Source organism: Mastigoproctus giganteus, chromosome 7 (genome assembly GCF_048544385.1).
Source record: "Mastigoproctus giganteus isolate SK-2022 chromosome 7, ASM4854438v1, whole genome shotgun sequence".
NCBI classification, from domain to species: domain Eukaryota; kingdom Metazoa; phylum Arthropoda; class Arachnida; order Uropygi; family Thelyphonidae; genus Mastigoproctus; species Mastigoproctus giganteus.
In genome coordinates, this window is record NC_143581.1 from 475442 (window position 1) to 619620 (window position 144179).

Here is a 144179-nt window from a genome sequence, read left to right on the forward strand (position 1 = left end):
ACCAAAATCAGCAATCCTCCTTTACGCCTCCCCCACTAATTTGCATTTGGTGCCACCAAGTGATTCTGCTAACTACATACAGGAATTTTTGCTAAGTGAAAATTATTAAGTTTATAAAATAAATTTAATATAAATTAACAGAAATTTTTATCCTTACAGAATCAATATCATAAACTCAATAATTGTACTTTTTTATGTATTTTTAGACGCTAAAATATGAACTACGGCATGTTGAAACCTAGATAATTTCTGGCAATAAAAAGTGGAATTTCAATTAATGTCTTTAGCTTCATTTCTGATTTTTCAAATTGGTTACATAATTTTTATTTTTATTTATTTTTTCCACATCAGGAGGCATGTCATTAACTGATTAAAGACTTTAAAAAGCTTCCAAAGTGAAATTAAAATAAATTTAAAAAACAGGCTTTACTGGTAGGCAAGATATAATGTTTTAAATGCATTAAGTCTAGAGGGGGGTCTAAGTAATGAATGCAAGCATATTTAGACTAAGTTCAGATTTTGTCCATTTTCTGTTTTCTTTATACTCAGCACCATTTCTGATATATTCTAAAATAAAGAAATATTTACTTTTAGTTAATGCTTGCTATATCAGGAAAACAATAAATTACACAAATTTAACTGATAGGTTACAGAAAAAATAAAATAAAATAACAGTACCAAAATGGAAACAAAATTCATGTCAAGCTCTACAATAATATCATCATGAACTTGGTCCGGCTTAGGTCTTTTAAGACCTGTTCTGTTGTAGCTCTTGGAGATGGTCTTGATCTCGCCATCATTGTCTTGGTCGACCAACGTCTCTTTTGCCTGTAGGTTTGTAGTCAAAGGCTAATTTTGGGATCCAGTCTGGGTTCATTCTTTCTATGTGGCTGATCCATTTCTCCTGATACTGTTTTGTCATTTACTATGTTATCTACTCTTAATTTCTCGCAGATATCTAAATTTCTTTGGTGGTCCAGTCTTGTAAAGCCTAATAATGGTCTTAAAAATCTAATTTGTGCTGCTTCTAGTTTGTGTGCATCTTTCTTATTTATGACCCAAGTCTCACAGCTGTAGAAGAGGACTGGTTTTGAAGTGATGTTGTGCAGTCGTAATTTTGTTTCAGTTGTCATTTGTTTTCCGAAGTAGCGTTTAATCGTTCCATTCATTTTATTATATTTTTGTAGTTTGGTGTGGATGTCTTTCCCTTCATCTGATATTAAATTTCCCAAATAGGTGAAGTCAGATATTTGTTCTTTTATTTTATTATCAATAACAATTTTGACTCTTTGTATGTTTTTTCCACATAATCCCATTGATTTTGTTTTTGAGGTGGAGATTTTCATCTCGTACTTTTTACCTATTTTAAGTTCATTTGCTGCTATCTGTAGTTCATCTTCGGATTTTGAAATAATAACTTGATCATCAGCATATAATATAGTTTGGATTTTATTCCTGTTGTTTAACTGTATTCTGTTGATAATTGTTTGTTTCCATTCTTTAAGAATTTTATTGATGTAGATATTAAATAAATTTGGTGATAGTCCACATCCTTCTTTGACTCCTTTATTGGTGTTAAATGGGTGTGATAGTTGGCCGTTAGAATATTTTATACAGACTTCTGAGTTTTTATATAGGTTTTGAATCACTTTCCGGAGTTGGGTTGGGATATTTTCTTCACGTAGAATCTGCCATGCTTTTTCATAATCAATAAACAGCAGAAATGTTGGTAGATTGAATTCTCTTCTTTTCTCCAAAATTTGTTGTAGTGAGAAAATGGCATCTATTGTGCTTCTCCCTTCTTTTGTGAATCCACATTGTTCTTCTTCTAAGAATTGTTCACTGTATTTATTAAGTTTATTCTTCGGTATATTAGAGTATAGCTTTGCAGCAGTTGACAGCAGTGTTAACCATCTGTAGTTGTTAGGGTTATTTCTGCAGCCTTTTTTGTATAAATTGATTACTATTCCTGTTTCCCAATCTTTGGGTATCTGTTGCTTATGCCATATGATGCTAAATAATTTTAGTAGTACGTTTTTTAGTAAGGTGCCCCCATATTTAAATAGTTCTACATTCAAATTGTCTATGCCTGGGCTTTTTCGATTTTTGTAATATTAACGCTAGTTCTTCCATTGTTATATTTTCTTCATCTTTGGTTACCACAGATTCATCTTCCAATTCCCTAGTGCCTGGGACATACCATAGTTTGGAATAGTGTTGCTTCCATTCTGCTTAGGAGATGGAGTTGGTTTTTATTTAATCATTTGTGTTCAGTTGTAATTTCTTAAAAATTTTAAAACCTCTTCTCTGTGGGCCTGTGATATCACGTTCTAAAGATTTAACAAATTTATCCCAGTCATCTCGTCGGATTATTCTGGTTAGTTTTCTGACTTCTGCTCTAAGCTTTTTATATTTTGTGTGTAGATGTAGGTCTTTAGTTTGTAGGAACAGTTTATAGGTATTTTTTTTTCTCATTGATTGTTTTTTCAATTCTTCATTCCAAGTTCTTAGCCAGTTTTTATTTTTTATAGGTTTATATCCAAGACTTCCTTCAGCAGCTCCCAGAACTGATTTTTTCATGTTTTACCAGATTTCCTGATCATCATCAATTTCATCTGATTTGAATTTATCTTTCAATCGACTTTCATACAAGAATTTAGTGCTTTCATCTTCCAACAAATGTATTTTTAATTTCTTAGTAGTTTTTGTTGGTATTTTCTTCTTTTTATTAAGATAATTTCTTTTTATTTTGAAAGTGCTTTCTACTAGGTAGTGATCACTGTCAATTTCACTGCCTCTGAATACTCTAGTGTCTCTAATTTTGTCATTTAAATTTTCATTAATGATAATATAATCTATTATAGACTGTTTCTTGCTTTCCATGTGAATTTATGGATATTCTTGTGTCTGAAAAAAGTATTTGTAATTTTAAGTTTATTAAAAATGCAGAAGTCTATCAGGCATCTTCCATTATTGTTGACCACAGGTTCGCCTTCCGATCCTATACATTTGTCTACTGATTGAGCACCAACCCTTGCATTAAAATCTCCTGCTAGTATGAGATACTCGTTTTTGTTAGTTTGGTCTATGATCTGTTGTAATCCGTCATAAAATTCTGCGGTTTCATCAATGTTGCCTTCTACTGGTGCGTAGATGCCAATGATTGTTATTGTATACGATAGAATTTTTGGTCTTAATTTCAATATTCTGATATCCAAGAGTAGTCTAATATTTTGTTTTCCCATTCTTTCTTTATTATAACAGCAACTCCCGATGATGCCTCCATTTCACTTGGTACACCAGAGTATATCATTATCAAGTTACCTATTTCTTTGGATCCTTTGTTCTTCTTTTTGTTTCGGTAATGACTGCTTTGTCAATATTTCTATTTTCTAGTTCCATGGTCAATTCATCTAATTTGTGATTTATTCCCCTAACGTTCCAAGTTGCTACTTGTAAGTTCCTTAATCGTAGTCCTATATCCATTGCCTAGGTGGTTACCTTTGAGATCCGTCCAGTTTTTCCCCTTGAGCTTATTTCGAGTATTTAAAATGTCCCCTGGATAGGTTACCAGCCTTTCGTGGGGTAAGTCTAGTGGTGAGGCTGCCACCTTATAGCCTCTAGACAGGCTACAATAATATAAGGCCATCAAACTCATTTTATTCAAATAAATATTAAGTATTGGTATTAGCATGCATTCATATTAAGATGATGCAAGGAAGCACAAATTATGTAGTAGCATTCATTAAAAATTGCTTGATTTTTTTATATTATTATAAAAAAATTATACAATAAAATTGAGAAATTTGGATTATTTATCAGAAAAAAATGGTGCAATAGAGGATTATCTGTACAGAAATGGAATTCTGAAGCAAACACAGCATAATGTTATAAAAGAAAAATCATGTTTAAGCAACCTAATTGCTATTTTGATATCATCTGAAATTCTGACATTTTGACATCAACCTAATTGCTATATTTTACTTGTATTTCAGCAAAGCATTTTGTTCAGTCCTGCAAGCAAGAGAGAGAATTGTTATTGTAGAAGCTGGAATCTTAGGGAAGCCCTTTAGATGGATTGCAGGATAGAGACAGAGGATTGTGATTAATGGTTGTTCTTCAGATTGGGCTAATGTAAGAAGTGAGGTTCCCTGAGGAATTAGTACTGTTTATGATCTTAAATGACATCAACAAAAGGATAAAAGGAATGACAAAATTTGCAGATGATGTCAAGATTGCTAGAGTAGTTAATGATCAGCACTTCTTCAGGATGACTAAGATAAACATCAGAGATGGCCACAAATGAGGCAGCTATGTCTTATTTAAGCAAAATGCCAGGCCTTAGACAACAGAAATCCTGAAATAGCTAGCTTATACACTTGGTGTATAAGCTATTTCAGGAAAGAGGTAGTCGGGTGGGGTAGAATTAACAATAGAAGGATGGGAGTTACGATATGGCTGGACATTAAGTTCTCGAAGCAGCGTAGCCAGGCAGTAAGGAATGCCCATGGTGTTCTAGTGATGACTTACTTGTAGACATAGGGTAGTTGTAATACCATTATATAAGTCAATTGTAATAAAACCACACTTGCAATATTCTGTTCAAGTAAAGAGATCCAAACTACAAAAAAAAAAGCAACTTGAAACAGTCCAAAAAAGTCAATTGTAATAAAAACCACATTTGCAATATTCTGTTCAAGTAAAGAGATCCAAGCTACAAAAAAAAAAAAAAAAAAAGCAACTTGAAACAGCCCAAAGACAGGCAATGCACTGTCTTTGGACTTTTGTCAATGCACATCTTTTTGACTTTTGTCAATGCACATCAGCAAAAGAGCAACCATATGCAGAGAGACTTTGAGTCGCAATTTCCTCGAATTTTTTCCCTCATTGCATGGAATAATTAGCTGCTGGTCACAATACAAAAATAATGACTATAATCATTAATAATAATAATTATATGCAATTTTTACACATAATTTGGAAAAATAAGCAATTTAATAACAAGTAACTATAAGAATTAGATTAAATTCAGATTTTACCAATATAAAATTAACTTGATGACAACCATTCTTGATAGTTTTAACAAATTTAAAACCATAGAGTGAACATAGGGAAAACAATTCTTATAAGTCTCCCATTGTTCGAGCTCATACCCACCAAATATGGAGGATGCGGAAAGGTCAGGGAATGACCACAGCATATCCCTGGAGCAATATGGCCTTAGTTGCTAATGCTCCTAAAAACCAAATAACAAACAACAACAAACATAAGTCTTCCATTGTTTGGTGTGACATAAGCACTGGAAAAGGGAAAAAAAAATGGGAATAGGTGTGTGTTATAGGCCTAATGAATCGTTATTTTTATTTTATTTATTTATTTTTTTTTATGAAAACCTCAAACACGAGCGGTATTAGAACCTATAGTACTTGGTACCGTGCTTGGGTTGGAGGTTGAGAAGACGAAAAAAGATATTTGTTGACTTTAGACTTGAACTTCTGTAGACTGTAATTTTTAGGAAAAATGTATGAAGGAAGGTTGTTACAGAAAATGGCAGTTGAATGAATAAACAAGGAAGATGAAAAGTTGGTTCTGTGAGTTGGACAGTAAATGGATGTTGGCTGATGGCGGCACGTGTTCGGACTTTGAAAGAGAGAGCGCAGAAATCATAGAAGCCAATTCTAGAATCCTAATGAATCTGATGAGTATAATGGGCAATTCTGCAGAGAAATAGAATGGGCAAGTAAATCAGAATGTATTATAATGGGGGATTTTAACTTTCCAGATATTGACTGGAACTTGTGGGTTGGTCACACACACTAGCAAGACTTTTTTTGGATTTATTGGATGACTGTTTTCTACAGCAGCATGTTCGAGAGGCAACCAGAGTGAGTAATACTCTTGATCTGACTATCAGCAGTGATTATTCGTGCATTAAGAATTTGCAGATAAAGGAACCATTGGGTGACAGTGATCACAATGTATTGTTATAGGAATTACTTAAAGATGTAACTACCATCAAGGCTAAAGGAAGGGCTTTACGAAGGGCTTTTGCTTTCGTAAAGGTGACTACAGGGGTCTCAGACAGTTTTTAAATTCTGTACAGTGGGATCAACTGATGATGTTACCAATATTGAATTCTAAATGGAAATGCTTCAGAGACTTAATCTTGGAGGCTACTAGGCTTTACATTCCAACTAAGAAATACTGTTCAAGTTCAAGCCTAAATGGATGTCAGATGAATTAATGAGGCTCGTGGCAGAGAAGAAAATGTATGGGATGCATATAAATTATCAGGTGACACAGAAGCCTATGGCAGATATAAGCTTGTCTGTAATCAAGTCACAAAGGAGGTTAGGCAGGCGAAGACAGATTACGAGAAATCTTTGGCAAAGAATGCAAAGAAAAACAGCAAAGAGTTCTTTACTTATATAAACTCTAGAAGGCAGGAATGACTCGGACTGGACCACTTAACATAGATCGGTTGATTATTCATGATCATGCAGCTGATAAACTGAATGAATATTTTGCATCTCAATTCACACAGGAGGAGTTATTCAGGGAGGGGAATGACAGAAGTTTATCAAACTAACAGGGAGCTAAGTGATTTGTAATAACTGAGAGCAAAGTGGAGGAGAAATTGTTGAAGTTAAACACAAGGAAGGCACATGGGGGATGGACAGGATCTTTCCAGTTATATCAAAGCAGGCAGCAAAGGAAGTAAGCAAATCCTTAGCCATAATTATGAGAGCTTCCTTGGACTCAGGGGAGGCCTCCATGGACTGGAGGCATGCAAATGTATCACCAATTCACAAAGGGGGTTCAAAAGGTAACACAAGTAACTATAGACCTGTTAGCTTAATTTGTGTTCTGGGGAAAATAATGGAGTCACTGGTTAAAGAAGCATTGCAGGATCATCTAGACAAGACTGCAGCAATAGTTAAGACATGGGTTTGTTAAATGGAGGTCTTGTCTGCCCAATTTGATTGGTTACTATGATGTGGTCACAAAGGAACTGAATGTCGAAAATAATTTTGATATCATATACTTGGATTTCAGGAAAGCCTTTGATATTCTTGCACATGGAAGACTGCTGTACAAATTGGAGAGGTATGGCATTAAGGGTAAGTCTAGGTGGTAGATGACTCCCACATCCACCAGTGCAATACCGCCACTTCACTTATTGGAGGCTCGAAGTGGTGGAACCCATGTTTAGTCTCCAGAGGTAAGTTCCAGTCAACCCTCCACATCTCTTCCATAATGCAGTATGACTGATGACTTTTTGAGGTTATGATGGACATCATGGCGAGGTCAAATCTTCCTTATATTTCGAGGGTACAGCTCTAAAACAGCGTTTGCAGTCCGGCCACTAGTTAGTACATCAGACCAAACCTATTGATAACTCTTTAGGAGGCTTCCGGATCAGCTAGTGTATAATCTTGCTACCTCTGCTCTGTCAGATAGTGACTGGAGGGAGTCCGTGTAGTGTGGGGGGGGGGGGGGCGTTGTCAAGGATCTGGGTATATTCTTACCATGTTTCAAAATATAAGAGCAATGAAGCCCAACCTTTCCTACTTAAATACAATTGTAAAATATAAGAGAACTTCTCATACCTTTTTATAGGAAAATCCTTCAGCCCGACGCTCACATCAAATTGATCCGGTTAATATATTATGCAAAAGATCTAAGTTTATAACGCGATATTATACTATTTAAAATATTTTTAATATATATGGGTTTCCTAAAAACTAATCTTGTATTCAATTCCTATACTGCTAAAAAGAAGAGCAAAGCGTAGCTAATGTACATCAATCCACCCAAAACTAAACCCTCCAGCAATAACAGGCTGGAAACCGAAGAAAATTGGCAAATTTTCTTAAAATATTTTGATTAAACTTCTTTATAAGGGACTAGGTTATTTCAGTATGATCCGTGCTCACAATAAGTAAAGTGACCCACTTAACAATATCCACTCTCTTATAAAATAAAATTAAATTAAAATTAGCATTCCGTGACAATATTATTTTTGTTAACTAAAGCAAATAGTGCTATTTACACATGAGCGTTAAGGTCCACGAGTCCGAAATGGTGTATGCTCTAACATTTATAGAGTTAGGGTTTAACTTCATTTCGCGTGTTTCGGCTATTAAGAGTTTTGTGTATTCGTTTTGTATATTAATTACTCTTGCCTCATTAAAAAGAAAAACATGGTACTCCTGAATGGCGTGAAAGGAAAGTTCAGATGCACCTATTCATTTTGCCCTCACAGATGCCTGTTGTTGTTTAATTCGCATCGAAATATAATTTTGGGTAGAACCGATGTAAAAAGAGTTACATTCCCCACACAATGTTATAGACTATGTTGGTTTGTTCTGTGTTAGAGATCGTGGTTGTCTTCCTCATCTTGTCTGGAATTTACTTATGGGCTGTGCAACTATTTTAAATTCCATGTTTTTAAAAATATTAATAAACTGTTTATATCACTGTTGTACATAAGAAACTTTAATAAACTATTTTTATGTAATGCTCTCACTAAGTGAAACTGATTCAGATTTTTGTTTCGCCTGTCGTTGAATACTCCCAATTATACCTAATGTATATCCCCCGTTCAAAAATCTTGTAGACAGTTCCTGAGTTCGTCATTAAGAGGAGATTCCTGCGTAGAACTATATCTGCATGCATTATAAAATTGGTTGAAAATGATACTTCTTTTATAAGTAAAAGGGTAATGACTCGAATAATGTAAAAATTTTTCTGTGTTTGTTGATTTACGGGATATTTTAAAATGTATGTTATCGTTGACTCTTGTTAATGTAAAGTTAAGAAAATTTATAGATTTCTCTCCCAGTTTTTCCTCCTCAAAAGTGAATTTAAGTCTTGTATGAATTTTGTTTAAAGAATCCATAAGATTAATTACAATATCTTTATGTGAAATATAGTCGTCTAGGTACCTACCTAGCCTGAGTGGCCAGGTCGCAGAAATTTACCTTAACAATATTGAGCAGTTATACTTAAATTCGTATATTCCCAGTTTAACATTTTATGGTAGGTATCTAGACAACCTTGTTATATCCTTGACATTTGAGCTATTTACATCTCAAAGGCTTTCGATCGTGTTTGCCATAAAGGTCTTCTAAACAAGCTTCCATCTTATGGTTTGCCAACTGTTGTTTGTAATTGGTTATCCAGTTTTCTCTCTGATCACTCACTAAAGGAGATGGTAGATGACTCTGTGTCTTCTAATTTCTCCACTAATGCTGGTGTTCCGCAAGATTCAGTTCTTTCCCCCACTCTTTTCCTCTTGTATATTAATGACCTTCTTCCATTGACTGGAAATCCTATCCTAGTTTTGCCAATGATAGCACATTGCATTCCACTTTACATTTTGACAAACCTTGCCCTGCTCAATCAGCTTCAACTTCTCGAATATCCACTACGAATTCCTTAAATGCCAATCTCCAGGTAATTCTCCAGTGAGGCAAAGACAACTTAGTTAATTTCAATCCTTCTAAAACTCAGACATTCAGACTCCGATTTCTAGGCAAGTTGATATATCTCTTTTGGGGATTGCTGTTGTTATTTGGTTTTTAAGGAGCATTAGCAACTAAGGCCATATTGCTCCGGGGATATGCGATGGTCATTCCCTGACCTTTCTGCATCCTCCGTATTTGGTGGTCATGGGCTCGAATCCCAGTCTAATCAAGAAGTGTGTGTTATGCACTGCTGCTCCTGCCCACCTGGCTACGAAGGCGCCCTTTTGGGGATTACCCTGACTTTCTAATCTCTCTTGGCAGAAGCAAATTACAAATATTGCTTCCTCTGCATCTAAAAAAAATTGGTTTTCTCTTTCGCTCTCGGCATTACTCTTCTTCCAAACAGCTGTTCACTCTGTACAAATCGCAAATCCACCTTATCATGGAATATTGTTCCCACATCTGGGCCAGCGTGGGAACAATATTCAATGGTCTCAGACAGTTTTTAAATTCTGTCTGTACAGGGGGATCAACTGATGATGTTACCAATGGTGAATTCTAATTGGGAAGCCTTTACATGTCTTCCCATCATATGCTTCAACTAATGTTAATGGAAAAAAAAAAAAAAAAAAATTAAGAACCTGAAAGAGCATAGATTCAAATTGAGGAAAGACAGTTGTAGAATAGATGGGTGGAAGTTTGCCTTTAGCCAGCAGGTAGTTGATTGCAGGTTGATTGTTGTAGAAGTTGATAGGCTTACATAAATTTAAGGCTGAACTAGACAAATATTTAAAGTGACTGACTGGATGGGTGAAATAGGAGGGTTTTTTTTTTTTTTTTTTTTATACTGATGCTGTATAAGCTTGCTTTCTTGCATCATATGCCTCAACTAATGCTAATGGAAATTACCACCTTGCCTTGTAAAATCAGTGAACTTATGTAGATTCAAGGAGAGCAAGATATATGAAGTAAAAAAACTAGTGAAACATTTTAGTTTTTATTGTTAGCCATAACAGTGAAAGGAAGCCCAAGCCTTTTTCTACACCTGTCAAAAAAAAAAAATAAATAAAATAAAAAAATCATGTTAAATAAATGAATAATAAAATAAACTACACTACTCATTTGCTTCCTTCCTCATATAGGTACTTATCCAGTTGACCTTTGAATTTCTCTGAGTTGTCACTGTGAACCACCCGTGGAGAAAAGGTTTAAAAAGAAAAGTTTTGTAATCCAAGTCTAAACTCTTCTGCTGTAATTTGAATAATTTATGGCTTGTAGTTCTTGTATCATAACAATGAAAACTGCAACCCTTTTTATTTTCCTTCCTCCTCTCAAAACTCTGTTGCCCAAATATTTGAATTAAGGTGGCTAGAGAGTGGTTTTGGAAGTGCTGTATACTAAAAGTTTTGAGAGTGCACTACATCTGGAATGAAGCCAAACATGGCCACACCCGGGTCCCAGCCAGCCAGGGTCTCCTTACTGGAGACCATGGCTGGCTGGGGTCTCCTTACAAATTATGCTTTTTATTTGTTAGGAACCAATAACATGTGCAAGAAAAAACTTGGAAGAACCATTATAAACAAGTCAAAAAAATTACTTTTTGGGAAAACTACCTCCTGACCCTCACTGATAAGAGATTGCATTGTCTTACTGTCTGTAAGGTATATTAGCATTAGTAGAGGCATACGATGCAAGGAAGCAAGCTTATGCAGCATCATCCAAAAAAAAAAAAAAAAAACTTCCCATTTCACCCATCCATTCGTTCCAAATGTTTGCCCACTTCTTACTTTAATTTATTCAAGCTTCAACTTCTACGTCAGATGGAAGTTTGTTCCAGCAATCAACTGTTCGCTACTAAAGACAAATTTCCGTTCATCCATTCTACAACAGCTTAACAAAACCCCCTCCTGTGTCACCCCTCCATTCGTTCCCTAATGCCTGTCCAGCTCACCTTAAATTTATTTAGGCTATTAACTTCCACAACAAAAGCATTAGCATTAGTAGAGGCATATGATGCAAGAAAGCAAGCTTATGCAGCATCAGCAAAAAAAAAAAAAAAAAAAAACCTTTGTTCCATTCACTAATCTTGTTGCCCTTCTCTGTACTCGTTCCAGCAGCTCTATATCCTTCTCGAAATGAGGCCTCCAGACCTGTATACAGTACTCAAGGTGTGGCCTGACCATTGCCTTATACAAGGGAATAATCACCTCCTTATCCCTGCTAGAAAAATTCCTGTATATCATTGACAAGACACCATGAGCTACTCTTGCAGCCCATCTGCACTGCTCAGAGAACTTCATATCTGCCTGCACAATAACCCCCAGGTCCTTTTCATTCTCTACCACTGTCAGTGTAGTACCACAGAGTTGATACGTTGCTTTGGGGTTGCTGTTTCCCATATGTAGTACTTTACATTTGTCAATGTTAAACTTCATTTGCCACCTCTCAGCACATCTGCTCAACCTTTCCAGATCCTGTTGCAGCAGCATAGTGTCCATAAGATAGTAGTCTGTTCCACCAATCAACCACCCGCTGGCTAAAGACAAACTTCTGCACATCTATTCTACAACTGTCTTTCTTCAATTTGAATCTATGCTCTGTAGGGTTCTTATTTATTTATTTTTTTCCATTAGCATTAGTTGAAGCATATGATGAAAGATATGTAAAGGCTTCCCAAATAGAATTTACCATTGGTAACATCATCAATTAGTTGATCCCCCTGTAGAGAATTTAAAAACTGTCTGAGACCATTGTACAAAAGCAAAAACCCGTCAATTTACCCTTGATGGTGGTTACATCTTTAAGTAAATCCTACATCAGGACATCAGAAAGTTAAAATCCCCCATTACAAAACATTCTGATTTACTGGCCCACTATTTCTCTGTACAACTGTTTGCTGTAGTCATCAGAGTCATTAGGCCTATAACACTCCTACTCTTATTTACCCTTTCCCTGTGTTTGACACACCAAACAGACTCAACACTGCACTGTCCACCCATATCAACTGGATGCACTTCCTTAGATTTTGTGTTTCTTAATTTTTCCAATTCTGCACTGCTTATATCTGTGTGACACCATGTCTCTGATATTTCAAACAATATCAGCCTTTCATGCCTTGATCAGGACATCAAATTTATTTACTATACTTCTAGCATTGGTGTACATACAAGTATACATGCACCTGTTCTTATTATTAGTTTAACACAGCACATGTATTTACTTGTTCCATGACGACTCCCAGAAACTCTTGAAATATGCAGAAACTTGCTCTCTAGGCTGCTGCTCATTACAACAGAAGCAAGTGTAAGAATCACTTTTGCCTCTTCCTGCAGCTATTGTTAATCTTTAAGTCTGTGAATCTCCCCAACAACCTAGCAGTTGCCTCGAGAGCATCGGCAAATATTCTTGCACCCTTTCTATTTAAGTGTATCCCATCCCTATAGAAGCAGTCTCTCCTGTTAGCAAGCACAGACCACACTGAAAAAAATTCTACCCTGTGAGCCTTGCACAAACTCTCCAGGGCCAAACTGGTAGCCAAGGCTCTTGTCTACTCCTTGTCTATCATATACTCCCTCCTATTGTGTCTGGGCAGAACTGCACACTTTCAAATTTAACCCTAACTTGTGACTTTTTAAGGTCATTGTTGCCAATGTGTAGAACAATATCAACTTTTGTGCCCTTAAAAGATGATATCTTCCCTACAATGTCATAAACTTTCGCCCCTGGCAGACATACCCTGGTCCTGTTCCACCTATCCTTCTTGCATAATATATTCCCCATCTTCCTGACAATAGTCACCAACAATAACTACTTCCTGTGGGACCAGCACATTCTGCCTTGGCGATTGCTGCTGTGTTGCCTGATGCACAGCAGTGAGCTCTGGCATTGAGTTGGACAGCTGAGAGCTTGATGGGCCCCTCATATTAATTTCTTCGACGGCATATACCCTACACCTCAAACTCTCATAGATGCCCATCAGAATGCTGAGTTGGCACCTAAATTACCTTCACAGGCGCTGCACCTAGCACACACAAAGACATCCTCCTTGGCTAGATCATGTACTGTTCTAGACATTTCACACATTTGTTTAGACTGATGCATTTGAGAATTGCCTTGTTCAGTCCTCCGGCGAGCCACAGCACTCTAGCTAATTTGTGAGCGTTGCTTTGCTGCTCTAGTCTGAGTGATGATTACGTTTAAGTATAATTTAATTAACAATGAAATTTAATAAGATTAATAAATTTTACTGATTAATCAATAATACTATACTAATCTAACAGATTTCTAATACTGTGCTACGTATTTTGCTATTTAGTTTTATGTTACACCTTACGCTATGAATTTCGGGATTTACATTATTGCTATTCCGTATCGTATAACAATGGCAGAAAGTTACGAATGGTAAGATCTATGGACACTTAAGTATTAACTTTCAAAATAACTATCTAAATTCAAATAACCCAAGGAGGTTGACTAGAACTATAAAGCTACTTAGAGAAAATAATTGAGTATAATAATTAAGTCAATAAAACGACTAAATATATATAAAAACAGTGTTCACCGGAGATGCAAAAATCTTGACCATCACAGTAATCATTCTTTGCATCCTTTGCCTAGGATTTCTTATAATCAGCCTTCACTTGTCACCTCCTTTGTGACTTGATTACAGACTGACATATCTGTTATAGGCTACTGTGTTACCTCCTAATTTATATGCATCCCACACATTTTTGTTCTCTGCCACAAGCCTCATTAGTTCACGTGGCATCTATTTAGGCCAAAATCTTGAACAGTATTACTTAGTATGAAAAGCCTAGTAGCTTCCAAGATTAATTCCCCGAAGGCCTCCCATTTAGAATTCATTTTTTTTAACATCATCAGTTGATCCCACTGTATGGAATTCAAAAACTGCCTGAGACCACTTTAACCACCTTTATGAAAACAAAAACCCTTCCCTGTAGCCTTCATGGTAGTTACATCTTTAAGTAAATCCCACATCAGTGATCACTATCACCTATTGGCTTCTTTATCTGCAAATTCCTAATGCATGCATCATCACTGCTGATAATCAGATCAAGAGTATTACCCCCTCTGGTTGTCCCTCGAACATGTTGCTGTAGAAGACAATCCCCGAATAAATCCACAAAAGTCTTGCTAGTGTGTGAGTGACCAACCTACAAGTTCCAGTTAATATCTGGAAAGTTAAAATCCTCCATTACAAGACATTTTGATTTACTGGCCCACTATTTCTCTGTACAATTTTTTGTTGTACTCATCAGAGTCATTAGACCTATAACACAATTCTACTCTCGATTTCCCTTTCCCAGTGTTTACGTAACACCAAAATGACTCAACATTGCACTGTCCACCCATGCCTACTGGATGCACTTAGATTTTGTGTTTCTTAACTACAGAATAACCGCTCCTCCCTTCCTACCTTGTCTATCCTTTCTGTACACGTTGTACACTAGAAATTAAATTCCGATTCTGCACTGCTTATATAGGTGTGACACCATGTCTCTGATATCCCAACAATATCTGCCTTTGATGCCTTGATCAGATCTTCAAATTTATTTATTATACTTCTAGCACTGGTGTACATGCACCTGATCTTACTCTTAGTTACCCTAACACAACACATGTATTTACTTGTTCTGTGATGACTCCCAGCAGCTCTTTAAATCCCCAGCAACTTGCTCTCCAGGCTGTTGCTCATTACAATAGAAGCGAGTGCAAGAATCATTTCACCTGTGCCTGCAGCTACCGTTAATCTTTTAGTCTGTATATCCTCCCAAGCTAGCAGTTTTCTGACCACCTAACACTGCCTCGAGAGCACCGGCAAATATTCTTGCATCCTTTCTATTTAAGTGTATCCCATCCCTGTAGCAGTCTCTCCAGTTAACAAGCAGAGATCATGCTGAAAAAAATTCTACCCCACGAGCATTGCACAATCTCTCCAGGGCCGAATTGATTGACAAGGTCTTCATCATATACTCCAGCCTATGGTGTCTGGACGGAATTGCAGACACTTTCAAATTTAACCCTAACTCGCGAATTTTTTTCAACTCTTACCTGTACTTGTTAAGTAAACCTGCAGATCTCATCTTAAGGTCATTAGTACCAATGTGTACAACAATATTACCTTTTCTGCCCTTAAAAGATGATATCTGCTCTACAACATCAACTTTTGCCCCTGGCAGACATACCCTGGTCCTGTTCCACCAATCCTTTTTGCATAATATATTCCCCATTTCCCTGACAATAGTCACAGAAAGAACTAGTTCCTGTGGGACCAGCGCAGTCTGCCTTGGAGATTGCCACTCTGTTGCCTGATGCACAGGAGTGAGCTCAGGTATTGAGTTAGGTAGCTGAGAGCTTGATCGGCCCCCTCATTAATTTCTTTGAGGGCATCTACCATACACCTCGAACTCTCATAGATACCCATCAGACGCTGAGCTGGCACCTAATTTCTTTAGTCTCTGTACCTAGCAAACACAAAGACTCCTCCTTGGCTAGATCATGTCCTGTTCTAGAAAGTTCCACAAACATTTCACATTTCGCACATTTATTTAGACTGTGATGTGTTGGAGAATCACCCCGTTCGATTCTCACCCGAGCCACAGCACTCCCACTAATCTGTGCATGTTATTTTGCTGCTCTACTCTGGGTCATGATTTCGTTTAAGTACAATTTAATTAACAATGAAATTTAATAAGATTAATAAATTTTACTGATTAAAATATACAAAGCTAAGAAATTTCTAATAGACTGCAACGTGTTTTTTGCTATCTAGTTTTACGTTAAACCTTACGCTATAAAGTTGAGGATAGACATTACGCTATTGCGTATCGTATAACAATGGCAGCTAGTTATGAACAGTAAACCTACAGACACTAAGTATTAACTTTCAAATTTGCTATCTAAATTCCAAAAAAATCAAGCAACTTGACTGGGATTGTAAAGCTATTTATAGAAAATAATTTAATACGACAATTAATTCAATAAAACGGCTAAATATAAATAAAAACTTAGCATTTGCTGGAGCCGGAAAATCTTGCCCAACATGAGGATAATGTCATACCTATTAAACCCTTTGATTAATGCATAATTTTTTTTACATACAGTATACAATTATCCTTCCATCCATTTCAATGTGCCCTCTTATTTGCAATACCCTGGAAAGAAAACTATCTAGTTATATTAAAGGAGGTGGCAAAGGAAGTCAGCAAACCCTTAGCCATAATTATCAGAGCATCCTTGGACTCAGACCCCATGGACTGGAGACGTGCAAATCTATCTCTAATTCAAAAAGGGGGGGGGGGATCAAAGGGTGACACGAGTAATTACAGACCTGTTAGTTCGACTTCTGTTTCAGATACAGCATGGGTTTGGATAGTATGACATGGATACATTTGTTTGGATACTATGACATAGTCACAAAGGAACTGAATGCAAAAAATGATTTTGATATCATATACTTGGATTTCAGGAAAGCTTTTGATACTGTTGCACATGAAGATTACTGTACAAATTTGAACAGTATAGCATTAAGGGCAAGTTGCTACAATGGATAAAAGGATGGTTGAGTGGGAGAAGACAGAGTGTGGTAATCAATGGATACTGCTCTATGTGGACTAATGTCATTAGTGGTGTCCCTCAGGGTTTGATGTTGGGCCCATTGTTGTTTTGTGTATTCATCAATGATATTGATGAAGGTATATCAGGCTTAATGGCTAAGTTTGAAGATGATACAAAGGTTGGTAGGGTTTTTAATGATATTAACGACAGTATGCTACTGCAACAGGATCTGGAAAAGTTGAGCAGATGGGCTGAGAGGTGGCAACTGAAGTTTAAGATTGACTGTACACAATATGGAGGCCTATATACAGTACTCAAGGAAGGATGTAGAGCTGCTGAAACGAGTACACAGAAGGGCAACGAAACTGGTGAATGGAACAAAGGGTTGCTCTTATAAAAAAAGGCTAAAGCTCTGCAAATTGCAGTGTCTGGAGACTAGGCACCTGCAAGAGGATTTGATTGAGGTTTTAAAGGCCTTGAATTATCTGAGCAAGCTGAATGTCGATAGGATTATTCCTCTTGCAGAGAGTAATCACCTGAACTGGAGACCTCATTTCAAGAAGGATGTAGAGCTGCTGGAACAAGTACAGAGGAGGGCAACAAGATTAGTGAATGGAACAAAGCGTCACTCTTACGAAGAAAGGCTTAAGTTTTGCAAATTACAGAGTCTGGAGACTAGGCATCAGCGAGGTGATCTGATAGAGGTGTATAAAGCTTTGAATGGCTTGAGCATGCTCAATGCCGATGGGATTCTTCCTCTTGCTCAGAATAATCACCTGAGAGGGCATAAATTCAAATTGAGGAAGGACGGATGTCGGATAGATGTGCGGAAATTTGCCTTTAGCCAGCGGGCAGTTGGTTTGTGGAATAGACTTCCATCACTTGTTGTTGAAGTTGATAGCCTAAACAAATTTAAGGCTCAGCTGGACAGGTATTTCGAACGAACGGAGGGGTGAAATGGGAGTAGTGGTTGTGCTTTTTTTTTTTGGCTGATGCTGAATAAGCTTGCTTTCTTGCATCATATGCCTCTACTAATGCTAAAAATTCAAATTGAGGAAAGACAGTTTTAGAATAGATGTCCGGAAATTTGTCTTTAGTCAGTAGGTGTTTCAATGCTGGAACAAATTTCTAACTGTTGTTGTGGAAATTCACAACTTAAATAAATTCACGTCAGAACTACACAAACATTTGGAGTGAATGGATGGGTGAAATGGAAAGTTTTTTTTTTTTTTTTTTTTTTTAGCTGATGCTGTATAAGCTTATTTTATTGCATCATATGCTTCTACTAATGCTAACTGTCTTCCATTCATGCATAGCAGCAACTTTTTTTTTTCTATGAAAACTCCAAACATGAGGTATTAGAACCTATAGTACTTAGAACTATTCTTGTGTTGGAGGTTGAGAAGACGAGAAAGCTATTTGTTGATATTTGACTTGAACTTCTGAAGACTGTCATTTTCAGGAAATACGTATGAAGGAAAATTGTTCCAGAAAACCGCAGTTGAATGAATAAACGAGGAAGATGAAAGGTTAGTTCTGTGAGTTTGAATTTGGACAGTTAAATGGATGTTGGCTGGTGGCGGCACATGTTCGGACTGTTTAGAAAGAGAGAGCGGGAATTATAGAAGCCAATTCAGAAGAACAGTGCCAATGAAAGTATCTGTAGAAAAGGTATACAGCAGAAACAGTGCGTCTATGAGCCAGCGAGTGGAGAGACTCAGAGACAAGTCATTAATTAACCTAACTGCCCTCTTCTGAAAGGAATCTAGAAGCCTGAGAGAGGTTTTAGGGGCACCACCCCAGATGTGAGAACAATATTCCATGGTAGGGTGGATTTGCGATTTGTACAGAGTGAACACCAGTTTGGAAGAAAAGTAAAGACAAGAGCGAAAAAGAAAACCAAGTTTTTTAGATGCTTAGGAAGCAATATTTGTAATGTGCTTGTGCCAAGAGAGATTAGAAGTCAGGGTAATTCCCAAAAGAGATATCAACTTGCCTAGAAATCGGAGTGTAACCAAAGGTAAGCATAGGAATCCTTTTCAAGAGATATAAGACAAGACTGAGTTTTAGAAGAATTGAAATAAACTAAGTTGTCTTTGCCCCACTGGAGAATTACCTGGAGATCGGCATTTAAGGAATTGGTAGCGGATATTCCAGAAATTGAGGCTGATTGAGCAGAGCCAGGTTTCTTAAAATGGAATGTGGAATGCAATGTGCTATCATCAGCAAAACTATTGGTAGGATTTCCAGCCAATGGAAGAAGGTAATTAATATAGAAGATGAAAAGAGTGGGGGAAAGAACTGAACCTTGGGGGGAAACCAGCATTAGTGGAGAAGTTAAAGACAGAGAGCCCCTACCATCACTGTTAGTGAGTAATCAGAGAGAAAACTGGATAACCAATTACAAAAAAGAGTTAGCAAACCTTAATATGGAAGCTTGTTTAGAAGACCTTTATGCCAAACACAATTGAAAGCCATTGAGATGTCAAGAGCAACTGCTTATGTTTCACCAAACGTTTCCATTGAATTTCTCCATAAATTGGTAACATAAGCCAGAATTATTGTTAAATTACAGTTGCTCAGAGCGAAACGGATACAAAAATATACATTGTGACAAGTTTAATAATAGGAAATATACATATATTAGATTAGATACATACAAATAAAAGCTTTCGGTTGTTTAGTCAACCTTCTTCAGTTAAACTAACAGTTAGAATGGAGCATGAGGGCGTGTACTGCCAATCTTGTACGTGAAGTGCGTGATTAATTGTTGGATGTTGAAGCCTGTGGCTGTGATGTATGTGGACGTGGCCAGCGTTTGTCAATGGACAGGATTGCTGTTTCGGTGATAGGGTGGACTTGACAACCACTGTTCCTGTTCACTGAGGTATTGGAGCATTTGATGTTTAACGACTCCAACCAGGTGCGTCGCCGATAATGGCGGGACTTATCCACAATCACGACATCGCGGTGTGGTTCGTAGTTATCCCCAGAAATCCAGGTAACCGAATCTTAGACCACCTCAATTCTCTGTCACTTTTCATAAATTTCACGATCGAGCTAGAGTCGGCCAACACCATACCATACTTAGACACCCTTGTCCAGCGCGAAGGCACGTGCTTGAAGACAACTGTCCATCGTAAACCTATGTGTGCTGGCCAATTTACCAACTTCCGGTCAGCACACGCACGTAGCCATCTTCTTGCCACTGCACGAACCTTGCTAACTCGTGCCTGGACACACTCTAGCTGTGTAAATGAGAGGCGCACCAAAATCGCTAAAGTCAAGGTGGATCTTATGAGGTGTGGCTATCCCACCTGTCAAGGCTAACCCTTGACAGGTGTGACCTACAGACACGCGACCACGTAGCGACCAACAGAAACATCCAAGGTGATGACTCAGCCACGAGCGCCTTTATCCCACACTACCCAAACCTATCACAACAGGTTTGTAGAATCTTAAAATTACATGGGATAAAATGCATACAACTCCCAGGCAGAAAATTACGATCCCTCATCTCTAAGGTAAAAACACCTGTCCCACCCTACCACAAAGCGGATTGGTCAACTGCATCTCACGCCGTGACTGCACTAGCTGCTACATCAGGGAAAGTGGGAGATGGCTTGAAAAACGCCTTTCCAAACACAAAGAGCAATCCGCTTAGCGGATGTGGAGCACTCTGCTATTGCCGAACGTGTTTGGGCCACCCACCACGACATTGACCCACACTGTGATGTCGTGATTGTGGATAAGTCCCGCCATTATCGGCGACGCACCTGGTTGGAGTCGTTAAACATCAAATGCTTCAATACCTCAGTGAACAGGAACAGTGGTTGTCAAGTCCACCCTATCACCGAAACAACAATCCTGTCCATTGACAAACGCTGGCCACGTCCACATACATCACAGCCACAGGCTTCAACATCCAACAATTTATCACGCACTTCACGTACAAGATTGGCAGTACACGCCCTCATGCTCCATTCTAACTGTCAGTTTAACTGAAGAAGGTTGACTAAACAACCGAAAGCTTTTATTTGTATGTATCTAATCTAATATATGTATATTTCCTATTATTAAACTTGTCACGATCTATATTTTTGTATCCGTTTCGCTCTGAGCAACTGTAATTTAATAATAATAATCAATCCAGAGCTCACAGGCCTCTTTAATCATATAAGCTAGAATATCACCAGTGGATCGACACTGAGGGAATCCATACTGGCGATCGTTGATCAGACAGATGTTTTCTAGGTAGTTTAAGAGTTGGCGGTTAATTGATTTCTCCATTACTTTAGAAAGAGTAGAAGTAATCGCAATGGGATGATACTGGATGGGAGGGACTTATCGTTTTTAGGAACTGGCTGGATATGAGCAAATTTCCAAGCAGAAGGAAAAACACCTTTGGAATAAGAAAGTGAAAAAAGGCGGCAAAGAACAGGAGTAAGTTCAGAAGCACAGGTTTTGAGAACAAGTGGAGAAATATCATCAGGACCTGGAGCTTTCTTACCATCGCGATCCTTCGTAAAAATGCTTCCAGAAGGATTTTTACGAAGGATTTTAATGGAAGACCACAGTAGGCATTGAATGGAGCATGTTGTAGAAAGGTCAATACAGAACAAACACATAGTTGCTATCAACTATAATTTAAAAAAAAAATGCTGAATAATTATTTTTGTGCTCGTGCCTCCCAAGACCCAGAGTGCTGTTTAAAACATTACACTGATTAAGGTAACTGTGCCTATATTTTTTTTTTTTCAAAGCAAAAAAAAAAAAAAAAAAAAAAAAAAATGAAGAAAAAGGTTTCTATATTTGCCAATGCCAAAACAAAGAAAAAACAAGGTCTAAAGCCAGGAGAATGGAAATAAAACTTAAAGATGTAAAAAAAAAAAAAAAAAAAAGAGAAACAATCTGTACCACAAAATGCATCTATTTCAGGAGGATGTACACCTAGGAGGAATCAGGAGTTGACTCAGACTCCTAGAAAGTGTCATTATTTTGGTCAATTCTAATTAGTGCTATTTGTGTGCCGTGCAGTACTACAACTTGGATCAACAGAAGTGTTGTGCCTATAATTAAACAGAATATAAGTTCAATGCTCCAACACTTAGGATCTGAAGATTTGTGTAGTGCAACAATTTCTACTATCATGGAACTTCAACTGTGAAGTCTCTTACAAACTATCCTCAGAACCATTCTTCTCTGCAGAAGGAAGGAGACGATCAGTGGAACTAGACGGTAGATGACCCATCACAAATATCATCAACATATGAAAACTTATGTATACTATTAAGGAAGAATTGATATTATGGTAGAATTGATGTTTTGTGTGAATCAATGTTACATGTAATTATAATAGATTTTTGTTAACACAGATGATTCTATGGAAATATAGGGTCTATAGAAATATCTTATCTCTAGTTTTGCTATACCAATATTATTACAGATAGTTCCCGACTTTACGAGTTAATTCATTCCTAGCACATGCATGTAAAGTGAAAACTCGTAAAGTGGGAATTTATTTCCCATAGACATAATGTTAAAAATAGGGGTTACATTATCAACAATGAAATTAGTTAGCTAATTAGTTTATGTTTAAACAATGATTGATTTCTCCAAAGAAATGAAAACATAGCCTGTAAAATCAAGCAAATTATAATAATATAGAAATTATTTATGACTTACAAATGTTAAAGAATGTTTATTCTTCACCATCTTCATCGACTAAATGCACGCTCGTTTATCCCTCATTATTATTATTATTTGCTATATGGTGCAAGGAAGCCTGAGGCTTATGCTGCACCAGCCAAAAAAAAAAATTCCCGAGTTACCCTGAGAGAGAGAGAGAGAGAGAGAGAGAGAAGTAGAAGGGAATCGCCAAGAAAGAGAAGAATGATGATATCCAGCTCAGGACCCTGGGTGTTTGGCTCGGCACTCAGTTTGTTGCACAAGGAGTCGACTACTTCAGAAATGCTTCAAAAGGCATTTAGTTCCAATGTAATCTTCTCTTTTCTTTATAAATTTCAATAGCATGCATAAGCATTTTTTAATGAAATGCACAAATTGCAACTAACACGATTTGCACGGAGTAACAAGTTTACGAAGCTTAAAAAAAAAAGGAATTAAGAGAAGGTTCTGAAAATTTGTTTTTTATACGATTGAAGATTTCAGTAAAAGGGAAACACATTTAACCAACATAAAAACCCACAGAATTCCAGCTGTTGGTATTATTTAAAATGCAATAAGATTGAGTTTACTACCCATTTACTAGCCCAATAAACCGGAAAGTGCAAATTGTTTTTATTGTTTTATGGTTGTGACCTCCAGAAACGTGCTTTAGAAAAATATCACAAGGCCATTCAAAATTGGTTCTTATAACAGAACATATGATAACTATGAAAGTGTAGTCAATTTTAATGATTTGAATTGGTAACTAATACAATTTACACTATAAAAACGACCTTTTAGAGAGTTATATAGTGAAAATTTCAACTTCCGAGGCCGTGGAATGAACTACCAAAAAACAATGTGTTACTGGGTTCACATTACGATATTTTCACGATACAATAGTAACGGATTAATATCATAAAGTGGGGTACGCTATATTGTAAAGTGTGGTTTGAAATGCAATATTTATGAATGTTTAACATTCATTTTTTGCAATTAATGTTCATATTTCCAAGTCTGTTGATACTTGATACAAAAAAAAAAAAAAAAACTCGTAAATCCGGGAACTTGTAAAGCGAAAACTCGTAAAGCGGGAACAGTTCCCACTTTACAAGTTTTATGATTTTAAGCTCTATTTTTCGAAACTCATGTTTGATTTCTGTACGTTTTCAATCAAGTATATATAAAATGGCTGAAGTGTAATATGCTGAGTACATTAACTTGTTTATGTATAATGAGTATCTATGGAAGCTTGAACTAGTCTAATAGCATGAATGAGTTTGTTGAAAGATATTGTAATTGTTATTACTTATAAGTTTGATTGTATATCACGTGTCCATGTGGTGAGAGCACATACTAAATATTTGTGTTACTTTGCTGTATTTCATGAACCATCCTCAGAGGGATTTGGAAGACCATAGTGAAAGTGAAAAATTCTAAATAGACTGGATCAAATATGTGGAAAGTGAGGGAAGTAAACATTGGTAAAGGTGAAGTGATATGAATTAGATAGTGTGCTCCATCACAACATCACTTATGAGCATAGAGATGTAGTGGTTGCCAGATGAAAAGAACATTCCTGAACATTATAGTGTTGTGTAATTTAGTTGAAATATTATATACCTTGTAATCTAATTGCATATAATTGTACATCTTGTATACCTTGTAACATAAGTAATCATATCCTTTGATAATTTGATAGTATTCATATTGTGCCATTATCTTAATAAATAGATTAAATGCTAGTACCCCAAGTTCTGTCAGTATAATGTGAAAAGGTGGAACTAGTCTGACACACTTGAATATCTTTTTGTCATAAATGTTTATGTTGTAGTAAGATCATGTAAGTAGAAAGCCTAAAGTAGCCAATTGTTTTGTAAAGAAAGGAAGCATAGTTAAAGTTTATTGGGACACACTTGATGTCCCACAGACAGAATTATGGATGCGAAATTTTCAATTCCCAATCCAGAATTCTGAGGGAGAGCTGGAGAGTGTTAGCCCGAGAGTTTTACCTTCCCTGTGATCCCATTCAATCCAATACCCATTGTCGATATTGTAACAAAGCAATGTCAAACTGGAATTGTGTCGCTATTGAGAACTCAGTGTCAGATAAAAGAATAGAGAAAGATATTCCCGTAACAGCAAGGCAAAGTTTGGATCTTAGAGAACGTGAAAAACCTCTTGCTCTAACTAGGTTATACAAATTCCTCTCCATATCTAATAAGTATGAGACATGTTAAATTTGCCATTTGGCAAATGTAATTTTAAATCTAAAATATTTGAGGTGTATAAGGCCTTGAATGGTTTGAGCAAGCTCAATGCTGATGGGATTCTTCCTCTTGTCCAGACTAATCGCCTGAGGGGACATAAATTCAAATTGAGGAAAGACAGTTGTAGAACAAATGTACAGAAATTTGCCTTTAGCTAGCAGGTGGTTGATTGCTGGAAAAAATTTCCCTCTGTTGTTTTAGAAGTTGACAGCTTAAATAAATTCAAGGCAGAACTGGACAAACACTTGGAGCAAATAGATGGGTGAAATGGGAAGGTTTTTTTTTTTTTTTTGAATGATGCTGTATAAGCTTGCTTTCTTGCATCATATGCCTCTACTAATGCTAATATCTAAAATTTGCCAAATGGCAAATTTTAGATATTTTTAAATTAACAAAGCTGAATTCAAAATATCTAATTCCTAAAATGAAAATTGAGTCGATAGAATGTTTGAATTTGCATTTAGAAAAACAATAAATAATGGAAATAAAAGACTCTCCTTTCTTTTCTGTCATATTAGACCCAACTTATCGCATTTCAAAAAAACATCAGCTGGGAATTATCTGTAGATACGTCAAAATTAAAAAAAAAAAAGCGATACTGGATATAAACCTACAAGATTAAAAATCAAGGAGTCTTTTCTTGGCTCCTTGATAGTAACCTATGTATAATTAGAAATGGAGGCAGAATAACAGATATAATCTTGAACTGGCAATTAAAGTGCAAGAGATATTTTATTAAGGGATTTGTGTCAGACAAGGTGCCATCAGAGCAGTGTTATATTCTGATTTTTCTTATTTTTTTCTTATATTCTGATGATTTTTATATCCAAAATTATAAAAAAATGTCTTTTAAACTTTTTAAAAAATTTAAAAATTGCATTTAGTATAAGTACTGCAATCAATTTGTAAAAAGTTAAGCATGAATAATTCTCCAAGCAGAATTAAAAAAATAATTTTTTTTTAATGTAATGTAATGTAAGGCACCACTGTTAGTAACACAATTTGTAGTGCAAATGGCGCCTCCGTAGCCAGGTGGGAAGGAGCAGCAGTGCGTAGCACACACTTCTTGATTAGACCGGGGTTCGAGCCCGTCACCACCAAATACGGAGGATGCGGAGAGGTCAGGGAATGACCACCGCGTATCCCGGAGCAATATGGCCTTAGTTGCTAATGCTCCTAAAAAAAAAAAACCAAAATAACCAAATGTAGTGCAAAATTATGGGTAAACATTGTGTCAATTTTCCAAAACTGCTCAAATAAGCCCATGTATAATTAGGGAGGGAAATCAGACTGAGTAACAGCCACTAAGTAATCTTGAACCAGCGATAAGCACGTAATAAGTCAAGGATCAGTCAGCCTAGCACCCCCAACTGGTGGGTTAAATATAATTTTATTTCAATCAAAAAACTTACCTATTCTATTCTTAGAGATGGTACATGTCGTTTGTGGACAGTATGCAACTTGCGAAGAACCATTTCTAACGTATTTACAGCTTGTAACGACATGCCATGACAGAGTGAAACATCAAGATATCTCAAGTCTAAACAGTAGTCACTTAAATAGTTGAGAGTTATATTAGTTAGATGCCTGCAGCCTTGAACATCCAAGTGTTTCAACCTTTGCAAATGACATACTGTATTGCCTACACCAGTATCTGTTATCTAAGTAAAAGAAAACAAGTCAAATGAAATGAAATTAAAAATATCACATATAATATAATTTTTTGCATTAATTTTCTGCAAAATGATTGCCAATAAACAAACTGGGACACTAAAATGGGTATACAAAATTCAAGAGAGATAAAGGGACTTTTAAATGCTATTTCAATGATTTTTAATACAATGCAATCACAATGTAGGACTGATGTCAAGGGACAACTTTAGCTTGTACTTATATAAGCTGAAAAAATTTACTTTAGCATTAGCATTAGCATTAGTAGAGGCATTTGATGCAAGAAAGCAAGCTTATGCAGCATCAGCCAAAAAAAAAAAGAAAAAAAAAAAAAAAAAAAAAGTAACATAAATAAATATTTATGTTACTTTTTTTTTTGTACTTTGTTTATTTTTTGTATGAATACAAAAAGAGACCAAAATATTAAACAAGAACTTTTACTGAAGCAAAATATTCTGTAATTTTTTTTTTAATGCTTTACTACCTTGATGTTAGTGGACAAAACATGTTAACATTTCAAATGTTACTTCAGATTCAAAAATATAATGCAGTACTTCAACATAACAATATTACACAGCAATACTTCACGTATTCTTAAAAATAAAATTTTGTGTTGCTTACCATATTTTAGGGAAGATAAGATGCATTGGACCATAAGATGCACCCAGATTTTACAAAGATTTTGAAAAAAAAACTTTATTGCACATATTTGAAATACAAATTCAAAAGTAATGGATTTTCTGGGTTGAAGGAGGAGGTGGCCCAAAATGTCATTCAACTACCGTTTACATGTTTTTTGACATAATTTAACACCTTCAATTTGAAGCCAACAGTATACAACTTCTATCTTGTACCCATTTCATTAGGACTACAAATTTTTAAAGTATGAAAATTTCTATACTTAACAAAACACCGAAAAAATTAACTATTCAAAAGATGTTTACTCTCTCCACTGGTGACTCATGAATGTCATGGATAATGTTAATCAAACAAGCATAATAATGGCAATTCGAACAGTCTCATATACTGAAGATAAAGGACAGAGCTAATGGTAATACTACTCCCAGGAAGCAATTCCAGAATGAAGTTTCTTTTTCCCCACATTGTTCATCTTCTTGTAGAAATAAAGGACAAGTTCTGGTGAGACAGGTAAAACTTCATTTGCATATGCTAAGCAATAACAAGGAGAAGCCAACCTTTTTGTGCAGCATGCTACACATGCTGAAAATATGTCATCCGTATGCTACCAGAATCAATAAAGAGCATTTGCATTAGTAGAGCACATGGTGCAAGAAAGCAAGGTTATACAGCATCAGCCATAAAAAAAACCCCTTCCCATTTCACTGGTGCATTCATTCCAAATGTTTGTCTAGTTCTGCCTTGAATTTATTTATTTATATCGACTTCCACAACAACAGATGGAAGATTGTTCCAGCAATCAACTACCCGCTGGCTAAAGGCAAACTGCTGCACATTTATTCTACAACTGTCTTTCCTCAATCTGAATCTATACCCCTCAGGTTTGCAGTCTGAGCAAGAGGAAGAATCCAATCAGCATTGAGCCTGCTCAATCCATTCAAGGCCTTATACACCTCAATCAGATCACCTCGCAGATGCCTAGTCTCCAGAAGATGCAATTTGCAGGACTTAAGCCTTTCTTCATAAGAGCACCCCTTTGTTCCCTTCACCAGTCTTGTTGCCTTTCTCTGTACTCAGTCTAGCAACTCTACATCCTTCCTAAAATGAGGTTTCCAGACCTGTATGCAGTACTCAAGGTGTGGTCTAATCATTGCCTTATACAAGGGGATAATTACCTCCTTATCGCTGCTTGAAAAATTCCTGTATAGCATTGACAAGACCCCATGACCTACTCTGGCAGCCTGTCTGCACTGCTTTAAGAAAACTTCATATCTGACTGCGCAGTTACCCCCAGGTCTCTTTCATTCTCTACTACCCTGAATGTAACACCACCCAATTGGTTTTGGTTTTTGGTATTTGGATTTTAGGAGCATTAGCAACTAAGGCCATATTGCTCCGGGATATGCGGTGGTCATTCCCTGACCTTTCCGCATCCTCCGTATTTGGTGGTGACGGGCTCGAACCCCGGTCTAATCAAGAAGCGTGTGCTACGCACTGCTGCTCCTTCCCACCTGGCTACGGAGGCGCCACCCAATTGGTACATTTCTCTAGGGTTATGGCTATCCATATGCAGTACTTTGCATTTGTCAATGTTAAAACTTCAGTTGGCACTTCTCAGCCCATCTACCCAACTTTTCCAGATCCTGTTGCAGCAGCATACTCTCGTTACTGTTATTATGGCCCTGCTAACCTTTGTGTCATCTGCAAACTTTGACATTCAGCTTGATATACCTTAATCAATATCACTGATAAATATACAAAACAACAATGGGCCCAACACTGAATCCTGAGGGTCACCACTAATAACATTAGTCCATGTAGAGCAGTACCCATTGATTACCACTCTGTCTTCTCCCACTCAACCACCCTTTTATCCATTGTAGCAACTTACCCTTGATGCCATACTGCTCCAATTTGTACAATAGTCTTCCAAGTGCAAAAGTATCAAAAGCTTTCTGGAAATCCAAGTATATGAAATGAAAATTATTTTTTGCATCCAGTTGCTTTTTGACCACATCACAGTATCAAATCAAATTGGTCAGGCAAGACTTCCCCTTGGCAAACCCACACTATGTGTCTGAATTATTACTGCTGCCTTGTCTAGATGATCCTCCAATGCTTCTTTAACCAGTGACTCCATTATTTTCCCTGGAGCAAAAGTTAAACTAACAGGTCTATAGTTACTTGTGTCACCCTTTGATCCCCCCCTTTGTGAACTGGAGATACGTTTGCACATATCCAGTCCATGCGGACCTCTCTTGAATCTAAGGATGCTCTCATAATTATTGCTAAGGGTTTGCTTACTTCCTCGCTGCCTCCTTCAAATATAACTGGATAGATTCCATCTGTCCCAGGTGCCTTTTTTATGTTTAACTTCAATTTCTCCTCCACTTTGCTCTCCGTTATTACAAAATCATTTAACTCCCTTTTAGAGTTTGATAAACATGTGGCCCTCTCCTCCTTGAATAACTCCTCATGTGTGAATGTAGATGCAAAATACTCATTCAGTTTGTCAGCTATCGGAGCAGGATCATCAATAGTCAAACCACCAACATCAAGTGGACCAATCTGATTCAACCCCTTCCTTCTTGAGTTTACAGAAGTAAAGAAGTCTGTTTTTCAATGCATCATTTGCCAAGGATTTCTCGTAATCAGCGTTCGCTTGCCTAACCTCCTTTGCGACTTGATTACAGACTGGCTTATATCTGCCATAGGCTTCTGTGTCACCTGATAATTTATATGCATCCCACACATTTTTCTTCTCTGCCACAAGTTTCATTAGTTCATCTGACATCCATTTAGGTCTAAATCTTGATTCTTATTTGGTATGAAAAGCCTAGTAGCTTTCAAGATTCATTCCTTGAAGGCTTCCCATTTAGAATTTGCTGTTTGAAAAACAGCAAATTCTAAATGGGAAGCCTTCAAGGAATGGCTGCAGTTTTTAACATCTTCAGTTGATCCCACTGTTGATATTACTGTTATACTGTTGATATGTGCTCCATGTCACCAAAAAGTGGTCTCCTGAGTTCTATACCCCAAATGTTTCAAACCTTTCTTTGCATAGTTAACTAAAACATTTGGTGGAGTGGATCAGTGAAATGGGATGGGTTTTTTTTGGCTGATGCTGTATAAGCTTGCTTTCTTGCACCATGTGCCTCTACTAATGCTAATGCTCTTTGACTGCTGAATGTGGATGATGGCTCTCTGTCTTCTAACTTCTCCACTAATGTTGGAGTTAGCATTAGCATAGGCATATGATGCAAGAAGCAAGCTTATACAGCATAGTCAAAAAAACAACACTCCCCACTTCACCTATCCATTCACTCCAGTTTGTTTAGTTCTTCCTTGAATTTATTTAAACTATCAACTTCCACAACGCCCAATGACAGTTTGTTTCAGCGATCACTCACCCACCGACTCAAGGCAAATTTCCGCACATCTATTGTAGAACTGTCTTTCTTTGATTTCAATTTATGCTCCTGCAGGTGCTTCCCAAGGTTCACCTCTTTCTCCCACTCTTTTCCTCTTGTATATTAATGACCTTCTCCCATTGACTAGAAGTCCTAACCATAGTTTTGCTGATGATAGCATATTGCATTCCATCTTCCAGTTTGAGAAACATTGCCCTGCACAACCAGCTTCAACTTCTCAAACATCCATTGCCAATTCCTTAAATGCTGTTCTCCAGATGAAGCAAAGATAACTTAGTTACCGTATTTCTTTGATTCTAAGATGCCATCGATTGTAAGATGCACCTTAATTTCATTACTACCAACAGGAAAAAAAAAAAAGCTTCGATTCTAAGAAAAAAATAAGTAAATAAAATAAAATGCTAAAATATATCTAACAAATATTTTTATTATAATAGAATTCAATTTACTAACAACAACAGTGTTTATCAGTAGGTAAGTTATTCATCACTTCCTTCTGAATCTTCTGAGCTGCCGATATCTGCATCTGAATCAATATCAGAGTCTACTTCACATTCAGAGTCTGATTCTTCTGAGCCATTGGGATAATCTTCATTATCCCATAATATATCGTCTTCTGAGAGCAATGGTGATGCAATATTTTTTAAATGAGTGCTGCACTATTCTTTCTGGGATTAGCTGCCAAGATGTTGATACCCATTCTGCCAATTTTGATGCTGGTGCTTTCTTAATTTTTCGGAAGGTGTCACGGAAGGTTGTCAGTCAACAGCCAGGATTCATATTCCTTTCTCAAGTAATCCTTAAATGGTTTGTTGACTGAAACGTCAAGTGGCTGCAGTTGGCTAGTCATGCCACCAGGAATCACAACCAGGTCACCACATTTCTGCACGATTTTATTTTTAACCTGTTAAGACAAATGTCCACGAAATGCATCAAGTACTAGCATGCTTGGTGGGTTACAAAGACTTCCAGGACGTCTATTATACACAACATTTATAATAGTATATATAAGACTAAGCTCCTTGGATGGATTGAGAATAGCAACAGAGCTTAGTCTTCCGTAAGCTCTGTTGCTATTCATCCATTTTTTTGTGCACTCACAGTAACACCTTCGGGAAAATTTCATTCTTTGATATGGTTTTTAAATTTAAAATTGAAAATGGTGGCAACTTTCGACCATCACCACTGATGGTCGAAAGCTACGAAAAGCAGCATATCACGGTGATGCTATGCTGCTTTTCGTAGCCCATGCTTATAATCTTGATTTCTTTAGCACCTTTAGCATTGACATTGTAATTTTGAGCCATATCGAAGAAGACCAGGGTTTCATCAGCATTTCTAATTTGACTAAACTCATAGTTTCTTTTTTTCCTTAATTTCATCACTTGTCACTGAAAGTTAATCAGCTTCCTTCTTTTGAAAGTAGTAGTAGTAGTGGCACATGATGCAAGAAAGCAAGTGTAGGAGCTTATGCAGCACCAGCCAAAAAAAAAAAAAATCACACCATTCCCTCCAAATGCCTGTCCAGTTCCTCCTTAAATTTATTTAACCTATCAACCTCCACAACGACAGATGGAAGTTTGTTCCAGCAATTAACCACCCGCTGGCTAAAGGCAAATTTCCGCACATCTATTCTACATCTGTCCTTTCTTAATTTGAACTTATGTCCCCGTAGGTTGGTAATCTGAACAAGTGGAAGGATCCCATCAGAATTCAGCGTGCTCAACCCATTCAAGGCCTTATAGACCTCAATCAGATCACCGCGCAGATGCCTAGTCTCCAGCCACTGCAATTTGCAGAACTTAAGCCTCTCTTGGTAAGAGAATCCCTTCATTCCCCTCACCAATCGTGTTGCTCTTCTCTGTACACGTTCAAGCAAATCTACATCCTTCATAAAATGAGGCCTCCAGACCTGTACGCAGTACTCAAGGCGTGGCCTGACCATTGCCTTATACAGAGGGACAATCACCTCCTTTTCCCTGCTAGCAAAATTCCTATATATCATTTGTCTGCAGGAATTTTTTGACAGATAGATGTTCGGCGCCTTAACGATAATCAGCTACGACGCACGAGTCTGTCGCACCAGCCGCGACTGCCTTTAAATATTATTTTCTCTATTCCATGGGACTTGGCAATTTCTCCGGATTTCGATTGCATGGCTTGTCGAGTGATGGGTAATCCTTTTGCACGTGTCTCCATTGCAAAATGTATCATGGCTTCGACTTGTGGAAATCTTCCTTTCTTAGGCCCTGTAAAGCACTTGGTTGTTGCTTTGCACAAAAATATGGAATTGTGATCATTTCTCCAACGACAAACATTTACTTCACTAATGTCAAAACGTTGACCCACAGCTCTATTTCCATGTTCTTTTGCATACACAATAATTTTTCGTTTCAATGCGGCTTCGTAGTGTAATCATTTTGACAACATTTTAATGTGCAATAAGGGATCAAAATGAACGAAATACAGTAACTCCACTTCTTACGTACTTTTGAAGATACAAACAAAACTTCCTATTTTTGCTGAGTGAGCTCCACCATAACGAAATAACGGTGGCTTCACATTTCGAAAGTGTGTGAAATCAATCACCCATGCCACTTTATTCTCCAATGGAATTGGAGAATAAAGAATGCAATAACAGTCAAACTTGGAGGTGGGATATCCGCATAAAAACAAAATGTGTGGTGCCGTGTGCAACGCACGGAAAAATTGGAAAACAAAAACTGCGATTGTAAGATGCCATCGATTCTAAGATGAACCCAATTTTTAGAGACATTTATTGGGGGAGAAAAGTGCATCTTAGAAATCGAAGAAATACGGTAATTTCGATCTGTCTTTCTATCTTGCAGAAAGGATTCTTCTGCACTTGTGCTTATCTTTGATGGCACACAGATTTCTAGACAGGATCACATACTTCTATTAGAGATTACCCTGACCGCTGATCTCTCTTGGCACGAGCACATCACAAATATTTCTTCCTCTGCATCTAATAAACTGGGTTTTCTCTTTTACTGTCAGCGTTATTTTTCTTCTAAACAACTAATCACTAAGTACAAATCTCAAATCCACCTTACCATGGAGTACTGTTCCACATAGGGGACAGTCCCCCATATCCTCTCTCAGGCATTAGACTCCATTCAAAAGAATGGCAGTTAAATTAAGACCATCTCTTACAGTCTCTCCATTCTCTGTCTCATAGGTGTTCTGTTTCTACTGCATGTGTTTTCTACAGATTTTCAGTGGGAACTGTTCCTCTGAATTGGCATCATAATTCTCCTTCACTGTTTCAAACCAGTTTGAACAAGTGCTGCAATTAGCCAACATCCATTTACTATCCACCTTCGAAATCACAGACCAAATTTTCTTCATTTATTTGTTCAACTTCCATTTGCTGGAACAACCTCCCTTCACACAGTTTTGCTGAAAATTACAATCTACAGAAGGCAAATCTTAATGTCATCAAGTACCTTCTTTCATTTTGTCAACTTTAAACCCACACATGGTACTAAGTATTATAGGTTCAAATACAACTCATGTTTGGGATTTCGTAAAAAAAAAAAAAAAAAAAAACTGACAACCACTAATCTAGATATAAAGTGTATTTTATTTCAATATTTGATATTAAATGTATTGAAATATGCATAATCGTAGCTAAACTTTACGTCAGATCTCTTTATTTGCACTTGTTCTGGGTGATATTGACACAATGGACTGTGCAATGTTGAGTCAGTTTGTTGTAACATAAGAACTGGGAAAACAAAATTGAGAATACGAGTATGTTATAGGCCTAATGACTCTGAAGAGTACAATGGACAACTGTACAAAGGAATAGAGTGGGGAAGTAAATCAGATTGTCCTAATGGGGGATTTTAACTTCTCAAATATTGACTGGAACTTGTAGATTGGTCACTTGCACACTAGCAAGGCTTTTGTGGATTTATTGGATGACTATTTTCTACAGCAGCAGCAGCATATTCGAGAGGCAACCAGAGGGAATAATAATCTTGATCTGATTATCAGCAGTGATTATTTGTGCATTAAGAATTTACAGATAAAGGAACTGTCACTAGATGGCTGTGATCATAGTGTACTGATGTGGAATTTACATAAGGACATAACTACCATCAGGGATAAAGGGAAGGGCTTTTTCTTTCGTAAAGGTGATGACAGTGGTCTCAGACAGTTTTTAAATTCTTTACAGTGGGACCAACTGATGACATTACCAACAGCAAATTCTAAAGGGGATGCATTCAAGGAATTAATCTTGATAGTTACTAGGCTTTTCATACCAACTAAGAAACACTGTTCGAGGTTTAGGACTAAATGGATGTGAGATGACCTAATGACTCGTAGCATAGAAGAAAAATGCATGGGATATATATATAAATTATCAGATGACACAAAACCTATGGTAGATATAAGCTAGTCTGTAATAAAGTCACAAAGGAGCAGAGGCGGATTTAACGGCGGGCGCACCGGGCACGCGCCCTGGGCCCCAACTTCTGAAGGGCCCACGCAAAACCCCAACAAATTAGTTGAACATATTAGTTCAAAACTTGGTGATTATTATTATTATGCTATTATTAATTATACATATATTATATTCAAATTTTATTGGAAATAAAACATTAATAGTACATAATATTTTTTATTATTTAAAAAAATGGTTAACATGCATTTTTATTTTCCTTGTCTCTCTCTTTTTTTTAAGGGGCCCAATATTTTCTTCTGCGCCCGGGGCCTCAACCGACATTAATCCGCTCCTGCAAAGGAGGTTAGGCAAGCGAAGGCAGATTACAAGAAATCTTTGAAAAAGAATGGAAAGGAAAACAGTAAAGACTTCTTTACTTATATAAACTCTAAAAGGAAGGGGATGAATCGGGTTGGCCCACTTGATATCGATGGTTTGATTGTTGATGATCCTGCTCAGATAGTTGACAAAATGAACGAATATTTTGCCGCTACATTCACATATGAGGAATTCTGTAGGGAAGTGGAGGATAGAAGTTTATTAAATTCTAAGAGGGAGCTTAATGATTTTATAATAAATTAGAGCAAAGTGGAGGAGAAATTGTTCATTTTAAACATAAGAAAGGCACCCTGGGGTGGATGGGATCTATGCAGTTATATTAAAGGAGGCAGCAAAGGAAGTAAGCAAACCATTAGCCATAATTATGAGAGCATCGCTAGACTCAAGGGAGGTCCCCACAGACTGGAGATGTGAAATGTATCACCAATTCATAAAGGGAGATCAAGGGGTGACAAGTAATTACAGACCTGTTAATTTAACTTCTGTTCCAAGGAAAATAATGGAGTCACTGGTTAAGGAAGCATAGCAGGATCATCTAGAAAAAACTGCAGTAATAATTCACACAGAGCATGGGTTTGTTAAAGAGAAGTCTTGTCTGAGCAATTTAATTGGATACTATGTGGTCAACTGGATGCAAAAAATAACTTTGATATCATATACTTGGATTTTAAGAAAGCTTTTGATACTGTTGCACATGGAAGTCTACTGTACAAATTGGAGCAGTATGGCATTAAGGGCAAGTTGCTACAATGGATAAAAGGTTGGCGGAGTAGGAGAAGACAGAGTAGTAATCAATGGTCACTGTTCTTCATGGACTAATTCTATTAGTGGAGTTCCACAGGGTTCGATGTTGAGCCCATCATTTGTATTTTCTACTTATGTACTATTTCTTGAAGGCATATGGCAGCAGGCCTAGGTTCAGTAGGCTTAGATTCATGGCGTGTTGGCCAAAGAGTATGGCTGAGATATACCAACAGGGCGAGGTTCTATTTGGGCCTAGTGCAGATCATAGGGCATTGTGTTGGATGGTGTTGAGAGATTGTAAGATGCTCTTTTTAGCTGAAGTGCCATATTGCTCCATAGTCTAATCATGACCGAATTAGAGTACGACATAAATTTAGCAATGACTGCCTGTCAACATGCTAAGATGTAGTAGCAATGGCAAGTGATGCAAGAAAGCAAGCTTATATAGCATCAGCCAAAAAAAAAAAAAAAAAACCCTACTACATGTTCACCCATCCATACCGTCCAAGAATTGTCTAGTTCTTCCTTGAATTTATTCAACCCATCCACTTCCACAACAACAGATGGAAATCAGTTCCAACAATCAAGCACCCACTGGCTGAAGGGAAACTTCCACACATTCTTTCTCAACTTAAATTTATGCCTCCTCGTGTGTAGTCTCAGCAAGTGGAAGATTTCCATCAACATTCAGCTTACTCAATCCATCCAAGGTTCTAAACACCTCAGTCAGATCTCCCAGCAGGTGCCTAGTTTCGAGACACTGCAAGTTGCAGAACCGAGGTCTTTTTAGGTAAGAGCCCCTTTCACCAGTCTGGTTCTCCTTCTCTATATCCATTCCAGCAGATCTACATCCTTTTTAAAGTGAGGCCTGCAGACCTATATATAGTACTCAAGATGTGGCCTAATCTTGGCCTTGTACAAAGGGTTAATCACCTCTTTATCCCTGCTAGCAAAGTTTCTGTATATCATTGGCAAAACCCCATGAGATATTTTGGCAGCATGTCTACACTGTTCAGAGAATTTCATGTCTGACTGCACAATTACCCCCAGATCTTTTTCCTGAGTGTAGTACCACACAATTGATAAGTTATTGTGGGGTTACTGCTACCCATATGCAGTACCTTGCATTTGTCAATGTTAAACTTCAGCTGCCATTTCTCAGCCCATCAACCCAGTTTTCCTAGATCTTGTTGCAGTAGCTCACACCGATGACTGTCAACCCTGCCAACCTTTGTATCATCTACAAACTTAAAGGCTGATATACATTCATCAATATTACAATATAAACATTAAGCCTGATACACCTTCATCGGTATTATTGATAAATATTAAAAACAACAATGGGCCCAGCACAGAACCCTGGGAACTCCACAGCAGTGCCCATTGATAACTACTCTGTCTTCTTCCACCATCCCTTTATCCAGTTCTAGGTATTTTTGTCGTAAACATCTTTTCCCCAAGCATTTCTGCCGCATAACTAATTGGCTGTAAGGCAATTTTGCTGTAAAAAAAAAAATAACAAAAAATAAAAGAGGGACATATTAAAAAGGACATAATGAAACATGAAAAATTAATAACAAAATTAAAAAGACTACTACAAAAAATGAAAATACAAAATATTTGAATACATTTAAAAGGTGTGTAGATTTCTGCCAGTACTGTGCAAATAACTGATTTTATTTTGAAGATCGTAGATTTGAAGATTTTTTTGCTTGTTGATTCGTCTCCTCATTCGGCATTGCACTTTTTCTTTTTCGCTAAATTTTCTTCCTTCATTAAGAGGAGTATCAGTTTCCAAATACTAGGATGCATATTTGTAACTGAGCTTTGTATTGCATTGTGAAAGCTTTCTACACTGTTCATTCTTGGCATATTGTCATATGTCCATTGATAGATATTCCAAAGTTCTATGGGAAATGTGGGTTAAATTCTGCGCCTTCAAAGCCCTTGGCCTCTTTCCCCTCCAATGTAGTGTGTTTCAAAATAAGAAACCAACTCTTGGGGCAAATCATCGTCACCAGTCAGCTCGATAAAGTCATCAATAATGTCGCTAACTGGAACAAATGCTAATGCTGTAATGCATTTAATTTTCATGTTAAATTCAGCATCTGTTTGATAGTGCAACTTTTGTCCAATATCAATGATTTTGGGTAAATGTTTTTTGCCATATGAAACAAACAGCCAGTTATAGTTGTATTCGGGTATATGTTAGAGAAAGCGATGATACTTCCTTTCTCAAAGTCGATCATTAAGGACTCAGGATCTAATGTCAGATGTAAGTTCTTTACAATCTAAAAAAATCTGTTGTTCGAGGGTGGTTCAATAAAGTATCGTCCTCACCTACTTCCACATATTGCAGAGTCATGATATTTTGTGTGTAGAATCATACATATCTCTGTATTAAAGGTGTAAAATTTCAGCCCTGTGTCTTAATTTGTTTTTCTCTTGCTGAGCTGAATGTGTGACGAAGTAGGATCATGGACTAAGTTGAAGCCAGAGCTGTAATCCAGTATCTGTTCTTGAAGGGAAAATCTCCTAAAGAAATCCACGAGAAGACTGCTGTATATAAGGATGAGGCTTCATCCATTGTGAGGCACTGGTATAGACAGTTTAGGTGTGGTTTGACATCAGTAGAATCTGAGCCCATTCCAGGTTAGCATTAGCATTAGTAGAGGCATTTGATGCAAGAAAGCAAGCTTATGCAGCATCAGCCAAAAAAAAAAAAAAAAAACCCACTTCCACTTCACCCCTCTGTTCATTCAAAATACCTGTCCAGCTGAGCCTTAAACTTATTTAGGCTATCAACCTCCACTACAAGGGATGGAAGTCTGTTCCATCAACCAACCACCCGCTGGCTAAAGGCAAATTTCCGCACGTCTATCCTACATCTGTCTTTCCTCAATTTGAATTTATGCTTTCTCAGGTGATTATTCTGAGCTAGAGGAAGAATCCCATCAGCATTGAGCATGCTCAAACCATTCAAGGCTTTATATACCTCTATCAGATCACCTCGCTGGTGCCTAGTCTCCAGGCACTGTAATTTGCAAAACTTAAGCCTTTCTTCGTAAGAGCACCCCTTTGTTCCATTCACTAATCTTGTTGCCCTTCTCTGTACTCGTTCCAGCAGCTCTACATCCTTCTTGAAATGAGGCCTCCAGACCTGTATACAGTACTCTAGGTGTGGCCTGACCACTGCTTTATACAAGGGAATAATCACCTCCTTATCCCTGCTGGAAAAATTCCTGTATATCATTGACAATACTCCATGAGCTACTCTTGCAGCCCGTCTGCACTGCTCAGAGAACTTCATATCTGCCTGCACAACCACCCCCAAGTCCCTTTCATTCTCTACCACTGTCAGTGTAGTACCACAGAGTTGATACGTTGCTCTGGGGTTGCTGTTTCCCATGTGTAGTACTTTACATTTGTCAATGTTAAACTTCATTTGCCACCTCTCAGCCCATCTGCTCAACCTTTCCAGATCCTGTTGCAGCAGCATAGTGTCAGTAGTGTCCTTGACAACCCTGCCAACCTTTGTATCGTCTGCAAACTTGGACATTAAGCTTGATATACCATCATCAATATCATTTATAAATACAGAAAACAATAATGGACCCAACACTGAACCCTGAGGGACCCCACTAATAACATTAGTCCACGATGAGCAGTGTCCATTGATTACCACTCTCTGTCTTCTCCCCCTCAACCACCCCTTTATCCATAGCCGCAATTTGCCTCCAATGTCACACTGCTCCAATTTGTGTAGCAGTCTTCCATGTGCAACAGTATCAAAAGCCTTTCTAAGATCCAAGTATATAATATCAAAGCTATTCCCTGCATCCAGTTCTTTTGTGACTGCATCATAGTATCCAATCAAATTGGTTAGGCAAGACTTCCCCTTAACAAAACCATGCTGTGTCTGAGCTATAACTGAAGTCTTGTCTAAATGATCCTGCAGTGCTTCTTTAACCAGTGCCTCCATTAATTTTCCTGGAACAGAAGTTAAGCTCACAGGTCTATAATTACTTGTGTCAGCCTTTGATCCTCCTTTGTGAATTGGGGTCACATTTGCACATTTCCAGTCTATGGGTACCTCCCCTGAGTCCAAGGAAGCTCTCATAATTATGGCTAAGGGTTTGCTTACTTCCTTTGCTGCCTCCTTTAATATAACTGGATAGATCCCATCCACCCCGGGTGCCTTTCTTGTGTTAAGGATACTGCATGAAGGATATTTAATTTCTGGATGCACATAGTTTATAGGTATGTTTATGAAAATTTAATTCCCAAACTGCACCTAATAATCCTATGGAATTTGTCATCGGCACTTTTATATGTTTCAGTTTTAGGACAGATTATGGATAAAGAGACTACAATTTACAGAAGTGTACTGCTGAAGTTTCTCCCTTCGGTTTATTGACAGCTTAACCACTGTCATTGCATTTTATCCAAGTTTCAATTTTAGTTACTGCCAATTGTAGCTGTTTTTTCGATAGTAGCTATGTTCACGATTGAGAGGAAATAGCCTCATCATCTGCATACATACAAGTTTCCAAGATAGTTAGAATATCTTGAGTTATGTTACTTTAAGTAATGCAAAAAGAGTTGCATTTAAAATTGATCCTTGAGGTACTCCTCCTAGTGTGCAAATCATGGACAAAACATTCTGGAATTTCACTTGAAAGGCCCTAACAGGGAGAAAAAAATGAATTGAGGGTTACCTCTCAGTCCAAAGTTGTATAAGTCTTGTAAGATTCCATACCTCTAGGTGGTGTTGAATGCTTTACTAATATCAAAAAGTTACCATTACCATGTATTGTTTTTTAATAAAAGTGTTTCAAGTGTGAGCTTAAAACCACATACAATTTTAGAAGACATAAATAAAAATATACAAAACAAAATTAAATTAAAGTTCGGCACACAATAATATTAAATCATTAATGTAACAAGTGTAGTAAATTAATGTAATACTATTTGTTTTATTTATAAATAATTTACATGGTATGCATTATATCTAGAAGCACATCGTGTTTGGGGTTCACAAAAAAAAAAAAAAAAAAAAAAAAAAAAACATAAAATCACATATAATTTGAAAAGATCCCAATCTAATTTGATGCAAAAATACAAAACAAAACTAAATTTAAATTAAAGTACGAAGTGGTATAAATCAAATCAACAGCATTTTTTAGTGGGAACAATGTGCTTGAATATTTTTCATTATTGCTGTGTATCTTGGTTTTATTTTGGGACACAGCTACCCGAAAATCTGGTTCCAAGTTAAGTATATTTCTAAACATGGTTTTAATAACAGTCCCTGCAGACAAAGTCACCTCACATAGGTAAGTTGATCAAAATGGAAGGATTGCATCGCTCGCTCTGCTTACCAAATTACCCCATGGATCATCTCACACACCCCTAGGGGTGCGCAAGATGGAGACTACTGGGTTAAACGAACATGACTGATTTGTAACGAAGTCAATTTTATAATATTCCACAGACTTCTTTGTGAAACTAAACGAGTCTTCATAAGAAGCTGCAGATGATATGACAGTAAAATGATGGTTGAGAAGGAAGATTACAAGAAATGTTTGAAAAAGGATTCAAAGAAAAACAGCAAAGACTTCTTTACTTATATAAACTCTAAAAGAAAGGGGATGAATCAGGTCCCCTTCCTTTTGATATCGATGGTTTAAAGTTTACGAAACTCTAACAGGGAGCTAAACAATTTTGTAGTAACGGAAAGAAAGTGGAGAAGAAACTGTTGAAGTTAAACATAAAAAAGGCACCTGGGGCAGATGGATCTATCCAGTTCTATTGAAGGAGGCAGTGAAGGAAGTAAGCAAACCCTTAGCCATAATTATGAGAGCATCCTTAGATTCAGGGAAGGTCCCCATGGACTGGGGATGTGCAAATATATCCCCAAGTCACAAAGGGTGACACATAATTATAGACCTGTTAGTTTAACTTGTGTTATGGGGAAAATAATGGCGTCACTGGTTAAAGAAGTGGAGGAGGATCACCTAGACAAGACTGCATTAATAGTTCAGATAGAGTGGATTTCTTAAAGGAAAGTCAAGTCTGACAAATTTGATTGGATACTACGATGTGGTAACAAAGGAATTGGATGCAAAAAGTAATTTTGATTTAGACTTGGATTTCATGAAAGCTTTTGATACTGTTGCACATGGAAGACTGCTGTACAAATTGGAGCAGTATGGCATTAAGGGTAAGTTGCTGCAATGGATAAAGGGATGGTTGAGTGGGAGACAACAGAGAGTGGTAATAAATGGACACTGCTCTATGTAGACTAATCTTATCAGTGAATTCCCCCAGGTTTTGGTGCTGGGCCCATTGTTGTTTTGTGTATTTATCAATGAAGGTAAATCAGCCTCAATGTCCAAGTTTGCAGATGATACGAAGGCTGGCAGGGTTGTTAATAACACTACTGCAACAGGATCTAAAAAAGTTGGGAAGATGGGCTGAGAGTAGGCAACTGAAGTTTAACAATGACAAATGTAAAGTACTGCACATGGATAGCAGTAACTCCAGAGTAACCTACCATCTGTGTGGTACTGCACACAGGGTTGTAGAAAATGAAAGTCTCAGGGTAGCAGAAAATAAAAAGGACCTGGGGGTAATTGTGCAGTCAGATATGAAGGTTTCTGAGCAGTGCAGACAGTCTGCAAGAGTAGCTCATGGTGTCTTGTCAATGGCAGACAGGAATTTTGCTAGCAGGGATAAGGAGGTGATTATCCCCTTGTATAAGGCAGTAGTCAGGCCACACCTTCAGTACTACATGCAGGTCTGGAGGCTTCATTTTAGGAATGATGTAGAGCTACTGGAATAAGTACAGAGAAGAGCAACGAGATTGGTGAGGGGAACAAAGGGTTGCTCTTATCAAGAATGACTTAAGTTCTGCAAATTGCAATGTCTGGAGACTAAGCACTTGCAAGGTAATCCCATTGAGGTACATAATCGGATTATTATTATTATTACTAGTCATATAGTGCAAGGAAGCCTGAGGCTTATGATGCACCAGCTAAAAAAAATTTCCGAGAGAGAAAGACAGAAGTAGAAGGGGAATCACAAAGAAAGAGAAGAATGATGATATCCAGCTCAGGACCCTGGGTGTGCCAAGCCGATACTCACCAGATGTGAGCCCCAGGGGTTAAGGAAAACTTTGGATACTACTGCACATGGAAGACTGCTGCACAAATTTGAGAGGTAAGCTGCTACAATGGATAAAGGGATGGTTGAGTGGGAGACAAGAGAGAGTGGTAATCAATGGACACTGTTCTTCTTGGACAAATGTTTATTAGTGGAGTTCCTCATGGTTTGTGTTAGGCACATTGTTGTTTTGTATATTTATCAATGATACTGATGAAGGTATATCAGGTTTAATGTCCAAGTTTGCAGATGATACAAAAGTTGGCAGGGTTGTTAAAGACAGTATGCTACTCCAACTGGATCTAGATAAGTTGGAAAAATGGGCTGAGAAGTGGCATCTGGAGTTTAACATTGACAATTAACATTAACATTGGCAATAACTGAAGAGAGACATACCAACTGGGTGGTACTACACTCAGGGAAGTGGAAAGTGAAAAAGACCTGGGGTAATTGTGCAGCCAAATATGAAGTTCGCTGAGCAGTGCAGATGGGCTGCCAGGGCAGGTCATGGAGTCTTGTCAATGATATATAGGAATTTTGCTAGCAGGGACAGGAAGGTGATAATCCTGTTATACAAGGTCAGGCCACACCTAGAGTACTGTGTACAGGTCTGGAGGCCTCATTTTAGGAAGGATATTGAGTTGCTGGAATGAGTACAGAGAAGAGCAACAAGATTGGTGAGGGGAACAAAGGGGGTGCTCTTACCAAGAAAGGATTAAGTCCTGCAAATTGCAGTGCCTGGAGAGTAGGCACCTGTGAGGTGATCTGATTGAGGTGTTTAAGGCCTTGAATGGGTTTAGCAAGCTAAATGCTGATGGGATTCTTCGTCTTGCTCAGACTAAGAACCTGAGGGAACACAGTTTCAAATTAAGGAAAGATAGTTGTAGAACAGATGTGTGGAAATTTGCCTTTAGTCAGCAGGTCATTGATTGCTGGAACAAACTTCCATTGGTTGGTTTTTTTTTTTTGTGGAAATTAATACCTGAAATAAATTCAAGGAACAACGAGACAAACTTTTGGAGTGAATGGATGAGTGAAATGAGAAGGGTTTCTTTCTTTATTTTTTTTTCTTTTTTTGGCTGATGCTGTATAAGCTTGAACCTCTACTAATGCTAATATGCACTGAGGGGGGAATAAATTCAAATTGAGGAAGGATGGTCACAGAATAGATGTGAGGAAGTTTGCCTTTTTGTCAATGGGTGGTTGATTGCTGGAACAAGCTTATATCCATTGAGGAAGTGGGTAGTTTGAATAAATTCAACAAAGAACTAGACAAACTACTGAGGAATGAATAGGTGAAATGAGAATTTTTTTTCCTTTTGTTTGATGCTGTACAACCTTGCTTTCTTGCATCATTTGTCATTATTAATAATAATGATGAATCTTCTATAAGCCTGTTTTAATAGCTTCCTAAGATTAACCTTTTTGTATTTTGCAAATGCTTTTAATTTGGATACTGTTTAGTTTGGGTTTGATAGTTTGCAGGACTGTGATTTTGACTGCCCTACTATCAGTGATGTTACTGTGTGCACTCATTTTAATGATTATCTTGTGCTTCTGCTGGTGAGTTGGCATTTTGAGCATTCTGACTATCTGCAAGGAGACTTCTCCAGTTGGGGCCATAGACTGGGAAGCTGGGCTAAGGTAAACAAAGCCAACACAAGTTATGACGAGAATCGTCGGATAACTTATGCGGAAAATTAGTTTCCCGACACCGAACTCTAGCACTGCTCGCTCGGTAAACAGACTGTAGGTTTTATCGGTCTGGAGCTGAAATCAAGATGGATATATTGATTGACAGATGGGCGGGGCAAATGATTAAATGATTGGTGGTGGGCACAAGGGACAAGCTACTGTGTAGTCATTGGTTGGCATTATAACATGTATTTATGAGTAAAGAATGGTGCATAATAGTTTTGTGATGAATCCTTTAAAGATGGAAGAAATTTGTAAGGAAAATAAAACGGTTGATTTTTTGATGAAAACTAAATTAATATAAGTTTCGTTTTGTTCATTTTTATGTCCTTCATTATGTTTTTTTCTCATTATTAAAAGCAGATTTTTGGAGTACATGAGTGTTTTTACTGTATCATTGATTTAGGTTTGGTTATGAAAAAAGGTAAATGTTTCTTTATTTTTTGTTATATTTCATAACCTGACAAATGGTAGGTTAGGAAATAATAGAAAAGGTTTCCTTATATTTCGGTACATAACCTTAAACGTTACGTTAGGAAATAATAGAGAAAGAAAGAAAGATTCTTTATATATATATATAAAGTGAATAGCTATTGAGGTGTTGATTAACGTTATGATATGTATGTATCCGCACGAGTGTCTTTAAAAATACAAGTACAGTAATAAAAAATTAATATTTTGTTAATGAACAATTTATGCGCTAGTCCACCCATGATTCTAAAGAAAAAAGGTTAGCTACCCCATCCATTTCAGGAGGGGTTCAGGTGGAGGTAATCTGACCTTTTTTCACCATTATGGAAAGCGTTCATTAGGGCATGTGCAATTAGGGCAAGTTACCATTAGTGCTACTAAACTGATGTCATTGTGTTCTGTTCAAGCACCAATCAGCACATCGTTCGCCACGCCTACCTGTCAATCAATATATTGTTCTCGACTTCTGCTCCAGACCGATAACACCTATCTTCTGTTTACTGAGCGAGCAGCGCTAGAGTGCCGTATCGGGAAACTAATTTTCTGTGTAAGTTAATCGACGTTTCTTGTGTTGGTTTTCTTTACATTCGCCAGAAGCTGGAATCTAGACATTTAGGGTTGCAAAATTAGGCCTGCTTATGGTTGTAGACAGCAGGGGCATATGAAGTTCCTTAACCAAAAATTCGAAACTAAAGAAAAAGAACGCAGGAGGTGTTTTCGCTTCTTCTCTATTCGCTCAAGGGGTTCCGGTCTACAAAGAGCTAACTGAGAGACAATCTCTGGAAAAACCAATGATTTTGTTCAGTGGCGTAACTATTCCAATGCAGCTGCATTAGGACACGAGCTTGAAAGGGGCCCATGAAATTTGGAAGACAGATTCATTTCTCAAGACAATTAATGAATTTAATTAATATGCAAACAGTTTTTTTAATTAAATGTAACACATTCTTATCAATCCAGGGACTGACTGCCCGGGTATTGTTTAAACTGATGCCACTTATACAAATATTACTAATTAAAAGATAGTCGTGAAATATTCAGCAAAACCAGTGGCTAATATAAATATACATCGCAGTTTGATTTTATTCTAGTGTTGCTGAATTTATTTTACATTTTCTGTGTGTATGCATACTCTGATTGTTGTTGCAGAGAAAAAGTTCTGCAGCGGTTATCAAGCATTATGTGCTATTCTGTGATTCTATATTTTCAAGTTTCTCAGAGCACAAAAAAAAAAAAAAAAATTTACCCATTACCACCATTCTTTCCTAACTTGTGATAGAAAGCCTGAAGTTGTAACCAAATTTATTATTCCAGTTTTCATTAGTTTACATGATGGACATTCACAAATTATAGATGATCCATGATGTTGATGATCCTCAAATGTTGTCCAGTTTTGGTGCTAATATATGTTACTCACTGCTGTAAATTTATTTTATTTTATTTTTTTTTACTATTCTTGGCATTTTGTTACAATTTGACAGAATGTGTACTTTTATTACTCTGGTGTCGGTAAATTTTTTTTCATTGAAAATTTGTTTATGGATCAATTACAGATTAGAGAAAAATATTATATGAATTTCAAAAAGTTATATTTCTTGTCGGCATCCTTTTTTTTTTCCCCGTTTGTATTCATTGAACTATGAATGTGCACCTCTGAATAGAGAAGTAAGCATTGATTTGCTTTATGTGCACAATGCAATGCCAACTTTGTAGTGATTCGGTAATGAGTGATTGTATTATTCCACGTAAGTAGAACTCACAATACCTGACAAAATCTTAATATTGGTATTTCGGTATTTTTAATTTATGAAACCAAGATACTGGTATTAACAGCAGTATTACAAAAACAAACATTTTTCTGAATAAATTTTGATGACAATTATGCAAAATAAAGTATGAAAAAAAAAAAAAACACACATACTGTAATTACTTGAATTCGTATTTAATTAAAACTTTTATTACAATAATAAATATTCTGAAAAAAATTATTAAAAAGTTAATTTAAAACGAAAAAATACATATTGATACTACAAAGTTTAGTTATGTTTAAGCATCCCTACTACCTGTCCGAATAAAGTGAGCTCTTAAAAAACATTAGCAATCAATAGTGTTATCATTTAAACTGGATCTAATTTTGGTATATATTTGATTAGTGGCCAAAAATGCCCTTTTGAGTTCTATGCTGGATGATGTACTAGTCGTAGGTGGACTGAGATAGTCAGACGATCTCAGTCCATATTTTCTAGGCACTGAACTTTTTTAGCAGGAATAGTTAAAAGTATTTCATTAACTGCCAACTCAAGTTTATCTTTTAAAATCCCATTAGAGTCAAGCAATTTCATATTTTGGAAAGAATTTGCGGAACACTGATGTTCTGTTCCATGTTGGTCTTCCAAGTTTGAATTCTGTTTGTCATTTTCTGAAGGAGAAAGATGTTTTATTAAGCAAAGTATAATTTTCACTACTATAATTTTGTATTTTTCCGAAAAAGCCATCAGAGAACTAACGTGTGGCAAGTCACCTGGAATTGATTAAAGCTACAGGTGTGAAGGGCACCGAGTTTTTTCATAAAATGATTGTAAAAATTTGGGAAATGGGAGAGTGGCCATCAGATTGGAAGAAATCAATTTTCATCCCTTTACCAAAAAAAGGAGAACTGAAATTTGCTCAAATTACAGGACTATTAGCCTAATTTCTCATGATAGCAAGATTCTTCTTAAAATCATATTAAACAGAATCTCAAGAAAACTTGAAGAAATGCCAGAGGGGCAAGCAGGTTCAGAAGGGGTAGAGGAACCAGAGATCAGATCTTAAGACTACGACTGATTATTAAAAAATGCAAGCAATTCAATGTTCCAGTTGTTTTGTGTTTTATAGATTATGCAAAAGCATTTGATTGTGTTCAACATAAAAAACTATGATTATTATGGGTTTCCCAATCCACATAATGGATTGGGAAACCTAATTATAAGGAACTATGAGAACGAACGTGGGAAACATGGACTTTTTCACAATAGGTAACGGTGTCAGGGAGGGCTGTATTTTGTCACCTCACCTTTTTAATCATTATGCCAAAGATATCATGTGTGAAGCTTTGGAAGATTTAGAGACTGAAATCAAAATTGGAGGACTGAAGATAAACAACCTTCGTTATGCAGATGATACTGTGCTAATTTATAATTCTAAGGATCATCTTAAAGAAACTCTGAGGAGAGTATATGAAGCAAGTATCTTACTTGCTTCATATACTCTCAAAAAAGGATTGTTTCTGAATGTGAGTAAAACTAAAATTACAGTGATTGGTGATAATCTCGATTCCAGTAAAGTGAAGATTAATGGGCAAGATATCGAAGAAGTTGATGAATTTGATTACTTAGGATCAAGAATAAATAAAAATAGTGACTGCTCAAACGACGTAAAGAGACAGGCAATTGCTAAATCGTTGCAAAGAGACAGGCAATTGCTAAATCGTTGCAAAGAGACAACATGCAATTGCTAAAACGTTGCTCGCTGATCTGATAAAATTATGGAGAGATCGTGACCTGCCCCTAAAGACGGGGCATGACACTTTGTGATGCTGCTTGTATAGCACACGATCAATGCAGCTGGAGGAATTTGTTGGTGGCCACAACAGATCCTCAGGGAGCTATGTGACTGGAAGAAGAAGACCTTTACTGAGTCTGGGATAGAGCAAAGAGTGGGGATAAGAAATAAAGAAGAGAGCAAAGAGTGGAGATAAGGAATAAAGAAGAGAGCAAAGAGTGCAGATAAGGAATTTTTCTGCATATATAAATTCATATGTAAAATTCATATAAAAATATATAATTAATGATACTGAAATTTCACATGATTATTTAATAAAAAAAAATTTCACGCCTAGAGGCAAGTAAGGCTCCTGGGGTTGATGGCATATACTCTATAATCTTAAGGGAGGCGGCAAGTAAAGTGTAAAGTGTATTCGTGTCAAATGGCACCAGGAGTTTCTGCCATCTCCGCATAGTATACATTGTCATGTGAAACAGAACACTGTTGAGGCCAGAGATTTAAAAGTGTATGGATATTGTACATGTGTACTGTCGTGTACCATTGTTCATCTGGTCATTTAGCCACTGGACCCCTACTGAGGCAAGTGGGTATTGAAACATTAAGGCTAATAGTGAGAGCATCACTGGACTTGGAGAGATTCCACTGTATTGCAAAACTGCCAATGTATTGCCAATACATAAAGGCAGTTTTAAGAGTGTAATGGGAAATTACCGACCAGCCAGTCTAACTTCAGTAGAAGGGAAAATCACGAAGGCAATGATCAAGGCTGCAATTTGGGATCATTTAGAGAGAAATGTAATTCTGAAGGATATAATACACAGCATGGTTTTGTAAAGGGAAAATTATGTTTAACAAATTTGGTTAGCTATTTTGACAGGGTCACCCGTGAACTGGATTTAGAGAATAATTTCGACATTGTTTATTTACATTTCAGCAAAGCACTTGACTCGGTCCCACATGAGCAGTTACTTTATAAGCTGGAACTGGTTGGAAACACAAGGAAAATCCTTAGATGGATAGCAGGATGGCATCAGGCTGAGATAAATGGTTATTCCTCAGATTGGGTTAATGTAAGAACTGGGGGTTCCCCAAGGATCAGTATCAGGACCAGTGTTGTTTTTGATTTTCTTAAATGACATCGATGAAGGGATAGAGGGTGTGATGTCTAAATATGTAGATGATGTAAAGATCAGCAGAGTAGTTAATGATCACCGCCAAGCACAGCTTCTTCAGAGTGACCTAGATAGATTTCAGGGATCGTCAGAAAAGTAACAGCTATGATTTAATTTTGGGGTTGCTGTTCCCCAGGTGTAAGACCTTGTTCCCCAAGGTCTTACACCTGGGGAACAGCAACCCCAAAATAACTTATACATTTGGTGTAGTTGAACTAAAGTCAGTAGCGGAAGAAAGGGGCTTGGGAGTTAAGGTACGGTCAGACATGAAGTTCTCCAAGCTTTGTGGACAGGTTGCAAGGAAGGTCCATGGTGTCCTATCGATGATTTATTGAACATTTGCTAGTAGAGATATGGACGTCATAATCCCATTATATAAGGCTATTGTTAGACCACACTTGGAATACTGTGTTCAAGTATGGAGACCGCACCTAAAAAAAGACATCAAACTTCTTGAAAGGGTCCAAAGGACAGGTAACGCGCCTGATGAGATCGGAAAAAGGGTGACCACACAAGGAAAGACTTCAAATATGTGGGTTGCACAGCTTGGAAACCAGGCACCTTAGAGGAGACATGACTGAGGTATTAAGTCACTGACCAGCAATAGTAAAGTGAATGAGGACGAAATTTTCATGGTTATAAATGATTCTAGAACTGGGGGCCATAGATTCAAGTTATGGGGGGGGGGGAGAAGTTTAGATTGGATTTCAAGAAGTTTTATTTTAACCAGCGAGTTATAAATTACTGGAATAAGTTACATATATCGATGGCTGAAGCTGACAGTTTGGGGAAATTCAAAGGTCAGCTGGATAGTTACCTACGGGAGGAGGGAAATGCATAGGTTGTCTCTTTCATTATTTGTTAATTATTTATTTAATTTAATTTAATTATTATTTTACTTTTTTTTTTCTTTTTTTTTCTGCTGGTGCAGTGCAGCATAAGTTTCCTTGCACCCTATATGGCCATTACTAATACCAAATAATTTGCTATCATATTGTGTCCCATTTTGCAAATACTGCCGAACCTATGATAAATGTGTATGCCTCTGTAAAATACGGAGTTTTAATGCTGTATCCAACTTTGTAGCTATTTCAGTATTTTGACTGCCAAGAGTTTCATCATAAATTTTATGTTAGCATCTGCAGTTAAAATATTTGCTTCTTTGCAGCATAGCGCATCTATTGCTAACTTTATAGGCATTAATGTAGATATAGCCACGGATAATAAATTAAATTCATCCTCACAAAAATAAATACTTGAATCTAAATCAATTAAAGCTTTCTGCACACAATATCTCAACTCAAACAAAGCATTCAAGCATGGACAATAAACTGTTTCAATGAGCTTTGGAATCTAATTGCATGACAATTTATTTGCCAAATTCTGCTGCAGTATACTTTTGTAAATGTTTATCATTTTTGTTTTGGTTGGTGGTTATAAAATCACCTTTATGTGATTAAATCATAAACACAGTTGATACATTTTTTAAATTACTACTGAAAAACCGGTATTTTTATATCAATACTGGTATTTGAATACCAGAAAAAAATTACAGGGATCCCGGGATCTTGGTTTTGTAAGCCCACAAGTGATTTTATTATTCCAGTTTTCATAAGTTTACATGATAGAAATGGGTATAAACTTGAAATACCTAAGAGAACAAAGGGATGATGGCACTATGTATGGTCAAGTAAAAGGTTTGAAACGAGAGTTCTCAACACGTATCCACCTGCACTCTATGTACGCTGTGCTTTCCACTGTCTGAAATTAGCCATAAGCCAAGCTTGCTCGTAAAATGATATAAGAAATTACATGGAAATAGTTGAATTATGCTATTCTCTCTTCATTACACCAAAAAGAATGTCTCCTTCAGAAATGGATTGGTAAATTATACCTTGATACAAAAAAACAGAGATTAAAGCAACTATGTTCAATTAGGTGGGTTGAAAGACATGAAATAATCACTGTATTTATAGAATTATTCAAACCTGTTGTTTCTTCTTTAGAACAAGGTACTGAGGAGTGGACAGAAAAAAAACAGTAAATGCAGCTTTATTACTTCAGTCCGTAAAAAAATCCTGTGCATGCAAGCATTGTATTATATTTGCCACTGACTAGAATGCTGCAGTCACCTTCGATCGACTTAGCTTAAGCAGTTAAAATGGCTGAAAGAAACAGATAATGTTGATGCAGAGTTGGGCAAAATTTACAATACAGCTATTAAGTTGCTGAAAGATGTCATCTGTGAAAATTACAAAATTCCTTTGCCCAGAGTGAGAGAATGCCAAATTTTCACCATAACTTCCATGCAGCTACTGCAGAGAGTCACTATCAACTCGCCTTATTTATACTCTTTTTTAGACTTAATAATTGTACAGCTAACCAGTAAGTTACAATGAAATTTTGGAATCAATGAATCTTGTTACTTAATAAGCCTGGATAGATATATCCAGAAAATTATGAATAAAAATTTCAGTTCTTAATAACATTAGCATTAGTAGAGGTATGTGATGCAAGAAAGCAAGCTGATACTCCGGTGTTCAAAGAAAGTGCATCACCTAGGAATTTCACATTTCTAACCCTTTTTTGCAATGGTATGTTACATTAATGACTAGCATCACAAATAGAAATATAAACAAAAGATGTTTATTAATAGTTAAGGCAAAGCTAAGTAATATTTGACAGGTACTCTTAAAATATTCCAAAATGAGAATTTGCAACCTTTATACAACAGTTTTTGGTAAACATGACAATTATGGCTGAAATGTTATCAGAAGCCCTCAATTTGCTTCTGTTTATCATTTTAAAATTGTTCAAAATGAAAAGTTGACCAGGTGCAAACTAATATTTGGATGAATCGCCTCCGGCCCTGAAGACAGCAGCACATCATCGAGGCATTCACAAGATCAATTTCTCAAGGTAATCAACTGATATTTTGTGGTTCTAAACAAGAATTATGGCTCAAGTTCACGTAGGGTCTTTGGTTTCTTTCTGGCAACTGCAAATTCCACACGATGCCAACAATTCCTTTTGAATTCAGGTATGGGCTGCTTCCTGGCCAGCTAACAGTTGTAATGAACTGCTCTTCCAACCATTTTTTCACCCTGTAACAAAGGAAGTTTGACAGTAAACACATTACTGTTGAACCTCTAATGCAGAAATGAAGCTAAATTAACTACAAAAGTGCCTACTTATACTTTTCGCCTGATGACAAAGAGCAGAGTTGTCCTGAATTATGCAGTTACTTGGCAGCTTAAAATGGTCTCTAATGGTTGGCAGCAATTTGCCTTCCAATATAGCCAGGTATCCACTGGCATTTACAAAAGTTTTTATAAACTGCAGGTGACCTACTCCACGATATGAAATGCACCCCCATATCATTTGGCTGGTAGGGAATTTCACTGCAGACACCATACAGTCTGAATGGTATTCTTCGCCACATCTATGGCAAATCGTTTGCCTCCCATCACAGCCATGCAGGTTGAATTTCCTCTCATCTGAGAAAATAACTGACTTCCACTGCTCAGCGATCCATTTGACATGCTCCTTACACCAAATTCTCTTTCATTTTTTGTGTGAGGAGGGGCTTCTTCTTAGGATGACAGGCTACAAGTCCATTTTTGAAGAGGCATCTTCTGACTGTTACTGCACTTACTACCACTCCTGTATGTTCTTTCCATTCTCTTTTCAGCTCAGACGAAGAAGCTTTATGGTTTTTAAGGCATAAGCGCTTCAAAATGCAGTCTTGTTTTGGTCCTAGTTTGCTTCCGGTTCCTTTTTTCCCTATCAGCAGAACCAGTATTCTTGAGTTTGGAAAGAAATCTACTCACTGTCGACTGATTACAAGATACTATAAGCAATATGACGGGAAGAACATCCTTCCTCATGTAAAGCAACAATAGCACTCTTTCTTCGTGTTGTCAACTGCACATAACTCGCCATCCTGACACAAGTAAGGAATGACTGCAACCCTTGCAGAGCATGCTTATATAGCTGAACGCAACAGCTGATGCAATATTACATCATCACCTACGTATGTCAATCTTATCTGATGAAATCTGTAAGAAATATTGCCATATACTTACGCTATTCGGATGAAAATAACAATTTTAAGGAGTGATGCACTTTCTTTGAACACTAGTGCAGCATCAGCCAAAAAAAAAAAAAAACACCTTCCTATTTCACCCAGTCATTTGCTCCAAATGTTTGTCTAGTTCTGCTTTGAATTTATTTAAGCTGTCAACTTCCACAAAGACAGATGGAAGTTTTTTCCAGAACTCAATCACCCGCTGGCTAAAGGCAAATATTGGCAATTCTATTCTACAACCGTTCTTCCTCAATTTGAATTTATGCCCCCTCACCTTTGTAATCTGAGAAAGAGGAAGAATCTCATCACCACGGACCTTGCTCAAGACATTCAAGGCCTAATACACCTCAATCAAATCACTCACAGGTAGCTAGTCTCCAGACACTTAAGCCTTTCTTCTTAAGAGCAACACTTTGTTCCATTCACCAGTCTTGTTGCCCTTCTCTGTACTCATTCCAGCAGCTCTACATCCTTCCTAAAATGAGGCCTCCAGACCTGTATACAGTACTCAAAGTGTGGCCTGAACATTGCCTTATACGAATAGATAATCACCTTGTTCCTACTAGAAAAATTCCTGTACATCAATGACAAGAAACCGTGAACTACTGTTGCAGACTGCTTCCACTGCTCGGAAAACTTATCTGACTGCACAATTAACCTCCATGTCTTTTTCATTCTCTGCTAAACTCAGTGTAGTACCACATAGTTGATACATTTCTCTGGGGTTACTGCTACTCATAAGCAGTACTGTTTAACATTTGTTAAACAGTACTGCTTATGAGTACTACCTACAAAGGGTACTAGGAAAGTTTTGCAATACAGCTTTGTTTATTTAATTTTTTCAAAGTAATTTCCTCTACATTCAATACACCTCTCCATCCTCCGAAACCAATCTTTAAACCAGTTCTGCCAAGTTTCACTAGGGAGTAAAGCACACTCATTGTCCCAAGCCCGTAGAAGGTCCTCATCACTGGAAAACCGCCTCCCTTTTAGCTTCATTTTCACATGCGGGAACAGTGCAAAGTCGCAGGGAGCAAGGTCTGGACTGTAGGGAGGGTGCTCGAGAAGTTTCAGTCCTGTCGTGGTCAAATATTCGGTGCAGGCTTTGGCGCGGTGAGCTGGAGCATTTTCGTGATGGAGGTACCACGTGTCCATTCTTGACTTTGGCTGCAGGTTCTTCATAGATCCAATGACTTTAGGCAGGCATTGTTCAGTATACCACTTAGCTGTGACTGTCTTATGCGTGTCCAAAACGACACGTTCCACAATTCCACTCGATTTGAAAAATACAGCTATCATTTTCTTCTTTACAGATTAGGATTTTCTGACAATTACGGGTGTGTCGTCATCATCAAAGACCCAAACTTTGTTTTGAGCCTTGGTCGGCAGATCGTAATAGTACAGCCAAGTTTCGTCACCTGTCACGATGTTGTTCACATACCGAGATTGTCCCTTATCAAACTTTTTTAACATCTCCCGGCATCAAGTCACACGTCTTGTCATCTGCTCTTCAGTCAGTTGATGCGGCACCCAGTGAGAACAAAGTTTCTTCACGTGCAAATGATCTTGCAGAATCGAACGAATTGCTGGTGCATTTAGGCCCAAAGTATCCTCTATCTGTTGGTAGGTCACTTGCCTGTTTTCGTCAAACATTTTCCTCACAGCAGTAACGTTTTCCTCCGTAACTGACGTTCGTGGCCTTCCCGGCCTCTCAGAATCCTCCAGAGTGAAATTTCCCCTTTGGAATTCTCTATACCACCTGAATATCGTTGTACGATGTGGACAATCATCATCTAGTGCAAGAATCATTTCTTCTAAGCACTGGTCTATGGTTAAACCACGCACGAAATTATACCGCAAAACTGTCCTTATCTCATTTCGTGACCACGATGCCATCGCAAGCACTTTACACTCTCACTAGTAATGAATAACCGAGCCCATCGACTTGGCGCAGCGGCTATTATGCACGTATGAACATGTCTCAACATGCAGCTTCCTGTGATTCATTGTTGCGTCATATTGCAAAACTTTCCTAGTACCCTTTGTATAAGCAGTACTGTTTAACATTTGTTAAACAGTACATGCAATTAAATTTTAAGATTTGTTAACATTAAACCAGTTGACACCTCTCGGCCCACTGCTCAACTTTTGAAGATCCTGTGGCAGGAGTGTACTGTCATTAGTGTTATTACAAACCCTGCCAACCTTCGTATTGTCTGCAAACTTGGACATTAAGCGGATATACCTAAATCACATTAATAAATACAGAAAACATCAAAGGGCCAAACCCTAGGGCACACCACTAATAAAATTAGTCCACGAAGTGAAGTGTTCATTGATTACCACTGTCTTCTCCCACTCAACCATCCCTTTATCCATAGCAGAAATTTGCCTTTAATGCCATACTACTACTATTTGTACAGTAGTCTTCTCTGTGTAACAGTATCAAAAACAGCATCAATACACTGAAATCCAAGTATATAATATCAAAATTATTTTTTGCATCCAGTTCTTCTGAGACCACATCATAGTATCGAATCAAATTTGCCAGATAAGACTTCCCCTTAACAAACCAATGCCGTGTCTGCAGTGCTTCTTTAATTGAGAGAAGGAGTATGTTATAGGCCTAATGACTCTGACGAGTACAACAAACAGCTGTACACTGAAATAGTGGGCTAGTAAATCAGAATGTCTTATAATGGGAAATTAACTTCCCAGATATAGACTGGAACTTGTGATTGGTCATTCTCACACTAGCAAGATTTTTGTGGATTTACTGGATGACTGTTTTCTACAGCAGCATATTCGAGAGGCAACCAGGGGGAGTAAACTCTTGATCTGATTATCAGCGGTCATTATTCATGCTTTAAGAATCTGCACGAAAACGAACCACTAAGTGGCAGTGATTAGAGTGTACTGATGTGGGATTTACTCAAAGATGTAACTACCATCAGGGAATGGATTTTGCTTTCATAAAGGTGACTACATTGGTCTCAGACGGTTAAATTCTATACAGTGGAATCAACTCATGATGTTACCAAAGGCAAATTCTAAATGGGATGCATTCACGGAATTAATCTTGGAAGCTGCTAGGCTTTTCATACCAACTAAGAAATACTGTTTAAGGTGTAGGCCTAAATTGATGTCAGATGAATTACTTCTCTGCCCAGAGTCTCGTGGCAGAGAAGAAAAACGAATGGGATGCATATAAATTATCACAAGACACAGATGCCTATGGTAGATATAACATTAGCATTAGTTGATGCATATGATGAAAGAAGCTTATATAGCATCAGAAAAAAAAACAAAAAAACTTCCCATTTCACCCATCTGTTCACTCCAAATGTTTGTCTGGAGCAGGGTGGCCAGCCATCCCAAATGGCTGGGATTGTCCCAATTTAGAACTTCAAGTCCTGCTTCTCAATAATACCATCATTTGTCCTGATAAGAGGAAAAACTGTAATTTATTGATTTTACGTATTTCTAATTAATTCTTAGCATTATTATTAAGTGTGGCATATGATGCAAGAAAGCAAGTTTATATAAAATCAGTCGGAAAAAAAAAAAAAAAAAAAACTTTCCCATATCACCCATCCGGTCACTCCAAATGTTTGTATAGTTCAGCCTTAAATTTATTTAAGCTATCAAGCTTCCACAACAACAGAGGGAAGTCTGTTCCAGCAATCAACTACCCGATAGCTAAAGGCAAACTTCCACACATCTATTGTACAACTGTCTCTCCTCAATTTGAATCTATGCCCACTCAGGTTCTTAATCACAGCAAATGGAAATATCCCATCAGCACTGAGCCTGCTCAAACCATTCAAGGCCTTGTACACCTCAATCAGATCACCTCTCACGTGCCTAGTCTCCAGTTGGTGCAACTGACAGAATTTAAGCCACTCCTGGTAAGTGCAGCCCTTTGTTCCTCTCACCAATCTTGTTGCCCTTCTCTGTACTCGCTCAAGGAACTCTATATCCTTCCTAAAATGAGGCCTCCAGACCTGTACGCAGTACTCAAAAGCGTGGCCTGATCATTGCCTTATACGAAGGGATAATCACCTCCTTGTCTCTGCTAGCAAAATTCCTATATATCATTGACAAAACTCCATGACTTGCTCTGGCCACCCGTCTGCACTGCTCAGAGAACTTCATATTTGTCTTCACAATTACTCCCCGGGCTTTTTCATTCTTCACCTCCCTGAGTGTAGTGCCTCACAGCTGGTACGTTCCTCTTGGGTTACTGCTACCCATCTAGATCTTGTTCCACCAACCAACTACCCACTGGTAGTTGGTTGGTGGAACAGACTTTCATCCCTTATTGTGGAAGTTGATAGCCTAAATAAATTTAAGGCTTAGCTGGATAGGTATTTCGAACGAACGGAGGGGTGAAATGGGAGTGTGTTTTTTTGGCTGATGCTGCATAAGCTTGCTTTCTTGCATCATATGCCTCTACTAATGCTAATCTAACTACCATCAAGGGTAAAGGTAAGAGTTTTTATTTTCGTAAAGATGACTGCAGTGGTCTCTAGACATTTTTTAAATTCTATACAGTGGGATCAACTGATGTTACCAACAATGAATTCTAAATGGGAAGCCTTCAGGGACTTAATCTTGGAGACTACCAGGCTTTAAAACGCTGATGGAACTGATATTCGGGTGACACTCAAGTCAAAGTGGAACCAATTTCGGCGAAGTCCGGACAGTTTATGACAGCCAAATCCTCTGCTTGCACCTTCACGATGGTGGGACTGTTAGTAATCCTGGGTACAACCGTCATGCACAAGTGCATGGTGGGTGACCACCCAGGTGTGAACCAATGTAAGCAGGGGTCGAGGTGTGGCGCCCACACCACATGGAAGAACGCCGCCCCTCTATGTTACCAGGCAGTACTAGGTGGTAGATGACTCTCATCAACCGGTGAAATACCACCACTTTGCTTATTGGAGGCTTGAAGTGGTGGAACCCATGTTTAGTCTCTAGAGCTAAGTTCCGGCCAACCCTTCCCTATCTCTTCCATCATGCAGTATGATTGATGATTTTTGAGGTTATGATGAATGTCGTGGCGAGATCCAATATTCCTTACATTACGGTGTTCGCAGGCCGGCCGCTAGTTAGTACACCGGACTGAACCTATTGGTAACTCTCTAGGAAGCTTCCGGATCAGCTAGTGTATAATCTTGCTATCTCTACTCTGCCAGATAGTGACTGGAGGGAGTCCGAGTAGTGTGTATGCGGGGAGCATTGTCGAGGCAACGTTACGTCAAGGATCTGGGTATATTCTTACCACATGTACGCCATATCCAAAAATTTCATTACTTCATACAGCATGTCCCACCCACTTTTTCTTACTATTGAATACACCATGAATTGTCAAAATAATAGAGCAAGCTTATCTGCGAAAAGATCTAAACCACTCAAGGACTTCCAATTCATTTCACAAATATACGTGGTCTCAGTTCTAATCTCAACGATGTCCATTTCCACCTGCAGTCTTCCAAACCCCATGTACTTTTTCTGACTGAATCTCAGTTATCAGTTGATTCAACTACTGCTCATCTCAGATGTCCAAATTATTTGCTGTATGATTCCTTTCGCTTCAAAGGTGGTACTTGTGCATATGTCCGTTCTCATATTCCCTGTCAGAGACTTGGCAATTTGGAATCTCCTCTCTTTGATCTTCTCTGGCTTAAAATCTCTCTACCTCATTGTGTAAAATTCATCTGTTGTCTCTACCGTTCTCCCAACTCCACTAATCACTTGGAGCTCTTTGACTTCCCCTCTCTGCAACTTGATTTTCTCCAGTCCAACTTTCCTAACAGTGAGGTAATTTTCCTTAGTGATTTTAACGTTCACAACTCCAGCTGGCTTCCGTTTTCTAGTCACACCGACCCAGCAGGTCGAGATGCTGAGGCTTTTGCAATTACTAATGACCTAGCACAGATTGTTCATTTACCTACAAGAATACCGGACAATCCTAATCATACAGCCAATACGCTTGATCTTTTTCTCACAAACAACCCTTCTAAGTACAAGGTTGAAGTGAGAGGTCCTTTAGGCACTTCAGATCACAACTTGATGATTGCCTCTTCTCCAATGGAACCTTTATCTCACGGCTATTCCCAACATCGTATTGTTTGGCATTACAAGAATGCAAAATGGGATGACCTGCGAGACTTCTTTTCTTCTTTTCCTTGGTCTGATTACTGTTTCAAAACTTCTGATGTCAACGTTCGCTCAGATCGTGTCAGCGAAATTATTCTTGCAAGAATGGAATCCTTTATCCCACACTCCACTTTAAAATCTCGTCCTTTATCTAAACCTTGGTTTTCCAATAAATGTGCTAAGGCTGTCCAAGAGAAGAACGTTGCATATCGTAATTGGCTTGTTTCTAATTCTTCAGCTTCATTTTCTGCTTACACCAAAGCTCGCAACAATTGTAAAGCAGTTATTAATCAGTCCAAACTAGAGTTTGAACAGGCTAAGAGTAGAAAACTTGCTTCTTGCCCTAATGGTAGCCGAGCATTCTGGTCTCTTGCCAAAGCTATTGGCCGCAACTTTTGCCCATCTCTGCTCCCACCTCTGTCCAAATCAGATGGTTCTGTTGTCACTTCAGCCAAGGATAAAGCTGACCTGCTAGCATCCCATTTTTCTTTCAGCTCATGTATTAATGATCTTGGTAAAACACCTCCCACCATTCCTAACACGCTCCATTCAATGCCTCCTGTGGTTTCCGTCAAAAGGATATCAGAAGGATTTTGATGAATCTTGATGCTAAGAAAGCTCCAGGTCCTGATGGTATTTCTCCACTTGTTCTCAAAACCTGTGCTCCTGAACTTACTCCTATTCTTCGCCGCCTTTTTTCACTTTCTTATTCCAAAGGTGTTTTTCCTTCTTCTTGGAAATTTGCTCATATCCAGCCAGTTCCTAAAAAGGGTGACAAATCACTCCCATCCAATTATCGTCCCATTGCAATTACTTCTACTCTTTCTAAAGTAATGGAGAAATCAATTAACCGCCAACTCTTAAACTACCTAGAAACCTTCCGTCTGATCAACGATCGCCAGTATGGATTCCATCAGTGTCGATCCACTGGTGATATTCTGGCTTATGTTACCCATTTATGGACTAATTCAATGGAAAGGTTCGGTGAAACACAAGTAGTTGCTCTTGACATCTCAAAGGCTTTTGATCGTGTTTGGCATAAAGGTGTTCTAAGCAAGCTTCCATCTTATGGTTTGCCAACTGTTTTTAGTAATTGGTTATCCAGTTTTCTCTCTGATCGCTCACTGAGGGTGATGGTAGATGGCTCTCTGTCTTCTAACTTCTCCACTAATGACGGTGTCCCCCAAGGTTCAGTTCTTTCCCCCACTCTTTTCCTCTTGTATATCAATGACCTTCTTCCATTGACTGGAAATCCTATCCACAGTTTTGCCGATGATAGCACATTGCATTCAAATTTCCATTTTGAGAAACCTTGTCCAGCTCAATCAGCTTCAAGTTCTCGAAAATCTGCTGCCAATTCCTTAAATGCCGATCTTCAGGTAATTCTCCAGTGGGGAAAAGACAACTTAGTTGATTTCAACCCTTCTAAAACTCAATCTTGTCTTATATCTCGCAAAAAGGATTCTTCTGCTCCTATGCTTATCTTTAGTGACACTCCGATTTCTAGGCAAAATGATATTTCTTTTGGGGATTACCCTGACTTCTAATCTCTCTTGGCACAAGCATATTACAAATATTGCTTCCTCTGCATCTAAAAAACTTGGTTTTCTCTTTCGCTCTCGGCGTTACTTTTCTCCCAAACAGCTGCTCACTCTGTATAAATCGCAAATCCGCCCTGCCATGGAATATTGTTCCCACATCTGGGGTGGTGCCCCCAAAACCTCTCTCAGGCTTCGTGATTCCATTCAGAAGAGGGCAGTTAGGTTAATTAATGATTCATCTCTAACAGAGTCTCTCCACTCGCTTTCTCATAGATGTACTGTTTCTGCTGCATGCCTCTTCTACAGATACTTCCATGGGCACTGTTCTTCTGAACTGGCTTCTATAATTCCCGCTCTCTCTTTCAAAACAGTCCGAACACGTGCCGCCACCAGCCAACATCCATTTACTGTCCAACTTCAAACCCACAGAACCAACTTTTCATCTTCCTCATTTATTCATTCAACTGCCGTTTTCTGGAACATCCTTCCTTCATACGTATTTCCTGAAAATTACAATCTACAGAAGTTCAAGTCCAATATCAACAAATATCTTCTTTCGTCTTCTCAACCTCCAACCCAAGCACGGTACTAAGTACTATAGGTTATAATATCTCTCGTGTTTGGGGTTCTCATAAAAAAAAAAATAATAATCATTGCTGATAATCAGATCAAGAGTATTTTACTCTCTCTGGTTGCTCTTAGAACATGTTGCGTTGGAAGACAATGTTCCAATAAATTCACAGAAGTATAGTTAGTGTGGAAGGGACCAACCTACAAGTTCCAGTTAATATCTGGAAAGTTAAAAACAAACCATTACAAGACATTCTGATTTACTGGCCCACTATTTGTCTATACAACTGTTCGTTGTACTCATCAGAGTCATTAGGCCTATAACACACTCCTACTCTCATTTTCCCTTTCCCAGTGTTTATGTCAACTGGATGCACTTCTTTCGATTTTGTGTTGTCACACCAAACTCACTCAACATTGCACTGTCCACCCACGTCAACTGGATGTGCTTCTTTAGATTTTGTGTTTCTAAACTAACAGCATAACCTCTCTTCCCTTCCTACCCTTTCTGTACACACTGTATTTCTGAAATTCCAAATTTGCACTGCTTATATCTGTGTGATACTGTCTCTGATATATCAACATTATCTGCCTTTGATGTCTTGATCAGCACTTCAATTCATCAAATTTATTTACTGTACTTTATTTACTCTAGCATTGGTGTACATGCATCTATTCCTACTCTTAATTACCCTAATACAGCCCATGTATTTACTTGTCCCATTAGAATTAGTATTAGTAAAGGCTTATGATGCAAGAAAGCAAGCTTATACAGTATCAGCCAAAGAAAAAAAAAAAAACCCTTCTCATTTCACCCATCCACTAGCTCCAAATGTTTGTCAGGTTCTGCCTTGAATCTATTTAAGCTATCAACTACAGATGGAAGTTTCTTCCAGCAACCAACCACCCACTGGCTAAAGGAAACTTCCACACATCCATCCTACAACTGTCTTTCCTTAATTTGAATTTATGCCCTCTCAGGCGATTAATCTCAGCAAGAGAAAGAAGCTCATCAGCATTGAGCATGCTCAAACCATTCAAGGCCTTATACACCTCAATCAGATCACCTCGCAGGTGCCTAGTCGCAGACACTGTAATTTACAAAACTTCAGCCTTTCTTCGTAAGAGCAACCCTTTGTACAAGGCAAACTTCCACACAATCCATCCTACAACTATCTTTTCTCAATTTGAATTTATGGCCCCCTCAGGTGATTATTCTGAGCAAGAGGAGAAATCCCATGAACACTGACCATGCTCAAACCATTCAAGGCCTTATACACCTCAATCAGATCACCTCGCAGGTGCCTAGTCCCAGAAAATGTAATTTGCAAAACTTAAGCCTTTCTTCATAAGAGCAACCCTTTGTTCAATTCATTAATCTTGGTGCCCTTCTCTGTACTCATTCCAGCAGCTCTACATCTTTCTTAAAGGATGGAATCTCATGAGCAGTTCTACATCCTTCTTAAAGGAGGTAGAACTGCTGGATGATGCATGATGATGTTCCATGATGACTTCCAGCAGCTCTTGAAGTCCCCAGCAACTTGCTCTCTACGTTGTTGCTCATTACAATAGAAGCAATGCAAGAATCATTTTCGCCTCTGCCTGCAGCTACTGTTAATCTTTTAGTCTGTGAATCCCCCCCACCACCAAGCTAACAGTTTTCCAATCCACCTAGCACTGTCTCGACAGCATCAGCAAATATTCTTGCATCCTTTCTATTTAAGTGTATGCCATCCCTATAGAAGCAGACTCTCCTGTTAGCAAGCACAGACCATGCTGAAAAAAATTCTACCCCATGAGCCTTGCACAATCTCTGCAGGGCCGAATTGATTGACAAGGCTCTCATCATATACTCCCTCCTATCGTGTCTGTGCAGAATGGCAGACATTTCAAATTTAACCTTAACTCGCTACTTTTTTTCAGCATTGACCTGTATTTGTTAAATAAATCTGCAGATCTCTTACTCTTAAGGTCATTAGTGCCAGTGTGTACAACAATATCACCTTTTGTGCCTGTTTTATTGGAATCTAACAGATGTGTTAAAAATTAATTCTAATAACAAGAGAAAAATGGCAAAGTCTAAAGGCATTTTGTTTGCCACTGAGTAATGAAGGAAAGAAAATGCATGTTGATAAAAAAAATGGGTGAAATTTTTCTCAAAATTACTGGAGGTAAATAATTTGTCTCAAATTGTATGCTCCATATTAAGCATTCCCCATTCAAATTCTTTATCAGAAAGGGTTTTCACAGCTTAATGAAACTGCTTGGCAGAAAGAGAGAAACTGTCTTTTATTAAAAAAAATTAAAAGTTGAACTTATGGTGAAAGAAAACTATAACATGTCCTGTTCAGAATTTAAAAACTTTTTAAAATCTTCGGAAGGAGAAGAAATTTTAAAACTATCAAAATCTAAAGAAAAATATATAAAGTAAAAGTAGTCTTCCTCCCTATTTTTAAAAGAACTGTTATAAATAATATTATAGTTTAAATAGGACAAGTATACATTAACACCAATCATATAACAAATAAATACTGATTGATCGATTTATAAAAAAAAATTTTTATTTTAATTGTAATTTTATATTTCTCTTTTACTTTTTGAAGATAAAAATGCTATACTACACATTTCATTTCAAGTTGTCCCATTTACCAATTTTCAAAATACGGCCACCCTGGTCAGGAGTGAATGGATGGGTGAAGTGGGAAGCTTTTTGAAGAAAAAAAAAAAGAGGTAAGGCCTGCAAAGGCAGATTATGAGAAATCTTTCCCAAGGGATGCAAAGAAAAACAGTAAAGACTTCTTTACTTATGTAAACTCTAGAAGGAAGTGCATGAATCAGACTGGTCCAAGACTGAATCAATGGGTAAATTGTTGATGATTCTGCTCAGGTAGTGGACAAACTGAATGTGTATTTTGCATCTACATTCACACATGAGAAATTCTGTAGGGAAGTGGAGGCAAGAAGCTTATCAAACTCTAATAGAGAGTTAAATGATATTGTAATAACTGAGAGCAAAGTGGAGGAGAAATTGAAGTTATATATAAGAAAGGCACCAGGGGTGGATGGGATCTATCCAATTACATTAAAAGAGGCAGCAAAGCAATTAAGCAAACTCTTAGTCATAATTATGAGAGCATCCTTTGAACAAGCAGAAGTCCCCACAAACTGGAGATATGCAAATGTCATCCCAATTCACAAAGGGAAATCGACAGGTGACATGAGTAATTACAGACCACTAAGTTTAACTTCTGTTTTGGGTATAATAATGGAGTTACTGGTTAAAGAAGCACTGCATGATCATCTAGACAAGACTGCAGTTATAGTTCAGACACAGCATGGGTTTGTTAAGGGGAAGTCTTGTCTGACCAATATGACTGAATAATATGATGTGCTCACAAAGGTACTGGATGCAAAAAAAAATTTGATATCATATACTTGGATTTTGGGAAAGCTTTTGATACGATTGCACACGGAAGACTACTGTACAAGTTGGATCAGTATGGGATTAAGGGAAAATTGCTGCTATGGATAAAGGGGTGGCTGAGTGAGATAAGATAGAGTGGTAATCAGTGGACACTGCTCTTTGTGGACTAATGTTATTAGTGGTGTCCCCCAAGGGTCCGTGTTGGGCCCATTGTTGTTTTATGTATTTATCAATGATATTGATAAAGGCATATCAGGCTTAATGTCCAAGTCTGCAGACAATACGAAGGTTGGTAGGGTGTTAAAGACAGTAAGGATGGTAAACTACTGCAATGTGACAGTAACTGAACAAGTTGAACAGATGGGCTGAGAGGTGGCAACTGAAGTTTAACATTGACAAATGCAAAGTGCAGCATAAGGGGAGCAGTAACCCCAGTGTAATGTACCAACTATGCAGTACTAGGGTAGTGGAGAATGAAAAAGATCTGGGAGTAATTGTGCAGTCAGATATGAAGTTTTCTGAGCAGTGCAAACAGGTGCAAGGGTAGCTCATGGGAGTTTTGTCAATGATATATAGGAATGTTGCTAGAAGGGATAAGGTGATTATCCACTTGTATAAGGCAATGGTCAGGCCAAACCTTAAGCACTGTATACAGCTATGGAGGCCTCATTTTAGGAAAGATATAAAGCTGCTGGAACGAGTACAGAGAAGGGCAACAAGATTTGCGAGCGGAACAAAGTTTGCTGTTACAGGAAGAACTTAAGTTCTGCAAATTATAGAGAGTCTGGAGACTTGGCATCTGCAAGATGATCTGATTGAGGTGTATAAGGTTCGAATGGTTTGAGCAAGCTGATAAGATTCTTCCTCTAACTCAGATTCCACATCTGAGAGGACAAATTCATACTGAGGAATGACAGTTGTAGAATGGATATGCAGAAAATTGCCTTCAGCAAGCAGGTCATTGATTGCTGGAACTAACTTCCATCTGTTGTTCTGGAAGTTGACAGCATAAATAAATTGAAGGCTGAACTAGACACACTTTTAGATTGAATGGATAGGTGATACGGGATGATGGTTTTTTTTTTTGGCTGATGCTATATAAGCCTGCTTTCTTGCATAATGTCTCTACTAATGCTAATGGTACCCACAGAAGTTAAACTAACAGGTCTATAATTACTCGTGTCATCCTTTGATCCCCTTTGTGAATTGGGGTCATATTTGCTAAGGATTTGTGTACTTCCTTTGCTGCCCCTATAATATAACTGAATAAATCCCATCTACCACAAGTGCCTTTCTTATATATAACTTCAACAATTTCTCCTCCACTTTGCTCTGAGTTATTAAAAAATCATTTAGCTCCCTGCCAGAGTTTGATACACTGCTGGCATTCCCCTCCCTGAATAACTCCTCATGAGTGAATGCAGATGCACAATACTCATTCAGTTTGTCTGCTGCCTGAGCAGGATCATCAAGAGCCAAACCAGAAATGTCAAGTGGACCAATCTGATTCTTCCCCTTTCTTTAGAGTTTACATAAAGGGATGGTTGAAGTTCATAAGTAAAAAACTCTTCGCATCTTTTGCCAAATATTTCTCATAATCTTCCTTTGCCTGCCTAACATCTGTTGTGATTTAATTACAAACCAAACTTATATCTACCATCAACTTCTCTGTCCCCTGATAATTTATATGCATCCCATGCATTTTTCTTCTCTGCCACGAGTGTCATTAGTTCATCTAGCGTCCATTTAGGCCTTCAACAATATTTCTTAGTTGGTATGATAAGCCTAGTAGCTTTCAAGATTAATTCTTTGAATGCTTCCCATTTAGAATTTGCTGTTGGTAACATCAGTTGGTCCCACTATATAGAATTTAAAAACTGTCCACCGTAGTCACCTTTCGAAAGCAAAAGCCCTTCCGTTTGCCCCTGATGGTAGTTCATCTTTGAGTAAATCCCACATCAGCACACAGTGATCACTGTCACTTGGTGGTTTCCTTATCTGCAGATCCTTAATGCATGAAGAATCACTGCTGATAATCAGATCAAGGGTATTACTCCCTGATTGCCTCCCAAACATGCTGCTGTAAAAAACAATCATCCAATAAATTCACAAAACCTTGATAGTGTGCAAGTGACCAATCCACAAGTTCCAGTCAATATCTGGGGAGTTAAAATTCCCCATTATAAGACAATCTGATTTACTGGCCCACTCTTTCTATGTACAGTTGTTCACTGTATACTCTTCAGAGTCATTAGGCTTATAACCCGGGGACTCACATCTGGTGAGTATGGGCTTGGCACACCCAGGGTACTGAGCTGGATATCATCATTCTTCTCTTTCTCGGTGATTCCCTTCTACTTTTGACTCTCTCACTCTCTCTCTCTCTCTCTCTCTCTCTCTCTCAGGGTAACTTGGGAATTTTTTTTTCCTGGTGCAGCATAAGCCTCAGGCTTCCTTGCACCACATGGCTATTAATAATAATAATAATAATAATAACAACAAACACCTACCGTCATTTTTGCTTTCCCAGTACTTATGTCACCCCATACTGACCATCTTTGTCAACTGGATGCACTTTCTTAGATTTTATGGGTTTCTTAACTAACACCATAACCCCTCATCCATTCCTGAGGTATATATAGCTATCCTATTACCCCGGTAAGCCTCTCCTGCAACTCTACATCCTTCCTAAAATGAGGCCTCCAGACCTGCACGCAGTACTCATTGTCCAATGAAAATATTTTCCCCAATGTATATAAACCTTTACATATTTTAACTACCCCGCCAGTAACAACATCTACCGTAGAAAGAATGTTATCAACTTTGAAATATTTTGAAAATGCATCTACAAAGTACTTGGGACAAGACAGAATTAATGGAGTGGCACTTTTGTATATTTGTAGAACATTACCTGTAGATATTGATGATGTTTTTTATATTCTACATAAAAAAAAAAAAAAACAAGACTAGAAAGTTAAACATTATTATTTATTTAATTATAAGAATATATAATTCTTTTTCTGTAAATTTTATAATTTTCTTTGTAATTTTAATGTGAACTTATATTATTCATTCCTTTATTTATTTTGTTACTTATTTCAGAATTTTGTTTGCTTTGAGTTTAATATATTTTATTTATAGTTTGCAATTTTTGTAAACAATTTTAGTGTATACATGCACGTCTATTATTCTTCCCTTTTATAATTTTGTATATATTTCATAATCTTGTTCGTTTTGTGTGTTATATTGCCAAATGTTTGGAAATAAAGCATGGAGATGCTTTCCTAATATTCAAATAAAGATAACCAATCAAATATTATTTGATTGGTTATCTTGTGCCTTTCTTATTTATATGCATTTATGTGTTCCTAGGTGTATCTACAAAAAAAAAAAAAAAAAAACACTTAAAAATCTGGTTGGCATGCCCCCCCCCTTACGATGATACCTGGATACACAACTGGCAGACAGGGTAGCACTAGCTACCCTATATATACCCTAGTCTGTGTGCAAGATGAAGGATGAAGTAGGGCAGATTGGTCCACTGGATATTGATGATTCAACTGTTGATGATCCTGCTCAGGTGGCTAACAAACTAAAGTATTTTGCATATACATTCACACATAAGGAGTTATTCAGGGGGGGAGAATGTCAGAGGTGAACTAAACTCTGGCAGTGAGCTAGATGATTTTGTAATAACTGAGAGGAAAGTGGAGGAGAAATTTAAGATAAACATAAGAAAGGCATCTGGGATGGATGGGATCTATCCAGTTACATTAAAGGAGGCAACAAAGGAAGTAAGCAAACCCTTAGCCATAATCATGAGAGCTTCTTGGACTCAGGGGAGGTACCCATGGACTGGAGCCGTGCAAATGTGACCCCAATTCATAAAGGAGGATCAAAAGGCGACGCAAGTAATTATAGAACTGTTAGTTTAACTTCTGTTCCAGGGAAATTAATGGAGGCACTGGTTAAGGAAGCAGTGCAGGATCATCTAGACAAGACTTCAGTTATAGCTCAGACACAGCATGAGTTTGTTAAGGGAAAGTCTTGTCTGACCAATTTGATTGGATATTATGATGTGGTCACAAAGCAACTGAATGTAGGGAATAACTTTGATATCACATATTTGGATCTTAGAAAGGCTTTTGATACTGTTGCATATGGAAGACTGCTGCACAAATTGGAGCAGTGTGGCATTGGAGGCAAATTGCTGCTATGGATAAAGGGATGGTTGATTGGGAGAAGACAGAGTGGTAATCAATGGACACTGCTCTTCATGGACTAATTTTATTAGTGGAGTCCCTCAGGGTTCTGTGTTGGATCCATTGTTGTTTTCTGTATTTATAAATGATATTCATGATGGCACATCAGGCTTAATGTCGAAGTCTGTAGATAATACGAAAGTTGGCAGGGTTGTTAATAACACTGACAGTAAGCTGCTGCAACAGGATCTAGAAAAGTTGAGCAGATGGGCTGAGAGGTGGCAAATGAAGTTTAACATTGACAAATGTAAAGTACTATACAGTAATACCCCGACTTACGCTACCCCGACTTACGCGAACTCGGAGTTACGCGGTTCTTGATTTTTTTTCGTTTGGCAACGCTGCCGCCCACTATCTTCAAGGTCGTTTTTCATATGTTATCGATATACGGTGTGACGGCGGAGAATGAGAGCGAAAGATGAACAAAATTTAACTTTGTTGCTTTTATATTTTTTATATCAGTGAAGGGGAAACACATTTCACCATAATAACGTAAAAACCAACACAATTCCAGCTATCGGTATAATTGCAAATGCAATTAGATCGAGTTTACTACCAGTTTATAACAGATTTCACTAGCAGAAACGCAACTGGATTTTTATTGTTTTATGGTAGTAACCCCTAGAAATGTGAGGTGTTAATAGCGTACCTCTGCCTTTATGGTGTTGTTTATTCAGTTGCTACATGCGCGCAGCTTTGTTTATGCGTATCAAGCGTGCCTCCTCATTTTGTAATTGTGCTTTATTCCCTAAAAATAGTAAAATACTTAATTAAAAGGTGTGAAAAGGAAGCGTCCTGGTGAAGACACTGTAGATTCAGAGAGAAAAAGAAAAGCAATTATCGATAAAGAGAGGCGGACTGGGTCAAAAATTCTTACCCGGGAAAATTTATAGTGGCCTCATACTATGGTTTATGGCCAAAATCACACTGGCCCACCGGGGTTTCCCCGGTAAGGCTTATGGCCAGTCCGCCTCTGTCGATAGAGAAAAAATATGAAATTGTGAAACGCTTTGAGCGAAATGAAAGACCATGTGATATTGCACGTGCTACAGGCCTAAATGAAGCAACGGCGAAAAGCACATGACAATTGCAAACTTGACAGGTTGAAAATTGAAAAGGGCTCAATTGTAAAGGGCTTAAAAATTTTAGAAAACATAGATTCCAACGAAGAACGCGTTATAGCTACAAAGCAAGGAATAAAAAAAAATATTAGCTTGCTACGAAGAAATTCTGCGTGAAAAAAAGACGCTGTGTCGTCCGACGAATTTGTTAGATTTTATGAAGCCATCGACATCGAAATAACTTTTTTACGTAACTCATTTGTTTTTTTTAATACATATTTTGTATTAATATGTATAAAGAACTGCAATTTTATTAATATTTTTCTTCTAAACTAGTGTTTTTGTTAGTCCTTGGTCCCAATTAAGCAAAATTTATATGTATTTATATGCAAAGTTGTACCCCGACTTACGCGAATTCGACTTACGCGATTTTCGTCGGACCCACCTATCGCGTAACTTCGGGGTATTACTGTATATGGGAAGTAGTAACCCCACAGTAACGTATCAACTCTGTGGTACTAAACTGATAGTAGTAGAGAACAAAAAGGACCTCGGGGTAATTGTGCAAGCAGATATGAAATTTTCTGAGCAGTGCAGACTGTCCGCAAGAGTGGCTCATGGTGTCTTGTCAATGATATATAGGAACTTTTCTGGCAGGAATAAGGTGATTATCCCCTTGTATAAGGCAAAGGTTGGTAGGGTGTACCTGTATACAATACACAAGGCATGGTGGCCTCATTTTAAGAAGGATGTTGAGCTGTGGAACAAGTACAGAGAAGGGCAACAAAATAAGTGAATGGAACAAAGGGTTGCTCTTACGAAGAAAGGCTCAAGTTTGGCAGATTACAGTGTTTGGAGACTAGGCTCCTGCGAGGTGATCTGACTGAGTTGTATAGCCTTGAATGGTTTGAGCATGCTCAATGCTAATGGAATTCTTCCTTTTGCTCAGAATAATCACCTGAGAAGGCATAAATTCAAATTGAGGAAAGACAGTTGTAGGATAGATGTTCGGAAGTTTGCCTTTAACCAGTGGGCAGTTGATTGGTGGAACAAACTTCCATATTTTGTTGTGGAATTTGATAGCATAAATAAATTTAAGGCTGGGGTGGACAGCTATTTGGAACGAACGGAGGGGTGAAATCGGAGCTGCTTTTTTTTTTTTTTTTTTGGCTGTGCTGCATAAGCTTGCTTTCTTGCATCTTATGCCTCTACTAATGCTAATGCTAAATGTATGACAGAGACATAACTGTTAACTGTTTCCTTCTTTGCACCACTATTCAGGGGTCAGTTTTTTTTTTGCACATCTATTCAGTGGTCAGAGCTTTTGTTCACTGGCAGATTCGCCTCAACTGCAGCTAGGGTAATGTAACTACACAGGAACCTCTCCCTGTCTTGCTGACACCATGCTATTCCCTTTTGGCAGCATTGCAAGGGACTGCTGATACTGGCTTCATTTGGTCTGGCCAGTATGGGATTTTCCATGCACAAATAGTCTGACAGCAACTGATCCCCCTCCCCCACACTGGGAACTCTAACCCTCTGACTGTATCTCCTACTACCTAAGGATTGCTCAACTCTCTCCCTACCTCCTATTCCAAACTTTTCACCTGGTAGGCTCTATCACCCTAATACTTTTACTGCTCTTAACAGTTTTCCCCTGTGGAGGGTGCCCCCTCTATCCTCAATTTCTGAATTCCTGGTGAAAGTATATCATCCACCTCCTTTTCCTTCAACTATACTCCATCACTTATACTATCTCCCCCACATCCCTTTCCAACAATAACTTGTTTTTTTTAAGAGCCCTCCCTGAAGCTCAGGTGATGCCAGGGTTTGCCCAACCAGAGAACTTGATCCTATTACTTGGCCTTGCTCCCACACCTGGTATGGTAACTAGGGGTCGGTGATGTTCCATGGGCCCCTAGGCTAAGAGGTTTAGTTCTTGTGTATTCAACACAAGGGAACTGATTAGAGTTGTGGAAACTATCGGTGACGCTTGACCCTAACACTATATACTATGTTTAGGTCAGACTACTGGAAAACTGATGAAGTAAAGAGAGCAAGGTACAAATTACTGTAAAATTATATTATCAAATAATCAGTCTATATCTTCCTTGTTGTGTCTTTTTTTTTTTCTTTTAAGTTGCACAACATTTTATATAAGGTGGTTCCATCTCCTGATATCAAACAATAGGCAAAGGCAAATAACACATTATAGATGAAATGTATATTTATATTAAAAAAAATAAATAAATGCACAGATTAAATCTTATTAAAAAAATTATCCTCTTCGGTAAAAACCACAGAATAGAGAAATTTTAACAGTTAATATATAGTGATCAATATGCAAATATAAATAGAGCATATAAACAAAGCTAAATAAGGCAAATACAGCACAGATAAAAAAAGAAAGCTACATAAGATTTTTATTTTGAAAGACATGATGTGGCACAGATCGGAAAACCAACAATACTTACTTGATGACACTGACTAAGTATGAGAGTCTCTAGGCTAGGATTATGTTGACCAACCATCATCAATCCTTCATCTGTGATATTCTGGCACAAACTGAGATTAAGATATTGCAATTCCAAGAACGAAATGGTTTTTAAACCAACATCTCCTATCCCAACACAACCGCACAAATCAAGCTCTAAAAGGCCTTTAATGTTTGAGATACTAGATGCAATGTTATCTACTTGGGTTACAGTCTGAAAATTAGCTTGGTCATTATCTCCAGTACCAGATACATTTGGCAGTCTATCTTCTGCATACTGTTGTTGTAAATTATTAATATGAGCTAGAATTTGGTTTGATGATATACCAGAGGAGTTGTGATGCAAGGCACTACCCACTGGATGCAGAGATATTTTTCTTCCGACAGCTTCTGAGAGACCTCTTCCTCCAGTAAGTCCACGATCAGTAATATCAACACACCATGCTAATTTAAGGCTTTTTAATAATAAAAGGTGAGAGGTAATTGCATGGAGACTTTTATCACTTAGGGCTCGGCAAGAGCTAACATCCAAATGGGTCAGAAGAGGGAGATGCTGAACTAATCCCAAAACTACACTATCTGATAAATTACAGTAACTAAGATTTAGGTGTTTTAGATTAGGGTGTGATATATTGCATAATGCCTCAACAAAGCCTTCAGTATTTATCTTTTCACATGAAGATAAATCAAGTTTTTCTAAAGATGAAAGATAAGGAAGCGAACTTATTCCATAATTTGTTAAATTGTGACATCTCTTGAGACTAACCTCTTGCAGATATTTCATACTGTCACATACAGCAAGTACAGACTCATCAGTTAGCTTGTATACCATACTGATATCTAAGACTTTTAATTTTGGTTGATGCTCACATAGCAAGGCAACTCCTGCATTGGACAGCTGTTCACAAGAAACCAAATAAAGTTCTTCTAGGCTTAAGCTACTTAATGTCACAAGTGTTCCAAGTGCACGATTATCAATCAGTGTACGACTGAAATTCAGGCATTTCAGTTTCTTAGCATGGCATTCAATAAATTTCATTATATTTTGAAAAGTAAATACTGAACCTGAAGGCACATCACTTCCTTTAGGATAAAATCTTCTAAATATTCCAGGATGGAAAGATATTTGGCAACTAGCTAATGATAGCTTTTCCAAATTTGGGAACAGCCGTACCAGTCTGTTGAACAGTGCATCTGATAAATATCTATTGCAAGCTAAGCTTAAATCCTTCACACTTTGTAAAGAATTCTCCAAGCTTTGGGTGTCTGATGGTTTTTCTAAAAGAGTCCCAGATATGAAGAGACCATTGCAGCCATTAATACTAAGTGCTTCAAGCATTTTGCATTCCATTAATACCTGAATAAAAACACGTTCTGATATATCACAACTGTGGATATCAAGCCGCAGAAGCCTAGAGCCAATGTTTTTCCAGATTTCAATGCAATCTGATTGTATATCTACTTCTTTTAACACCAAATGAGAAAGAAGCCTAGTACTGTTCTTAAAAATGTTCAGTGCCTCGGATGCTTCATAATGAAGAACTACAATTATTTCACGCTGAAAGTTTGAATCTAGAGATGCATAATACCACTGGCGACAAACAAGGCTTGCTGACAGCCGGTCAGACACACACACATATTTGAATATAGATGTCAACAACTATAAAAAAAAGAATAAATAAATAATTGAATATGCACAAGTTTCCAAGTTATAATATTAATATAAAATTTTAATATTCTAAAGCATTCTAAACATTTTGCAGGGTCCAGTTTAAAACCAATTTACATAAACTGAAAAACTACCACAAATATAGTAGTATTTCTGATGTGAGAATTGAAGGGCATAACTGAATTATGCAGTCCACTACACAGAATATGAGAAATATTTTACCGAGTGTAACTAACAAATATTTATTAGTTACACTCAGTAATTAGGTACACTCACAATTTAGAGATTTAAACAATAATAATAAAAAATTTATGAAGTCTTTAGAATTTAAACTTTCTTTTTAGTAAGGAAACATTCTGATGCAGGGTTTGAAGAACTGATTCAAATTTCTAGCAAACTTGCAAATGCTTTAGATGTAGAAGCTACTTTTAAAGATATTGTACCTCTAAGAGCTTGAAAAAAAAAAAAAAAGAAAAATTTTGATTATGAATCACGTGATTAATGTATTCGGGACCCCCACACTCAAATTTAAGATTTATTTTCAGCTCTATAGATTAACTGTTGATGACCCAGCACAGGTTGCAGACAAATGGAATAGGCATTTTGTATCTATATTCACACATGAATTCTTTGGGAGCCGTGATACCAGAAGTTCATCAAATTCTAACAAGAAGCTAAATGATTTTGTCATAACTGAAAAGAAAGTGAAGAGAAATTGTTGAAGATGGACATAAATTTTAGTTTATGATAAATGAAGAATGCTGAAGAATGATTCGAGTTACTGGAAGATTATTGATAATTGCAGCAAGTTTCACTTTTTGTATAATTTTAAAGCATTAGGAGAAATGTCAAAAGATGATTTAAGCAAATCATCTTTTGATTTGCTTAAATCAAGCATAAATTTACAACAATTTCTTACAGATGGTGAGCATGAAGATATTAACGGGGCAGAACTATTCGAAAAATTACTAGATCTCTTTCCATGATATGCATTACCCTTTAGACATTCTCAAATATTTGCATAATAATGAATTGATGACTTTGTTTCCAAATCATTAAAAATTTTACTTACTTTATCTGTATCTGTGGCTTTGGGAGAATGCAGTTCCTCAAAATTAAAGATAATTAAAAACTACATGATAATGACACAAGATCGTTTAGTAGCACTAGCAGTAATTTCCATAGAAAAATAGATATCGGAAAGCATCGATTGCTCTGAACTTTTAAACAAATTTAGAAATGTAAAAGGCAGAAAGACTGAATTTATGTAAAATTAGTTTATTTGTAACCCTTTACATTGTTCTGTTTTGAAAAATATATTTGTTAAATATTTGTTTATAGTTCTCTTTTATTATTTTTAAATTTGCATCTTTTTTTTTTTTTTTTTTTAAGAGAACCCCAAACACGAGAGGTATTATAACCTATAGTACTTAGTACCGTGCTTGGGTTGGAGGTTGAGAAGACGAAAGAAGATATTTGTTGATATTGGACTTGAACTTCTGTAGATTGTAATTTTCAGGAAATACGTATGAAGGAAGATTGTTCCAGAAAACGGCAGTTGAATGAATAAATGAGGAAGATGAAAAGTTGGTTCTGTGGGTTTGAAGTTGGACAGTAAATGGATGTTGGCTGGTGGCGGCACGTGTTCGGACTGTTTTGAAAGAGAGAGCGGGAATTATAGAAGCCAATTCAGAAGAACAGTGCCCATGGAAGTATCTGTAGAAGAGGAATGCAGCAGAAACAGTGCGTCTATGAGAAAGCGAGTGGAGAGACTCTGTTAGAGATGAATCATTAATTAACCTAACTGCCCTCTTCTGAATGGAATCAAGAAACCTGAGAGAGGTTTTGGGGGCACCACCCCAGATGTGGGAACAATATTCCATGGCAGGGCGAATTTGCGATTTATACAGAGTGAGCAGCTGTTTGGGAGAAAAGTAACGCTGAGAGCGAAAGAGAAAACCAAGTTTTTTAGATGCAGAGGAAGCAATATTTGTAATGTGCTTGTGCCAAGAGAGATTTGAAGTCAGGGTAATCTCCAAAAGAGATATATCATCTTGCCTAGAAATTGGAGTGTCACTAAAGATAAGCATAGGAGCAGAAGAATCCTTTTTGCGAGATATAAGACAAGATTGAGTTTTAGAAGGGTTGAAATCAACTAAGTTGTCTTTGCCCCACTGAAGAATTACTTGAAGATCGGCATTTAAGGAATTGGCAGCAGATTTTCGAGAACTTGAAACTGATTGAGCTGGACAAGGTTTCTCAAAATGGAAAGTTGAATGCAATGTGCCATCATCGGCAAAACTATGGATAGGATTTGCAGTCAATGGAAGAAGGTCATTGATATACAAGAGGAAAAGAGTGGGGGAAAGAACTGAACCTTGGGGGACACCGACATTAGTGGAGAAGTTAGAAGACAGAGAGCCATCTACCATCACCCTCAGTGAGCGATCAGAGAGAAAACTGGATAACCAATTACTAAAAACAGTTGGCAAACCATAAGATGGAAGCTTGTTTAGAACACCTTTATGCCAAACACGATCAAAAGCCTTTGAGATGTCAAGAGCAACTACTTGTGTTTCACCGAACCTTTCCATTGAATTAGTCCATAAATGGGTAACATAAGCCAGAATATCACCAGTGGATCGACACTGACGGAATCCATACTGGCGATCGTTGATCAGACGGAAGGTTTCTAGGTAGTTTAAGAGTTGGCGGTTAATTGATTTCTCCATTACTTTAGAAAGAGTAGAAGTAATTGCAATGGGACGATAATTGGATGGGAGTGATTTGTCACCCTTTTTAGGAACTGGCTGGATATGAGCAAATTTCCAAGAAGAAGAAAAACACCTTTGGAATAAGAAAGTGAAAAAAGGCGGCAAAGAATAGGAGTAAGTTCAGGAGCACAGGTTTTGAGAACAAGTGGAGAAATACCATCAGGACCTAGAGCTTTCTTAGCATCAAGATTCATCAAAATCCTTCTGATATCCTTTTGACGGAAGACCACAGGGGGCATTGAATGGAGCGCGTTAGGAATGGTGGGAGGTGTTTTACCAAGATCATTAATACATGAGCTCAAAGAAAAATGGGATGCTAGCAGGTCAGCTTTATCCTTGGCTGAAGTGATAACAGAACCATCTGGTTTGGACAGAGGTGGGAGCAGAGATGGGCAAAAGTTGCGGCCAATAGCTTTGGCAAGAAACCAGAATGCTCGGCTACCATTAGGGCAAGAAGCAAGTTTTCTACTCTTAGCCTGTTCAAACTCTAGTTTGGACTGATTAATAACTGCTTTACAATTGTTGCGAGCTTTGGTGTAGGCAGAAAATAAAACTGAAGAATTAGAAACAAGCCAATTACGATATGCAACGTTCTTCTCTTGGACAGCCTTAGCACATTTATTGGAAAACCAAGGTTTAGCTAAAGGACGAGATTTTAAAGTGGAGTGTGGGATAAAGGATTCCATTCCTGCAAGAATAATTTCACTGTAATAATTTCACAAAATAATCTTTTGTAATAATTAATACTGTCTTTATTAATTTAATAATTTTATATACCTATGTATTATAATCTCTTTCATTTATTATAATTATCTTCTCCTATAAATAGTGAAAGCCTTGAATGGTTTGAGCATGCTCAATGCTGATGGGATTCTTCCTCTCACTCAGAATAATCACCTGAGAGGGCATAAATTCAAATTGAGGAAAGACAGATGTAGGATAGACGTGCGGAAATTTGCCTTTAGCCAGCGGGTAGTTGGTTGGTGGAACAGACTTCCATCTCTTGTCGTGGAAGTTTATAGCCTAAATAAGTTTAAGGCTCAGCTGGACAGGTATTTTGAACGAACAGAGGGGTGAAGTGGAAGTGCTTTTTTTTTTTTTTTTTTTTGCTGATGCTGCATAAGCTTGCTTTCTTGCATCAAATGCCTCTACTAATGCTAATGCGTTTTTACTCACTCCTCTTGTTAATGTTTTACACCTCAATTTTGAAAATATATCTAAATGTAGGAACCACTAACAAACTATTTTGTCAAGTGCTTTCCTTTAATGGTTCTACAGAGTGTAGATTCTTTTGTGTATTAGGCGCAGTTATAAGGTTTTTCCTTAGGTGCCACAAATGCTAATGCCAGTCCTACCTGAGGAACTCCACTAATAACATTATTCTACAAAGAGCAGGTAGTGCCCACTGATAACTACTATCTGTCTCACTTAACCATCCCTTTATCCATAGCAGTAACTTTCCCATGATGCCACATTGCTCCAGTTTGTACAGCAGTCTTTTTTAGGCATTTCAGGAAGGCTTTTGTATCAAAAGACTTCCTGAAATCCAAGTATATGATGTCAAAATTATTTTTTGCATCCAGTTCCTACTAACTGCATCATAGTAACCTATCAGATTGGTTAGACCATTGCTAAACAAATCCATGCTGTGATTGCAGTATAACTGCATGCTTGTCCAGATGATAAGTGGAACAGGACCAGGGTATGTCTGCCTGAGGCAAAGGTTGATGATGCTGTAGAGCAGATATCATCTTTTAAGGGCACAAAGTGTGATATTGTTGTACATGTTGGCACTAATGATATTAACAGCAGGAGACCGGTGGAATTACTTAACAAATAGTAGTAGTAGTAGTGGCATATGGAGCAAGAAAGCATCACATGCCACAAAGTACAGGTCAATATTGAAAAAACGCAGTGAGTTAGGGTTGAATTTGAAAGTGTCTGCAATTCTGCCCAGACACGATAGGAGGTAGTACATGATGAGAGCCTTGTCGATCAATTCGGTCCTGGAGAGTTTGTGCAAGGCTCAAGAGGTAGAATTTTTCTCAGCCTGATCTGTACTTGTTGACAGGAGACACTGCTTCTACAGGGATGGGATACACTTAAATAGAAAGGGTGCAAGGACATTTAATGATGCTATCGAGGCAGAGTTAGGTGGGTTGGAAAACTGCTAGCTTGGGGGTTAACAGAACTAAGAGATTAACAGTAGCCACTGGCAGAGGTGAAAGTGATTCTTGCACTGCTTCTTGGAATGAGCAGCAGCCTGGAAAACAAAATGCAGGGTATTTCAGAGACTGCTGGGAGTCATTACGGTACAAGTAAACACATAGGTTGTGTTAGGGTAGATAAGAATAGGAACAGAGTGCATGTATACTTGCATGTACACCAATGCTAGGAGTTTGGTAAAGAAATTTGATGAATTTCAGATATTGCTCAGACCATCAAAGGCAGACATTGTTGGGATATCAGAGACATGGTGTCACACAGATATAAGGAATGCAGAACTGGAATTTGAGGACTACAATGTATACACGAAGAATAGACAGGATAAGAAGAGAGGAGGGGTTATGCTATTAATTAAGAAACACAAAATCCAAGGAAGTGAAGCCAGTCGACATCACTGGACAGTGCAGTGTCGGGTCAGTTTTGTGGGACATAAGAATTGGGAGATCAAAATTGAGAGTAGGAGTGGGTTATAGGCCTAATGACGCTTATGGATATAATAAGAAACTGTACAGAGAAATAGAGTGGGCCAGTAAAACACAGTCTTATAATGGGGGATTTTAATTTTGCAGATATTAACTGGAATTTGTGGGTTGGTCACTTCAGATGATGTTACCAACAGCAAATTCAAAATGGGAAGCATTCAAAGAATTTATCTTGGAAGCTACTAGGCTTTACATACCAACTAAGAAATATTGTTCAAGGTTTAGGCCTAAATGGATGTCAGATGAACTAATGAGACATATGGCAGAGAAGAAAAATGCATGGGATACATATAAATTAATGGGTGACTTGGAAGCCTATGATAGATATAAGCTGGTCTGTAACCAAGTCAAAAAGGAGATTAGGCAGGCAAAGGCAGATTATGAGAAAACTTTGGCAAGGGATGCAAAGAAAAACAGCAATTGTTCTTTACGTATGTAAACTCTAGAAGGAAGGGGATGAATCAGATTGGTCCACTTGATATCGATGGGTCATATTGATGATCCTGCTCAGGTAGCTAACAAACTAAATGAATATTTTGCATCGACATTCACACATGAGGAGTTATTCAGCGAGGGGAATGCCAGAGGTGTATTCAAAGCTGGCAGAAAGCTAAATTTAAAAATTAAAATTTTGGTGTTTGTTGGCGCATCGGCTTCTGTGGCCATAGTGCACCTCCAAAGGTTTTTACAGTACTTTGATCCATGCCTGAGGCGGGATTCGAACCCGCGACCTTTGGGTTGCCAGGCAGGCACTTTACCCACCTGGCTAGCCCGGTCGGCCCTGCAGTAAGCTAGAGAATTTCATAATAACTGAGAGTAAAGTGGAGGAGAAATTGTTGAAGATAAATACAAGAAAGGCACCTGGGGTGGATGGGATCTATCCAGTTATATTAAAGGAAGCAGCAAAGGAAGTAAGCAAACCGTTAGCCATAATTATGAGAGCTTCCTTGGACTCAGGGGAAGTACCCATGGACTGGAGATGTGCAAATGTGAGCCCAATTCACAAAGGAGGATCAAACGCGACACAAGTAATTATAGACCTGTTAGTTTAACTTCTGTTCCTGGAAAATTAATGGAGGCACTGGTTAAAGAAGTACTGCAGGATCATCTAGACAAGACTTCAGTTATAGCTCAGACACAGCATGGCTTTGTTAAGGGGAAGTCTTGCCTGACCAATTTGATTGGATACTATGATGCAGTCACAAAAGAACTGGATGCAAGGAATAGCTTTGATATTATATACTTGGATCTTAGAAAGGCTTTTGATACTGTTGCACATGGAAGACTGCTGCACAAATTGGAGCAGTGTGGCACTGGAGGCAAATTGCTACTATGGATAAAGGGGTGGTTGAGGGGGAGAAGACTAGAGAAGAGTAGAAGTAATCAATGGTAATCAATGGACACTGCTCATCGTGGACTAAGGTTATTAGTGGAGTCCCTCAGGGCTCAGTATTGTTTTCTGTATTTATAAATGATATTGATGATGGTATATCAAGCTTAATGTCCAAGTTTGCAAACGATACAAAGGTTGGCAGGGTTGTCAAGGACACTACTGACACTATGCTACTGCAACAGGATCTGGAAAGGTTGAGCAGATGGGCTGAGAGGTGGCAAATGAAGTTTAACATTGACAAATGTAAAGTGCTACATATGTGAAACAGCAACCCCAGAGCAACGTATCAACTCTGTGGTACTACACTGACAGTGGTAGAGAATGAAAGGCACCTGGGGGTGGTTGTGCAGGCAGATATGAAGTTTTTTGAGCAGTGCAGACGGGCTGCAAGAGTAGCTCATGGTGTATTGTCAATGATATATAGGAATTTTTCTAGCAGGGATAAGGAGGTGATTATTCCCTTGTATAAGGCAATGGTCAGACCGCACCTAGAGTACTGTATACAGGTCTGGAGGCCACATTTCAAGAAGGATGTAGAGATGCTGAAACGAGTACAGAGAAGGGCAACAAGATTAGTGAATGGAACAAAGGGGTGCTCTTACGAAGAAAGGCTTACGTTTTGCAAATTACAGTGTCTGGAATCTAGGCACCGGCGAGGGGATCTGATAGAGGTGTATAAAGCCTTGAATGGTTTGAGCATGCTCAATGCTGATGGGATTCTTCCTCTTGCTCAGAATAATCACCTGAGAGGGCATAAATTCAAATTGAGGAAAGAGAGAGATGTACTATAGACGTGAGGAAATTTGCCTTTAGCCAGCGGTTGGTTGGTTGCTGGAATAGACTTCTATCCCTTGTCGTGGAAGTTGATAGCCTAAATAAGTTTAAGGCTCAGCTGGACAGGTATTTCGAACGAACAGAGGAGTGAAGTGGAAGTGGTTATTTTCTATTTATTTATTTATTTTTATTTTTTTATTTTTTGGCTGATGCTGCATAAGCTTGCTTTCTTGCATCAAATGCCTCTACTAATGCTAATGCTAGTACTGTGAAATTTTAAGATTTTATAATAACAAATGTTAACAACAATCAGAATGCCACAAAAGATAACATTATGCACAGAAAATTACTCTTCATAATTAAAGAATTTCTAACAGATTTTATGAGATAGAGAGAGATAGATATTAAAAAGCTGCAAAATACATAACAGGGTTGAGAAGATATACTGGTGTTCAAAGAAAGTGCATCACCCCTTAAAATTGTAATTTTCGTCTGAATAACGTAAGTATATGGCAATATTTCTTACAGATTGCATCAGATAAGATTGACATGCGTAGGTGATGTAATATTGCATCAGCTGTTACTTTGAACTATATAAGCACGTTCTGCAAGGGTTGCAGTCATTCCTTGCTTGTGTCAGGATGGCGAGTTACGTGGAGTTGACAACACAAAGAAAGACTGCTTTTGTTGCTTTACACGAGGAAGGATGTTCTTCCAGTCATATTGCTCATAGAGTGTCTTGTAATCAGTCAACAGTAAGTAGATTTATTTCCAAACTCAAGAATACTGGCTCTGCTGATAGGAAAAAAGGAACTGGATGCAAATGAGTCTACACCTAAACAGAATGGCGTTTTGAAGTGCTTACGCCTTAAAAACAAAGCTTCTTCATCTGAGCTGAAGAGAGAATGGGAAGAACATGCAGGAGTGGTAGCAAGTGCAGTAACAGTCAGAAGACGCCTCTTCAAAAATGAACTTGTAGCCCATTGTCCTAAGAAGAAGCCACTCCTCACACAAAAAATGAAAAAGAATTTGGTGTAAGGAGCATATCAAATGGACCCTCGAGCAGTGGAAGTCAGTTATTTTCTCGGATGAGAAGAAATTCAACCTGCATGGCTCTGATGGGAGACAAACGATTCGCCATAGACGTGGTTAAGAATACCATCAAAACTGTATGGTGTCTACAGTGAAATTCCCTACCAGCCAAATGATATGGGGATGCATTTCGTATTGCAGAGTAGGTCACCTGCAGTTTATAAAACTGTTCCATAAATGCCAATGGATACCAGGTTATACTGGAAGGCAAATTGCTGCCAACCATTAGAGATAATTTCAACCTGCCAAGTAACTGCATCTTTCAGACTGACTCTGCTTCTTGTCAATGCACAAAAAGTGTAAGTAGGCACTACTGTCATTACTTTAGTTTCATTTCTGCATTAGAGGTTCGACAGTATTGTCTTTACATTTGTTACAGGTGAAAAAATGGTTGGAAATATAGCCCATTACAACTCTTAGCTGGCCAGGAAACAGCCCGGATCTGAATCCTATAGAACTGTTGGCATCGTGTGGAATCAGAAATTGATCTTGTCAATGCCTCAACAGTGTGCTGCTGACATCAGAGCCAGAGGTAGTTCAACTAAATATTAGTTTGCACCTGGTGAACTTTTCATTGTTTTCCATTTAAAATAATAAACTGAAACAAATTGGGCACTTCTGATAACATTTCAGCCAAAACTGTCATGTTTACCAAAATTGTTGTATAAAGGTTGCAAATGCTCATTTTGAAATATTTTGAGTGCACCTGTCAAATATTACTTAGCTTTGCCTTAACTTTTAATATCTTTTGTTTATATTTCTATTTGTGATGCTAGTCATTAAAGCACCATATCATTGTGAAAAAGATTTAGAAATGTGAAATTCCTAGGTGATGCACTTTCTTTCAACACCAGTGTATATCAAAAAACACTGGTCATCAATGTTTAGTGTGAGCAAAGTTCTCACAGCAATCAATATAACTACAGCATACAACTATAATTTGGCTTCAACTATTAAAGTGAAATACCTTACAGCCATAAAATATTATATGAAGATGGAGAATTCTCTCATGTATGAGTGATAATTTTGTACTTACAAATCAGTCCCAACTGTTAAGTCAAGCTGCAGTGAAAAAGTCATACAAAATGTAAATTAATTACATACAGCCCCATGAATGGGCCAGAGAGCACAGTGCAGTACCACATGCCTAATGATGGTTCTGTCTATCACTGGCATTCAACAACAGTTAAAAGCAATGAACAATTACAAGTTTTCTGCTAATTTGGTCAAATTGTGACTCATCCTCTAATAATATCAGCATGTTCGGGAGGCAACTAGAGGGAGTAATACTCCTGATTTGATTATCAGTAGTGATCCTTGATGCATTAAGAATCTGCAGATAAAGGAACCACTAGGTGGCAGTGATCACAGTGTGCTGAAGTGGGATTTACTCAAAGAGGTAACTACCATCAGGGGAAGGGTTATTGCTTTTGTAAAGGTGACTATGATGGTCCGAGACAGTATTTAAATACTATACAGTGGGACCAACTGATGATTTTACCAACAGCAAATTCAAAATGGGAAGCATTCAAAGAACTTATCTTGGAAGCTACTAGGCTTTACATACCGACTAAGAAATATTGTTCAAGGTTTAGGCCTAAATGGATGTCAGATGAACTAATGAGATATATGGCAGAGAAGAAAAATGCATGGGATACATATAAATTAACACGTGACACAGAAGCCAATGATAGATATAAGTTGATCTGTAACCAAGTTACAAAGGAGGTTAGGCAATCGAAGGCAGATTACAAGAAATCTTTGGCAAGTGATGCAAAGAAAAACAGCAAAGAGTTCTTTACTTATGTAAACGTTAGAAGGAAGGGTTTGATTTTGATTTGGTAGTTGTTGGCGCATCGGCTTCTGTGGCCATATTGCACCTCCCAAGGTTTTTGCAGTACTTTGATCCAAGCCCGAGGCGGGAATCGAACCCGCGACCTTTGGGTTGCCGGGCAGGTACTTTACCCACTCGGCTAGAGAAGGAAGGGGATGAATCAGATTGGTCCCCTTCAACTGTTGATGATCCTGCTCAGGTAGCTAACAAACTAAATGAATATTTTGCATCAACATTCACACGAGGAGTTATTCAGCGAGGGGAATACCTGAGGTGTATTCAACTCTGGCAGTAAGCTACATAAACTTGTAATAACTGAGATTAAAGTGGAGGAGAAATTGTTGAAGATAAACAGAAGAAAGACACCTGGGGTGGATGGGATCTATCCAGTTATATTAAAGGAGGCAGCAAAGGAAGTAAGCAAACCCTTAGCCATAATCATGAGAGCTTCCTTGGACTCAGGGGAGGTAACCCATAGACTGAAGATGTGCAAATGTGACCCCAATTCACAAAGGAGGATCAAAGGCTGACATAAGTAATTATAGACCTGTGAGTTTAACTTCTGTTCCAGTAAAATTAATGGAGGCACTGGTTAAAGAAGCACAGCAGGATCATCTAGACAAGGCTTCAGTTTATAGCTCGGACAAAGCATGGTTTCGTTAAGAGGAAGTCTTGTTTGTTTGTTATTTGTTTTTTAGGAGCATTAGCAACTAAGGCCATATTGCTCCGGGGTATACGGTGGTCATTCCCTGACCTTTCCGCATCCTCCGTATTTGGTGGTGACGGCTCGAACCCAGGTCTAATTAAGAAGCATATGCTACGCACTGCTGCTCTTTCCCACCTGGCTATGGAGGCACCTGAGGAAGTCTTGCCTGACCATTTTGATTGAATACTATGATGCAGTCACAAAAGAAGTGGATGCAGGGAATAACTTTGATATTATATACTTGGATCTTAGAACGGCTTTTGATACTGTTGCAAATGGAAGCCTGCTGCACAAATTGGAGCAGTGTGGCATTGGAGGCAAATTGCTGCTATGGATAAAGGGGTGGTTGAGGGGGAGAAGACAGAGAGTGGTAATCAATGGACTCTGCTCATCGTGGACTAATGTTATTAGTGGAGTCTCTCAGGGTTCAGTGTTGGGTCCATTATTGTTTTCTGTATTTATAAATAATATTGATGATGGTATATCAAGCTTAATGTCCAAGTTTGCAGATGATACAAAGGTTGGCAGGGTTGTTAAGGACATTAAGGACACTACTGAAGCTATGCTGATATAACAGGATCTGAAAAGGTGGAGCAAATGGGCTGAGAGGTGGCAAATGAAGTTTAACATTGACAAATGTAAAGTACTACATATGGGAAACAGCAACCTCAGAGCAACGTATCAACTCTGTAGTACTACACTGACAGTGGTAGAGAATGAAAAGGACCTGGGGGTAATTGTGCAGGCAGATATAAAGTTCTCTGAGCAGTGCAGACGGGCTGCAAGAGTAGCTCATGGTGTCTAATCAATGATATACATGAATTTTTCTAGCAAGAATAAGGAGGTGATTATTCCCTTATATAAGGCAATGGTCAGGCCACACAGGCCTCATTTCAAGAAGGATATAGAGCTGCTGGAACAAGTACAGAGAAGGACAACAAGATTAGTGAATGGAACACAGGGTTGCTGTTACGAAGAAATGCTTATGTTTTGCAAATTACAGTGTCTGGAGACTAGGCACCGGCGGGTGATCTGATAGAGGTGTAAAAAGCGTTGAATGGTTTGAGCATGCTCAATGCTGATGGGATTCTTCCTCTTGCTCAGAATAATCACCTGAGAGGACATAAATTCAAATTGAGGAAAGACAAATGTAGGATAGATGCGCGGAAATTTGCCTTTAGCCAGCGGATAGTTGGTTGGTGGAACAGACTTCCATCCCTTGTTGTGGAAGTTGATAGCCTAAATGAATTTAAAGCTCAGCTGGACAGGTATTGCGAACAAACGGAGGGGTGAAGTTGAAGTTTTTTTTTTTTTTTTTTTTTGGCTGATGCTGCATAAGCTTGCTTTCTTGCATCATATGTCTCTACTAATGCTAATATGTCTAATTCTTCCTTAAATTTATTGAAGCTATCCACTATCACAGCTGAAAGAAAATTTTTCATACATCCTGCAGCCATCTATTTTCAATTTAAGTCCCTGACATGTGTTGACCAAGAAAGAGTAAGAATGCCATCAGCATATAGTTTACTCAATCCTTTTAATACCTTAAACCAGTAGTTTTCAACCTTTTTTTAATAATGGCACCCCTAAGTAATTTTTTTTATTTTGCGGCAACCCTACTCAATTTATATATATATATATATATATATATGCATGGGCATCCACAGAAAATTTTCTTGGGGGGGGGGGCAAAACTTGGAGACAAATAATTAAATTTTAAATTTAAATAATAAATTTTTATTTAATTTTTTAAATAATTATTTAATTAAACAAGTAGATTATAGAACACAGTATTGCATCAATACAAAAACACACACATAATGTATATAAATTTACAATATAAAGGAAACAAGAATTAATATATATATATATATAAATAAGTTTTTTTAGTTAATTATAATACCAACTAGATAAATTGGAGAATTTAGCATAAAAGTATTAGGATGCAAACTATACTCATTTCTGTTTCAATTTGCCAGATGGCAAACAGAAACATCTTCAGCTAATTATTGATGGGATATATTGAGTGGTGCTAGCCTTAACGTTCCATTCAATTTATCCATTTATCTATAATTACCTATATTATCATTTTAATTTTACTATTTTATATTATTTCATTTTATATTATATTTATATTATATATATTTATATTATTTTGAACTTGGCCTGTTATAACGTACGATCACTCATCGGTGAAGACAGGATATTAGAGCTGGAAAAGGAATTAGAAAATGTGAATTGGAATATCATCGGTTTGGCTGAAACAAGAAGAAGAAATGAATCACTTATAATTTATCAAGTGGAAATCTGCTGTACACCAATGGAAACAGTGAAAGGAGTGAAGGTGGAGTTGGGTTTCTGGTCCATAAAGATTTTAAAAACAACATTTTGGAATTCAAAAGTACTTCACCAAGGGTGTCAAGACTAATACTCAAGATTTCTAAGAGGTACAAGCTAAAGATTATAACGATTTATGCACCAACATCGAGCCATGATGATGAAGAGGTTGAAGAAATGTACACTGAAATTGAGTCTTCTAGATGAGCAGAAAGCCCACTACACTATTATTATGGGGGACTTCAATGCTAAGGTTGGAAAAAGGCAAAACAGCGCAGAAAGAGGAACTATAGGAAATTTTGGAATTGGTGAAAGAAATAAAAGAGGTGAAAGACTTGTGGAATTTGCAGAATCTCAAGGAATGTCAGTAATGAACACTTTTTTCAAGAAAAGGGTGAACAGAAAGTGGACATGGAAGAGTCCAAACGGATTAACAACTAATGAAATCGACTTCATCCTCACTAACAGAAGATATATTGTGAATGATGTTACCGTCCTGAATAAGGTAAATGTTGGAAGTGATCACAGAATGGTCAGATGTACACTTGATATAGATGTAGGAAAGGAAAGGAAAAAACTGACTCGAGTAAATAATACAAAGGTCTTTGAAATAGCAGAGGAGGAGAAAAAGCAGTATGTACTGGAACTTAAGAACAAGTTTGAGCTTCTGCAGACTGCTCAGGACCAAGATATCGACGAGGAATATTACAACTTTCTGAAAGTGATAAAGCCCAAGAAACCTATAGGGAAACAGAAATCCAAAGAAGAAAAAATTAGTCAAGAAACGCTTGTCATGATGAACCAAAGACGACAAATGAAGAGCAAGAAAAACACTGACAGGGAGAAAATTGAGTATACTGAGTTATGCAAAGCCATTAGAAAGAGACTCAGAGAGGACATAAGAAGATTTAACACAAGAAAGGGAGAACAAGCATTAAGGGAAAACAAAGGATTTAAATCAGCAGCCATGAGCAGTAATACAGAAAGACAAATGATACTGAAACTGAAGAATAGCGATGGGGTACTTATAAACAGCAGAGAAGGCATAATTCAAATAGCAGAAGACTACTATAGAGAATTATACAAGGAGCGAGGGAATGATACCAGGAGTGGGGAAGATGGATTGCAAAGTAGCAACACATACGACATACCCGATATTCTTCCTGATGAGGTAGAACATGCATTGAAGAAAATGAAGAATCGGAAAGCCCTGGGAGAAGATGAAGTTACTGTAGAGTTGTTAAAATTGGGAGGAAGAGACATAACACAAAAACTGGCAAGGCTCTTCACAAAGTACATTAGAAAAGGTGTGATGCCTAAGCAGTGGAATAATGCAATCATAGTTTTGCTGCATAAGAAAGGAGATAAATAAGAAATTGGAAATTATAGACCAATTAGCTTGTTATCCCATATCTACAAGTTGTTCACAAGGGTCATTACTAACAGATTAGAAAGAATACTTGACGAGAATCAACCGAAAGAGCAAGCTGGCTTTAGGACAGGATTCTCAACTATGGATCACTTTCACGTAATATCACAGCTAATGGAGAAAGCAAATGAATATAAAACACCATTATGCCTGGCATTTGTGGATTATGAAAAGGCATTTGACTCCATACAGCATAAGGCAATGTTTTGGGCACTGGAAAGACAAGGCATAGATACTCCATATATTATGATTTTGAAGAAAATATATGAGAGTGCTACATCCTTTATTAGACTAGACAAAGACAGTAGCAAATTTAAAATCGAGAAAGGAGTTCGACAAGGAGACACAACATCTCCGAAGCTGTTTACTGCTGCCCTTGAGGAAGCTTTCAGAAGATTAGACTGGTCGCAGAAAGGAGTCAATGTGAACGGAGAGTAGCTAAACCATTTACGATTTGCAGATGACATTGTGGTCATAAGCCATGATCCCAAAGAATTAGAGGAAAATCTTAATCAGTTATGCACAGTTAGTAAGGATTTTGGACTAAAGATGAATATGGCTAAAACAAAAGTAATGATGAACAAGTATGCCACGGAAAGGGAAATAATGATTGAAGGAGCAGTAATTGAAAAGGTGGAGTCATATACTTATCTGGGACAAGTTATTAGCTGTAATAATGATAAATGGCTGGAAGTCAAGAGAAGAATAAATTTTGGATGGATAGCATTCAGGAAATATAGTCACATACTGAACAGCAATATCCCAGTTTGTCTGAAATGTAAAATAATGAATCAATGTATACTCCCCACCATGACTTATGGAAGTGAAACTTGGGCACTCACCAAAAGAATGGAAGTGAAGCTAAGAACTACACAGCGAAGAATGGAACGAATTATATTGGGAATCAGACTGTTAGATAAGAAGAGAAACACATGGATTAGGCAGCAAACTCAAGTAAAGGACATTCTTATCAAAACTAAAGAACTAAAATGGTCTTGGGCAGGACACATAGCTCAAAGACATGATGACAGATGGACTAAGAAAATAACAGAATGGTACCCAAGAGGAGCTAGAAGAAAACCTGGAAGACAAAGGCAGAGATGGATAGATGAAATTCATGAGTTTTTGAGTAGTAAATGGATGGCCAGTGCTCAAAACAGAAGGAACTGGAAAGTTGCTGGAGAGGCCTTCATCCTGCAGTGGATTGAAAATGGCTGATGATGATGATTATTTTATTTTATTTTTATTTATAGGGTACAACAAAGAAGTCCAACTTAGGTTACCTAAACTTGGCCCTTTGAACTAATGAGTATAGTTTGCACCCCTAATACATTTATGCTAAATTCTCCAATTTATCTAGTTGGTATTACAATTAACTAAAAAATCGTCATATACAGACAGATGTAATGTACAATCATAAATCTGATGGAATTAATCTGTTCTGTCACTCTTTCTCCTTTTCTATTTCTTATATTCTTTTACATAACTTCATATATATATATATATAGATAATAATAATTTCAATAATCTCGTATTGTATAAGAATTGAATTCTCCGTCAATCGCTTGCAAACCTATTGATGACATTTTCAATAAATTTCTTCTTTACCGCTTCCTCTTCTAAGTTTCTTCCTGTGCTCACTAATCATACATAAACCTTATAGGAGAATTTCTGAGATAGTGGACACCTTAACCATGTTTTCACACATCTCAAGGTGCTGAAATTTCTTTCAATGGTACAGGTTGTAACAGGTGATGTCATACCAATAATTATTGCCGAATTAATAGAAGGGAAATAGTCGCAATGTTCCAAAACTTCTGGTAAAGTTTGGGGAATATCAGTCGATGAACCAAAAACAGGAACTCTGTTTTATTGCTGCAATAGATGAAACACGTGTTCTATGGTTACCCCGCCGAGGGCCGAAACCGGCCAACCCGTAATAAAATTTTAAGGCAGACAAAGCGTCCCATGGTCGAGGGTGTAAGGTTACATATCTCAATCACTTTTACGATTATAATTTGCGGAATTTTTTACTCAATCCCAGGGAGGGGCATGTGCCCCGTTTGCCCCGCTCTGCTGACACCCGTGTATATATGTATATAAAAAGTAGGGATAAATGTAAGTTTTTTTCCTATTTCTATTTTCTATATACTCGTTTCGAAGTTATCTGTCGGGCTAAATGTTATCTTGTCTGTTTGCTGCTAAATTTATGACCAAATTGGTCTTTTGTTTAAGTTTAAGAATTGGACTTAGTTAAATAGGCAGATAGCAATCAGAAACAGATAGCTCTGTTAATTATTGGTGGGATATATTGAAAGGGTTAGCCCTTGAAAAAGTCTCTTTCAATGTATCTGTTTATCAATAATTAGCTACATAATCATTATTGTATTATATATTTATATATTATTACTAATTATGTGTTTATTTCCAGGGTATGGTATTGTAGACCTACACAGGCTATCATAGCCTTTATAAGTTATTTTGGCCTAAAGGCCCGCAGTATACCATTATGTTTATACAGATATTCAGTATCTATAATAGTACATATTATACTTTTACTATAATAAAATATTAAAAAATATGTTATATGATATTTATTACAATAATATAATTATAAAAATTATATATATACAGTATATAATTTTATTCTTTGTATAGAAGTATACTAAGTAAACATCAATTATAGATCACCACAAAATTAAAAAGATACTGTACACCTTTTTATAATGAAATAAACATATAAATTTTTAAAAAATAATAAGTTTATGTAACTTAAACCCAAATCATGTGGCACCCCTGGGATTTTGTTGCGGCATCCTAAGGTGCCACAGCACCCCTGTTGAAAACCACTGCCTTAAACTATTCAGATCACCTCCAGGTACCTGATTTCCAAGCACTGCAAATTACAGAATCAGTCTTTTGTGGTAAAAAGTATCCTTTTGTGTTGTTGACTAATCTGGTAGTCTTCTCTGCACCTGTTCCACATTTTTCTTAAAATGAGGCTTCCTGACCTGTATGCAGTGGGACACAGTCACCTCCAGAGGTGTATCGCTAAAAAAAATAGTACCGGAATGCTCGTCGATTAACTACAAATAGTCACCTATGCTTTTTTCATTTGCAAAAATAAATAAGTCAAAAATTAGAATATTTGTTCAGTATTTATTTATAACTATTAAATAAAAATTTCAAAAGTAAAAAACAAAGACAAAAAATTTTAAAAAATCAGAAAAGAAAAAAACGAAAACAAACACTCCAAAATAATATAAAAAAATATAAAAAATACTGTTCAGAAGAATCATAGAAATTCCCATACAGAATCGATTACGAATTCTTCTGCAAATGCCCATTTTGTTTGTTGGTCAACCAAAACGATGAAACCACGACCAAGTTCAGACAAAAACTTGGATTCCATAATTCTAATGTGGACCATGTAGTTTAATTAACAAGAAACTTGCAGTTGTTGGATCTCTTTATCTAACACATTTTACTTTAGTAAGAAACATTCCAGGTTTCACTGCAAAATTTATATTTTTGTTCATAAATAAATTTTTAAAAAATCTATTAATTTTAAAGATTACTATTAATAATATATATTTTTAGTAGCAATGGGTAAAACAGATATCATCCCCACCCATTTGATTATGCCATTGTTTCATAATATTAGGTGTATAAATTTAATGATTTTCTATTATGACATTTAGAACAAAATACCGGAACTTTGTTCCAGTCCAAATACTCAGTGGTCACCTTGTTCTTGCATTTAATTGACAGGCCCTCATGTTGCCAATTATAGCAGTTCTGTTCTAGCAGCCTGTATGTTGCTAAGAGAACTCCCTGTTGACTACACAATTACACCTAGATCACTATCATTCTTCACCTTGAGTGTGGTATATCACCTAAATAATATATTATTCTGGGATTACTGCTGCCTACATGTAGTACCTTACATCCATCAATGTTAAACATCAACTGCCGTGTCTCAGCCCATCTGCCTCATTTTTTTTAGGTCATGCTGTAGTAGTATGTTTTGATTCATGTCATTAACCACCTTGCCAACCTGTGCATCTTCTGCAAAATTAAACAATAAGCTTGAGTTATACTCCAGTTTATGGATACATCTACAGAGGAAGTGGCTTCTTCTGTTTGAATCCGCCCCCAATTTTTCCATGCCTGCAACGTGGTGACAAGGTGTACCCATAATCTGCAGTTCAGCCAAAGCTTGATATGCCTTCATCATTAATAAAATATAAAAATAAAAAAGACTCCCAGCACTGAAACCAGAGGGACTAATAATATTAGTCCAGGCAGGGCCTGAATGGCTAAGATTAACATAATTGAAAATCAATAGTACTTGGGTAAAATGGGAAGGAAATGGATGCCTGTTCTCATACAGGGCCATTATCCAAGAATAATGTAATGTGATAGTGCATTGCTGGAGGTTATTGAGTGAGGCAGCTTGCTGCACAAAACTGTTGACTAAAGGTGACCCAACCCCATGTACTTTATATTGTAGTATTAAAAATGTCCCACTGTAACTTAGAGCATAGGGCCCTCTCAGGCATAACAAACAGACTCTGCAGGGCTGACTGCCATAGTTAACATCCCACAATACTTAAGTACAGACTGAATGTAATGTGTGCCTACTGCAACACAAGCCCTTCCAGTGGCAATGAATTGTTGCTGCATTGTTGGGTGCTGGTTGGGTGAAGTGGCTGGTACACATAAATGTTGACCAAAAGGTGATCCAACTGCATGTTGCAGCCTGAATGGCTAAGATTAACAAAATTGAAAATCAATAGTACTTGGGTACAAAGGGAAGATAATGGATGCTTGTCCCCACACAGGGCTATTATCCAAGAATAATGTAATGTGATAGTGCAGTGCTGGAGGCACAAAACTGCTGACAAAGAGTGACCCAACCCCATGTACTTTATATTGTAGTATTAAAAATGTCCCACTGTAAGTTAGAACATAGTGCCCTCCCAGGCATAACAAACAGATCCTGTAGGGCTGACTGCTATAGTTAACACCCCACAATACTGGGTACAATGTGAATGTAATGTGGGCCCGCTGCAACACAAGCCCTTGTCCAGAGACAATGAAATGTTGCTGCATTGTTGGGTGCTGGTTGGGTGAAGTGGCTGGTACACATAAATGTTGACCAAAGGTGATCCAACTGCATGTGGCAGCCTGAATGGCTAAGATTAACATAATTGAAAATCAATAGTACTTGGGTAAAATGGGAAGGTGAGGGATGCCTGTGACACACAGGGCCATTAACCAAGAACAATGAAATATGATAGTGTATTGCTGGGGACTGCTGGGTGAGGCAGCTGCTTTACAAAATATGTTGATTAAAAGCTGATCCAACTGCAAGAACTATTAAATTGTACCATTGCAATGTCCTACGGTAACTCAGAACATAGTGCCCTCCTAGGTACAATAAACAGAACCTGTTGGGCTATGACTGGTATAGCCAAAATCCTAAATTACTTGGGTAAAACAAGAATTAATGTGTGCCTGCTAAAACGCAAGACCCTATCCAGAAATAATGAAATGCTTACTGCATTGTGGGTACTGGTAGTATGAAATGGTTATACACACAAATGTTGACCAAAAGGTAAACTAACTGCATACTGCAGCCTGAATAGCATATGGGCTGGTGTCTGTTGCTCAATGGGCATCCAGCCAGTTCCATGTAGCTAAAAGCTATAAATTATAGAGCTGTTCTTGGCAAAGCAGGATGCACTGTAAATTGAAACGTGGATGAGCAAACAATGTACTAAATAAAATGGCTAAATGGCTCACAGCAGCAGGCAAAAAGAATGTATTAGTATAATGGGTCTCACTATCCCTGGAATACAGTGCCATTCAAAACAATATGGTTAAAGCAGCAGATTAAAGGAAAGGATTAAGATAATCTGCCTACGGCAACTCGGAACAAAACGCCCACCCAGGCACAACATAAAGATACTGTATGGGTATGACCAGAACAGAAAATACCGGAAACACATGTATAACAGTGTATAATGTATGTACGTAACAAAAGTACTGGGCTTCTCCACTAGGACAGGATTGGGCCCTGCGAGTGCAGAAGCCCGGTAACAAAACACAGTTAACCAAAAACTATGGCCTGATGGGCCAAATCCCCTGCTCTGTTAAATATGGAAATAACCAAGAGGGCCGGGCTCCTCCACTAGGACAGGATTGGGCCCTGCAAGTGCAGGAGCCCTGGCCATCAAGTATTAACCAAACGCCCACCTAGGGCTAGATTACGATGTAAGCACCCCTGAAGTACCCTTAGGTGAATAGTAATAAATCAGTGCCGGCATGCTCTGTAGATGCATGGGGAAACCTGTGCGTCGGAGTTATGCAGGCGCCTACTATTGTACTAATTGAATAAAATTGAAAGTAAGAGGGCCAGGCTCTGCCACTAGGACAGGATTGGGCCCTGCGAGTGCAAGAGCCCTGGCCACCAACAACATACTCAAAGCCCGCTCCAGGACAGGATTAGGCCCTGCGGGAGCCTGGGCACAGAAAGACAAAACCCTAACACCAACTTTACAATGTTTCTAATTATTAGCTTATATTACTTTCTCTTCTCTAAATTATATGCTATTTATTTTATTTATCATCCCTATATCAGTTTGTTTTATCCTTCTAGTTTAATGTTATCTTCATTTTAGGTTACTTACTTTTCTTATTTTACCTCACTCTACGCTATTTATTATTAAAATTTATTCTCTGTTCCACAATTTCCTCCACTAAACCAAATTAAATATAAGAAGTAAACTCCCACCAATTAACAAAGTAGAAACTGGCTGCCTCCTCGTGGCTAGGGACAGGAGCGGGGCGTCGGGGCAATCTGCGCTCGGCCCCCTGCTGCTAAATGCCAGTCGCCAGCCACAAACAACATAACCACACACAACACACACCATAATGAACACCGAGTAATACCCTAAAATATAACTATTAAATTCTCTTGCTCCCCTTTCCCCCCTTTTTTTTCCCTCTCTCTCACTCATTCTTCCCCCCCCTTCTAGTATCCTTCCTCCTTCACATCCTTTCCTTAGAGGAATTCTAAATTATACTGCTGGCAAAAAACAAGCTTAACAAACGGCGGACATAGGGGACACCCTGGAAACCGCCAGTAACGTACAAAAATACTTTGCAGTCCAGGCAGGGCAGTGACCATTTATAACCACCCTTACTCAACTATCCTTTTATACATGGCAGAAATATGCCCTTAATGATACACCACTCCATCAGCAGTATTTTGCACAATACAGCATCAAAAGACTTCATGAAATATAAATATATCACATCAAAATTACTATTTGCATCCAGTTCTTTTGTTACTGTGTAGTTACTATATGGACAGGGAGGTGATTATCCAGTTATACAAGGCAATGATCAGGCCACACCTAGAGTACTGTGTACATGTCTGGAGGCCTCATTTTAGGAAGGATGTAGAGTTGCTAGAACAAGTACAATGAAGGGGAACAGGATTGGTGAGGGAACAAAGGGGTGCTCTTAATAAGAGCGGCTTAAGTTCTGCAAATTGCAGCACCTGGAGAGAAGGCACTGCAATTTGCAGGATTTAAGCAAGGTGATCTGATTGAGGTGTATAAGGCTTTGAATAGATTGAGCAAGCTGAATGCTGATGGGATTTTTCCTCTTGCTCAGATTAAGAACCTGAGGGGCACAGTTTCAAATTCAGGAAAGACAGTTGTAGAATAGATGTGTGGAAATTTTCCTTTAGCCAGCGGGTAGTTGATTGGCGGAACAGACTTCCATCTTTTGTTTTGGAAGTTGATAGCCTAAATAAATTTAAGGCTGAGCTGGACGGGTATTTGGAACGAATGAAAGGGTTAAATTGGAAGGGTTTTTTTTTTTTTTTTTTGGCTCTCTTGCATCGTATGCCTCTGCTAATGCTAATAATCTTTAGTCAGAAGAGTTCCCAATGATTACAAGACAAACTATACATTAGGGAATTATTACATTGCCATCAGTTGCATAAACAACTGAATAAATTAACTTACTTCAATAGGCAGATATCCAAATGCCATTTGAATCAGCACATTAACATGAAAAAACTGGCTTTACAGCTAGAAAGCATTATCAACTGTAAAATATTTTCTTATTAAAATTCGAAAATACAGCGAAGCAGTTCTGAAAATCTACGGTTTGCAAGGAAATTGACATTGCACATCAAATAATACGAATGTTATACAAAACTAGTTAATGCAGATTTGCAATAGGATCCGCGATTATTACAATGACAAATTTTTAAACTTGAAATTTAAAAAGAAGTTAGAAAGAATATCCAGAAACACATGCTACTGAGAACTCCAACTGCATTTCTGGCGAAAATAAAAATATGAACCTCATCGGAATAATTATTTAATTCCCTCAAGAATACCTAAGTTCAAAACACAATAACATAAACGCGATTTAACCGCTCCTGGTGTTCGAAACGTTAACAACCTTCCAAGAAGGGGCGGTTGAATGCTGTAACAAACTTACAACTATGGTTGTGCAAATGGATAGCTTAAATACATTCAAGAATGAACTAATGGGACTTCTTGTTGTTGTTTTTTTTTTTTTTTTTTTGGCTGATTCTGTATAAGCTTGCTTTCATGCATCATTTACCACTAAAAAAAAAAAAAGAAAAGAAAAAGAAAAGAAAACGGTAAACTGCGGCCAATATCAATCCACTGCAGAATAGAAGAGAATCAACAATTCATGCTGAGGGAAAGAGACCATAATCTGCCACGCTCTTTCAGTGCGGTTTGGTAGATCGACCGTATTTAGCAGTCAACAGATTGAGCAGCCTAGGTAGTAGTAGTAGTGGTATGTGATGCAAGAAAGCAAGTGTATGAGCTTATGCAGCATCAGATAAAACAAAAAACAAATCTCACCATTCCCTCCAAATGCCTGTCCAGTTCCTACTTAAATTTATTTAACCAATCAACTTCCAAAATGACAGATAGAAGTTTGTTCCAGCAATTAACCACCCGCTGGCAAAAGGCAACTTTCGGAACATCTATTTTAGATCTGTCTTTTCTTAATTTGAATTTATGTCCCCTTAGGTTCGTCAAGCCACTGCAATTTGCAGAACTTAAAGCCTCTCTTGTTAAGAGGATCCCTTCATTCCATCACCAATCTTGTTGCCGTTCTCTGTACACGCTCAAGCAAATCTACATCCTTCCTAAAATGAGGCCTCCAGAACTCAAGGTGTGGCCAGGCCAATTCTGCCCAGGCACGATAGGAGACAGAATATGATGAGAGCCATGTCGATCAATTCGGCCCTGGAAAGATTGTGCAAGGCTCAAGGGGTAGAATTTTTTTTAAGCGTGTCTGTACTTGTTAAGTTAAAGGGACTGCTTCTACAGGGATGGGATACACTTAAATAGAAAGGGTGCAAGAATATTTGCTGATGCTATCTAGGCAGTGTTAGGTGGGACGGAAAACTGCTAGCTTGGGGCAGACAAGGACTAATAGATTAACAGTAGCCACTTGCAGAGGTGAAAGTGATTCTTGCGCTGCTACTATTAGAATAAGAAGAAGCCTGGAAAATAAGATGCAGGATATTTCAGAGACTGCTGGGAGTCATTGCGGTACAAGTAAAAACATGGGTTGTGTTAGGGTAGCTAAGAATATAAACAGTTGCATGTATACTTGCGCGTACACTAATGCTAGGAGTTTGGTAAATAAATTTGACGAATTTAAGGTATTGCTCAAAGCATCAAAGGCGGATATTGTTGGGATATCAGAGACGTGGTGTCACACGGATATAAGGAATGCAGAACTGGAATTTGGGGAGCACAACGTCTACAGAAAGGATAGACAGGATAGGAAGGCAGGAGGGTTATGACATTAGTTAAGAAACACATAAAATCCAAGGAAGTGAAGCCAGACGACATCGCTGACAGTGCAGTGTCGAGTCAGTTTGGTGTGACATAAGCAATGGGAGATCAAAATTGAGAGTAGGAGTGTGTTATAGGCCTAATGACTCTGATGAGTATAATAAGAAAATGCACAGGGAAATAGAGTGGGCCAGTAAATCAGAAAATCTTATAATGGGAGATTTTAATTTCCCAGATATTGATTGGAATTTGTGGGTTGGTCACTCACACACTAGCAAGGCTTTTGCGGAATTATTGGTCGATTGTTTTCTACATCAGCATGTTCAGGAGGCAACTATGGGGAGTAATACTCTTGATTTGGTTATCAGTTGTGATTCTTCATGCATTAAGAAACTGCAGAGAGAGGAACCACTAGGTGGCAGTGATCACAGTGTGCTGAAGTGGGATTTAATCAAAGAGGTAACTACCATCAGGGGTAAAGGAAATGGTTATTGCTTTCGTAAAGGAGACTACAATGGTCTCAGACAGTAGCCCATTGGTCAGGAGGGAGAGTGCATAGCACGCGTTTCTTCAGTGGACCGGGGTTCAAGCCCGTGACTACTAAATACGATAAATATTTGTATTGAAGATCTATTGTAAGCTCTACTTACTTTATTCTCGTGCCGGAATATAAACAGACAAATTTATTTATTTATTTAAATTCTATACAGTGGGACTAACTGATGATGTTACCAACAGCAAATTCAAAATGGGAAGCATTCGAAGAACTTATCTTGGAAGCTACTAGGCTTTACATACCAACTAAGAAATATTGTTCAAGGTTTAGTCCTAAATGGATGTCAAATGAACTAATGAGACATGTGGCTGAGAAGAAAAAATGCTTGGGATAGATATAAATTAACACGTGACACAGAAGCCTATGATATATTTAAGTTGATCTGTAACCAAGTTACAAAGGAGGTTAGGCAGGAGAAGGCAGATTACGAGAAATTTTTGGCAAAGGATGCAAAGAAAAACAGTAAAGAGTTCTTTTCTTATGCAAACTCTAGAAGGAAGGGGATGAACCAGATTGGTCGACTTGATATCGATGGTTCAACTGTTGATGATCCTGCTCAGGTAGCTAACAAACTAAATGAATATTTTGCATCGACATTCATACATGAGGAGTTTTTCAGCAAGGCGAATGCCAGAGGTGTATTCATCTCTGGCAGTAAGCTAGATAATCTTGTAATAACTGAGACTAAAGTGGAGAAAAAACTATTGAAGATAAACAGAAGAAAGGCACTTGGGGTGGATGAGATCTATCCAGTTATATTAAAGGAGGCAGCAAAGGAAGTAAGCAAACCCTTAGCTATAATGATGAGAGCTTCCTTGGATTCAGGGAATGTACCCATAGACTGGAGATGTGCAAATGTGACTCCAATTCACAAAGGAGGATCAAAGGCTGACACACGTAATTACACCTGTTTAGTTTAACTTCTGTTGCAGGAAAATTAATGGAGGCACTGGTTAAAGAAGGACTGCAGGATCATCTACACAAGACTTCAGTTGAAAGCTCGGACACAGCATGGTTTTGTTAAGGGGAAGTCTTGCTTGATCAATTTGATTGGATACTATGATGCAGTCACAAGAGAACTGGATGCAGGAAATAACTTTGATATTATATACTTGGATCTTAGAAAGGCTTTTGATACTGTTGCACATGCAAGACTGCTGCACAAATTGGAGGAGTGTGGCATTGGAGGCAAATTGCTGCTATGGATAAAGGGGTGGTTGAGGGGGAGAAGACTAGAGAAGAGGGTGGTAATCAATGGACACTGCTCATCGTGGACTAAGGTTATTAGTGGAGTCCCTCAGGGCACAGTATTGGGTCCATTATTGTTTTCTGTATTTAAAAATAATATTGATGACGGTATATCAAGCTTAATGTCCAAGTTTGCAGACGATACAAAGTTGGCAGGGTTGTTACGGACACTACTGAGACAATTCTGCTGCAACAGGATCTGGTAATGTTGAGCAGATGGGCTGAGAGGTGGCAAATGAAGTTTAACATTGACAAATGTAAAATACTACATATGGGAAACAGCAATCCCAGAGCAACGTATCAACTCCGTGGTACTACACTGAGAGTGGTAGAGAATGGAACGGACATGGAGCTAATTGTGTAGGCAGATATGAAGTTCTCTGTGCAGTGCAGGCGGGCTGGTATATCAAGCTTGATGTCATGGTGCCTTATCAATGATATACAGGAATTTTTCTAGGGAAGATAAGGGGGTGGTTATTGCCTTGAATAAGGCAATGGTCAGGCCACACCTTGAGTACGGTATACAGGTCTGGAGGCCTCATTTCAAGAAGGATGTAGAGCTGCTGGAGCGAGTACAGAGAAGGGCAACAGGATTAGTGAATGGAACACAGGGGTGCTCTTATATAGAAAGGCTTAAGTTATGCAAATTACAGTGGCTGGTGACTAGGCACCGGGGAGGTGATCTGATAGACGTGTATAAAGCCTTGAATGGTTTGAGCATGCTCAATGCTGATGGGATTCTGCCTCTTTCTCAGAATGATCACCTGAGATGGCATAAATTCAAATTGAGGAAAGACAGATGTACAATAGATGTCCGGAAATTTGTGTTTATCCAGCGGGTGGTTGGTTGGTGGAACAGACTTCCATACCTTGTTGTGGAAGTTGATAGCCTAAATAACTTTAAGGCTCAGCTGGACAGGTATTTCGAACGAACGGAAAGGTGAAGTGGAAGTTTTTTTTTTTTTTGCTGATGCTGCATGAGCTTGTTTTTTTTCCATCATATGCCTCTACTAATGCTAATAATAATGCTAATTGCCTTATACAGAGGGAGAATCACCTCCTTTTGCCTGCTAGCAAAATTCTGATATATCATTGACAAAACCCCATGATCTGCCCTCGCAGCCTGGCTGCATTGCTCAGAAAACTTCATATCTGACTGCAAAATCACTCCCAGGTCTTTTTCATTTTCAGCCACATTAAGTGTAGTAGCACACAGTTGGTACGTTTCTCTGGGGTTATTTCTACCCATATGCAGTACTTTGCATTTTTAAAGGTTAAACATGGGTTGCCACTTCTTAGCCCAACTGCCCAAATTTTCTAGATCCTGTTGCAGTAGCACACTGCTACTACTGTCATTAACAACCCTGCCAACCTTAGTATCATCTACAAACTTCGTCACTAAGCCTGTTATACTTTAATCAATTTCATTAATAAATATTCAAAACAACAGTGGACCCAACACCAAACTCTGTGGGACTCCACTAATAAAATAAGTCCAAGAAGAGCATCACCCATTAATTAGCACCCTCTTTCTTCTCCCACTCACCATCCTTTTATCCATTGTAGCGAGTTACCCTTGATACCATTCTGCTCCAATTTGTACAATAGTCTTCCATGCTCAACAGTGCCAAAAGCTTTCCTGAAATCCAAATATATGATATCAAAATTATTTTTTGCATCCAGTTCCTTTTTAACCACATCATAATATCCTATCAAATTTGTCAGACAAGACGTTCACTTAACAACCCCATGCTGTGTCTGAATTATTGCTGTAGTGTTGTCTGGATGATCCTGCAATGCATCTTTAACCAGTGATTCCATTATCTTACCCGGAACAGAAGTTAAACTAACTGGTCTATAATTACTCGTGTCACCCTTCGACCTGCCTTTGTGAATTGAGGACACATTTGCACATCTCCAATTCGGGGGAACCTACCCTGAGTCCAAGGATGCTCTCATTATTATGGCTAATGGTTTGCTTAATTGCTTTGCCGCCTCCTTTAATATAACTGGATAGATCCCATCCACCCCAGGTGCCTTTCTTATGTTTATCTTCAACAATTTCTCCTCCACTTTGCTCTCAGTTATTACAAAATCATTAAACACCCTGCTACAATTTGATAACCTTCTGCCATTTTCAAACCTTAGTAACTTCTCAAGTGTGGATGTAGATGCAAAATACTCATTCAGTTTGTTTGCTATCTGAGCAGGATCATCAACAGTCGAACCATCGATATCAAGTGGACCAATCAGGTTCATCCCTTTCCTTTTAGAGTTTATATAAGTAAAGAAATCCTTGCTGTTTTTCTTAACATCCTTTGCCAAAGATTTCTCGTAATCTGCCTTCGCCTGCCTAACCTCCTTTGTAATCTGATTACAGACTAGCTTATATCTGCCATATTAGCTAGTCTGTAAGCTAGGCTTCTGAGTCGCTTGTTAATTTATATGCATCCCATGCAAATTTCTTCTCTCTCATGAGTCTCATTAGTTTATTTGATAACCATTTAGGCCTAAACCTTTAATAATATTTCTTAATAGGTATGAAACTTTTAGTAGCTTCCATGATTAATTCTTTGAATTCTTCCCACTTAGAATTTACTGTTGATAACATCGTGAGTTTGTCTCACTGTACAGAATTTAAAAACTGTCTGAGACCACTGTACCTTCCTTTACGGAAGCAAAGGTCTACTGAAAGAGCGTGTGCTACTGCACTTCCTGTTCTGAACACTCGGTTACGGATACCCCATAAAATCATTTTTATTTTTCAGAATGATTGTCTGGCCGCTGCTCAACCTAGCTCTGGGCAATATGGATAAGCGGCTCTTTGATGCTGTTGATGACATCGATATGCTCACCGATAACCTGATCGACTGTGTCCACTCAATTATATCCGACATTGTTCCTGAATCCCATCTGACTGCACGCTCTACCTACCCGCACTGGTATGATAGCGAATTAATACCTAAAATTAAATCCAAAGAATTCTATAGGAACAAATATAAGTAATCAAGTGACAGTTGATAGGAAATACTCAGCCAAGTGCGCAAAGAAGTGAAAACGCTTATATAAAAATCTTACAACATGTATACAAAGTCAGTTCAGGATAGTCTGATTACTCACAGAGATAACAAAGCATTCTGGAATTTCATGAAGAACAAGAATATAACCAGTAATGAGTTACAAGTGCATAACTCAGATTGATTTCTCTTATTGGACGAATTCAGTATTGCTTAAAAGTTTGACAAACATTTTTCCAGAATTCAAGCAATGATACATTGAGAACTGCCTCATTTGCTGACTTCAGACCTGTTAAAGATGATATCCTAATCAAGCTCTTTATCACAGATGAAGATTTAAAGTGAGCATTAAAAAGCATGAAACTGACTACACCAGAGGTCCAGTTGACATTTCTGGCTTATTTTGGAAAAAGACTGCCACTACCTTAAAACCCATCATACTTCTGATCCTCATCAACTTGTCTCTCGGGTTTTGGAAAGTCGTAAGCACTTTAAGCAGGTCAATATAGTTCCAATTTTCAAAAGAAAAAAAAAAAAAAAAAAGGAGATAAAAATCATGTAACTGATTGCAGATCCATATCCTTGCAAACCTGAATTCGTCCCATAAGAGAAATCAATCTGAGTTATAGTGTTGTTTGTGAGAGCATCCTTGGACTCAGGGGAGGTCCCCACGGACTGGAAATGTGCAAATGTATCCCAAATTCACAAAGGGGGATCGAAGGGTGACACGAATAATTACAGACCAGTTAGTTTAACTTCTGTTCCGGGTAAAATAATGGAGTCACTGGTTAAAGAAGCATTGCAGGATCATCTCGACAAGACTGCAGCAATAATTCAGACACAGCTTGGGTTTGTTAAGGGAAAGTCTTGTCTGACAAATTTGATAGAATATTATGATGTGGTTAAAAAGGAACTGGATGCAAAAAATAATTTTGATATCATATATTTGGATTTCAGGAAAGCTTTTGACACTGTTGTGCATTGTAGACTATTGTACAAATTGGAGCAGAATGGTATTAATGGTAAGTTGCTACACTGAATAAAAGGATGGTTAAGTGGGAGAAGACAGAGGGTGATAATCAATGGGTGCTGCTCTTCGTGGAATAATGTTATTAGTGGAGTCTCACAGAGTTCGGTGTTAGGTCCACTGTTGTTTTGTTTATTTATTAATGATATTAATGAAGGTATATCAGGCTTAGAGTCGAAGTTTGCAGATGATACAAAGGTTGGCAGTGTTGTTAATGACAGTAATGGCAGTGTGCTACTGCATCAGGAACTAGATAATTTGGGCAGATGGGCTAAAAAGTGGCAACTGAAGTTTAACCTTGACAAATGCAAAGTACTGCATATGGGTAGAAGTAACCCCAGAGAAACGTACCAACTGTGTGGTACTACACTTAAGGTGGTAGAAAATGAAAAAGACCTGGAAGTAATTGTGCAGTCAGATATGAAGTTTTCTGAGCGATGCAGATAGGCTGCCCGGCCAAGTCATGTGGTTTTGTTAATGATATATAGGAATTTTGCTAGCTGGGAAAAGGAGGTGATTGTCCCTCTGTATAACGCAATGTTCAAGCCACGCCTTGAGTACTACGTACAAGTCTGGAGCCATCATTTTAGGAAGGATGTAGATTTGCTTGTGCGTGTACAGAGAAGGGCAACAAGATTGGTGAAGGGAATGAAGGGATCCTCTTACCAAGAGAGGCTTTAGTCCTGCAAATTGCCGTGGCTGGAGACTAGGTACTTGCGTGGTGATCTGATTGAGATGTATAAGGCTGTGAATGGGTTGAGCACGTTGAATTCTGATGGGATTCTTCCACTTGTTCAGACTACGAACCTAAGGGGGCATAAGTTCAAATTGAGGAAAGACAGATGTAGAATAGATGTTCGTAAATTTGTCTTTAGCCAGCGGGTGGTTAATTGCTGGAACAAACGTCCATCTGTCTTTGTGGAAGTTGATAGATTAAATAAATTTAAGTAGGAACTGGACAAGCATTTGGAGGGAATGGTGAGATTTTTTTATTTATTATAATTTTTTTTTTTTTTTTGGCTAATGCTTCATAAGCTCATACACTTGCTTTCGTGCATCACATGCCACTGCTGCTACTACTACAACTACTACTTTCATTGACCGGAATCAAAATGGTTTCTGCAGTCAGTGGTCACAAATTTGCTTACTTTCTGGCAATACACCTCTGAAGTTCTTGATAATCACTTTAGAGTTGATGCAATTTACACAGATATATCTAAGGCATTTGATAAAGTCTCGCACGAACAACTTCTGAAAAAACGTGAGCTATATGGTACCCGTGAGCTTTGCTCTCATGGCTATGGAGCTATATTACCCATCGTTCCTTGAGTGTTATCATCAATCAAATGAACTCGGATCATTTAATACCACTAAGTGGAGTCTCTCAAGGCTCCCCCTAGGTCCTATCGAACACGTATCGAACAAGTTTTGCATTTCCGACGAACGAAAAGTTTTTAATTATATTTAGCCGGTTTATTGACTTAATCGTGAGATTAAATTATTTTCCATGGCCATACTCCAATATACGGTGCACCTCTGTAATTGGCTGTCAGGACGGGGAAAGCAATGATTGACACGTTTTGACACCGCCATTGTTATACGATACAACGTATACCCCGAACTAGATAGCATAAGGTTTAACGGAAAATTAGATAGCGAGTATAGTAGTATTAATCTTCTTCTTCTTCAAGAGGAGTGTTTTCATTTACAATGGGTTTCCTCAGCCTACACGTTATTTCTTGTTAGAAATTTTTCCCGCCATAAAGTGCGGTTCAGGATGTCTTGGTCGGTTATCCATGCATATCCTCCTACGTCTTCCTCTTCTCCTTCTTCCAGGAGGTATCCATTCCAGAATAGCCTTTGGTTATCTGTTTTCTTGCATTCGTTTTACATGTCCATACAATGTTAGACGCTTTTCTTTGATGGTGTCAATAATAGTCTTTTTCACTTCCATTTTTTCCCCTTATGTCTTCATTCCGTTTTCTGTCTTTTCTAGAAGTTCCTGCTGAGCGGTTCCAAAAATTCATTTCTGTGGAGAGCAATTTGTTTTCCGCTCGCCTATTCAATGTCCATGTTTCCGCTCCATACAATAGAAGACTTTGTACAATCGTTTGAAATATAAGTTTCTTTGTTTTATTTAGGATATTTTAGCTCCACAGAGCAGAGTTTAACATGCCGATAGCCTTTCTGCCGTCTGCAATTCTCTTATTGATCTCTGCTTGGGATGATCCATCACTTTGTAAGATTCATCCCAAATATTTGAATTTATCGACTTGTTTTATTTTAAAACCTACAATATTTAGAGCGTGTCCTGGTCCTGAAGACAACATTTCAGTCTTGCTAAAATTGATTTTTAGACTCCATTGTTTATATTCCTCAATCAATTGATGACATGCATACTTTGCATCTTCTAAGTCTTGTGCTATCACCACCTGATCATCTGCAAAAAGTAAATTGTGAATATAGGTGTTCTTATTAATCGGCAATCCCATTTAATTACATTTTTTGACCAGGATCTTAGGCAGATGTCGATATAAATTTTGAAAAGTGTTGGTGACATGCAACAACCTTGTAATAAGCCTTTTGAAGTGTGGAATTTAGGTGACAAAGCTGATCCCACTTTAATTCTGCATCTATTATTCCTATAAATTGCCTTAATAATGTTAATCAGTTGTCCATCAATATTTGCCTCTTTCAGTGCTTCCCATAAGAGTTTTCTTGGAACACTGTCATATGCCTTTTCAAGGTCAATGAAAATCATAAAGATTTTTTTTCCTTTTGAGTAGTATTAATATTAATATAAACAAAGCATGTTCGTGTCAGACGGCACCTGGGATTTCTCCCATCTCCGCGTATGTTTCGCTGTATCGAGGACAGTACACTGCCCAAGATAGAGACTTGAAAGTGTGTGGGCCGTGTCTGTGCAGTGTGATATGTTGTGCCCACTATTTGTCCGGCTTATTGGCCACCAGGCCACTAGTGGGACCGGACGTTGCCCATACCTTGCCATGTGGAGGCTAGCCGGGTGTACCCAGTATCACAACAAATTGCTCTGGCAGGTCCTGCCACCTAGTTTCATGGGATTTTAGTGGCTAGGACCTATAAAAAAAAACAAATTATGCGTTTGACATTAATGCTTAATGGGATTGCTGTTAGGAAATCGCTGGTTGGGGTTGAACGCTAAAGAGATGTGTTGAAGTCCTAATAGGTCTGGCAAAATTTTGATGTTATTAAATTTAGACATGTGAGCCTATACGCTAGATAAAAGCTAATAGTGTTTGTTGTCTGAGAGATTTACACGAAGCCGGTAGAATTTAGATATTGATTAGAATTTGGCGGCATTGTTAAGGGGTGTACTCGGTCGGTTTAATGAGGGGAAACAGATAGAAGAATAGGGACGATACAGTAGGCATCCTCAAAGAGGTCCGTGAAGACGAGCCCCACCAGGCGAAGTATGGGGGGTTGAGAGAGAGGAGAGGAGACAGAGATCTGTCTCTTCCCTCCCCTACCTGGGGATGGGGTTTTAAAGGGAACCAGGTTACAGTACCCAGTTCACATCGCCAATGGCGTGTTGGCAGCAAAGCCGCAGAATGTCTTCGTCGGTGTCATGTCCAAGGAGTGTCGAATCCGGTATGAAGGTCAAGCTGCCCATCCCGCTCCGGGGGTGGGATATGTTAGCTGGCAGTGGGGAACCCAACAGGCGAGGGGGTGGGAGAGACACACATTTACTTCATTCATAATCTGCATTCTCACTCTTTCCTTTTTTTTTTTTATTATTTTATAATTTTTTTTCCAAGTTTTTTATATATATATAGAGGGTGTTTCAGTTAAACGTTTCAGAACTTCTAAGAGGGGTAGGGTACATCCTGACAACTCGAAATCATATAGCAATGTGGGGTCGGAAATGCTTTCCTGAAGCGCTGTTGTACACAGAAGCACCATAAAGAAAAGAGACCGTAAGTGAGAAATCGTTTTAATAATACATGAAAGTGTTGTTTTCCGATGAGGCATCCTTCACAAGGGAAGGAATTTTCAACACGCATAACGACCATATCTGGGCGGTCGAGAACCCGCATGCAATACGACGTCGTGCAGCACAGATTCGATTTTCGGTCAATGTATGGGCCGGTATTATGGGAGATCACCTCATCGGACCTTACCTGTTACCGTGTCGTCTAACCGGACCTATCTACTTGATCTTTCTGCAGCAAGTATTGCCACAACTTTTGAGAGATGAACAGATTTCTGCATCGACGCAACAGACAATGTGGTTCCAACACGATCGAGCCCCTGCCCATTATAGCGGAGATGTTCGTAACTACCTGGATGTCACATTTGGTCAACAGTGGATCGGACGTGGTGGTCCCGTGCGTTGGCCTGCTCGGTCACCCGACCTATCATGTCTTGATTTTTATTTCTGGGGTCATATGAAATCGCTAGTTTATGACACCCCTGTTGACAATGCTGAGGAGCTGGTTGCAAGAATCGCAGTAGCTGCCGAAGAAATTCGCCTGGAGTATTCCAGAATGTTCGGATGTCCATGCGTCGGAGATGTGAGGCGTGCATTGTAGCCCGTGGAAGAAACTTCGAACACTTACTTTAATCCATGTACCTTTTGCTTCTTTTCATGTATTATTAAAACGATTTCTCACTTACGGTCTCTTTTCTTTATGGTGCTTCTGTGTACAACACCGCTTCAGGAAAGCATTTCCCACCCCACATTGCTATATGATTTCGAGTTGTCAGGATGTACCCTACCCCTCTTAGAAGTTCTGAAACGTTTAACTGAAACACCCTGTATATATATATATTTTTTTTTTTCACTCAACTCATTCATCTTTTTCTCACACACCAGGAGGGGATGCAATGATTTGTAGTGTAAATTTAAATACTAATTAAAACTAGGGTCAGTGTGTACTTAACTGTAGCATTTATGGTTTGTGTTCTTTTTCTCACACTCTTACACTTTTATTCATTCTTCTAGCTCTCATCTGATTTATTCGACTCTTACTTTCTGCACTGCACTCTCTGGGTACCTCAACTTACTGTTATTCTTCAGTTGTGGTGCAGGCCTAGCCGCAAGTTTTTTTTTTTTTTTTTTTTTGTGCAGGCCAGGGCAGAATGCAGTGATAGTGTTTATGTGGTTAGTAAATGTTTGTTGGTACAGTACGTAAAAAGTAATGTAAGTTATTTTTAACTTTGTATTCTTTTGGACAATTACATTTGCTCTTCCACTCATTCCCATTCATTCTCTCTTTCCCTCATGCTAGGTCACTCTTTCTTTCACCAAAACTGCCATTTATTCCCTTTTACCATAATTCCTAGTTCACTCAGTGCCCAGCCTATTTATTCTATCTTTCATTTTCATTCATTCATTCTATCTTTCATTTTCATTCATTCATTCTATCTTTCATTTTCATTCATTCATTCTATCTTTCATTCTACATTGCATCCCCTTGCTACTAGCTTACTGATATTTTTCAGTTAATCTGCTTCCCTGGCTGCCTGTACATCTCCCTTCCCTACATGGTTACTTATTTGGTGTGGGGCCCATAGGTTCCTACACATGGCAGGGTAGTCCTGGGGAGTTTTGTTATGTCAGGTTTCTGTCAGGGCGCAGAATACTGCTATCCTAACAGTTTTTAAGTCATCGTCTGGGCCTGGTGGGAAACTTGGACAATTTTATTATTGATTATTGTTTAATTGCTGGGGGGGGCTGAATTGCCATTCTTTGGACTGTTCTGCGCATTTCGAATACTTTCTGTGTGAAAGATGTTAAAGCTTTATAATTTTGCTCTTCTATGATGAACTGATGTTCTTCTCCCCTGGGAAGGTTGCCAATCTGTGCTATTAGCTCTGTTCTGGGGATGTCATATATTATTCATTCATATAGAATGTGTGCCCAGTCTTCACTTTCGCCACAGGTGCAGTTTGGGTCATCGGTCAGGCCTAAGGAGGTTAATTTCGTCTTTAGGGAGCCGTGACCTGTCAATATAAATGTTGTAAAAAGTCCAGCAGCATACCACTTAGGTGGCTTTGGGCTAACCATTGACACCCGTGGCAGAAACTGTTTGGTAACTAGAACTCTGGTTTCCTGCTCCCACTTTGTTTGCCCTAGCTCATGGAGCTTTGTGGCTATTCTTTTTCTTTCATCATTGAAGGTGTTGGTTGTATTAAGGGCTATCCCCAGAAATTCTGTGGGTATGCCCTTTTTAAATCTATAATATAAGCCTCTTTTGGCTACTTCCACGTAAATTGGGAGAGTTCCGGCCAGCAACTGTAGTGCAGGTGTGCTTACTGTGCGACATGCTCTGGTAACAGTGAGTAGAATTGTCCTTTGTATCGATTCTAATTTATTCCTATTTCTTACTATGGCCGAGCGGATGAACCACGCACCGGCTTCATAGATGATAACAGGTAGGAACATTGCATGGTATATGATTGCCAGGGTATTTCTTTTGAGCTCCCAGTCTGCTCTACTGATCCTGGCAATCATACCTGCATAATTTCTCACTTTCTTCGCCAAGTAGATCAAATGGGGGTAAAAAGTTAATTTTGAATCAAAGACCACTCCAAGATATTTTAGTTCTGTTACCATTTTTATAGTGGTTGTGTTAATTTCGATTTGTGGACGTCTTCTTATGTCCAAATTGCCTTTTAGAAGTAATTGTTTTTTCAGGCGATATTTTGAGCATGTGCATTTGTGCCCACTCCTGCAGCTGCAAGAGAGCGGCATTTGATCTTGGCTCTACAACCACTCGTAAGTTACCTTTTACAAGGAAAATCATTAATATAAATAGTAGTATTAATTAATCAGTAAAATTTACTAATATTATTAAATTTCATTGTCAATTAAATTGTACTTTTTTAACTAAATACATATAACGATCTAGTTTTTACAAACGCAACATTATAAATTAATACATATAACTTGACAGCAGATAAGAAAGTTAAATATAGTGTAATATAGTGTAAAAGTAAAATATAAAATAAAATATAGTGTTAAAACTGCATTGGGATGTAAGTTTAGGGTTGTATTTTGTATTGGAATTTTATTTTAAATTGAATAGAAATCATGACTCAGACCAGAGCAGCAAAGCAAAAGGCTCAAACTAATGGGAGCGTGGTAGCTCAGAGGAGAACTGAGGGGAGCGGTTGTCCTCTGAATCACAGCCATTTGAAATGCACTGCTTGTTTGACGTTTGTGGAACAATCAGGAAAGTGACATGATATTCCCTGTCATGTGTTTGTGTGTGTGCGCAATGTAAGGAGTGTGAGGAAATCAAGCGCCAACACTGAGTTGTTATGGGCCTATATGAGAACTTGAAGAACAGGGTGGATGTCCTCGAAGGATTTAAATTGAGGGCACATCAAATTCTCTCAGCTGCCCACATCAATGACAGAGCTTGCACGTAAACATAACGAAACACAGCGACAACCACCAAGGCAGAATGCGCTGTTCCAAAGTAACTAGTTGTCGGTGATCTATTGTCAGGGAAAAGGGAAACATATTGTGCAAAAAGGGTAGGTGGAACAAGACCAGGGTATGTCAGCCAGGGGCACAGGTTGATGACGTTGTAGAGCAGATATCATCTTTTAAGGGCACAAAGGGTGATATATTGTTGTACAAGTTGGCACTAATGATATTAAGATTAGGAGACCGGCGGAATTACTTAACAAGTACAGGTCAATGCTGAAAAAAAGCAGTGAGTTAGGGTTGAATTTGAAAGTGCCTGCAATTCTGGACAGACACGATAGGAGGGAGTATATGATGACAGCCTTGTAGACCAATTCACCCTGGAAAGATCGTGCAAGGCACAAGGGGTAGAAATTTTCACAACCTGGTCTGGGCTTGTTAACAGGAGAGAATGCTTCTAAGGGATGGGATACCTTTAAATAGAAATGATGCAAGAATATTTGTTGATGCTATCCAGGTAGAGTTAGGCTGGTCGGGAAACTGCTAGTTTGTGGGGATACATGGACTAATAGATTAACAGTAGCCTCTGGCAGAGGTGAAAGCGAGTCTTGCACGGCTTCTATTGAAATGCAATTCAGCAGCAGTCTGGAAAGCAAGGCAATGGGGATTTCCAGGACAGCTGGGAGTCATAGTGGAACAAGTAAATACATCGGCTGTGTTAGGATAACGAAGAGTAGAAACATGTGCATGTATACTTGCCTGTACACCATCCTAGGAGTATAGTTAATAAATTTGATGAGCTTGAAGTGCTAGACAAGAAATCAAAGGCAGATATTGGTGGGATATCAGAACGTGGTGTCACCAGACATAAGCAGTGCAGAATTGGAATTTGGGGAGTACAATGTGTACAGAAAGGAGAGACAGGACACGAAAGGAGGAGGGGTTATGCTGTTAGTTAAGAAACACATAAAATCAACATACAATTGATGTTGGTGGGCAATGCAATGTTGAGAGTGTTATGCGTGACATAAACATTGAAAAAAGAAAAATGAGAGTAGATGTCTGTTATTGGCATAATGAATCTGATGAGTATAATGAACAATTACGGAGAGAAATAGAGTGGGCCAGTAAATCAGAGTATCTTATAATCGGGGATTTTAATTTACCAGAGATTGACTGATATTTGTGGGTTGGTCTCTCACATACTAGCAAGGATTTATTGGATGATTGTGTTTCGTGAGGTAACTAGAGGGAGTAATACCCTTGATCTGATTACCAGTAGTGATTCTTCATGCATTAAGAATCTGCAGATAAAGGAACCACTAGGTTGAGGAATCAGTGTGCTGAAGTGGGATTTACTCAAAGGGGTAACTACCATCAAGGGTAAAGGGAAAGGTTTTTGCGTCCGTAAAGGCGACTACTGGTCTGAGACAGTATTTAAATGCTATAGAGTGGGACCAACTGATGATATTACCAAGAGCAAATTCAAAATGGGAAGATTCAAAGAATTAATTTTGGAAGCTACTATGCTTTTCACACTAAGAAATACTGTTCAATATTTAGGCCTAAATGGATGTCAGATGAACTAATTAGACATATGGCAGAGAAGAAACATGCATGTGATACATATAAATTAACAGGAGACACAGAAGCCTATGATAGATATAAGCTGGTCTGTAACCAAGTCACCAACACAGGTTAGGCAGGCAAAGGCAGATTACGATAAACCTTTGGCAAAGGATGGAAACAAAAACAGCAAAGAGTCCTTTACTTATGTAAACTCTAGGAGGGAGGGGTTAAATCTGATTGGTCCACTTGATATCGATGGTTCAACTGTTGATGATCTTGCTCAGGTAGCTAACAAAGTAAATGTATATATTTTGCAACTACATTCACACATGAGGAGTTGTTCAGGGAGGGGAATGCCAGAGGTGTATTAAACTCTGGCAGTAAGCTAGATAATCTTGTAATAATAGGATTGTTATTAAAAGATTGTAATAACTGGATAGATTCCATCCTGCACCTGGCAGGATGGAATCTATCCAATTATATTAAACGAGGCAGCAAAGGAAGTAAGCGAACGCTTAGCCATAATTATGAGAGCTTCCTTGGACTCAGAGATATGCAAATTTGACCCAAATCCAGAAAGGAGGACAAAGGTAATTACAGACCTGTTAGTTTAACTTCTGTTCCAGGGGCATTAATGGAGGCACTGGTTAAAGAAGCATTGCAGAATCATCGAGACAAGCCTTCAGTTATAGCCTTCAAGGGTCGGACACTGAATTCGTTTTTTATGGGAAATCTTGGCTGACCTATTTGATTGGATACTATGATGTAGTCACAAAGAACTGGATAATTTTGATATCCAGCCAAAAATAATTTTGATATCATATACTTGGAATTCAGGAAAGCTTTTGATACTGTTGCACGCGAAAGACTGCTGTACAAATTGGAGAGCTTTGGCATTACGTGTAAGTTGCTACAATGGATAAAGGGATGGTTGAGTGGTATTCAATGGACACTGCTCTTCATGGACTAATGTTATTAGTGGAGTGCCCCAGGGTTCAGTGTTAAGTCGATTGTTGTTTTCTCTATTCCTTAATGATATTGATGATGGTATATCAGGCTTAATGTCCAAGTTTGCAGACGATACGAAATTCGGCAGGGTTGTTAATGACAGTACGCTGCTGCAACCGAATCTAGAAAAGCTGAGCAGACAGACTCGGAAGTGGCAACTGAATTTTAACATTAACAAATGTAAAGTACTGCATATGGGAAGCTGTAACCCCAGAGTAACTTATCAACTGTGTGGTTCTTCACTGGCACTCGTAGAGAGTGAAAAGGAGCTGAGGGTAATTGTGTAGGCAGATATGAAGTTTTTTTGAGCAGTGTAGACGGTCTGCAAGAGTAGTTGATGGTGTCTTGTCAATCATATGCAGGAATATTCCTAGCAGGGATGAGGATGTTGATTATCTCCTTGTATAAGGCAATGGTCAGACCGCACCTTGGGTACTGTATATAGGTCTGGAAGCCTCATTTTAAAAAGGGTGTAGAGCTGTTGGAACGAGTACAGAGAAGGGCAACAAGATTAATGGATGGAACAAAGGGTTGCCCTTACGAAGGAAGGCTTAAATTTTACAAATTACAGTGTCTGTCGACTAGGCACCTACGAGGTAATCTGATTGAGGTATGTAAAATCTTAAATGGTTTGATCATGCTCGATGCTGATGGGATCGTTCCTCTTGCTCAGAATAATCGCCTGAGAGCGCATAAATTCAAATTAAGGAAAGACAATTGTAGGATAGATGTGCGGAAGTTTGCCTTTAGCCAGTGGTGGTTGATTGGTGGAACAAACTTCCATCTGTTGTTGTAGAAGTTGATAGCTTAAACAGATTCAAGGCAGAGCTTGACAAACATTTGGAGCGAGTGGATGGGTGAAATGAGAAGGGTGTGAAGGGTGTGTGCATGTGTTTTTTTTTTTTTTTTTTTTTTGGTTGACGCTATGTAAGCTTTCTTTCTTGCATCATGTGCCCTTGCTAATGCTAAGTCTGGAATCTTAGGCTGTTTTTCCTTGACTCTGCCATCACGAAATTTATGAATTTTAGTCCACTGAACAGAATTACCAAATTAGCAAATGAATTTGCTAATTTGTTAGCAAATTCATAGCTCTTTTTTTGAAAATTCCCAATCACTGATGAACTCCATCCACAAGTGTGCCTGTTCTCTTGCACTGCAAAATGACCAGCTCTCATTTGTTTATGTAATTTATTATTACTTTTTTTAATAATTTTGAGTTATTATTTCCTATTCTCTGATTAATTTATTTATTATTTGTTTTACCGGTAACAAATTAATGCATACCTGTTTTGTACATATGATTTTTTTTAATGTTTGAATCAATATCAATGTTTATCTTTCTGTTGGATCGCTTATTATTATTAAATGTGTTCATTGTTCTGCTCTCAGATACATTGTTAATAGTTACCTGTTATGTATCTTGTTATTAAGAAAAATAAAAAAAGAAAAAGAAAATTTCATATTTGTATATACATGGTTCAATAATTATTAGCTTATACAGCAGCAGCCGAAAAAAAATTTTTTTTCTCCTATCACTTGCCTATCCCCCTTCAACAGTTCTTTGAATTAATTCATAGTACACACTCCTACAGCACACATAGAAGCTTGTTCCTGTACTCAAATTCCTGCTGTTTGAATATTATATTCGAAAATGCAGGAACAATAATTGTTGTAGGGTTTTAGGAGCATCGCCAAATTTGGTCATATTGCATCGAATTTAAAATGATCAGATACAATCTATAAATTCCATGTTTTCGGTAATTGATTTTCTCTCGCTGGACGGAAACCTACGTTGCAGAGAGAAAAAAACCATGATTTTGATATCATATACCTGGATTTCAGGAAAGCTTTTGATACTGTTCACACGGAAGACTGCTGTACAAATTGGAGAGGTATGGCATTAAGGGTAAGTTGCTACAATGGATAAAGGGACGGTTGAGTGGGAGACGACAGAGAGTGGTAATCAATGGACAATGCTCTTCATGGACAAATGTTATTATTGGAGGTCCCCAGGGTTCGGTGTTGAGCCCATTGTTGTTTTGTATATTTATCAATGATATTGATGAAGACATATTGGGTTTAATGTACAAGTTTGCAGATGATAGAATGGTTAGCAGTGTTGTTAACGACAGTAAAGACAGTATGCTACTCCAACCGGATCTAGATAAGTTTGACAAATGGACTGATAAGTGGCAACTGAAGTTTAACATTGACAAATGCAAAATACTGCATATGGGTAGCAATAACCCAGAGAAACGTACCAACTGTGTGGTACTACACTCAGGGAAGTGGAAAGTGAAAAAGACCTGGAGTGTAATTGTGCACTCAAATGTGAAGTTCGCTGACAGGGCAGACGGGATGCTAGGGCAAGTCATGGTGTCATGTCAATGATATATAGCAATTTTGCTAGCAGGGACAAGGAGCTGATTATCCCGTTATACAATGCAATGGTCAGGCCACACCTCGAGTACTGTGTACAGGTGTGGAGGCCTCATTTTAGGAAGGATGTAGAGTTGCTAGAACGAGTACAAAGGGCAACGAGATTGGTGAGGGGGACAAAGGGTTGCTCTTACCAAAAAGGCTTAAGTTCTGCATATTGCAGCGGCCTTGAGATAGGCACCTGCGAGGTGATCTGGTTGAGGTGTACAAGTCATTGAATATGTTGATCAAGCTGAATGCTGATGGAATACTTCCTCTTGCTCAGATTAAGAACCTGAGGTGGCACAGTTTCAAATTGAGGAAAGATGGTTGTAGAATAGATGTGCGGAAATTTGCCTTTAGCCAGCGGGTAGTTGATATAGTACACAGATTCAAGGCAGAACTAGACAAACATTTGGAGCAAGTGGATGGGTGAAGCTGATAGCCTGAATAAATTTAAAGCTGAGCTGTCAAGGCATTTGGAACGAATGGATGAGTGAAATGGGAGTTTTTTTTTTTTTTTGGCTGATACTGCATAAGCTTGCTTTCTTGCCTTGCATTCCATGCCTCTACTAATTCTAATGCTAATGCTAATAATCGATTTCACGCTTTAATTTCAACACACGGGATACTGTTGGCTGGTGGCAGCCTATTTTATCAACGATAGCACAATTAGAAAGCCCTTCCTGGTACAGAGCAACAGCTACACTTTTCTTTTCTTGGTGTCAACTGAACGTATGGAGCCATGCTTACACCTCCGCAAAACAGAATGCTAATGAGCGTGTATATCCTTCCAACGCTGTATTTATAGAAACGGCTGACAATTCCTTGCAATTACTGACTGATGCAAGAGAAGCATTATCTGATGCAATACCTTTCCTCTATGACAAACGAAATCACTCTAATCAAACAGTATCATATACGTTTCACTACAAATGTTACTTTTTTAAGATGATGCAGTTTTTTTGCCCGCCACTGCACTTGTCGTATACTAATGATAGGAGCACAGTAAATAAATTTCGTGAATTTGAAGTATTGATAAATAATGACATGCAGGCATCCGACGCACAGTGTCACTCACTTAAAAGAGATTCGATAATTTGAATATAGAAAGTTCACAATATTGTGCACAATAGACAGACAGGACAGGACAAGAAGGATTGAGGGAAGGGACTATACTTTTAGTAAAGAAGCCCATAAAATCTGAGACAGTGCATCCATATTTGATATGGGTGGAGAGTGCGATAATTGAGTCAGTTTGATGTGATTCGATAAATTGAGAAAATAACGTGAAAATAAAGATGTAAGAGCATGTTATACGTCTAATGGATATAACGAACAACTGATGCAGATATATAAAGTGTGTTAGTAAACTACAATGACTTATAATGTGATCATTAACTTTCTACATATCAACTGAATATTGTGAGATGGTCACTCACACATATGTGGATTTATTGGATGATTAGTTCACCGCCATGTCAGAGAGGCAACAGGAGAACGCAGTACTCTTGATCTCATTATCAGCAGCGATCCTTTAGAAGTTAAGAATCCGCAAATGAAATGCCTGCTATGAGGAAGTGATCGCAATGTATTGATATAGGGTTTATTTAAAGATTTAATTACTATCAGTGGCAAGAGAAAGGGCTTTTCCTTTCCAGCAATCAACTCACCGTTGCCTAAAGGCAAACTTCGGCACAATCTATTCTACAACAGTCTCTCCTCAATTTGAATCTATGCTCCCCGCCCCTCAGGTTCTTAGTCTGAGCAAATGGAAGTATCGCATCAGCATTGATCCTGCTCAAACCATTTTGGCCTTGAACACATCAATCAGATCACCTCGCACATGCCTTGTCGCCAGATGCTGCAACTGACAGAATTTAAGCCTCTCCTGTTAAGAGAACTCCTTTATTCCTCTCAGCAATCTTGCTGCCCTTCTCTGTACTCGTTCTAGCAAATTTACATCCTTCCTAATATGAGGCCTCCAGACCTACGCAGTCCTCAAGGTGTGGCCTGACCATTGCCTTATACAAAAGTATAATCACCTCCTTGCCTCTGCTAACAAAATTCCTATATATCATTGACAAAATTCCATGACCTGCTCTGGCAGCCCGTCTCCACTCCTCACAGCATTTCACATCCGACTGCAGAATTACCCCTACGTCACTTTCATTCTCCACCTCCCTGAGTGTAGTACCACACAGTTGGTACGTTTTTCTTAGGTTGCTGCTACCCATGTGCAGTACTTTGCATTTGTCAATATTAAACATCTCAGATCATCTACCTAACTTTTCTAGATCCTGTTGCAGTAGCACACTGCCTTTACTATCATTAACAACCGTGCCAACCTTCGTATCACTTGCAAACTTGGACATTAAGCCTGTTATACCTTTATCGATATCATTGATGAATACACAAAACGACAATGGGCCCAGCACCGAATCATGGGGGACTCCACTAATGACATTATTCAACGTAGAACAGTGTCCATTTATTACCACTCTCTGCCGTCTCCATTGCAGCAACTAACCTTTAATGCTATACCACTCCAATTTGTACAGCAGTTTACCACGTGCAACAATATCAAAAGCTTTCCTGAAATCCAAGTATATGATATCAAAATTATTTTTTTGCATCCAGTTCATTTATAACTACATCGTAGCAACCAATCAAATTGGCCAGACAATGGTTTCCCCTAAACAAACCCGTGCTGTGTCTGAACTATTACTGCATTCTTGTCTAGGTGATCCTGTATCGCTTCTTTAACCAGCGACTCCATTATTTTCTCCGGAACTGAATTAACAGGTCTTTATTTATTGAATTCCTTTTGTGATTTGGGGATACATTTGCACATATTCATTCCATGGGGACCTCCTCTGAATCTAAAGATGCTCTCACAATTATGGTAAAGGTTTGCTTGCTTTATGGCCGTGAAGGGCAAGAAAGATTATCTCTCTTACTTCCCTTGCTGCCTCCTTCAATAAAACTTGATAGATTCCATCTGCTCCAGGTGCATGTTTTATGTTTAACTTAAACACTTTCTCCTTCACTTTCCTCTCCGTTATTACAAAATCATTTAGCTCCCTGTTAGAGTTTAGTAAACCTCTATCCTCTCCTTCCTTCAGAATTCATCAAGTGTGAATGTAGATGCAAAATACTCATTCAGTGTGTCAGCCATCTGGGCAGGATCATCAACAGTCCAACCACCAACATCAAATGGAACAATATGATTTAACCCATAACTTCTAGGGTTTACATAAGTAAAAAAGTCTTTGTTGTTTTTCTTTGTGTCCTTGGCCAAGTATTTCTCATAATCAGCCGTCGCTTGCTTTACCTCCTCTGTGACTTGATTACAGATTGGATTATATCTGCCATAGGCTTCTATGTCACTTGATAATTTATAAGCATCCACGCATTTTTCTTCTGTGAAATATGCCTCATTATTTCATCTGACATCCATTTATGTCTAAACCTTGAAAAGTGTTTCTTAGTTGGTTTGAAAATCTTAATAGCTTCCAAGAATAATTCCCTGAAGGCCTTCCATTCAGAAATCACTGTTTTTAACATTATCAGTTGATTCCACTGTATACAATTCAAAAACTGTCTGAGACCACTGTAGTCACCTTTACCTAATCAAAAACCCTTCCCTTTACCGTTAATGGTAGTTATATCTTTAAGTAAATCCCACATCAGTAGACTGTGTTCACTGTCACCTACTGGTTCCTTTATCTGCAAATTCCTAATGCATGCGTGATCACTGCTAATAATCAGATCCAGAGTATTACCCCTTTTGGTTGCCCCTCTAACATGTTTCTGTACAAAACGATCCTCCAATAAATCCAAAAAAGTCTTGCTAGCGTGCGAGTGACCAAACCACAAGTTCCAGTCAATATCTGGGAAGTTAAAATCCCCAATTACAAGACATTCTGATTTACTGGCCCATTCTATTTCTGTGCACAACTGTTCATTGTAATCATCAGAGTCATTAGGCCTATAACATACTCCTATTCTTTTTTCCCTTTCCCAGTGTCAAGTCACACCAAATTGACTTACATTACACTGTCTACCCTTTTTCGGGCCCGAAGACAAAGAATATGTTCGGGCTCTTACTTAATTAATGAAAATTTCAAAAACAACCAAAGACGCCGGGCACGGAGGCAATTGCCTTGCCTGCCTACATGATACATACGCCATTGCTGTCTACGCATGTTAACTGGATGCACTTCGTTAGATTTCTTTGCAAAATACTTCCAATATGTCCAAGTTTGCAGATTATACAAAGGTTGGCAGGATTGTTAATGCCGCAAAACATAGTATGCTACTGCAACAGGATCTAGAAAAGTTAGGCAATGGGCTGAGAACTGGCAACTGAAGTTTAACATTGACAAATGCAAAGTAGTGCATATGGGTAGCAGTAACCCAAGAGAAACGTACCAACTCTGTGGTAGTACACTCAGGGAGGTGGAGAAAGAAAAAGACATGGGGTAATTGCGCAAACAGATATGAAATGTTCTGAGCAGTGCAGACGAGCAGCCAGAGCAGGTCATGGAGTTTTCTCAATGATACATAGGAATTTCGCTAGCAGAGACAAGGAAGGTGATTATCCCTTGTATAAGTCAATGGACAGTCCACAACTTAAGTACTGTATACAGGTCTGGAGGCCTCATTTTAGGAAGGATGTAGAGTTGCTAGAACGATTCTGCTGACGAGATGGGAACGAGACGTGTTCAAACCCGCTAATTGGATTTTTCTTATTTATTGATTTGAAATTACTGTTTTTCTAAAATTTTTGATTCAAATTTAGTAGTATAGCATTATTTTGTAATTTTCTGATTAATCTGGTGCATTTATTCTTTACTCGGCCTTGTAATTGCATAAAAGTATCAGGAAGGGTATCAAATCCACGTGTTACAAATTGCAGCTCCGCTGAACGAGAAGTTTTTTAGCCATATTTAGCCGCTTGATTGACCATTTTTTACATCAAATTATTTTCTATAAGTTGCTTATACACCTAGTGAGGATCGTTAGTTTATTCTGAATCGGGACAGCGAGATTTGGAAGTTAATTAATACTTAAGTGTCTGTAGATTTACCGTTCGTAATTTGCCGCCTTTGTTAAATTCATAAGTTATATTCCGAACTAGATACCGTTAGTATAGTATAGTATAATATTGTCAAATAATCAGTAAAATCTATTACTTAGTATTTACTTTTAACTAAATACATATAACGGCTTAGAATACAAACGTAACATAATTAATTAATACATAACTTGATACGGGGTATATAAACGGAACCCGCAGATAATACTCGATACTGAAAAATATATATACCGTTATAACTGTGTTGGGATATACGTTTAGGGTTATAATTTTGTACTGAAATTGAAATTTTATTGAAATTAAATCGAAATCATGACTCAGACCAGAGCAGCAAAGCAAAAAGCTCCACCTAATGGGAGTGCTGTGGCTCAGAGGAGAACTGAGGGGAGCAGTTGCCCTCTGAATCACAGCCTTTTAAAATGCACTGCTTGCATGATGTTTGTGGATAAATCGGGTACGGGACATGATATTGCCATGGGGGATGTCTTTGTGTGTGCGCGATGCAAGGAGTGTAAGGAAATCAGGCAACAACTCAGCGTTGTTATGGGCCTATATGAGAGCTTGAAGGACAGGGTGGATGCTCTCGAAGGAACTAAATTGAGGGGAAAATCAAGCTCTCAGCTGCCCACATCACCGCCAGAGCGTTCACTTGTTCATCACGCACCACAGCGGCAACCCCCAGGGCAGAATGCGCTGGTCCCACAGGAACTAGCAGTTGTTGGTGACTCTTTTCTCAGGGAAACGGGCAAACATGCTTTGTAAAAAGGATAGGTGGAACAGGACCAGGGTATGTCTGCCAGGGGCAAAAGTTGATGACGTTGGTTGTAGAGTGGATATCATCTTTTAAGGGCAAAAAAGGTGATATAGTTGTACACTTTGGCACTAATGATATTAAGAGTAGGAGACCGAAAGAATTACTTAACAAGTACAGGTCACTGTTGAAAAAAAGCCGTGAATTAGGGTTGAATTTGAAAGTGTCTGCAATTCTGCCCACACACGATAGGAGGGAGTATATGATGAGAGCCTTGTCGATCAATTCGGCCTGGAAAGATTGTGCAAGGCTCAAAGGGTAGAATTTTTTCAGCCTGGACTGTACTTGCTAACAGAAGGGACTACTTCTACAGGGATGGGATACACTTAAATAGAAAGGGTGCAAGAATATATTTGCTGATGCTATCGGGGAAGTGTTAGGTGAGTAGGAAAACTGCTAGCTTCGGGGGATTCAAAGACTAATAGATTAACAGTAGCCACTGGCAGAGGTGAAAGTGACTCTTGCACTGCATCTATTGGAATGAGCAGAAGCCTGAAAAACAAGAAGCAGGATATTTCAGAGACTGCTGGGAGTCATTGCGGTACACGTAACCACATGGGTTGTGTTAGGGTAGCTAAGAATAGAAACAGGTGCATGTATACTTGTGTGTACACCAATACTAGGACTTTGGTAAATAAATTTGATGAATTTGAGGTATTGCTCGAAACTTCAAAGGCAGATATTGTTGGGATATCAGAGACGTGGTGTCACACAGATATAAGGAATGCAGAACTGGAATTTGGGGAGTACAACGTCTACAGAAAGGAAAGAGAGGACAGGAAGGGAGCAGGGGTTATGCTATTAGTTAAGAAACACATAACATCTAAGGAAGTGAAGCCAGTCGACATAGCTGGACAGTGCAGTGTCGAGTCAGTTTGTTGTAACATAAGCAATGGCACATCAAAATTGAGAGTAGGAGTGTGCTATAGGCCTAATGACTCTGATGAGTATAATAAGAAACTGTATAAGGAAATAGAGTGGGCCAGTACATCAGAGAGTCATATAATGGTGGAGTTAATTTCACAGATATTGACTGGAATTTGTGGGTTGGTCAATAACACACTAGCAAGGCTTTTGTGGATTTATTGGATGATTGTTTTCTACATCAGCATGTTAGGGAGGCAACTAGAGGGAGTAATACTCTTGATTTGATTATCAGCAGTGATTCTTCATGCATTAAGAATCTGCAGATAAATGAACCACTAGGTGGCAGTGATCACAGTGTGCTGAAGTGGGATTTACTCAAAGAAGTAACTACCATTAGGGGTAAAGAGAAGGGTTATTGCTTTCGTAAAGGGGACTACGATGGACTGAGACAGTATTTAAATTCTATACAGTGGGACCAACTGATGATGTTACCAACAGCAAATTCAAAATGGGAAGCATTCAAAGAACTTCTCTTGGAAGCTACTAGGCTTTACATACCAACCAAAAAATATTGTTCAAGGTTTAGGCCTAAATGGATGTCAGATGAACTATGAGGCATATGGCAGAGAAGAAAAATGCATGGGATACATATAAATTAACGCATGACACAGAAGCCTATGATAGGTACAAGTTGATCTGTAACCAAGTTACAAAGGAGGGCAGGCAAAGGCAGATTACGAGAAATCTTTGGCAAGGGATGCAAAGAAAAACAGTAAAGAGTTCTTTACTCATGTAAACTGTACAAGGAAGGGGATGAATCAGATTGGTCCACTTGATATCGACGGTTCAACTGTTGATGATCCTGCTCAGGTAGCTAACAAATTAAATGAATATTTTGCATCGACATTCATCCATGAGGAGTTATTCGGCGAGGGGACTGCCAGAGGTGTAATCAACTCTGGCAGTAAGCTAGAGAATCTTGTAATAACTGAGAGTAAAGGGGACGAGAAATTGTTGAAGATGATCACAAGAAAGGCACCTGGGGTGGATGGGATCTATCCAGTTATATAAAAGGGGACAGCAAAGGAAGTAAGCCAACCCTTAGCCATAATTATGAGAGCTTCCTTGGACTCTGGGGAGGTACTCACAGACTGGCGATGTGCAAATGTGACGCCAATTCACAAAGGAGGATCAAAGGCCGACACAAGTAATTATAGGCCTGTGAGTTTAACTCCTGTTCCAGGAAAATTAATGGAGGCACTGGTTAAACACGCACTGCAGGATCATCTAGACAAGACTTCAGTTATAGCTCGGACACAGCATGGTTTTGTTAAGGGGAAGTCTTTCCTGACCAATTTGATTGGATACTACGATGCAGTCACAAAAGAACTGGATGTAGGGAATAACTTTGATAATATATACTTGGATCTTAGAAAGGCTTTTGATACTGTTGCATATGGAAGACTGCTGCACAAACTGGAGCAGTGTGGCATAGTAGGCAAATAGCTATGGATAAAGTGGTGGTTGAGGGGGAGAAGACAGAGAGTGGTAATCAATAGACACTGCTCATCGTGGACTAATGTTATTAGTGGAGTCTCTCAGGGTTCAGTGTTGGGTCCATTATTATTTTCGGTATTTATAAATGAAATTGATGATGGTGTATCAAGCTTACTGTCCAAGTTCGCAGACGATACAAAGGTTGCCAGGGTTGTTAAGGACACTACTGACGCTATTCTGCTGCAACAGGATCTGGAAAGGTTGAGCAGATGGGCTGAGAGGTGGCAAATGAAGTTTAACTTTAACAAATGTAAAGTACTACATATGGGAAACAGCAATCCCAGAGCAACGTATGAACTCTGTGGTACTACACTGACAGTGGTAGAGAATGAAAAGGACCTGGGGGTAATTGTGCAGCAGATATGAAATTCTCAGAGCAGTGCAGACGGGCTGCAAGAATAGCTCATGATGTCTTGTCAATGACATACAGGAATTTTTCTAGCAGGGATAAGCAGGTGATTATTCCCTTATATAAGGCAATGGTTAGGCCACACCTTGAGTACTGTATACAGGTCTGGAGGCCTCACTTCAAGAAGGATGTAGAGCTGCTGGAACGAGTACAGAGAAGGGTAACAAGATTAATGAATGGAACAAAGGGGTACTCTTACGAAGAAAGGCTTAAGTTTTGCAAATTACAGTGTCTGGAGACTAGTCACCAGCGAGGTGATCTGATAGAGGTGTATAAAGCCTCGAATGGTTTGAGCATGCTCAATGCTGTTGGGATTCTTCCTTTTGCTCAGAATAATTACTTGAGAGAGCATAAATTCAAATTGAGGAAAGACAGATGTATGATAGATGTGGGGAAATTTGGCTTTAGCCAGCGGGTAGTTTGTTTGTTTGACAGAATTCCATCCCCTGTCGTGGAAGCCTAAATAAATTTAAGTCTCAGCTGGACAGGTATTTCGAACGAACGAAGGGGTGAAGTGGAAGTGGATTTTTTTTTTTTTTTTTTGACTGATGCTGCATAAAATTGCTTTCTTGCGTGATATGCCTCTACTAATTCTAATGCTGATGATTACAGAGAAGGGCTACGAGATTGGTGTGAGGAACAAAGGGGGGTTCTCTTTTTATTATTATTATTATTATTAGCTATATGGTGCAAGGAAGCCTGAGGCTTAAGCTGCACCAGCCAAAAAAAAAAAAAAAAAATTCCCAAGTTATCCTGAGAGAGAGAGAGAGAGAGAGAGTGGTAGAAAGGAATCACCAAGAAAGAGAAGAATGATGATATCTGGCTGAGGACCCTGGGTGTGCCAGGCCCATACTCACCAGATGTGAGCCCCCGGGGTTAAAGTACAACTAAATTTAAATTATGTGCAACACAAAAACCCTTCCATTTTCTTGTAAAATTCTTGCTTGTGCCCTATTTGTCTTAAAAAATTTACAATATTTGGTTTAAATAGGTTTTCATTGTTTCCTCTTAGTGCCAAATTTTGTGAAGCTAAAATTTAATTATCTCAATTACTCGGTTTTTTTTTTTATTTTTTTATTTCTGTATCAACTTTTGATTAACAACATCCATAATTTTAGTGGATTTTAACCGGAGCTCTAATTCCTTCCACTGTTGCATGCATATTTTATGATTTTGAGAGTTCTCATGTGAGCTTGTATCTTATCTTGTGAATGATGCCAAGAACGGAACCAGTAGTTTTCGAGAGATTATTTGCTTGACAAAATAATTTGCAGGAAAAGCAGAAAATGGCATCCTTTTTTTTTTGAGTATATCAACCAAATCCTTTCAAGCTTTTTGCCATTTGTTAAGGTCCTGAAACGATGCTCAGCTAAAAACCATCAGTGATAAAGCAACAATGGGATAGCATTTTGATGAAAGCAAACTGTTTTAAATGTGTACCTGCATTATTATGGGTTTTCCTTGCATTAAACTAGGTTTAAATAATAAAAACAGGCAATAATTAATTTCTTTTAACATCTGATTATAAAATAAATAAATTTACTATAATAGAAATAATTTTTTATTTAAATATTGAATATTTTTTTTATACAATGAAAGTATATTTTTTATATTTAAATATAATTAAAATATCATCGGAATTCAGGCTCCCGGACCCTGGGTGGCTGCCCAGTTTTCCCCTACCTAGGTACAGCACTGCCCTGAACTCATAATATTCTACGTTCAATAACCTTTAAGAATTATATACATAAATATTTAAGAATGCTTTCCGTGGAAGCTTTGTGAAATCAAAACATATTTAGCATTAGCATTAGCATTAGTAGACGCATTTGATGCAAGAAAGCAAGCTTATGCAGCATCAGCCAAAAAAAAAAAAAACCCACTTCCACTTCACCCCTCTGTTCGTTCAAAATACCTGTCCAGCTGAGCTTTAAACTTATTTAGGCTATCAACCTCCACCACAAGGGATGGCAGTCTGTTCCACCAACCAACCACCCGCTGGCTAAAGGCAAATTTCCGCACGTCTATCCTACATCTATCTTTCCTCAATTTGAATTTATGCCCTCTCAGGTGATTTTTCTGAGCTAGAGGAAGAATCCCAACAGCATTGAGCATGCTTAAACCATTCAAGGCTTTATACACCTCTATCAGATCACCTCGCTGGTGCCTAGCCTCCAGACACTGTAATTTGCAAAACTTAAGCCTTTCTTCGTAAGAGCACCCCTTTGTTCCATTCACTAATCTTGTTGCCCTTCTCTGTACTCGTTCCAGCTGCTCTACATCCTTCTTGAAATGAGGCCTCCAGACCTGTATACAGTACTCTAGGTGTGGCCTGACCATTGCCTTATACAATGGAATAATCACCTCCTTATCCCTGCTGGAAAAATTCCTGTATATCATTGACAATACTCCATGAGCTACTCTTGCAGCCCGTCTGCACTGCTCAGAGAACTTCATATCTGCCTGCACAACCACCCCCAAGTCCCTTTCATTCTCTACCACTGTCAGTGTAGTACCACAGAGTTGATACGTTGCTCTGGGGTTGCTTTTTCCCATGTGTAGTACTTTACATTTGTCAATGTTAAAGTTCATTTGCCACCTCTCAGCCCATCTGCTCAACCTTTCCAGATCCTGTTGCAGCAGCATAGTGTCAGTAGTGTCCTTGACAACCCTGCCAACCTTTGTATCATCTGCAAACTTGGACATTAAGCTTGATATACCATCATCAATATCATTTATAAATACAGAAAACAATAATGGACCCAACACTGAGCCCTGAGGGACTCCACTAATAACATTAGTCCACGATGAGCAGTGTCCATTGATTACCACTCTCTGTCTTCTCCCCCTCAACCACCCCTTTATCCATAGCAGCAATTTGCCTCCAATGTCACACTGCTCCAATTTGTGTAGCAGTCTTCCATGTGCAACAGTATCAAAAGCCTTTCTAAGATCAAAGTATATAATATCAAAGTTATTCCCTGCATCCAGTTCTTTTGTGACTGCATCATAGTATCCAATCAAGTTGGTCAGGCAAGACTTCCCCTTAACAAAACCATGCTGTGTCTGAGCTATAACTGAAGTCTTGTCTAAATGATCCTGCAATGCTTCTTTAACCAGTGCCTCCATTAATTTTCCTGGAACAGAAGTTAAGCTCACAGGTCTATAATTACTTGTGTCAGCCTTTGATCCTCCTTTGATCCTCCTCTTACCAGAAGAGGCTTAAATTCTGTCAGTTGCAGCATCTGGAGACTATGCACCTGCCGGAATGCTGACGGGATGCTTTTTGCTTGCTCAGACTATGAAGCTGAGGGGGCATAGATCCAAATTGAGGAAAGAGAAATGTAGAATAGATGTGCGGAAGTTAGTCTTTAGCCAACTGGTAGTTGATTGCTGGAACAGAGTTCCATATTTCGCTGTGAAAGTTGATAGCGTAAATAAATTGAAGGCTGAACTCGATAAAAATTTGGAGTGACTGGAAAGGTGAAATGGGATAGTTTTTTTTTTTGGCTGATGCTGTATAAGCTTGCTTTCTTGCATCATATGCCTCAACTAATGCTAATGCTAAAGAAGCATTGCGTGATAATCTAGACCACCATTCTTCAAACTGTGTTCTGTGGAACACTAGTGTTTCGCGAAAAATCGCAATTAATAATTAAAAATATAATGTAAATAATTTTTACATATTTGTAGCGTACACCACTTTTGTATCATTATAATATTTAACCTAGTTTTTTTTCGGCTATTAGCATAGACTAATAATGAATTGAATTTACCGTGGAACACTTCATGTTGGCTGGCTTTTTGCATAGAGAAGTAGGCGTAGAGGTCATGACACCTACGAAAAGGTAGCAATGTGATGATCGAGTATGCCATTCGTATGCGATGTAGCTTGGAGTACACGGGTTGAAGGACAGAAGGAAGCGAATCTCTGTCATAACTAAACTCACTTCCTTGTACAAATTTTTTTTTTGATAATTATTAGTATTTCGAAATATTTTTATTAAAATATGTGACCATAAATTTGTGGTTGAAAAAAGGAACTTTAAAACGAGATGCAAATTACTTCTAGTAGTGCAACTGTGATCAATGAAAACGAACACAATATTGTCACACTTCAAAGTGAGGATGAACAATCGCAGCATTTTGTTCTCCAAAAATCCGAAGTCAAAAAACGAGAACCAACTAAAAAAAGACCAAAACGAAAGTATGATGACAGTTATTTGATTTTCGGCTTTACATGTGTTGGAAATATAGATGCTTCTGATGCACAGTGCGTCGTATGTAATAAAGTATTACGAAATAGTTCTATGGATTCCGCTAAACTTGTGTTTCGTAAATGTTCCGCGTAAATTGTGAGATGAGCAGTGTTCGGTGTATATGTTATGAAATGTAAAGTGTTCCGTGACTAAAAAAGTTTGGGAAACGCTGATCTAGACAAGACTTCGGTGACAGTTCGGACACAGCATGTGTTTGTTTGTCTTGCCTGACCAATTTGATTGGATACTGTAATGTCGGTATAAAGGAACTGGATGCAAAAAATAATTTTCATATCATATACTTGGATTTCAGGAAAGTTTATGACACTGTTGCGCGTGGAAGACTACTGAACAAATTGAAGTTTGGTTTTGTTATTTGTTTTTTTTTTTTTTTTGGAGCATTAGCAACTAAGGCCATATTGCTCCGGTGCGGTAGTCATTCCCTGACCTTTCCGCATCCTCCGTATTTGGTGGTGACTGGCTCGGACCTCGGTCTAATCAAGAAGCGTGTGCTACGCACTGCTGCTCCTTCCCACCCGGCTACGGAGGCGCCTGCAAATTGAAGCAGTATGGTATTAAGAGTAAGTTGCTACAATGGATAAAACGATGGTTAAGTGGGAGAAAACGGAGAGTGTAATCAATGGATGCTGTTCTTCGGGGACTAATGTTAGTGGGGTCCCCTAGGGTTTGGTGCTGGGCCCACTGTTGTTTTGTGTATTTATCAATGATATTGATGAAGGATATATCAGGCTTAGTGTCGAAGTTCGCAGATGATACAAAGGTTGGCAGAGTTGTTAATGACAGTAATGGCAGTGTGCTACTGCAACAGGATATAGAAAATCTTGGTAGATCTACTGATGAGTAGTGGCAACTGAAGTTTAACATTGACAAATGCTAAATACTGCATATGGGTATAAGTGGCCCCAGAGAAACGTATCAACTGTCTGGTACTAAACTTAGGGTGGTAGAAAATGAATAAAAGAACTGGAAGTAATTGTGCATTCGGATATGAAGTTTTCTGAGCAATACAGACAGGATGCCAGAGTAGGTCATGAAGCATTGTTAATGATGTACAGAAATTTTGCTAGTAGGGAAAAGGAGGTGATTATCCCTTTGTATAAGGAAATGGTCAGGCCACGCCTTGAGTACTGCGTACAGGTCTGGAGCCCTCATTTTAGAAAGGATGTAGAGTTGCATGTACGTGTACCGAGAAGGGCAACAAGATTGGTGAATGGAACGAATGGGGTCCTCTTACGAAGAAATTCTTAAGTTGTCCAAATTGCAGCGGCTGGAGGCTAGGTACCTGCGAGGTGATCTGATTGAGGTGTATAAGGCCTTGAATGGCTTGAGCAAGATCACTGCTGATGGGATTCTTCCTCTTGCCCAGTTTAATTGCCTGAGGGGGCATAAATTCAAATTGAGGATAAACAGTTGTATAATAGATGTGTGGAAATTTTAGAGGTTGACAGCTTAAATAAATTCAAGGCAGAACTAGACAAACGTTTGGAGGGAATGGATAGGGTAGGGTTTTTTTTTGACTGATCCTGTATAAACTTGCTTTCTTGCCTCATATGCCTCTACTGAGACTAATGCTACTTCATGGGGAAGCATGGAAGCCATGATCGAATCAAATTTCACAAAATCGTGTGTCGTAGAAATAATGTTTTACTTACACATCACCTCATAACATAACTTTAACTTACCGAGTTCAGGTTCAATTCGCAATTAAGCTGTAATCACATAATTGCACTGTTGAATGTTGAGTATTGACTTAACACTGTTATTATTTAGTTACTTAATGGGAATTCGGGCGAATAACAAATAGACACCGACATTGTGGCTACACACCCATCATGGTCAACGATGAAATCTGCACTGCACGTTTTACAGTGACTTTGATTCGTTTCACCTATAAAAAATGTATAATGGCAAGCTGCCAATATGCCGGCTGCCAATGGCAATCAACTACCAGATAAGCACTGGAATGCATAATGTTCACAGTGAGGCACACATTGTGATACCTGGCACACAGTGAGGCCTACGGTTAGTTAAACTTCAAAGTTGGAAACATTAATATACAAAAAACGTTATGGAACATCAAATGATGCCAGGTGTGGTCATGTATTAGACACTGAAGCATGTGCATGGGGTTAGTGATTGTTAAATGGAAGGTGCTTAGAGGAGAACAGGTATCCTGTGTGTTATCAGACACTTAGTCTAAAACACTGATGGATCCAATATCTTTCTATTACAGAAGATTTAGGCGAAGTCCGGTTGGCCTGCCTCCCTAAAATCCACTCATGCACACCTTCTCCATGGTAAGCCCTGTTACGTCACTTAGGTGGCAACGAACGTGTAGAGTGGTTCTCTTCAAGACGCCTGGTCAGCGTGAAGAGGAAAAGACCAAACCCTCCAGCATATGACAGCACGACAAAACAAATGGCTCTTAGTCCCCAGCGGCTTTCACTCTCCCTCTTACGGCAGCGAGAGGATCAGAGTGAAAGCAGAGGGCGCTAAGAATCTCTGGTTACGACCAGGCTGCCATGCACAGAAACTGAACTTGGCCTGTTACAACGTAAGATCAATCATCGGTGAAAACAGGATATTAGAGCTGGAAAACGAATTAGAAAATGTGAATTGGAATATCATCGGTTTGGCTGAAACAAGAAGAAGAAATGAATCACTTATAATTTATCAAGTGGAAATCTGCTGTACACCAATGGAAACAGTGAAAGGAGGGAAGGTGGAGTTGGCTTTCTGGTCCATAAAGATTTAAAAAACAACATTTTAGAATTCAAAAGTACATCACCAAGGGTGTCAAACTAATACTCAGGATTTCTAAGAGGTACAAACTAAAGGTTATAATGATTTATGCACCAACATCGAGCCATGATGATGAAGAGGTTGAAGAAATGTACACTGAAATTGAGTCTTCTAGATGAGCAGAAAGCCCACTACACTATTATTATGGGGGACTTCAATGCTAAGGTTGGAAAAAGGCAAAACAGCGCAGAAAGAGGAACTATAGGAAATTTTGGAATTGGTGAAAGAAATAAAAGAGGTGAAAGACTTGTGGAATTTGCAGAATCTCAAGGAATGTCAGTAATGAACACTTTTTTCAAGAAAAGGGTGAACAGAAAGTGGACATGGAAGAGTCCAAACGGATTAACAACTAATGAAATCGACTTCATCCTCACTAACAGAAGATATATTGTGAATGATGTTACCGTCCTGAATAAGGTAAATGTTGGAAGTGATCACAGAATGGTCAGATGTACACTTGATATAGATGTAGGAAAGGAAAGGAAAAAACTGACTCGAGTAAATAATACAAAGGTCTTTGAAATAGCAGAGGAGGAGAAAAAGCAGTATGTACTGGAACTTAAGAACAAGTTTGAGCTTCTGCAGACTGCTCAGGACCAAGATATCGACGAGGAATATTACAACTTTCTGAAAGTGATAAAGCCCAAGAAACCTATAGGGAAACATAAATCCAAAGAAGAAAAAATTAGTCAAGAAACGCTTGTCATGATGAACCAAAGACGACAAATGAAGAGCAAGAAAAACACTGACAGGGAGAAAATTGAGTATACTGAGTTATGCAAAGCCATTAGAAAGAGACTCAGAGAGGACATAAGAAGATTTAACACAAGAAAGGGAGAACAAGCATTAAGGGAAAACAAAGGATTTAAATCAGCAGCCATGAGCAGTAATACAGAAAGACAAATGATACTGAAACTGAAGAATAGCGATGGGGTACTTATAAACAGCAGAGAAGGCATAATTCAAATAGCAGAAGACTACTATAGAGACTTATACAAGGAGCGAGGGAATGATGCCAGCAGTGGGGAAGGTGGATTGCAAATTAACAACACATACGACATACCCGATATTCTTCCTGATGAGGTAGAACATGCATTGAAGAAAATGAAGAATCAGAAAACCCCCCCCTGGGGAAGATGAAATTACTGTAGAGTTGTTAAAATTGGGAGGAAGAGACATAACACAAAAACTGGCAAGGCTCTTCACAAAGTGCATTAGAAAAGGTGTGACGCCTAAGCAGTGGAATAATGCAATTATAGTTTTGCTGGATAAGAAAGGAGGTAAATCAGAAATTGGAAATTATGGACCAATTAGCTTGTTATCCCATATCTACAAATTGTTTGCAAGGGTCCTTACTAACAGATTAGAAGGAATATTTGATAAGAATCAACCGAAAGAGCGAGCTGTCTTTGGGACAGGATTCTCAACTATGGATAACCTTCATGTAGTATCACAGCTAATGGAGAAAACAAATGAATATAAAACACCATTATGCCTGGCATTTGTGGATTATGAAAAGGCATTTGACTCCATAAAGCATAAGATAATATTTTGGGCACTGGCAAGACAAAGCATAGATACCCCACATATTATGATTTTGAAGAAAATATACGAGAGTGCTACCTCCTTTATTAGACTAGACAAAGACAGTAGGAAATTTAAAATCGAGAAAGGAGATACAATATCTACGAAGCTGTTACTGCTGCCCTTGAGGAAGCTTTGAGAAGATTAGACTGGTCACAGAAAGGAGTCAATGGGAACGAAGAGTACCTAAACCATTTACGATTTGCAGTTGACATTGTGGTCATAAGCCACGATCCCAAAGAACTAGATGAAAATCTTCATCAGTTTTTTAGCATTAGCGTTAGCATGAGTAGAGGCATATGATGCAAGAAAGCAGCTTATGCAGCATCAGCCAAAAAAAAAAAAAAAAAAAAAAAAACATTTCACACCTCCGTTCGTTCGAAATACCTGTCCAGTTGAGCCTTAAATTTATTTAGGCTATCAACATCCACAACAAAGGATGGAAGTTTGTTCCACCAACCAACTACCCGTAGGGTCAAGGCAAATTTCCGCACATCTATCCTACATTTCTCTTTCCTCAATCTGGATTTATGCCCTCTCAGGTGATTATTCTGAGCAAGAGCATATTCAATCCCAACGGAATTGAATATGCTTAAATCATTCAAGGCTTTATACACCTCTATCAGATCACCTCGCTTGTGCCTAGTCTCCAGAAACTGTAATTTGCCGAACTTAAGCCTTTCTTCGTAAGAGCAACCATTTGTTCCATTCGCTAATCTTGTTGCCCTTCTCTGTACTCGTTCCAGCAGCTGTACATCCTTCTTGAAATGAGGCCTCCACACCTGTATACAGTACTGAAGGTGTGGCATGACCATCGCCTTACACGAAATAATAATCACCTCCTTATCCCTGCTGGAAAAATTCCTGTATATCATTGATATGACACCATCAGCAACTCATGCAGCCCGTCTGCACTGCTGAGAGAACTGCCTGTACAATTGCGCCAAGTGTAGTACCACAGAGTTGATACGTTGCTCTGGGGTTGCTGTTTCCCATATATAGTACTTTACATTTGTCAATGTTAAACTTCATTTTTCACCTCTCAGCCCATCTGCTCAACCTTTCCAGATCCTGTTGCAGCAGTATAGCGTCAGTAGTGTCCGTAACAACCCTGCCAACCTTTGTATCGTCTTCAAACGTGGACATTAAGCTTGATATACCATCATCAATATTATTTATAAATACCGAAAACAATAATGGACCCAACACTGAACCCTGAGGGACTCCACTAATAACATTAGTCCACGATGAGCAGTGTCCATTGAATACCACTCTCTGTCTTCTCCCCCTCAACCACCCCTTTATCCATAGCAGATATTTGCCTCCAATGCCACACTGCTCCAGTTTGTGCAGCAGTCTTCCATGTGCAACAGTATCAGAAGCCTTTCTATGATCCAAACATATAATATCAAAGTTATTCCCTGCAACCAGTTCTTTGTGACTGCATCATAGTATCCAATCAAATTGGTCAGGCAAGATTTTCCCTTAACAAAACCATGCAGTGTCCGAGCTATAACTGAAGTCTTGTCTAAATGATCCTGTAGTGCTTCTTTAACCAGCGCTTCCATTAATTTTCCTGGAACAGAAGTTAAACTAACAGGTCTATAATTACTTGTGTTGCCCTTTGATCCCCCTTTGTGAATTGCGGTCACATTTGCACATTTCCAGTCTATGGGTACCTCCCCTGAGTCCAAGGAAGCTCTCATAATTATTGCTAAGGGTTTGCTTACTTCCTTTGCTGCTTCCTTTAATATAACTGGATAGATCCCATCCACCCCGGGTGCCTTTCTTGTGTTTATCTTCAACAGTTTATCCTCCACTTTACTCCCAGTTATTTCAAGATTCTGTAGCTTACTGCTAGAGTTGAATACACCTCAGGCATTCCCCTCACTGAATAACTCCTCATGTGTGAATGTCTATGCAAAATATTCATTTAGTTTGTTAGCTACCCGAGCAGGATCATCAACAGTTGACCCATCGATATCAAGTGGACCAATCTGATTCATCCCCTTCCTTCTAGAGTTTACATAAGTAAAGAACTCTTTGCTTTTTTTTCTTTGCATCCTTTGCCAAAGATTTCTCGTAATCTGCCTTCGCCTGCTTAACCTCCTTTGTAACTTGGTTTCAGATCAGCTTATATCTATCATAGGCTTCTGTGTCATGTTAATTTGTACGTATCCCATGCATTTTTCTTCTCTGCCATATGTCTCATTAGTTCATCTGACAACCACTTAGACCTAAACCTTGAACAATATTTCTTTGTTGGTATGTAAAGCCTAGTAGCTTCCAAGATAAGTTCTTTGAATGCTTTCCATTTTGAATTTGCTGTTGTTAACATCATCAGTTGATTTGTACTATATAGAATTTAAATACTGTCTCAGACCATCGTAGTCGCCTTTACGAAAGCATGCACAGTTAGTAAGGATTTTAGAATAAAGATGAATATGGCTAAAACAAAAGTAATGATGAACAAGTATGCCACAGAATGGGAAATAACGATTGAAGGAGCGGTAATTGAAATGATGGAGTCATATACTTATCTGGGACATGTTATTAGCTGTAATAATGATAAATGGCTGGAAGTCAAGAGAAGAATAAATTTTGGATGTATATCATTCACGAAATATTCTCACATACTGAAGAGCAATATTCCAGTTTATCTGAAACGTAAAATAATGAACCAATGTATCTTCCCCACCATGATTTTTTGAAGTGAAACTTGAGTACTCACCAAAAGAATGGAAGAGAAGCTGAGAACTACACAACGAAGATTGGAACGAATTATATTGGGAATCAGACTGTTAGATAAGAAGAGAAACACATGGATTAGGTAGCAAACTCAAGTAAAGGACATTCTTATCAAAACTAAGGAACTAAAATGGTCTTGTGCAGGACACATAGTTCGAAGGCATAATGACAGATGGACTAAGAAAATAACAGAATGGTACCCAAGAGGAGCTAGGAGAAACTTGGAAGACAAAGGCAGAGATGGATAGATGAAATTCATGAGTTTGTGGGTTGTAAATGCATGGCCAGTGCTCAAAACAGAAGGAACTGGAAAGTTATTATTATTTATTATTATTATATTAATGGCCATATGGTACAAGGAAGCCTGAGGCTTATGCTGCGCCAGCCAAAAAAAAAAAAAAAAAAAAATCCCAAGTTACCCCCTGAGAGAGAGAGAGAGAGAGAGAGAGAGAGAGAGAGAGAGAGAGAGAGAGAGAGAGAGAGAGAGAAAGAGAGAGAGACGTAGAAAGGAATCACCAAGAAAGAGAAGAATGATGATATCCAGCTCAGGATCCTAGGTTTGCCAAGCCCATACTCACTAGATGTGAGCCCCCGGGGTAAGTTGCTGGAGAGGCCTTCATCCTGCAGTGGATTGAAAATGGCTGATGATGGTGATGAAATGGAAGGTACACAAATGGGTTACTGGGTAGAATCAGACAGTTGCTTTCGATAATATAGAGTACGTACGTGAGCATTTCACGACAACTGCCTCCATAACGTTCACTAACTCGTGCACATCCTTCACTCTCTAATACATGACCACGCTTTATATAATTTGATGTTTCATTGTAACGTTTTTTTGTATATTAGCTGATGAAGGGACCCACCGTCCCGAAATAATTTAGTATTTTGTAAATATTTTGAATATTTGTATAATTTGTAAATATTTTAGCATTAGCATTAGCATCAGTAGAGGCATACGATGCAAGAAAGCAAGCTTATTCAGCATCAGCCCAAAAAAAAAAAAAAAAAAACCCTCTCCCATTTCACCCCTCCGTTCGTTCGAAATACCTGTCCAGTTGAGCTTTAAATTTGTTTAGGCTATCAACTTCAACAACAAGTGATGGAAGTCGGTTCCACCAACCAACCACCCGCTGGCCAAAGGCAAATTTCCGCACATCTATCCGACATCCGTCCTTCCTCAATTTGAATTTATGCCCTCTGAGGTGATTATTCTGAGAAAGATGAAGAATCCCATTGGCATTGAGCATGCTCAAACCATTCAAGGCCTTATACACCTCTATCAGATCACCTCGCCGGTGCCTAGTCTCCAGACTCTGTAATTTGCAAAACTTAAGCCTTTCTTCGTAAGAGCAACCCTTTGTTCCATTTACTAATCTTGTTGCCCTTCTCTGTACCCGTTCCAGCAGCTCTACATCCTTCTTGAAATGAGGCCTCCAGACCTGTATACAGTACTCAAGATGTGGCCTAACCATTGCCTTATACAAGGGAATAATCACCTCCTTATCCCTGCTAGAAAAATTCCTGTATATCATTGACAAGACACCATGAGCTACTCTTGCAGCTCGTCTGCACTGCTCAGAGAACTTCATATCTCCCTGCACAATTACCCCCAGGTCCTTTTCATTCTCCACCACTGTCAGTGTGGTACCGCAGAGTTGATACGTTGCTCTGGGGTTACTGTTTCCCATATGCAGTACTTTACATTTGTCAATGTTAAACTTCATTTGCCACCTCTCAGCCCATCTGTTCAACCTTTCCAGATCCTGTTGCAGCAGCATAGCGTCAGTAGTATCCTTGACGACCCTGCCAACCTTTGTATCATCTGCAAACTTGGACATTAAACTTGATATCCCATCATCAATATCATTCATAAACACCGAAAACAACAACGGACCCAACACTGAACCTTGAGGAACTCCACTAATAACATTAGTCCACGTTGAGCAGTGTCCATTGATTACCACTCTCTGTCCTGCTCTTTCGGATGCAACAATATTGCTTATGAAGAAAGGCTTAATTACAAATTACAGTGTCTGGAGACTAGGCACCAGTGAGGTGATCTGATAGAGGTGTATAAAGCCTTGAATGGTTTGAGCATTCTCAATGCTGATGGGATTCTTCCTCTCGCTCAGAATAATCACCTGAGAGGGCATAAATTCAAATTGAGGAAAGACAGATGTAGGATAGATGTGCGGAAATTTGCCTTTAGCCAGCGGGTGGTTGGTTGGTGGAACAGACTTCCATCCCTTGTCGTGGAAGTTGATAGCCTAAATAAGTTTAAGGCTCAGCTGGACAGATATTTTGAACGAACAGAGGGGGGTGAAGTGGAAGTGGGTTTTTTTTTTTTTTTTTTGGCTGATGCTGCATAAGCTTGCTTTCTTGCATCAAATGCCTCTACTAATGCTAATGCTAATGCTAACCCGAAGCAAAAGGCCTTTTCCCAAGTGACCTATGTGAACCCAGTAAATAGTTACATAGTGATATTTATATGACCTTGAGAATGCCGCGTGGTGGGGTAGCCAATGGGGGAAGAGGGATGCGGGTTACGTGGTGTGGGCTGGAAAATTACGTCACTACAAATGCACAAGCAAATAATTATATAGGTCATTTTCGGAGTAGATATCGATCAGTGCATTTCGAAAGGTGTGCCTTGTACGTTGAAAAGATTTGACATACTCCGTCATACCTCTACATTTTATATAGAAAAACGTGAGTGGCGAGCAAAGCGACAAGGAGCAGAACCCGAAGTTAATTATTATTTATTTATTATTATTTTTTTTTTTTTCAGTTAGAGAGCTAATGATCGTTCTAACTTGGTGTTGTGGATGTGAGTAAATGTAAGGAAAGATTAGAAAATTATTAGATGGGTATATAGGTAAAGTGTGTAGGTTTTTTTTTTTTTTTTTTTTTTTTGAGGCTCTCTGAGTTCTTTTACTTGCATCATTTGCCACTACTAATAATACGAACTCCTCCTTTACTGCAACGGTTGCACGTGGAGCCCTGAATTCTACAATTCAACTTGCTGATGAGTGGTATTTACTTATTCATATAATAATGGAGGTGGAATCTGGTAGCGTCCTCTTCCGAGCTTTTTCCTCGATTTCAGTGTTTTCCATGTAGGTACAGAATAGTATCTTATTGATGTGGGGATGTGCTATGTTTAATCTTTCTGTTGTTGTGCGTGTTAGCATAATAATTATTGTTGCTCTTATAGCTATTAAAATAAAATATTTTGTTTGGGAAAGGTCAGTCCTTGAAAGAAAAAAAGAAATTACTTCACAAGATATTTATAGTTCGGTGTGGTGTCGGGGTTCTCCCCATACTAATCGATTTTGTCGTTTCGAGTATCTGTGTTATTTACCAGAAAAGAAGAATTTCATGTTTTTCCATCATAGACTTTCCGTAATTAGCGGGGTTCCTGCTGATCGTTTCAGCCCTGCTTTGTGCGACTTATCATCTGTCGAAGACCACAATACCCAGTACTTCAATTATGTTGATTTGCCGTCGGAATCGCTAAACAACTTTGATACTGAAATTATAAAAAATCCGGTGTTAATCTTTAACCGTTTTAATCCAGAAAATTTGATGCACGTGTTTCACGACGATTTATTACCTGTGCTTCACACAATAACTGAAATTTGTGGTACTTCTTTTTTTCTGCAAAACGATTGTTCAAAGATTATTCGTCTGTTTTTTTCCGATCACCGCCCTCGTGGACCATATTTTCACCTCTACAAAGCTTTAACATTTGGTTTACCAATTTTGGCATCAGAACTAAGCAAGGATAAATTGTATTGTTTTGAAAATGGATACGTTGGGTTAAACAAACAAACATTATGGTATCAGTATGGTTTTAAGGTTCCTCAAGGACCTGTGTATATGAATGGAAATTTAACTTTTCGTAGTATAAAGACTGCACTTGAAATTTTCCGCGGTGCTTCAAGCATAAAGCAGACTGCAACAACTCCCACAAAAGAATATGCAGTATTGATTTCTAGAAAAAATAATAGACTAATAATAAATGAAAAGGAAGTAATAGGAACAATATCACATTTAACTGGTTTAGAAGTTCATGTAGTTAGCTTAGAAGAATTGAATATAGATGAAATAATTGATTATATTTCTGGTTGTAAAATCATGGTTGGTATGCATGGAGCCCTTCTTGTTTTGTCTATGTTTCTCTCCCCTGGTTCTGTATTTCTTGAACTCTTTCCTTTTGCTGTGAATCCCCAACATTATACTCCATATAAAACCTTAGTAACTCTGCCTGGAATGGGAATAATATATAGGTCTTGGAAAAATGTTTTGGAGAATAAAACTATACCTCATCCTGATAATATGCCAGAGTTTGGAGGAATTAAACATTTACCACCCGATCAACAAGAAACGATCATTGCCAGTTCCGAGGTGCCACTGCATCTGTGCTGCTATAATCCAGAATGGTTATTTCGTATCTACCAAGATACAATTGTGGACATTTCATCATTTGCTGCTGTGATCGCTGATGCCTTAGAAGAGCAGAAAGCTTTCTTAAGAATTTTAAGAAAAAAATATTCAAAAGAAGATATTCACTCTAATGGAATGATATACCCAAGTGAAGTGGAAAATATTGTGTGTAATTCTTCTATTTCAGATATTCGGAAAGAGCTACACGTATCTTGGAACCCTCCGTGGAATCTGAAATTTCTACCTACTGGAGTTGTTGAATATGAAGTATGGATTCAATTGGTAGGCATGGAAGATGTACAAGCTTATATGATGAAAATGACCAGTTATAATTTTAAAAATTTGGTTTCACAATCTCAATATCATATCTGGATTCGATGTTTTATGAATGGCCTTCCTGGACCTTTTGGTACACATCCAATCCTTTGTTTCACTTGAATCTTGTTAAATATGGTTGTACTTATAAACTTGACAAAATGTTTAAGTTGTTCAGTTCAGCACCAGAACATTTTGTTAGTTGAGTTTTTATGGCAACTGCTTTTCAAAATAGGTAATAACCTCGTTTTTTTTTTTTTTTTTGTGTGGCTTGTACCACACAAAATGACTGAGCTGCCTTGGAACTGGTATATGCTGGAAGTAGGCTATCTCTGAAAAGTAGTCACCCTTCTGAGCTGAAACAGCATACCCAACAATTGTACCCTTCTGAAACTCTTGTTTTGCTATCTGTTAATTTTTATTGTATCTCCAGAATGTCATTAAATTTTATCAGAAATGAAATCACAATAAATTAGAGC

The 144179-nt window shown here is 38.3% G+C and overlaps 2 protein-coding genes across 2 annotated transcripts; one reads left to right on the top strand and one right to left on the bottom strand.

Annotated features, from left to right (window-relative positions):
* Positions 1 to 466: 466 nt before the first annotated feature.
* LOC150082422 (uncharacterized) lies at positions 467 to 98798 on the bottom strand. Its single transcript, XM_090378601.1, has 4 exons — positions 98691 to 98798; positions 73913 to 75592; positions 26398 to 26646; positions 467 to 567 (listed from the first exon to the last, which is right to left on the bottom strand). The coding sequence occupies exons 1-3, from the start codon at positions 98715 to 98717 to the stop codon at positions 26398 to 26400; spliced, it is 1956 nt and encodes a 651-aa protein (XP_090234727.1). The 5' UTR covers positions 98718 to 98798; the 3' UTR covers positions 467 to 567.
* A 43282-nt stretch (positions 98799 to 142080) lies between these two features.
* On the top strand, positions 142081 to 143823 carry LOC150082423 (protein O-linked-mannose beta-1,4-N-acetylglucosaminyltransferase 2-like). Its single transcript, XM_090377727.1, has one exon. The coding sequence runs from the start codon at positions 142081 to 142083 to the stop codon at positions 143821 to 143823; it is 1743 nt and encodes a 580-aa protein (XP_090233853.1).
* Positions 143824 to 144179: the final 356 nt, after the last annotated feature.

Bases quoted from the DNA above. Each gene is read 5' to 3' on its own strand.
- LOC150082422 (XM_090378601.1), bottom strand. From the start codon at position 98,717: ATGGCATTTGGATATCTGCCTATTGAA. The intron at 75,593-98,690 runs GTAAGTTAATTT...TTTTTTTTATAG, and splicing joins TTGGATATCTGCCTATTGAA to TTGTTGACATCTATATTCAA. The intron at 26,647-73,912 runs GTAAGTATTGTT...TCTTTTACTTAG, and splicing joins TACTTAGTCAGTGTCATCAA to ATAACAGATACTGGTGTAGG.
- LOC150082423 (XM_090377727.1), top strand. From the start codon at position 142,081: ATGTGGGGATGTGCTATGTTTAATCTTTCTGTTGTTGTGCGTGTTAGC.